Source organism: Pelodiscus sinensis, chromosome 1 (assembly GCF_052426305.1).
Source record: "Pelodiscus sinensis isolate ZL-2025 chromosome 1, ASM5242630v1, whole genome shotgun sequence".
NCBI classification, from domain to species: domain Eukaryota; kingdom Metazoa; phylum Chordata; order Testudines; family Trionychidae; genus Pelodiscus; species Pelodiscus sinensis.
The window spans coordinates 321,773,856-321,895,751 of record NC_143052.1 but is presented as its reverse complement, the minus strand read 5'-3'; the positions used below and the strand labels follow the sequence as shown (position 1 = coordinate 321,895,751).

At 44.7% G+C, this 121,896-nt stretch overlaps 2 protein-coding genes across 2 annotated transcripts; both read right to left on the bottom strand.

Annotated features, from left to right (window-relative positions):
• Positions 1-3,493: 3,493 nt before the first annotated feature.
• On the bottom strand, positions 3,494-86,158 carry PIWIL4 (piwi like RNA-mediated gene silencing 4). The gene is made up of 20 exons (XM_089775713.1): positions 85,781-86,158; positions 83,218-83,320; positions 82,015-82,140; positions 78,548-78,762; positions 75,892-76,013; positions 69,759-69,839; positions 66,158-66,355; positions 61,110-61,221; positions 60,165-60,288; positions 52,706-52,823; positions 49,908-50,019; positions 48,257-48,441; positions 44,711-44,783; positions 43,502-43,702; positions 40,971-41,074; positions 21,287-21,357; positions 16,167-16,320; positions 15,677-15,802; positions 14,370-14,517; positions 3,494-4,089 (listed from the first exon to the last, which is right to left on the bottom strand). The coding sequence occupies exons 1-20, from the start codon at positions 85,862-85,864 to the stop codon at positions 3,973-3,975; spliced, it is 2,574 nt and encodes an 857-aa protein (XP_089631839.1). The 5' UTR covers positions 85,865-86,158; the 3' UTR covers positions 3,494-3,972.
• A 22,264-nt stretch (positions 86,159-108,422) lies between these two features.
• Positions 108,423-114,240, bottom strand: FUT4 (fucosyltransferase 4). The gene has a single exon (XM_089775712.1). The coding sequence runs from the start codon at positions 113,953-113,955 to the stop codon at positions 112,468-112,470; it is 1,488 nt and encodes a 495-aa protein (XP_089631838.1). The 5' UTR covers positions 113,956-114,240; the 3' UTR covers positions 108,423-112,467.
• Between the last annotated feature and the right edge of the window lie 7,656 nt (positions 114,241-121,896).

Below are 121,896 nucleotides of genomic sequence, written 5' to 3'. Positions count from 1 at the left end.
CATGGTTTATCCATCCTGTAAGTTTTTATGTTTGTTTACACATTTGGTTTATGGCGGAAGTGGAGAACCTTTTTTGGGCTTGGGGCCGCTGAGCCATGGAAAAATCAGTTGGGGGCTACACACACGAGAGAAGAAAAACAAAACAAAACGCCTCATTGACATGGACCCTAAGGAGAAAGATGCTCCCCACATTCCCCTGGAAGGCACACCAGAGCCTAGGGGGCCCCCAAGGCAAGTAGCTTTTGTGTATTCCAGGCCTGGGAAGGGGAAGGGGGAGGGACAGCGGAGGGGATGGAGTGCCAATGCGAGCTCTGCAATGCTGGGGGCCCTCCTGAGCCTTGGGGGCTAGATCCAAGCAAGCCACACCCCTGGGTTATGGGATTAACTTGTTTTCCTTGCGATACTGCTGTTAAGATTCACTAACAAAAAAGAACTTGCATTTTTTTTAAACTAACAGTGTGAGGATGCACCGATTAAGTTAATTTGGTGTATGGACACTCAAATATCAAGGACAAGTGTGCCCAAACAAACTTGCAGCATTTTAACTAAATTAATAAAACCATACTCCTTGGCTACGTCTACACTGGCCCCTCTTCCGGAAGGGGCATGTAAATTTCAGCAGTCGTCGTAGGGAAATCCGCGGGGGATTTAAATATCCCCCGCGGCATTTAAATAAAAATGTCCGCCGCTTTTTTCCGGCTTTTAAAAAAGCCGGAAAAGAGCGTCTAGACTGGCCCCGATCCTCCGGAAAAAGTGCCCTTTTCCGGAGGCTCTTATTCTTACTTCGAAGTAAGAATAAGAGCCTCCGGAAAAGGGCACTTTTTCCGGAGGATCGGGGCCAGTCTAGACGCTCTTTTCCGGCTTTTTTAAAAGCCGGAAAAAAGCGGCGGACATTTTTATTTAAATGCCGCGGGGGATATTTAAATCCCCCGCGGATTTCCCTACGACGACTGCTGAAATTTACATGCCCCTTCCGGAAGAGGGGCCAGTGTAGACGTAGCCCTTTAGTTTAACAGATGTAATTTTGTGTTTAGATTTACTCTTTATAAGCTTCGTCTGTGCTAGTAAGTTTTACAGTTTCAGAGAGAAAAAAAATCAGACAACTCATGGGATTTTATGGATATCACAGGGGTCTTTCTGACTCATTCTGGCATAAATCAGGAGTAAATGAAGTCATCAGAATCACACTAATTTATATTATAGAGTGCTATAAGAATCAGGCCTATAACACTGTGTTGCTTGATTGTTGAAAGTTAGTTTCAGATGGGACTGGTTCACAAAAACAATCGGGTTTAAGACAGCCAAATTATGTTGTAATTCTGAGATGCTCAAAACAGAACAGTTTTTGTTATTAGCAGCTCTTCTTTGGAGAATCTGAGATAAGATCTTTCAGAAATACAGATGTTCAATTCTTGTACCGTGTCTCATTGTTCCTTTGAGGAAAGAAAAGCTAGTTATCCATAACTGTGTATCTCTGAAACTGAAAAAAAAAATGTGTAACTCTGTGTGCATATTAACTGCTTTAGGAAATAGAAACTCTTACCACAAGCTGCTCAGACATGCAAAAAGAACAAGAACAGAAAACCAACACGGCATGTTCTAATAGAAAATGAAACTTGACCTTTTGCAGAACATTTCTAAGCTTCTGTTAAGACTATATATAATTCAAATATATTAGCTAGATTAAATTTAGAGTTGAAATCTGTTCTCAGCAAGCGTATCCTCAAATTCAGTCCTTGCCCCATGTTCACTTTATTAGTCTAAAAAATGTTCCGGTTTTTAACATCTATTATTGCTGCCTGATTATTTACAGAACAATGATGCATGTCATGAAAAGCTGTGACAATCCCTACGCAGTAATGCACATAAGCATATGCTTGGCTTTAAGTAGGAAGTTGTCACATTAGGCCTCTCCAATATAGATAAAGCAAGTAGGCCAGATTCTCCCCTCCCTTATCCTGGTGTATTTTCATTGACTTCAGAAGAGTTACACCTGATCTATATTGGTGTTAGAGAATCAGATAATTCCTCTCTATAACTTTTCCATACCACCTGGAGAAATAAAAAAGCAAATTGAAAGAGCCAAACGAATACCTAGAAACCATCTACTACAAGACAGACCCAAGAAAACCAACAATAGAACACCACTTGTCATCACCTACAGCTCCCAACTTATACCTGTCCAACACATTATCAATAGATTACAGTCTATACTGGAACAGGACACTAAACTCCAAGAAGCTCTGGGAGACAGACCCATAGTCTCCTATAGACAACCACCTAACCTCAAGATGATTCTTACCAACCACCACAGGACATACCACACTAATACCAACCCTGGTACTTTCCCTTGCAACAAACCCTGCTGCCAGCTTTGTCCACATATTCACTCTGCTGACACCATTATTGGGCCTAACCAAGTGAGTTACAAGATCAAGAATACATATTCCTGCGCCTCCAGAAATATAATCTATGCTATCATGTGCCGAAAGTGTCCGTCTGCTATGTACATTGGACAAACGTCTCAGACCCTTCGCCAAAGAATCAATGCCCACAAAACAGACATTAGACAGGATCACAAAGAAAAAACAGTTGCTTGTCATTTCAACCAGAAAGGACACAGTCTCAATGACCTGCTAACCTGCACCCTACTTCAGAAGACATTCAAATCTGCACTTGAAAGGGAATCCTCTGAACTGGCATTCATGCTAAAATTCGACACTCTCCGCACTGGACTTAACAAAGACCCCAACTATCTTACACATTACAAAGATAGCTTCCCCAATTATCACCTCTAATACTATTAACTCACAGACATTTCCCCTTCCCCACCTCTAATATCATTAACTCACTGGCATTCACCTTCCTCCCTCCCCCCTCCCCCCACATCCCTCTTCTGTTCTGTAATGTGATTTGTCCTTTTCATGTGTGTTCTTTTTTTTAAATTGTATCCTTTGGTATATATGGTTGTGACTATTTTCTTCCATTATTTGATCTGAGGAAGTGGGTCTGGCCCACGAAAGCTCATCATCTAATAAACCATCTTGTTAGTCTTTAAAGTGCTACATAGTCCTGTATTTTGTTTTCCATACCAGACATAGCAATGCTTTACAGTGTGTCTTTGTATTATTAAACATATACACTATCCAAGAGAAGTTCAGATATGATTCTGGTCCTAACAATCTTATAATCAGAGAGATAGACAAAGATGCAAAAAGATCTCACTGGGAGACCCAAAGAATGGTAAGTTAATATTCTGTATTTTTTAAATAAGAGGGAATCAAGATGTTGTGTGTAGAAATTGCTTTTTTTGACATGGTATGTATGTGCACAGCTAGATAAAGCAAAGGATACTAGACACGGCACTTGCATTATGTTAGAATTAACATAGTAGCAGCATATAGAAATAGTGAGATAGTCATGTACAAAGTGAGCATAAGTGAAAGTTTAGTTAAAATATATTATACCAATAAGCAAAAACAGTCATAAGATGCAAACAGAATAAAACTTTATTTTTTAAAACAATGTCAACCCTTTCCAAACAGTTTTCTAAGAGTCTTTGAAGGAAAAAGTAACCCTGTAAAACAAATCTGGAAATTAAATGGCAATGATGTGCTTCCAGGATAACCATCCATATAGTATATCTGTCTATGTCAACAAAAATTCTATTAAAAACATTATATACCTCTACATTTTCAAATGTCACTAGGGAGTATACCCCAAGTCACTTATTGTAACTGAAATAAAGCACCTTAATCTCTCATACCACACTGCACAGGGGGGCCTTGAATGCTCTGTTCCCTTAATTCAGAGAACAGATATTTCTTTTTAAGTCTAAAATTAGATGTTTTCCTTCAAATACAAGACTGAGACTGTGCTACATTTTGCTGCAAGCAATGAGGCATACCCAGATTTGGCTATGCTAGTATTTCTTAAAGTTGTCTTTGTGATATATTATAATTATTCTCTTCCTCACAAATAGAAAAGCTTGTCAGCTAGTTCCAGGCTTGGCTCTCTGTGAATGCTCTGACCCACCAGGAAGGTCAGCTTGTGGGCATATTGACAGGGCGCTGGCACTCTGATTAGACCCTATGAAACAAACAGAAGATGAAAGTAAGACAGACACCCCCAGTCTCTGTTGCTGCTTTCATCTGAGAAAAGCAAAGTATTTTTAAGATCCTAAGTGCCATTTCCATACATAATGTAATTCCAGAATTCATCTCCCAGCCACTAGTAAGCAGGAATTGCCCAAGTTTGTACAGATGAAATTCAGCCAATAGAGAGCAAGCCTGCACAATGAAAACACCATCCCCCTTATTCAAAGGTTACATTGTATAAACCCAGTGAAGGGATAAGCCTACTTATTCCTTCTTTTAAGACTGCATTTGAATTCAATTTCTGAAATAGCTGTGGAAGGGCAGGATTCACATCTTCAGTGCTCCTCTTCCCACTCCCTCATCAAGACAAATATAGTGCCACCTATGGCCCCAGGTACATACAGCTGGCTAGCCTGGGCTACACTGCTATTGTTTGTGAGCTACCTCAATCAACCTTAGCTCTGGTGCTGCAGCTGCATATCTTGTGTGGAGTGTAGACACACCTGAGATGTCTCAACCTTGAAACAGCTTGATCACTTCTACAGCTGAATGTGTAATGCAGGCTTTCTGCAAAGGTGAGGAGAGCACTAGGGATAACAGGCCCCCAAGGCTGTGGGTGGGAGGGAGGCAAATGGCCAGCCATCAGCCAGGAGGGACAGAGTCCCTGGGCATCCAGAGTGGCCTGGTGCCCACAGCAGGGGTCCTGCTACCTCCACTCACTGGTAGCAGCAGCTGAAGTAAAGCAATGTGGTCCCAGCTTGCTCTGCTCTCCCGGCACACTGCTCAGGGGAGTGGTGGGACTGCTCCCACATTCATCAGCAGGAAGCAGAATGATGCAGTCAGGGGAGCAGAGCAAGCTGGGGCCGCATTACTCCGCTTTCCCTGCCTCTGCCAGTGAGTGTGAGGGGACTGGATCTCCACTGACAGCACAAGCCCCACTATTCTCCCAGGCTGCCTCGATTGGGAGAAAGAGGTGGGCTGGGGGCGAAACAGCGGTAGGGAGGGTAGAGCAGGGGCAGAGAGAGACACGGCCTTGGGTGGAGGGTGGTTATCATGGTTATCATGGTCCTTCCCCAGGCGGGGGTGGGGGTATCACACGGCCAGTGGTCCCCCAGGGTCGCCTCTCACCAGTCACCCTTGCTTCCTAATCAAACTTTAGCTCTCAATTCAGTATGCCAATAAGGGTGCCTATTAGTACCAATAATTGTGATATGAACACCTGTCCACTAGGAACTGAATTAATCTCACAAACATGCACTTTCCAGGGGGTTTCAGCAATTACAGGCTTTTAAAAATAGCTTTCTGGTTACTTCTAGGAATGTTAAAGGTTAACCAGGTACCTGGTTAGCCAGTAAACATATGCCTTACCAGCATGCTTACCGACTGAGTAACCACAGCCTCCGCCAGTCATGGCAGCCCAGCCAGCAGGGCCGTGATGGATGGCAGACCCAGCGCAGCTCCTGCCACCCATGTTGCAGTCACGGCAGCCCCCTGCAGAAAGTGGGGGTCAGGGCAGTCCTCCGCTGCTGCAGCCAGTGGTTAACCAGTTAAACAAATTATTTAAGAGGTAACTATTCTGGGTGGTTTTTACATCCCTCGTAACTAACAAACAACCCTCTAACTCTTGTAAATATATCTGACCAACTCTCAGCTGGAAAGAGAGGATTGCTCATCCTCTGCAGTAACTGACGTTCTTTGAGATGGGTGTCCCTGTGGGTGGTCCACCTTAAGTGTTTGGGCGCCCCAGTGTGCCCATCTGGAAGATTTGTATAGCAGTGCTTTAGCTAGGCTGTTTGTGCATGTGCAGCAATTCTGATGTGCTAGCAGCTAATGAGCATGCGCAAACCCTGATCCCTTCACTTCCTTCTCTGCCCCAGTAGGCATAGGACAGGATGTCCCGAAGCAGAGGGGAGGAAGGGCGGGTGGTGGAGCACCCACAGGGACACCCATCTCAAAGAACTTGAGTTACTGCAGAGCTTACGTAACCCTCTCTTCTTCTTCGAGGCTGTCCCTATGGGTGCGCCACCTTCGGTGACTGAAGCAGTGTGTCCACTGGAGGAGGGTGCTTTGGCCGGCACAGTGTCTGTATGGACAGCCATCAGGATGGAATGGCTGAAAAGGGTTCCCCTAGAAGGGTATGTATCGAGCGCATAGTGGGTTGCAAAAGTATGGGTGGACAACCAAGTAGCTGATTTGCAAAAAAGTTTTAAGCTAGCAACGTAGGAGGAAGATTGGATGGCTAACAGTTAGCAACTACCCTGAATCGTACTTAGCCATCCAATCTTTCTCCTACATTACTAGCTTAAAACTTTATTTTTTACTTTTTGATGCAAGTTTTTATTATTTTTAGACCTTTGGTGCACTTTTAGAAAGATTGTCTTTTTAAAAAATGTTTTTTATATTTTTTAAATTTTTGTCGTTTTGGTCTTAAATCGAGTGTGTTTCAATTAATAAAAACTACGTGGTTCATTCTGATATGCCTATGTATTTTGAGCTAGACTGTTTTACAAAATGTTTTTTGCCATAGGTATCTACATTGTTAATTAAAATCAGTTGTTGTGTTTAAGGAAAGGATAAAGGAATTGAGGTGATTGCTCAATTGTTTTGTTGGTTAAAAGGAGGAAGGCTTCAAAGATGCTGTAATTCTATTAAGACGTCTTTATGACAAACACTGTCACCCATGAATTTGTTTGGATCGATTTCGTCAATCTGTACACCTTCCAAAGAACAGACTCGACTGAGCACAACAAATGGTTGAGCTGGTGCAAAGTATTTGTTGCAGCTTGCGGGGCGCCCTGTGCCAGTCCTTGCATCCCTCAGCTTGTCCGCATGGGCTGATTCCCCTCCTGCCCCCAGCTTGTGGGCATACGTGGCAGCCCCCTTTGCAGGGCTGGTTTGGGGCTCTGCCTACACTAAGGGGGCCTGCCTGGCTCGCCCGCAGTGGCACTCACATGCCGGAGACCTGGGCTGCAGGGGAACGGGCTGGGCGGGAGAAGGGGGGCACAGGGGGAACTGGGGAGCGGGGGGGAGGTTGGATGCTCCTGCTTGGAGACGGACTCCAAGTTGCTGGGCTGGATGGCTCCCCAACTGTTAGCAAACTGACTGACCTTCCCTGGAGAAACTATTTGCCCTGCCAGAGGGACGGGGTGTGTGTGTGTGTGTGTGTGTATGTGTGTGTGCAATGAGTGTGAGCGTCTGGCTAGTGTAGCAGCCTTTTGTTGTGGCTTGTGGGGCACCCTGTGCTGATCCCTGCACCCCTCGGCCTACCTTCATGGGTGCCCCTTCCCCGGGCTTGCAGGCACGTGGGGCTTGTTTGGGGCTCTGCCTGTGCCAAGCGGGGGCCTGCCTGGCTCGGCCGCAGTGACGCTTGCATGGCAGGGACTCAGGCTGCAGGGGCACAGGCTAGGCGGAGGTGGGGGGGGGGCACATGGGGAGCTGGAGGGGTTGGATGCTCCTGCTTCTCTGCAGTCTCCCATTCCCCTTTCATCTGCATTGGTATAGCTGCCATTGTTTGCCTGCTTGTGACATGCAGGGACTGTGGTTGTCCCATGTAGCAGCGCTGGGCTGAGTTTCCATCCCTTTAAAGGGACCAGGATTGCGAGGGGCACAACGGCAAGAAGCAGTGCAGAGCATGCCTGCCGTGTCGGCCACTGTGGCAGCGCCTCCCTGCGATCAGCGCCGTCAGTCGCTGCACTGAGCCAGGTCGCGTTGGCGCATGCACAGGAGTGTGTGTGAAAGTTGAAAATCCCATGACAGACAGACAAGAACGGTGGCCGTTTAATAGAAAGATTATATCTAAGGGTATGTCTACACTACCATCCTAGTTCGAACTAGGGTGGTAATGTAGGCAACCGGAGTTGCAAATGAAGCCCGGGATTTGAATTTCCCGGGCTTCATTTGCATAAAGCCGGGCGCCGCCATTTTTAAATGTCCGCTAGTGCGGACTCCGTGCCGCGCGGCTACACGCGGCACGGACTAAGTAGTTCGGACTAGGCTTCCTAGTCCGAACTACCGTTACTCCTTGTGAAATGAGGAGTAATGGTAGTTCGGACTAGGAAGCCTAGTCCGAACTACCTAGTCCGTGCCGCGTGTAGCCGCGCGGCACGGAGTCCGCACTAGCGGACATTTAAAAATGGCGGCGCCCGGCTTTATGCAAATGAAGCCCGGGAAATTCAAATCCCGGGCTTCATTTGCAACTCTGGTTGCCTACATTACCACCCTAATTCGAACTAGGGTGGTAGTGTAGACATACCCTAATAGGGGGATGCCCTGGATATATGTGGTTGATGCAGCTGTGGCTCTGGTGGAGTGCACACAGAGTTGTGCAGGCGGATCTCTGCCAAAGACTGAATAAGCCAGCCTTATGCATTCCACTATCCATTTGGAGAGTTTCTGAGAGGAGACAGGAAGTCCCAGAAATGATTCTGTAGTCAAAATGAACAATCTGTTGGTTTTGCGGATTCGTGTGGTTCTATGTAGAACGCAATGTACAGGTAAGATTTTAAAGTAGATTTTCTGTGGCTATTGAGAAGAATTTCTTGGACATGGTTTGTGCATTGTGATTCTAGTGGAGTGAGCCACTAAGGAACCACGCCTGAAGCTGGAGAGTGTGGAGATGGGGGTGATGGAGGTGACTGTGGGGATGGGTGAGGAGATGCGGAAGCCATGGCTGCCTGGACAACATTTGGAGCAGGTAAATGTACCTGGTTTGCCAGGGCCAGTCCAAGGCTATAAGGATTACCTTGGCCTTGTCCACTCCTATCTTGTTGACCACTCGATGGAGAAGCAGTATTAGTAGAAAAGCACAGAGGAGTGCTATGCCCTAGTGCAGTGGTCCCCAACGCGGTGCCCGTGGGCACCATGGCGCCCACCGGGGCATTTGTGAGCGCCTGCCAACAACCTGGGCTGGCCCCGCCCCCGGTGCGCGGCGCACGAGAGGCACCGGCCCCAGGTGCGCGACACACACCGGTGCCGGGTGTGCGGCACTCGGGCAGCTCCAGCCTCAGGGCATATGTGGGCGCTCGGGCGCGTGGCGCTCGAGCGGCGCCAGTGCCGGCCCCAGGCGTGTGGCTCGGGCGCCGGCCCTGGGCCCACGGCACAAGGAGGTCAGGCGGCCCCAGCCCCAGCCCTGGGGCACATGCCAGCGCCATCCCCTGGCGTGTCCCCAGACGCACGGCCCGTGAGTGGCCCCACCCCTGGGCGCCCAGGAGTCTCTAAAGGTTGGGGACCACTGCCCTAATGGATCGTGAATGCGTCTCCTAGAGAGTGCGAACCAGTTCCTGCTTGTGAGCAGAATTGCGGACATTTTTTGTTGGCCTGGGTCGCAAACAGGTCTATCTGGGGGAAACCCCAGCATCGGAAAATCTGGTGCAAAACGGTGGGATCTATTTCCCGCTCGTGGTTGAAGGAGTAGTTTCTGCCAGGGAGTCCGCTGTCATATTGTCTTTGCCTGCAAGGTCTGAGACAATTAAGGTTATATTGTGTGACATGCACCAAATCCAGAGATGGACTGCTTCCTTGCAGACGGGGTAAGATCGGGACCCGCCCTGCCTTTTGATGTAAAACATTGCAGCTTGCTTGTCTGTAAAGATCTGCACTGTGGAATTGGAGATGTGGTCTCGGAAATGCCTGCAGACATAGAATACCGTGCATCTAGTTCAAGGATATTGATGTACAAAGTGGTCTCTGTGGGCAACCATTGGGTATGTGTAGTGAGGCTGCCGAGATGGGCTTCCCAGCCTATTTGGGATGCATTCATGGTAATCGTGAAGGAGGGGGCTGGTTTGTGGAAGGGGACCCCAGCGCACAGATTTTGTGGATCCAACCACCATTGAAGCGTCTTTCTGATGGTGAGTGGCACGAAGATCAGCTTTAGGAGGCTGTGTTTGCCTGGTCTGTATACAGTGCTGAGCCAATGTTGTAGTGGCCTCATATGCAATCGGGTATGAGGCACCACCGTGGTGGCTGCTGCCATGTGGCCTTGGAGCTGGAGACATGCTCTGGCCAGTAGTTGGGGAGTTGGAAGTGTTGTCCACCCACGGTAAATCTGAGGTATTTCCTGTGTGCGGGGTGAATAGGGTGAAGTCGAGAGTCGCCAACCAGTAGTTTCTGTTGAGGGAAGGAATAATGGTGGAAAGGCTAATCATGCGGAAGCGTTGGGAGAGGACATGCCTGTTGAGGCCACTGAGGTCTAAGATTGGCCTCCATCCCCCTGACTTCTTTTCCATGAGGAAATAGCAGGAATAAAAGCCAGTGTTGCGATACTGGTAGGGAACATGTTCCACTGCTTTGATGGAGGTGGTCGATCTCTTGGCATAAGATGGTCTCGTGAGATGGGTCCCTGAAGAGGGATGGGGTGAATGGTTGGGGTTTTGGAAAAGACAGGAATGGTATGCAGTACCCGTTCTTTAGAATGTCCAACACCCACTTGTCAGATGGTCTGAGGTACCAGTGGTGATAAAATGGTGCTAGGTGTTGTGTGAACATTAGAGTGCCATGAAGGACAGTAGGGAGGGATGAGTTTGGCAACTCCTGACCTGAACTTCAAAATGTTTGTCTAGCATTAGAGGGCTGGGACGTGGTGGGCTGTGCAGTGGATTGTCACCTCCTGTTCTGGTGTTGTCACTTTCTCAGGTCATACTGCCTTTGTGGCTGAGTAAAGAAGGCAGGTCTGTACCTCTGATTAGAGCCCTTACTTTGTTTACTGCATATTCTGCACAGGAACCTAGATGCCCAGCATGTGAAGGGTGACTCTGGAATCTTTCAGGGAGTGCAATGAAGTGTCGGACTCCGTGAAGAGCTTTGGGCCCTCAAATGGGAGGTCCTCGACCCTCATTTGAACTTCTTTTGGAAAGCCAGATATATGGAGCCACGATGCTCTCCTCATCACTAGCGCCATTGCAAGGGAACGAGCGGTGGTGTCAGAAGAATCAAGGGAGGCCTATAAGACTGTCCTAGATATCAGGGAGCCCTTGTCTGTGTAGGTTTTTAACTGCTCCCTTTTGTGTTCTGGCATGTACTTAATAAAGGTGGATATTTGTTCGAAGATGTGATGTGTGTATTTCACCAGCATAGCTGTATAATTAGAAATACGTAGCTGGAGGGAGGCAGACAAGTAGGCTTTCCTATCCATGAGATCAAGCCTTTTCCACTCTTTATCTGGGGGAGTGGATTTTGGTAAGGTATGTTTGGCCCTCTGGTTGGCGGTGTCAACTACAAGGGAGTTGGCAGGAGGGTGTGTGAAGAGAAACTCCGCACCCTGGGAGAGGATATAATATTTCCTGTCCACCATTTTGCCCACAGGAGATATAGTGGCTGGTGTTTGCCACAGCTGTTTAGCGGGATCCATGCGGGCAGGGTTCATGGGAAGCGCTAATGCAGGGTGTAGCATGCAGGATGCTGGTAAACTTATGTTGCGTGTCAGGCTGTATCGTTAATGAGATTTCTAATGCATCAGCCACGCTTCTGAAAAAGTCCTGAAAAGCCCTGGAATCACTGCCTGCTGAGGGAGGCGGTGGTATGAGGGCATCTTCCAGAGGAGAGGAGAGCTGAGCTGGCGGGTGTGATGAATCACTGGAATCATCACAAAAGGGATGATTGGAGTCAGTTTGGTCCCTGGACATATCTAGGGAGGTTACCGAAGTGTGTCTCGGGGGAGTCTGACCAGCATGCTGGTATCGTTGCTGGTGTGTTCTGAGAGACGCCCATGGGTCCCAGTAGAACCAAGCGGGAGACATGGACATGAGAGGTGGTAGCCACTAGCTGGGGTGCCACTGATGATACCAAACTGGGTGGGGTTGCAGATGATACCAAACTGGGTGGGGTTGCAACTTCTTTGGAGGATAGGGACATAATTCAAAATGACCTTAGCAAGTTAGAGAAATGGTCAGAGGTAAACAGGATGAAGTTTAATAAAGAGAAATGCAAAGTGATCCACTTAGGAAGGAACAATCAGTTCCATACATACAAGATGGGAAGCGACTGTCTAGCAAGGAGCATGGCGGAAAGGGATCTAGGGGTCATAGTGGACCACAAGTTGAATATGAGTCAACAGTGTGATGCTGTTGCAAAAAAAGCAAATATGATTCTAGGCTGTATCAACAGGTGTGTTGTAAGCAAAACTCATGAAGTCATTCTGCCGCTCTACTCTGCACTAGTTAGGCCTCAGCTGGAGTACTGTGTCCAGTTCTGGGTGCCACATTTCAAGAAAGATGTGGAGAAATTGGAAAGGGTACAGAGAAGAGCGACAAGAATGATTAAAGGTCTAGAGAACATGACCTATGAAGCCAGGCTTCATGAACTGGGCTTGTTTAGTTTGGAAAAAAGAAGATTAAGGGGGGACATGATAGCGGTTTTCAAATATCTAAAAGGGTGTCACAAGGAGGAAGGAGAAAATTTGTTCCTCTTGGTTTCTGAGGACAGAACAAGGTTTAATGGGCTTAAAATGCAGCAAAGGAGGTTTAGATGGGACATTAGGAAAAAATTCCTAACTGTCAGGGTGGTCAAATATTGGAATAAATTGCCCAGGGAGGTGGAGGAATCTCCCTCTCTGGAGATATTTAAGAACAGGTTAGATAGACATCTGTCAGGGATGGTGTAGACAGAGCTTGGTCCTGCCTTGAGGGCGGGGGGCTGGACTCGATGACCTCTCGAGGTCCCTTCGAGTCCTATGATTCTATGATGCATAATTGGGTTGTGGCAGAGGTATCCTCCTTCTGGGGGAGGAATGCCCATGTGAGACAGCGTTTGAAAGAGATACAGCTTCCTCCTTACTATATGGAGGTGGTTCAGGAGCTATTATATTTGCTGGAGAGAACTTGGCAAGTGTCGGAGAGGTGTCAGTACCGAAAAGCGTGGTAGTGGGTACTGAGATAGCCGTTTGCCTGTCTGTAGATGTAAAAGAATAAGTTTGGGGCATAGGCAGCAAAGGGTACTGTGGCTGTGAGCCTTGTGCCTTGCCAGGACGTGGCAGAGTCAAGCGTGGGGCTTTAGTCACCCTGCTATTTTTATCAGAGGCAAAGTGCAAGGTCTGTGCAGGCGGTGCAATAGCTGCCTTGAGTTTTTGTGCCACCAGAGGTTTAGGCTTGCTAGCCTCTTTCAGCATTTAAACCAGGTCTTGAGACCCTCAGGGTGCAGTGGGTGATCACAGCCCCAGCAAGCTCTTGTCCAGAGTCTCCACAGGGGACGGAACTGGCTTGGAATTGTGGAATCGCCCTTTCTTAGGTGAAGGGGATTCTCTGCTAATATCTGCATTTGCCCTCTTAGACTGTTTAGCGGTTGCAGAGCTCGCAGCTGAGGTAGCTTCCGTCACCTTATCTGACATCGCTCCTATGAGAGTGTAAGCGGGGATGTAGAAAAACACCAGAGAGTAAGTTTGGTCAGATCACTGTTCAAGCAAATTGCTGTCTCACTGTATTTTCTCCGGCAATCAGGGCTGTGTGGAGAAGGCCCTGAGTTACGCCGTGCTCCCCCCCTCAGGCAGAGGAGCTAATTAAACGCCTATTATATTTTTCCCATCTGGGAGGGAAAAATATAAGCAGCAGATAGGTGGCGTCTGCGTGCCAGCTGCTGTTATGTATGCCTGAGGTTGGGGAAGAGGGGAGGTCTGAGGAGGACTTGCGGATGATCTCCTCAGGCTGATAATCAATGAATAAAATAGTAAAAACTTTAGAAGATTAAAAGATGGAAAGGGAAGCCTGTGTGGGGGGCGGCAGGCAAAGAGCCTCCGCTTATCCGCAGTTCCGTCGTTTGCTGCAAAGAAAAATCTGTTTTTTCCCCCTCTGTCAGTAAAAGATAATGGTTTTAAAGCTAAGTCTGGCTAAAAAGTGTAAGATGAAAGCTATCTATCTAAATGAGGAGCTCAATGCAGAGCGTACTGTGGGTTCCGACCAGCACCGGAGGCGACAGAGAAGGAACTGAAGGGATCAGGATTCGCGCATGCACATTAGCTCCTAGCGCGTAAGGATTGCTGAGCATGTGCAAACAGCCTAGCTAAAGCGCTGCTATATAAATCTTCTGGCCAGGCACGCTGGGGCGCCCAAACACCTAAGGTAGAGCACCCTCAGGGACAGCCTTGAAGAAGAAGTTGCTCATCCATAACGTAAGCAACATGGCTAATAATTGGGGGTTGTAGTCCTACCCTCTTTATAACTGCAGTACTGTGATAACTGCATTGAGTCAAATGTGAAAGTACATTATTTCTTTCCAGTTTTATTTAAAACCAGCTGGAAAACTTACAAGACTCTTAATGAAGACTGTATATGATTTACTCACTGGCCAGTTGTAGTACAGATGGCACATCTTGTATGTGAGGCGCTGCATGTGATCTGGTTTTAATCCACTGTTATCATAAACAACATTATAGTATGTGGGATTGACAGTTCCCTGACGTGCCAGTTGGCTGATTAAGTAAAAGTCATACCTAAAGGGAAAAAAAAGAATTAGCCTATGTTCACTTGACAATTTGTCCTTAATAATACTGCCTATTAGTTAAAATAAAAGGTGGTTCTTTATAATTTAGGACTAGAGGGTTGTTTTTTAGTAATCAAAAACCTCATTTTCACTGCTACAAATCAGGAGTAATTCTTCTGAAATAAGTAGATTTACTAAGATGTAAACCTGATGTGAAATCAGATTAAGGCTCTATGGGATGGATTCATATTGCCGCTAAGGTCCTTTTATGCTAGTCTGTTGGTATAAAGGGACCTTAGTGTCAAAAATAATCTGATCTGACTGTGTTTATATTATAGACACAGCCAACTGATAATCTTTGCTGAAACACTGACCGACTTTGAAAAGGAAATCAGAATGCAGACTGTTTTCCTTGTTAGGTTTCTGAGTCTGCTGTCTCTGTATCAATGTCTATTAATGTAACTTCTTAAGCTAATTACATTAATTTTAATAACTATGATCAGTATCTTCAGGGGGTAGCCAAGTTAGTCTGTACAGGATACATTTAAAAAACAACAAATAGTCTGGTAGCACTTTAAAGACTAACAAAACATGTAGATGGTATCATGAGCTTTCGTGGGCATGTTACTCTTGCTTCATGCTAGTGTAATTCCACTGAAATCACCAACATAAAACTGGAGTAAAGCATGGGCGAATCAGATCTATATCAGAATTCTAAAGTTTTATTTTCTCTGTTCCTCAATTTTTTGAGCATTTATCTTTTGAAGTACAATGTAAAGATGAATGGATTATGTTGGTATGTATATTTTTGTATACTATAACTGTCTTTTTTTTTAAATACATACAGATTTATGTACTTTTTCAATTTGATTAGCAGCATTCAGTGCAGAACACTATTTCACTTTTAATAGCAGTTTCAATTTTTACAAAGGGATTAAATGTAGAATGAATTGCATTCTTTGAAGAAACTCTGCAAGAATATCTGAAAACAGACATACTTGTTCCTTCAAACAAATTATACTACAGGGTTGCTGAATTAGGAGACCTGAACAAATCTCAGGTTAATAAACCTGCTTAATAAACATTATACTCCCTTAATCTAAATTTCAAATTGTATTCTATGAAGGAGATAGCAGTAGGTTCTTTTGGTTTGATGCAAGAATACTTGCCATTCAGGACGAGTAGCCTCTGTGTCAACAACTGTACCAACAGGTGGGTTTTGCAGACTTCTGTTTGCCTCTGCAAAGAATCGAGGAATGCATTTCTTCCTGACCACAATCACTGACACTTTGGGTCTTGAAACAAAGGGCAAAAATAATGTAGATATAACAAATCATTTCATATTACCTCTTCCCTAGTTATAAAAGGACTAAGAATTGCAACAGAGGCAAATTACTTGAATGATGCTGCCATACCTCATTCAGAATGTTCTAGCTATCTTTTCATAAGGCATCGAAACAATGCGTTATGTTTGAGAGCTGAAAGGTCACCTCAAACCACGTGATAGTCTTTAAATCCTCAAACTCTTTGGAAATCAACAACATCAGCCAGAATTTTATGATTTTGAATATATATATATATTGTATAGGAAAAGATATAATTCATTGACCTTGCTATGATTTCTCCAACATGGAAGGGGCAGGGAGAAATTCTAGTTACCTGTAATTAGTAGCAAATTCTGTGAGGACACTAAGTAGTTGTGGGACTTCATAATCCACAACCATCTTCAGTTTGCCATCTGGAACACCATCACGGTATACTATGATGCGTGCAGGCAACTCAGAGTTACATTTGTACCACTTGCTGATAGCACCTATAGTATATACTGCATTAGTAAGAAGAGTGATCAAGGTTCATTTCTTTGCTATCTAATTTAATATCAAATTTCTGGATTACTTTTGTAACAATATGCAATCATTTTGTTTTGGTAAGCATAGAACACTATATTATAAAAACAGCACTAGAGATAAACTTTTACCTCTAGTGCCAGGGTTAGATAATAGAATAAATTTTCCTCTCTACTAAAATATGTACTGTACTATATGTTCTATTAATAGCAACAACAAATTCTCAGATTCATTTTAATGCATATTATACAACTTACTATTTTATTAGACTTATAGTACAAATTCATTCCTGGGGCTAATGACTCAAAAAATTGATATATCTTTTTATTGCGATGTCCTGTATTTTATATACAGTTGGCACCAACAAATGTTCATGATTTACCAAAAGTTGAACAGTTTTTATCTATTCAAAGGACAGACAAAAACTACAGAGTCTTAAATATAAGTTTGTGGCAACTGCTAGTAAATCTAGACTATCTAATTCAGAACACTGTATTTCTATATATATAATAAACATATGCTACAAACACACATCCATCTTAAATGCATTGAAAGTTGGGCAAAATTTATAATATATGTGAAACATGCAAATTATGGGCCAAAGCCTTCAACAGAAAATGGAAATATTCACACTGATGTCAATGCACTGTGGATCAGAATATAAGTCTGGAGAGGCCAAAATCAAATATTCAAGTTACACACTGGAAATGGGATATGGATATAGACTGGTTTAATTTACACGCTGAGGAGTAAGTGATTTTCATCCACAATCAGTTTAGGCACATCTCCCACGTTAAATGTTTTTCTTTACATCTACTAGACATCAACTCATTAACTCCAAGTAAAACAGAGTCCTGGGCTTACGTTGCAGGGAGTAAGGTTTCCCTCCTACTGTACCTGACCCCTGACATCAAAATAATAGAATAGAGCAGCAGCATCAGAAAAAGGAGCAGTCTGATCCAAGTCATCCTGAAGACCAATGGCAGCAGGCTCCTTGCCTGGTACTGCCACAGAGGACTCTTCTGGGGGAGGGGCGATACCAAGGAACAAAGATTCTGATAGTGACTCTCCTGGTCTTTGAGCACCTATGTGGACCTCTTGCTTTTTATAGTAAGTGGTATGGAATCCCCAACCCTGCACTCTGCTCCTAGAAGTGATGGCTGGCCTTTGGTAACCTTAGCATCAGTGGCTGTGGCAGGTAGCTTCAACATCTCCCCCGCAACATTAACATCATGTCTCCAAAGACTAATACTACATCTAAGCTGCAGCTTCTTTAGGCAGGGTGTGGCACACCTACCTAGCCTCTCTAGAAGTACTGATGGTAAATCAAGGAAAGTAAACATACATAAGAAGAGTGTTTCAAGTATATACCCTACGTGCCCAAACCATGCCTCCTTGTCTACATTGCTATTTTTAGTCATGAGCCTTTCCTTGATTTCCAGGAAAATACTCCCATGGGGGATGCTATTCAAGCCTTTGCCCACTGCCAGAGTATTTCACTGAGCTGACGTGTACTTATGTAACCGCCACCAGGCACATTTGAACATGGGACCTCTAGAATTTAGTGCAGAAGCCTCTACAGCTTCAGCTATAAAGCCACTTTGCTCTCAGTGCAGGGTATAAAGCTCCCTTTGTTCTTATCTCTCGCTGTAAGTTATCTAAGTGATACTACATGGGACACTGAACCACACTAAGGCTAAGTCTACACAACTTCCTTCTTCCACAAAAGCCTATGCAAATAAAACACAGATTAGCGTATTGCTGCACTTCATATGCATAATTTATTAGGAGCTGTTTTTGCACAAGAGCTGTTCTTCCTCATTTTTTCAGAAGAACACCTCAGCAGTCCAGCACCCTGGCATTTAATTTCAAAAAGGGGAATTACACAAAAATGAGGAGGTTAGTTAAACAGAAATTAAAAGGCACAGTGACTACAGCCAAATCCCTGAAAGCTGCATGGAAACTTTTTAATAGAGGCCCAACTTAAATGTATACCCCAAATTAAAAAACATAGCAAGAGACCTAAAAAAGAGTCACCGTGGCTTAACCACCATGTAAAAGAAGAAGTGAGGGACAAAAAGGTATTTTTAAGAAGTGGAAGTCCAATCCCAGTGAGATAAATAGAAAGGAACATAAACACTGTCAAATCAAGTGTAAAAATGTAATAAGAAAAGCAAAAAAAGATTTTGAGGAACAGCTAGCCAAAAACTCAAAAAGAAATAACAAAATGTTTTTAAGTACATTAGAAGCAGGAAGCCTGCTAAAAAACCTGTGGGTCCCCTAGATGATCGAGCTATAAAAGGAGCAATCAAGGACGATAAAGCCATTGCGGAGAAACTAAATGATTTCTTTGCTTCAGTCTTCACGCCTGAGGACGTTGGGGAGATTCCTGAATCTGCACCGTCCTTTGTGGGTGATGAATCTGAGGAACTGTCCCGGATTGAAGTGTCATTAGAGGAGGTTTTGGAACAAATAGAAAAACTTAATGTTAACAAATCTCCGGGACCGGATGGCGTTCATCCAAGGGTTCTAAAAGAACTCACATGGGAAATTGCTGAGCTATTATCTGTGGTTTGTAACCTATCCTTTAAATCGGCTTCCGTACCTAATGACTGGAAGGTAGCCAACGTGACACCAATATTTAAAAAGGGCTCTAGAGGCGATCCTGGCAATTACAGACCGGTAAGTCTAACTTCAGTACCGGGCAAATTAGTCGAAACAATAGTAAAGAATAAAATTGTGAAGCATGTAGAAGAACATAATTTGTTGGACAAAAGTCAACATGGTTTCTGTAAAGGAAAATCCTGTCTTACCAATCTGTTACAGTTCTTTGAAGGGGTTAACAAACATGTGGATAAGGGGGATCCAGTATATATAGTATACTTGGATTTTCAGAAAGCCTTTGACAAGGTCCCTCGCCAAAGGCTCTTGTGTAAATTACATGGCCATGGGATAAGAGGGAAGGTCCTTTTTTGGATTGAGAACTGGTTAAAAGACAGGAAACAAAAGGTAGGAATAAATGGTACATTTTCAGATTGGAGAGGGGTAACTAGTGGTATACCCCAAGGGTCAGTCCTGGGACCAATCCTTTTCAACTTATTCATAAATGATCTGGAGAAAGGGGTAAGCAGTGAGGTAGTAAAGTTTGCAGATGATACAAAACTGTTTAAGATAATCAAGACAGAAGCAGACTGTGAGGGACTCCAAGAAGATCTTAACAAATTGAGTGATTGGGCAACAAAATGGCAAATGAAATTTAATGTGGATAAGTGTAAAGTAATGCACATTGGGAAAAATAACCCTAACGATACGTATAGTATGATGGGGGCTAATTTGGCTACGACAAATCAGGAAAGAGATCTTGGAGTTATCGTGGACAGTTCTCTGAAAACTTCCACAAAGAGTGCAGCGGCGGTCAAAAAGTCAAATAGGATGCTAGGAATTATTAGGAAAGGGACAGAAAATAAGACCCAGAATATCTTACTGCCCCTGTATAAAACTATGGTACACCCACATCTTGAATACTGTGTACAGATGTGGTCTCCTCACCTCAAAAAAGATATTTTGGCCTTGGAAAGGGTTCAGAAAAGGGCAACTAAAATGACTAGGGGTTTGGAAAGGGTCCCATATGAGGAGAGGTTAAAGCGACTGGGACTTTTCAGTTTAGAAAAGAGGAGACTGAGGGGGGATATGATTGAGGTATATAAAATCATGAGTGGTGTGGAGAGGGCCGATGAAGAAAAGTTATTTATTAGTTCCCTAAATAGAAGAGCTAGAGGACACCAAATGAAATTATTGGGTAGCAGGTTTAAAACGAATAAAAGAAAGTTCTTCTTCACACAGCGTGTAGTCAACCTGTGGAACTCCTTGCCAGAGGAGGTTGTGAAGGCTAGGTCTATAATAGAGTTTAAAGAGAAGCTAGATAATTTCATGGAGGTTAGGTCCATAAAAGGCTATTAGCCAGGGGATAAAATGGTGTCCCTGGCCGCTGTTTGTCAGAGGCTGGAGAGGGATGGCAGGAGACAAATCGCTTGATCACTGTCTTCGGTCCACCCTCTCTGGGGCACCTGGTGCTGGCCACTGTCGGTAGACAGGATACTGGGCTAGATGGACCTTTGGTCTGACCCAGTACGGCCGTTCTTATGCTAATCCACACCTCATTTGCATAGGCTTTTGCAGAAGAAGGAACCTGTGTAGACGTAGCCTAGGTGTGCAGGTTACACTTACACACTATAGAGTGTATACACCATCTGGAAGCTACTGAAGCATGTAGCTACACATACCTTCCATTTTGCTAAAAGTAGAGTGTCATGTATACATAAGCTTTAGGAAAGCCACAATCAGTTCCTGGGAGGTTTTCTTCACAACTACGAGAGCTAGAAATGGTTTGTTTGATTTTTGGTAGAGTTTAGATTCTAGAGATGTTGAAGAAGTGCATCTAGAGAAGAGCCCTACTCATGCTGGCTGAGTGAAATTTTCAAGATTTCTTACTACATATTACCTTGTAATTTTGAGTATATATTTAGACAGCATCCCTTGTGAGCCTGACACTTTACAATTATATACATACTAAGTCAACATTCCTTCCCCAAAGAACTTACAATTTGAGGACACAGAAATAATACTCCTTATAGTGAATACAAACTATTTGCATGACTAAGGACTTACAAGTTAAAGCCCTAACGGATTTATTAAAAGAACCAATGAAAGTATATAAGAACTGACAAAATACAGAAGAGTTGGTGTAATAATGTGCACATCTGGTTTTAAAACTAGCCTGGATAGACAATTTATATAATACTAATAGTTTCTATAATACTCCATTTTCTGATATGCTGTAAAATTCATATACTCAGGAGATTAGAATTGAGAAATAGACAATAATCAACTTGTAAACTGTACTGTTCTAACTTTAAATGATACATGACATACCTTTCATGCAGACTTTTAAACAATCTGCGATATCAGTTCCTGTATTCTGAAGGATGCAGCGAGAGAACCACCTAAAAATAAAGATAGTAAGTTACTAGGCAACCACTACAATTATGTTCTTCAGAGTTCTGCATTACTTTAACACCAAGTTTCCTTTATTATTGGCTGCCCTTCTTGTAAATCATACAGTGATCATTCAAAACTACTAAGGAGAGATGCTGTAAAAAAAGGATTTCATGAAGATATGAAATCCAGATCCTAAGCAATGCAGTAGGATGGGCATAGACACAGACTATGTGTGCGCTTCTGGGACTAGAGCACCCATGGAAAAAAATACCAGCAATACTCTGAGTGTTGATCACCCCCTACGACCCTGCTTATCAGTTCTAGCCCCTACCCTCCACCAGCACCTCCTGCATGTTCATGATCAGCTGTTCAGCAGTATGCAGGAGGCACTGGGGAAGAGCAAGGGCAGGAAGAGGTGGAGTGAAGGTGGGGGATGCTCAGGGGAGAGGGTAGAACAGGGTGAGAAGAGGCAGGTATAGGGCGTTGGGGGAAGGGATGAAGTGGAAATTGGGCCTGGTGTGGAGAGGAGGTCGAGCATCCTCAGAGAAATTAGAAGGTCAGCACCCCTGCGGACAGATCACGTCTGCCTTATTATCCTAATTTTATGAGTTACATTTTTCATATTTGATGTTTAGTTAATTCACAAAGATTCCACTGGTAGATTAAGGTGCTCAACAACTCTGAAAGTTAGATAGTTGGTGGTGTCTACAGTTGGCCACTCAAAACACTGAGGAATCTGATATTAAAGTCCACTTTTGAAAACTTAATCTTTAACCTCTTATCCTTCTTTCCCTCTCTGTAAAATGCTTACAGTTCTCAATGGGGTGTTGTAAGATGAATAAACTATATTTGTGAGGCATTTTTCAGATTCTCAAGTGAAAAATTCTATATAAATACTTATTATTAACTAGACAATTAGCCCGTCAGAAGACGGGGATTTTCAGGTCTCTCCTCCATGTCGGTCTTCTCTCCTGAGCCTCCAGTCTCTCGCTCCATCTCTCTCTCTCCCTCTCCTCCTCCTCCTACTGACTCCCCGTCTCTCTCTCAGCTCTCCTCCGCCTCCTGCTTTTCTCTCTGTCTCTCTCTTTAACTTCTCCTCCCCCTCCTGCCTCTCACTCGGTGGACCGCGGAGCTCAAATGGCCGTTTGGGGTCCGCACTCCCCGTGCTTTATGGGGAGCACGGAGCCCGAACAATTGCTTGCGCCGCATGCTCCCAGGCGGCCTGGCTGAGCAGTGCAGAAGTCAGCTGAGCGCCCCGGCGGGAGGCGAAGGGGGGCGGGGCGGAGACGTTCACAGCCAGGGGGTGGGGCCTGGAGCCGCTGTCATGCCTCACATCACCGCCCTGCCACCCTTCCCCTCCTGCCATGGTGCTCGGCTGACTTCCGCGCTGCTCAGCCAGGCCGCCGCAGGGGAGCAAGCGGCTGTTTGGGCCCCGCACTCCCCATGCAGCACAAGCCGCCCAGAGGGAACAACCAGCATTTCAGCATTACACACTCTCAGACACTGGGCTACTATATATATGATAAGCAGAAGGTGGGGTATACTAAAGCAGTGTTTCTCAACTTTTTTTTTTTTTTTAAAATAAAGTACCCTTTTAAAAAAAATTATAAGTACCCTCCATACATACAGTTTTCAGACACACAAAATTTTTTTCTTCCATTGCAACCCATTTGTTTAAACAACTTAATTGTAGCTTGGCGGGCAATTAAATTTTTGGGTGTAAAAAGAACAAAAATAATAAAGCGCTGTAAAACTTAAAACAAAAATTCAGTTTTCTTCAAATTTCAGTTGTGTTCACGTGCCCCTCAGACTTCTCTCAAGTACCCCTAAAGGTACTCGTAACGCTGGTTGAGAAACACTGTACTGAAGTAATGCACATTTATGGAAGGAACATTAACATCCATTCAGCTCAGAAAAGTTCACTGATCACATCAGTACAGCTTATAATGTAGCCCATCAGAACTGTCAACAAGTCTTTCCAAGTTTACGCGTTAAAAAATAGATGACATTAGTTATGGTGTTTATTAAATTCTAGAGTTCTTCCTAAATAATGCTGTGTAATTTCAGTGGTTTAAAAATAGCCCCTTACTCATAGACTCATGGACTTTACGGTCAGAAGGGACCATTATGATCATCTAGTCTGACCCCCTGCACAGTGCAGGCCACAAAATCTCACCCACCCCTCCTAGAATAATCCTCTCACCTATATCTCAGATATTGAAGCCTTCAAATACTTTGAAGACCCCAAGATGCAGAGAATCCTCCAGCTGTGATCTGTACCCCATGCTACAGAGGAAGGCGAAAAACCTCCAGGGCCTCTGCCAATCTATCCTGGAGGAAAATTCCTTCCCGACCCCAAATATGGCGATCAGCTAAACCCTGAGCATTTGGGTAAGACTCATCAGCCAGACACCCAGAAAGTTCTCTATAGTAACTCCTATCATCCCTCCATTGACCTATTTCCCACTGATAATGAATGGTCAATTAGTTACCAAGATCATGTTATCTCATCAAACCATCCCCTTCATAAACCCATCTAGTTTAATCTTGAAACCAGATAGATCTTTTGCCCCCACTACTTCCCTTGGAAGGCCGTTCCAGAACCTCACTCCTCTAATGGTTAGAAACCTTCGTCTAATCTCAAGTCTAAACTTCCTACTAGCCAGCTTATATCCATTTGTTCTTGTGTCCACATTGGTATTAAACTTAAATAATTCCTCTCCCTCCCTGGTATTTATCCCTCTAATATATTTAAAAATTGCAATCATGTCCCCCCTCAGCCTTCTTTTGGTTAAGGTAAACAAGCCAAGCTCCTTGAGTCTCCTTTCATAAGACAGGTTTTCCATTCCTCGGATCATCCTAGTGGCCCTTCTTTGTACCTGTTCCAGTTTGAATTCATCCTTCTTATGCATGGGAGACCAGAACTGCACACAGTATTCCAAATGGGGTCTCACCAATGCCTTGTATAATGGCACTAACACCTCCTTATCCCTACTGGAAATACCTCGCCTAATACATCCCAAGATCGTATTAGCCTTTTTCACGGCCATGTCACAATGGCGGCTCATAGTCATTCTATAATCAACCAGGACTCCGAGGTCCTTCTCCTCCTCCGTTACTTCCAACTGATGTGTCCCCAGCTTATAACTAAAATTCTTGTTATTAATCCCTAAATGCATAACCTTACACTCCTCACTATTAAATTTCATCCTATTGCTATCACTCCAATTTACAAGATCATCCAGATCTTCCTGTATGATATCCCGATCCTTTTCTGAATTGGCAATAGCTCCCAACTTTGTGTCATCCGCAAATTTTATTAGAACACTTCCACTTTTGGTGCCAAGATCAGCAATAAAAAGATTAAATAAAATTGGCCCCAAAACTGATCCCTGAGGAACTCCGCTAGTAACCTTCCTCCAACCTGACAGTTCACCTTTCAATATGACCCGCTGTAGTCTCCCCTTTAACCAGTTGCTTATCCACCTCTCAACTTTCATATTAATCCCTATCTTTTCCAATTTAACCAATAATTCCCCATGTGGTACTGTATCAAATGCCTTACTAAAGTCGAGGTAGATTAGATCCACAGCATTTCCTTTATCTAAAAAATCTGTTACTTTCTCAAAAAAGGAGATCAGGTTGGTTTGGCACGATCTACCTTTTGTAAAACCATGTTGTAATTTGTCCCAATTGCCATTAGCCTCAATGTCTCTAACTACTTTCACCTTCAAAATTTTTTCCAGGATCTTACATACTACAGATGTCAAACTAACAGGCCTATAGTTACCCGGGTCGCTTTTTTTCCCTTTCTTAAAAATCGTAACTATATTAGCAATTCTCCAGTCAAATGGTACAACCCCTGAGTTTAGAGATTTATTAAAAAATTTTGCTAATGGACTTGCAAGTTCATGTGCCAGTTCCTTTAATATTGTTGGATGAAGATTATCTGGGCCCCCCGATTTACTCCCATTAAGCTGTTCAAGTTTGGCTTTTACCTCGGATATGGTAATACCTACCTCATCTTTAGTCCCATTTGTTAACTTACCATTATCCCTAAGCTCTTCATTAGCCTCATTAAAGACTGAAGCAAAGTATTTGTTCAAATATTGGGCCATTCCTAGATTATCCTTAACCTCCACTCCATCTTTAGTAATTAGCGGTCCTACTACTTCTTTTTTTGTTTTATTCCTATTTATATGGCTATAAAACCTTTTACTATTGGTTTTAATTCCCTTTGCAAGGTCCAACTCTACCTGACTTTTAGCCTCTCTCACTTTATCCCTACATGCTCTAACCTCAATAAGGTAGCTTTCTTTACTAATCCCTCCCATTTCCCACTCCTTATATGCTTTCTGCTTTTTCTTAATCACCTCTCTGAGATGCTTGCTCATCCAGCTTGGTCTAACACACCTGCCTATAAAATTTTTCCCTTTCCTAGGGATACAGGCTTCTGACAGCTTCTGCAACTTTAACTTAAAATAATTCCAGGCCTCCTCCACTTTAAGATCCATAATTTCTTTAGTCCAATCAACTTCCCTATTTTCCTTAATTTACTAAAGTTAGCTCTTTTGAAATCAAAAACCCTAGTCTCAGATTTATTTTTGTTTATCCTTCCATTTAATTTAAACTGAATTAGCTCATGATCACTCGAGCCAAGGTTGTCTCCTACAACCATTTCATCTATGAAGTCCTCGCTACTCACCAAAATCAAATCTAAAATAGCATCCCACCTTGTTGGTTCAGCAACTACTTGATGAAGGAATTCATCAGCTATCACATCTAGGAAAATCTGAGCCCTATTAATATTACTAGCACTTGTTCTCCAGTCTATATCTGGAAAGTTGAAATCTCCCATGATTACGCAGTTTCCATGAGTATTTACTTCATTAAAAACATTAAAGAGGTCTCTATCCATATCTAAATTGGATCCTGGTGGTCTATAACACACCCCAAGCACTATCCCAGGGGAGGATCTGATAGTTTCCTTCCCCAATGTGATTTCTGCCCCAACGGACTCTTGTCTTCTCCATTCCATCACTTTTTATTTCTTTACAATCTACCTCATCTTTGATATACAATGCGACTCCACCACCTTTACCCTTATTTCTGATTTTCCTAAACAGCACATACCCTTCAATACCTGTACTCCAGTCATGCCTAGTATTCCACCATGTTTCTGTTATTCCTATAATATCTGGTTTCACTTCCTGGACCAATAACTCTAGTTCCTCCTTTTTGTTACCTAGGCTCCTCGCATTGGTGTACAAACATATTAATTTTTGCTGTTTGGCCTCATTCACATTCTTTACCCAATTTGGCACGGATGTTATACCTCCAATAAGACCTATTAGACTAGTATCCACTCCACCCTTCCTCATGGTTCATTCTCCTACCCCCAGCTATATCCTTTCTTACTTCGTTTTCCTCCCTCTCAGTGTTAAAATCTGGCGTAGAGATTACCTGGGCATCTCCCAACCGTCTCCCCCAAATTCCTAGTTTAAAGCTCTCTTAATAAGTTGAGCCAGCCTCCATCCTAGAAGTCTATTTCCCTCCCTACTTAGGTGAAGTCCATCTCTAGAGAACAGTCCTCTGTCCATAAATGCCTCCCAGTGACCATACATCCCAAAGCCCTCCTTAGAAGCACCACTGCCTAAGCCATCTATTGATCATCATAATCCTGTCACATCTTAGTTGACCTTCTCTAGGAACAGGCAGAATCCCACTAAAGATCACCTGAGCCTCAATTTCCTTGAGCATCCTCCCCAGCCTAGCATAGTCTCCCTTAATTAGTTCCAGCGAGAATCTAGCCGTATCATTTGTTCCTACATGAAGGATGATCAATGGATTCCTTCCTGCTCCCTTAATAATTCTCTTCAACCTCAGTTCCACATCTCTTATCTTAGCACCTGGCAGACAGCACACCTTTCTATTCTCTGGATCAGCTCTGGTTACAGGCCTATCTATTCTTCTCAATAAGGAGTCCCCAATCACATAGACCTGCCTTTTCCTAGTGACAGTGAAATTCTCTGGTCTATCTCTAGCTTCCTCTGGCTGCAAGTCCTTGCCATTCCTATTTTCCCTTGTAATCCTAATGCTCATTATTGGTGTTGTCTCCATTAAGTCTTCACCTTTATCTATGGGACTAGCCACTCTTCTCTTCTTCCTTACCCTTCCATCTTCATTATCTACCTGCTGTACCCCTTCTACATTTTCCAGCTCCACATACCTGTACTTAATTACTGTAAAAAAAAAAAAGAGCTTTAGTTTGAAAAAATTAAGTTTGTGTTGGGTTTCTCAATACACCCTCCCACACACATACACACACGTAAACCATCCTAAAGTTTAACTCTGTAGAGAGACTCTAGGTGTACAGAAGACGAGGTTACCTACCTTTGGCTGTAACTGACATTCTTTGGTATGTCTACACTGCAAAGTTAATTTGAAATAACAGCCGTTATTTCAAATTAACTTTAATAGCATCTATACATGCAAACCGCTATTTCAAAATTAATTCGAAATAGCGGCACGCTTAATTCGAATTTGGTAAACCTCATTCTATGAGGAGTAACACCAAATTCAAAATAGCTATTTTGAATTAAGTGCTGTGTAGACACTAAATTTGAAATAGGAGGCCTCCAGCCCTTCCCAGGGAGCCCTGGTGGCCACTCTGGGCACAACCAGGAAAACTTACTCTTCTCTCCCCAAGCCCTGGAGCCATTAAAGGGGTAGACCCAGGCCACAGTGCCTGTGCCAGCTCCAAGCCTGCCAGCTCAGAGCCAACAGTGGTCACCGGGGCCCCTGACCCAGTGGCCCCAAAACATGAGCCAGCAAGCCACTGGCAGCCAGCCCTCCGCCACTCCCCAGGAGCATTCTGCCAGCTCCCAGGAGCCTGACAGGGGCTGGAGAAGGCGGGCGCCTTCCTGGTCCAGGGTGGAGATCATGGATCTTATTCAGGTTTGGGGGGATGCCCCCAACGTCCATGATCTCCACACTAGATGGAGGAATGCGGCCATCTATGGCAGGATAGCTGCCAGCCTGGCCACCAAAAGCCACTTGCAAACCCAGAAGCAGGTTTTGCATGAAAATCAAGTTGGGTCGGTGAGACCCCCCCCAACCCTGGGCCCTGAGCTTTCCCTCCCCTTTCTTCCCTTTGCTTCCCTCTTCCAGCTCCCTCCTCCCAGGTTTCCCCCTCTCCTCTCCCACCCTCTCTCACCTCCTTTTCCCAGTCTCCCCAAAGGTTCATCCCCCCCCCCCAGTTTTGTTCAATAAACCCAGTTTCTATTTTTGAACATGTGTCTTTTGTTTGACATCAGGAAGGAGGGCTAGGGAGGGGTAAGTGGAAGGACATGAGGGAGGAATGGGGCACGAGCCCCCGGTGGGAAGGACCGGGGTGGCTCTAAGGGCTCCTCGTGGTGGACGCTCTCCTGCAGGGCCTCCTGGATCCTAACAGCCCCCCAATGGACCCTCCGGATGACAGCCTGCAGCAAGTGAAGCCGGGCTGATGGCAATGACCCAAGAGACGCACCAGCATGCCCAGGGGCAGCTCTGGCTCCATGTGGCAGAGTGCTGTGTTGTCCAGAGTGTGGGCACTCAGGGCACTCCAAGACAGGACTGCTTTGCTGTCCCTCATCGAGGTAGACAAGCAAGCTGGGAACCCTGAGAAATGTCTGTCTGAGGTGGGGGTAGGATCCCTTTAAGCACGGAGCTCAGTTAGCCTCAAGCACCAGCCCCACACACTAAGTCCTAACCTGATACCGTGCCGGCACTGGTTCCAGCCAGCCTTAACTTCGGTTCAGGGGACACTCAGTGTGGACGCGCTATTTCAAAATAGTTTTTGTGTATCGACGCGTTAATTCGAATTAGCTTAATTCGAATTAACTATTTTGAATTAAGTTAATTCGAAATAGCGCTGTAGTGTAAACATACCCTTTGAGATGAACATCCCTGGAGGTGCTCCACAGCTGGTGTTGGTGTGTCCCAGCGTCACAGAGTGGATTCTTAGCAGTGCATTGCGGCTGTGCATGGGTAGCACATGAGGGCCACTTGGCACCACTGCACATGTGCGGCCACCCTCCCCTCAGTTCCTTCTCTATCCGGAGCCCAGCCTGGTGGAAAACATTTGGGTCTGAAGTAGAGGACACACGAAGGGCGGGTAGTGGAGCACCCCCAGGGATGCTCATCTCAAAGAATGTCAGGTACAGTACAAGGTAAGTAACCTCCTCTTCGAGAGAGAGATGTCCCTGAGAGTGCTCCACAGTAGGTGACTATAAAGCAATTTGTCCTATGGAGGTAGAGACTTCGGATCAGGCAGGTAAGCTGTCTTCAGGACAGCCTTTGCCTTCTTGTGAAGTGAGGAGGGCCAGCAGAAAGTGTGTAGTGCTTAGAAAAAGTTTGTTCTGATGTCCATGTAGCAGCACACATGTCATCAATGGGAACCTTCCTCAGGGAAGCATCCGAAGTAGCGACCACTCTCGTGGTGTGTCAACGGGTTGAAGTAGGTGGTGGTAAACAATTCAAATCATAGAATATTCTGATGCAGACAGAGATCCAATAGGATAATCTTTGAGATGATATCTGATGTCCCTTGGTACACTCTACAATGGAGACGAAAAGTCTTGTGGACGATCTAAGCAGAGGTGAGTAAGATACCTCTCATGGGCCAAATCTGGCCCACCAAGCCACCAGATCCCATCTGTGGACACTCCTCCTGGGACCCTCAGGCACGCAGCAGCCACTATTTTAAACACAGGGCTACTTCGTGTGACTCTCTACTCTGGAGGGAGGGGTAGGCTTTGGGTGATCTCCCCACCCCCAGGCAATATCTCATCTCCTATTGGCCAGAAACAGCCAGCCGATAGAAACTCAGGGTATGGCTACACTACCCCGCTAGTTCAAACTAGCGGGGTAATGTAGGCATACCGCACTTGCAAATGAAGCCCGGGATTTGAATTTCCCGGGCTTCGTTTGCATAAGGAGTAATGGTAGTTCGAACTAGGAAGCCTAGTTCGAACTACCTAGTTCGTGCCGCGTGTAGCCGCGTGGCACGGGGTTCGAACCAGCAGGGATTTAAAAATGGCGGCGCCCAGCTTATGCAAATGAAGCCCGGGAAATTCAAATCCCGGGCTTCATTTGCAAGTGCGGTATGCCTACATTACCCTCCTAGTTCGAATTAGGAGGATAGTGTAGACATACCCTGAGAGATTTGCCTGGGGGATGGGGACAGCACAAGCCTCTCCCCATTCCCGGAGTTGAAAGCCACATAGAGGGAGCATCTGTATTTTCAATGTATTGGGGCTGCAAAAGGCAGGGAGCCCAGCCTGCCTTGGGACTGCTGCAGCGCTGCTGGCTGGGAGATACTTAGGTAAGTACATCCCAGCCAAAGCCTGCCTCTGGCACACCTGCCCCTCCCACACCCCAACTCCCCACCCCAAGTCATCTTCAAAACCCTCTGTGCACCCCTCCCCACCCCAGGTCACAACTCTCTCCCAGATCTTGTACCCCCTTCTACACATCTCCCCTAGGCCAGAACCCTCTCCTGGCACCTCTACTCCCTCCCTGACCCTACACCCCAATCCCCTGACCCAGGTCACAAACCTCTCCTTCACCCACATTCCCTCTTAGACCTCACACCATCTCCTGTACCCCAGTCCCTTACTGTGTGCACTCTTGTGCACCCAATCTCCATCTTAGACTGCACACCTCCTCCACTGAAAAGTGTGGTCCTTGACCACTTTCCAAAACCTTGGAGTGGCCCCACACCAAAAATTATTGCCCACTCCTGATCTAAAGGGTCTTGTCCTGTGGCGGTAGAAGGAGCACACTCTGGACATCAAGCGTGCCTCGAAGGAGTTGGTGTGAGGTTTGGGAAAGAATACAGGTAAGTGTATTGTTTGATTAATGTGGAACACAGAGTGCACATTGGGTAGAAACTTTGGATGTGTCCATAGAGAGACTTTGTCCTTAAAAAAGATGGTGTATCGTGGGTCTGTCATTAGGGCAGCCATGTCTCCAACCCAGCACACTGACATTATTGCAACTAGGAATGCTGTTTTGAGCAATAAATGAAGAAGGGAGGATGTCACCATTGGTTCAAATGGAGGTTTTGTGGGCGTGGTAGGTCCCAAGATGCCTGCAGGACAGCAATATCAGGATATAACGCCTGTAGGTCTTTCAGGAAGCATTTGATGGTGAGGTGTGCAAAGATCGTGGTGTCATCAACAGTCATGTGGAACATTGTTATTGCTGCAAAGTGTACTTCAACTGAACTGATGGAAAGAGGGGACTGCTTAAGGTGCAGTAAGTATTGAAGTATTGAAGGGTTTTCTTCAGCGGTATGTTATGGGAAGCAGCCCAATGTACAAAACAAGACCATTTGTTACTATATGTTTTTCTCATTGCAGGGGCCCTGCTGTGGAGAAGCACCTCACATACCTGGTCTGAGCATTGTAGTCCTATGCCCGAGAACCATCGAGGTGCTACACTGTGGGTGTGTCAAGACTACAGGGTTTTGTCGACAAAAGTGGACTTTTGTCGACAAAACTATACCTGCGTCTACACTACCACTGAATTCTGTCGACATAACGTCGACAGAACTTAGCAGTTTTGTCGACGCTGGTAAACCTCATTTTATGAGGCATAACGCCTTCTGTCGACAGAGTTTCTGTCGACAGAAGGTGTTATTGCATGTAAACTGCCCTTTGCGTCTACACTACCATGTCGACAAAGCAGCTTGCTTTGTCAATAGAACTGAATGTAGTGTAGACGCTCTTTGTCGACAGAAATTTTGTCGACAGTATCTGTCGACAAAACTTCTGTCGACAAAAGCCTGTAGTCTAGATGTACCCTTTGTGATGAAGCATGAGAAATTGTGGATGGGGCTTCAATTCCTGGTTGTAATAATGTGCTCAGGTTGCGTGGGAGTGTGATTAGGCAATGTAGGATCATTTTTTTTAGGAAAGGAAACCACAGTAGTCAAAGCCAACAGGGGGCTATGAGGATGATCCTCGCTTTGTCCCTCTGTATTTTGATGAGTACTCTGTTAAGGAATGGAAAGGGAGGGAATGCATAGCGTAGGTGGTGACCCTACTTGAGAATAAGAGCATCTCCAAGTGAGTCCTTCCCAATGCCCGCCCTGGAGCAATAAAAGGGGCACTTTTTGTTTGCCCTGGTGGCAAACAGAACTATGTGAGGGTATCCCCTTTGTGTGAATATCTCTGCGAGAAATGAAGGGTCAATCTGCTACTCGTGATTTTGTGGCAGGGCCCTACGGGAGGGCGTCAGCCGAGGTGTTTAGGACACCGGGGATATGGCATGCACTTATATAGATACCATGAGTGAGGCACAAATACCATAGTGCTATTGCTTCTGTGCACAGGACGTGGGATCGTGTCCCACCCTGTCTGATTATATAAAACATACAAGTCGTATTATCTTTGTAAGTTCTGATGTGTCTTCCAGCGATGTGAGGTAGAAAGTGTTGGCATGTGAGCCAAATGACCCTGAGCGCAAGGATATTGATGTTTAGTGTCCTTTCTGCCTGAGTCCATAGGCCCTGGGCTGTGAAATCTTTCATGTGTGCTCCCCAGCCTGTGAGGGAAGCATCCGTGGTGACCACTGTGGGTTCCAGAGTCTGAAAGGGTACACCCTTGCATAAGTTGTCTGGTTTTGTCCACCATATTACTACACTTTTGACTGCATTGCGGATTGACAATGTTTTGGTTAGGGAGCACAGGTTGGTCTTGTAATTTGATGCAAGTTTATGAGTAGATGAACGTTCAGAACCACAGGTTTGTAGGATGCCATGTGCTCTAGCAGTTGTAAATAGACGTGCACTGTGACCCTCTGCATTAGGTGAAGTGATTGGACTAACTGGCAGAACTTTAAGAATCTGTTGAGAGACACAGAGGTGGTGGCTAAGTTGAGGTGCGCCCCGATAAACTGTATTGACTGAGTTGGCATCAGAACTGGTTTCTTCTCGTTGATCAGCAGTCTCTGCGATTGGAAGCACTGTCATATCAGATGGGTACAACGACGGGAGTCATCCCAAGTTCTTGCCTTGAAAAGGAAATCGTCAAGGTACACATATATGGTAACATCCTGTTTTTTGAGGTGGGCTGTAACCACTGCTAGCATCTTGGAGAAAACTCTTGGTCCCGTGGAAAGTCTGAAGGGTAGAACTATGTATTGGTAGTGCTGCATACCTAAAGTAAAATAGAGAAACTGTCTGTGAACAGGACAAACAGACCTATGAAAATATGCATCCTGTAAGTCGAGAAACAAAAACCAATTGTCCAGCTCCAGAAAAGGGATAATGGGGGATAATGTAACCATTTTGAACTTTTGCTTTTTTACAAATTTGTTCAGGGCCCTCAAGTCCAAGATTGGATGCAACCTCCAGTTTTTTTTTTCTGAGTGAGGAAGTAATGAGAATAAAACTCCATCCTTCAGTATTCTGGGACAATGGGTTCTATAGCACCCAATTGTAGAAGGTGATCTACTTCTTGTTGCAAATATGATCTCGCGAGAGGGGTCCCTGAAGAGGGACAGGGTAGGTAGGTGGGAGGGAGGAATGGATAGAAATGGGATGGTAGAACCAAATGAAATTCTTTGTAGCACCTATTTGTCAGATGTTGTGTTGCACTATTTGTCACAGAATGGCAAAATTTGGTAGGTGAATAGTTTCCTAATGTTTGGGAGCTCTGGAGAATGCAAGATGGTTTTCGGTCTCCTGACAGATATCTCAAATTTGCTTATTGGGCTGGGGCGGGTGATTAGTAGCATTGCCTTGATTGAGTTTAGGTGGCTGTCTGACACGCTGTGTTGTTGATGTGGCGGGTGTTCTTGCCTTTGGTATTGGTATGTGAAGGGAGAATATCTGGGCTTCTGATACATTTGGTATTTATACTGCCTCCTCGTTGCAGGTGTTTGAATGCCGAAGAAGTGAAGCATAATCCAAGAGTCCTTCATTGAATGGAGGAGCTTGTTAGTTTTGGACAGGGATTGGCAATAAAAAAATGGCAGCGCACAGGATTAGTCCCTGGCAGGCCACCGCTACTATGTTTATCTGCGCCACAGCAAGTATTGGAGGATTGCAGCTCTGGTTGGCCATGATCGTCGTTCGTGGCCAATGAGAGTGGTGGGAAGCATCACGGACCGGGACGCCGCTTCCCATCGCTTGCATTGGCCACGATCGGCAATTCACGGCCAACCAGAGCTGTGATTCTCCGATACCTGCGGAGGCACAGATAAATGGGCAGGTGGGGGCTCACCAGTGACTAATCCTGTGGACTGGATCCGGTCCGCAGTCTGGAATTTGTCCATCCCTGGTTTTGGAAGAAGAGAACTTCTCGCCCTAACCTGGTAGATCTTCAACTGACTATGGATTTCTCAAGGGAAGGCAGAGGAATTGAACCATGAAGCTTGTCTCATAACAACTGCAGTAGCTGTTGCCTTTGTGGCCATGTCTGCCGCATCTAGGGCAGCTTGCAGGGCTGTCTTCAATATTGCATGGCCTTCCACAATGACCACTCTACACTGTAGATTCTTTGCCTCTAGTATATCATCAATAAAAGTATTTAACTTTTATAATTGTTAAATTCATATTTGCTAAGGAGTGCCACATAGTTGTCTACTCTTATTTGTAATGTAGCTGAGGTTTAAACCTTTTTGCCATACACGTAAAATCTCTTGTTGTCTCTATCTGATGGCACGGAACAGTTTTGCTGCTGTTTATTTCTTTGATGAGCAGTGTCGATTACCAACATGTTTGGTGGTGGATGTGTGAATAAGAACTCTGACCCCTTTGAGGGAACATAGTATTTACGATCTGCCTTTTTACAGATTGGAGGAATTGAGGCAGGGGATTGCCAGACAATTTTGGCGCATTCCATGATGGCTGAGTTGATAGGCAAAACAATTTTGGAGGAAGGCAGAGCATGCAGGGTGTTGGTAAGCCCGTGTTGTGTGTCCTGAACTTCCTCTATTGCAATGTTTAGGTCAGCTGTGACTCTTTTTAAAAGTTCTTGGAAAGGGGTGAAGTCTCAGAGGTTGTTCAGGGCGGCAGCACGATAGCCTCATCTGTCACAGATGATGAGTTGGTGTCTAATGATGTGCCTGGACCCATGTCACGGAGCTGGGGTTCATCAATTTCATTTTTTTTCCATCGGGGGAATTGGGATGGGGAGAAAGTGCATTTATAGTGTGCTTTCTCTTTCAGTCTTTTTTTGTGATGTTGAGGCCATAGGATCTATTATTGCCATTGTGGTTGATAAGGCATGGGTAGTGGTATCCAAGGATATAATGCCCATGGGGGCATTGGTAGGATGGGCAATATTGGCATAGGGCAAATGCGTTGATGTCTCTGTGCCTGACAACAGCTAGGGTGAAAAAAAAAAACCTGGTTCATCATTGTCATCATTAGATAACAATGTAGGTGATTACATGTATTTGAATGATGCTGAGTAGGATAGTTTGTCCGTACGTAGATATGGGAAGTTAAAAGTTGATGAGACTGCAAGGTTTCTCTGATGCAACTAGCTAGGTGCAGGAATAAAGAGCATCATGGTAGTGGTATTACGTTCGGTGCAGATGTTTGCAGTATCTCTGGCACAGAGATCGCACTTTGAGTATTTGCTGCCACCTGCAATGGTGGGATGTTGCCATTAGGGATGTTGCACTGTCAGCTGTTGTGGTGCTGTGGTAAGTGCTCTTGGCACCATGATCTCAGGCACTGCACTGATTGGCAACATGCTCGGTGTCGAATTCTGTGAGGCAGGCAGGGAAGAGTCTGTAGCCTCTGTATGAGCGCCATGTGAGGTGTGTTTGTGCAGAACTCTGTCAATACCAGAGGTGCCCTGGTTATTGTACGTGCTGAGATGTGATGGTTTCTCAGCTTTCCTAGTTTGCTTATCATTCAAACGCTGCTCAGGTGACAAACTCCTGTGGCAGAGAGGAGGCACATCTTTTTGGGGACTTTTTAACTTTGTTCCCCTTATTGTTGGGAATCCCCTGAATGCCCAGGTGTGAGGAAGGGTGTTGCCACTTTTCAATCAGGAGTATCTTCAAACAGAGGTCTGTCCGTGTCTGTACCTTAAGTTTAGTGCAGTGTGGGCAGTCCTGTTCAACATGGGAGTCCCCGAGACACTTGACACATTTGGTGTGGCTGTCTGAGGCCAACATTGCCTTGTTGCAGTCTGTGGAATGTTTAAAACAGGGTGAGCCCATCATTCCGGGTGGGTAGCTGTGAGCGGCAGGAAAAACAACTTGGGAGTAACGAACAGCTGGGTTGTTTTATTTCTTCAAGGCAAAGAACTTAGTAAGAACTAGGAAGAAGAACTTGGAAGTTAAGCTAAGCTACTTATCTACAGAAACTATTGAGGAATGAAGAACACTGCAGAAGTCCATCTTGAGCTGGGGATGATTAAGAAGGAACTGAAGGGAGGGTGGCCGTGCATGCACAGTGATGCCGAGTGGCACCCATGTGCCTCACACACACAGCCCCAATACACTGTTAAGAAAAATCCTCTCTGCGGTGCTGGGATGCACCAACACCTGCTGTGCAGCTCCCTCAGGGACATCTCTCGAAGAAGTTTATTTTACTAACACCAACTCTAAAACAACAAAATGAAATTTTCGCCATTCTATATTCTGAAAAGTCTACAAACCCAATATTGTCTTTGTGTCACTTTATACCTTGAGGGAGCGCCCTGTAATCCCTGCATTCCTTGTTTTGCACATAATGGTGATCTTGCATATCAAGCATGCTTTGTAAGATATCATGGGAAAGGCTATGGAGTACAGGATCTTTCGAAAAAGGGGGTTTTTAATCGAAAGAACGTCTAGATGGCGGTTTCACTTTTGAAAAGCCCTTTTTCAAAAGAATGCGTGGCCGCCATTATGCAAATGAAGCGTGGGAAATTCAAATCCCGGCTTCATTTGCAATTTCAATCTAATTTACATCCTCTTTCAAAAGAGGGATGTCATCTAGCCATGCCCTATAAGTATACACACTCTGCCCATCACTGATGAAGATATTGAACAGAACTGAACCCAGAACTAATCCCTGCAGAATCCCACTCATTACGCCCTTTCAGCATGACAGTGAACCTTTATCAGGGCTCAACAAATAGGCTAATCTACTCACCCGTGGCGATCTGCGCATGCACAGCATGCGCTTCCACACGGCCGGCAAGCAGGGCTCGCCGCTGCTTGGCGAGCCCTGACCATTATTACCCTCTAGGAACATTTATCCAACCAGTTACACACCAGTCTTATAGTAGCTCCATCTAGGTTGTATTTCCCTAGTTTCTTAATGAGAAATTCATGCAAGACTTTATCACTTTAGCAAAAGCCTTACTAATATCTAGAAATACTAATCTACCACTTTCCCATTTATCCTGTCAAAAAAAGCTATCTGGTTAGCTTTACATGTTTCATTCTTGACAAATCCATGCTATTGTTTATCGTTTTATTATCTTCTAGATCAGTGTTTCTCAATCTTTTATTATAAAGTATCCTTTAAAAAAAAATTATAAGTACCTCCAGTACCTATAGTTTTCAGACACACAACATTTTTTTCTACCATTGCAACACATTTGTTTAAACAACTTAATTTTAGCCAGGCGGGCGATGAAATTTTTGGGTGTAAAAAGTACAAAAATAATAAAGCACTGCAAAACTTAAAACAAAAATTCAGTTTTCTCCGAATTTCAATTGTGTTGACGTACCCCCTAGACTTCTCTCAAGTACCCCCAGGGCCAGCCCAAGCCATTCTTGCGCCCCGGGCAGCGGGCGCGCAGCGCATGCGCGGCCCTGCCCCGGGCGCACAGCACCTGATTGACATGTACGGGGGGCCGCACCCCTGGGCACATAGTGCATGTGCAGCCCCGCCCCCAAGCGGCAACCTATGGGGGGGCGCCTGATGCAGCGCCCCTCGCCACTTCAATCAGGCGTCCCCCATAGGTTGGTGCCCCGGGCAGCTGCCCAGCTAGCCCCCCCCCTTTAATTCCGCCCTGAGTACCCCTAAGGGTCCTTGTACCACTGGTTGAGAAACACTGTTCTAGATATTTGCAAATTCTGATTTCTTAATTCTTTGCTTTACTAGATTTACCTGTTGCTCGGATCTTTTAGGGTAGGGATTTGAGGGTATGGGGGGTGCAGGAGTAAGGACTGGGGGAGAGGAAGGGCTTAGGGCAGGAAGGGGACGGAGGACTCAGGGCAGGGGTTTGAGAGGTGTAAGCAGGCTCAAGGGAGGTGGGGGAATATGGTCAGTGGCTGCTCCCGGGGACTGGGGCCGCTTGCTGCCTCCCTCTGGTCATTCAGGAGTATAACTGTCCCCCATGCTTGCTGTCTCCCTATGAGCATTCAGGAGTATCACTGTCCCTGCTATCACAGCCTTCCCAGGTGATGAGAAAATCACATTCCACGCACATCCCATTGTCTTGCACAACTAAACCCTTATCTTGCACAGGTAAGTTATGATAAGAAGCAGCTATGGTAAGGGTAAGTTATGATAAGAGGGTAAGTTACGAGGAAGCTGCATACAAAATGAGGTGGTCCTAACTCTTACCTTTTAGGAGGAGTTCTTGAACAGACTTATAGATGGACAGATAGAGACACAAACCCTCTGAAATAGATAGTAGATTATCTTTCCTGGTACTGAAGTTAAGTTGAATAGTCTGTAATTTCCTGGGTTGACCTTTTTATAGAGGGCCACTATATTTGCCCTTTTCCAGTCTTCTGGAATCTCTCTTTTAGTCCATGAATTTTTAAAGATAATAGTTAATAGTTCAGATATCTCTTCAATCAGCTCCTTGAGTATTCTAAGATGCATTTCATCAGGCCTTTGTGACTTGAAGACATCTACCTTATCTAAATATTTCTTTACTTGTTCTTTCTCTCCTTTAGCTTCTGATCTTACCCCATATTCACTGGCATTCATTATTTTAGGCATTCAATCACCACCAGTTCTTGGTGAGAACTGAAACAAAGATGTCATTAAGCACCTCTGCCATTTCCCTGTTTTTCCCTCTTCACTGAATAATGGTCCTACCCTGTCCTTGGTCTTTCTCTGGCTTCCAATATATTTGTGGAATATTTTCTTGTTACTCTGTTTCTGGCTTGTTTTATCTCATTTTGTGCCTTAGCCTTTCTAATTTAGTCCCCACATACTTGTGTTGTTTGTTTATATTCATCCTTTCTAATTTGACCTAGTTTCCACTTTTTCTAGGGCTCTTTTTTATTTTTAGATCATCCAAGATCTCCTAGCTAAGCCAAGGGAGTCTCATGCCATACTTCCTATCTTTCCTAAGCAGCAGAATAGTTTGTTCTTTGCCCTTAATAATATCTCTGAAAAACTGACAAAGCTCTTCAATTTTTCTTTTAGACTTTCTTCCCATGAGATCTTACCCACCAGATCCCTGAGTTTGTTAAAGTCTACCTTCTTGTAATCTATTGTCTTTATTCCACTATTCTTCCTCCTACAATCCTTAAAATAAACAATTCTACCATTTAATAATCACTTTCACGCAAACTGCCTTCCAGTTTCAAATTCTCAACCAGTTCCTCCCTATCTGTCAAAATCAAATTTGGAACAGCCTCTCCCCTGGTAGCTTTCTCCATCTTGTGAAATTAAAAAAAACGGTTTACAATACATTCCAAGAATTTGTTGGATAATCTGTGCCCTGTTATGTTATTTTCTGATAAATATCTGGGTAGTTGAAGTCTCCCATCACCACCAAGTCCTGTGCTTTGGATGATTTGGTAGTTGTTTAAAGAAAGTCTATTCCACCTCTTCTCCTTGATTAGCTGATCTGTAGTAGATCCATATTACACTTTTTATCCTTACCTAGAGAGCTTCACTAGGTCTATCTCTTATTTCCATCTCAAACTTAGTCCAAGTGTATAATATATAAGGAAACACCTCCTCCTCTCTTTTTAACCTTCCTATCCTTCCTGAGCAAGCTGTATCCTTATATAACAAATTTGCTCAGGAGTTTTACAAAGCTGGTGTATATCTACTGTCCAATGATGAAATGGTGAATCAATTAAGAAATTAGATGGTATGTTCATGAGATACAGTGCTGGAGAGAATCTGGGTGGTGCCTCTGTATGTGATTTCTGAGTGGGAGTATTCATGCCATCTAGCTGTGTGTGTGCGTGTGTGCGTGTGGGGGGGGGGGGGTTCCATCTGCAGTTGAGCTAAGTGACAACAGCACCTGGAGAGGTCTGCTGCTGGTCACTAGCAAGGCACTGTGAAAGACAGTCCAGGCTGGAGAGAATTCAGGGGGCACAGTGGTCTCACAGTCCCAGGTTGCACCCCGGAGATCCCATCACAGTATTGAACACTTGCCCTGACACTGTATGAATTAAGGATTTGCGATAAATCCACTATCATTATATCAGGTCCAACCATATATCAGAGACCTAACCTACTCATTATTTGCCTCTCCTCCTGTCACCAGCAAACTTTAATAAAAAATAATTTTGTTTCCTTTCAACTCAACAATAGTGCCTTTTGTCCAAAGAACTCAAAACATAAAGTAAGCCTCCAGACACCCTTATGCAATAAGGAACTTATAATTATGTCTACCTAGGAGTAGTACCATAAAAGGCTTACCTTGTAATTTTGGAATTAGTGCTGGCCACAAATCCAACTATTGAACTTCCCTTGTTAAGGGCATCTTTATTGACATCAATACCTATCACCATGAGTGATTTTAACTGTGGAGTAACAAATTTAAATTCAGTATTATTTACTATGTGCAATGAATTATATACTAATTTTTACCAAAACACTTTCTGAAACAGTTAAAATATTTATGGCAGAGAGCCACACAAAAGAGCACAGGAGGAAAGGAGAGTGATAGCAGAAGGAGGCATAAACAATGAGCAGGGTTCTCTGGTTCATGATAAAAGAGAACACTCTTTGTCTACTACCAACAGAGTTAAGCTCTGCTCATTTAGTAAGGAGTACTGACACCTTTTATGAATGGAAATCAGACTACATGGAAGAATTTAAAAAGGAGCATAGGTATCTCATGATGAACGATCATACTAAATACAATCAAGTAAATTTCCTCCACTTACTTCTGGCAACTGGATTTCAGCATGCTGTTAAGCTGTTTTTATAATGATGAAGAAAATCAATGGATGAAGTAAATTGGCTTATTAATTTGAGTGCTAAAGATTAAGCAGTAGATTGATGCAATGTATGCAAAATACAGCAGGTTCTGAATACTCTAAGAAATACAGTAGAACCCTGTTTAGCCAAACCTCTATTATCCGGCTTTTCATATTACCCGACCACCAGTGCAGATATAGTAATATGAGAAATAGATGCTTCAGCTCACAAGGGCTGAAGCATGTAATTTAGCTTCACAGAGCCCACTGTGGTGTGGGGTCTTGGGAAACTGCAACAAAGAGAAACACTGTTGTAGACGGTCCTTATAATGTTCAGGTTAAAGAGGAGAGTGTAAAAATGATCCTGCTGCTTGATAAATCTCACACTGGTTTTCTTGTCAATAAATGAACAAAACATTCTTTGTAAGAACTGAGTGTTTGTATAGTCTATTAAGTAGGTCAGAAGGGGGAAATACATTTTAATGCTTTTCTGGGAGAGGTTGGAACTAATTTAAAAACCAACTAAATATCTTTAAAAAGAGATAGAAAGCTCTTTGCCCGTTAGCCTGATTATCCAAATTTTTGATTATCCAATCTGGTCTCAGTCCCAATTAAATTAGACAAATTGGGCTCCATTGTATTTTTAAAATTTGGAGGATTCATCCTTAAATGACCAATTGAAAATCAGAGGAAGATGACAAAGATATGAAATTAAATTGCATATTGAATCTCCTACTGAGGAAGGAAAGTTATTTTATAGTGCAATCATTTAATTTGCTTTTTACCAAATTTCAATGAAATCATCACTTAGGTTTCAGACAATGCTCTACAGAAAAGCAATCTGACTTTTGGCATTAAGTCTGAAGCCACAAGGTGTTGAAGTCATGCAAGTCACATAAATAACAGATGAAATAACTAGCATTTTAACACTGGAATTTTTTATTTCCAGATAGGACTTGCTTGATATAAACTTTGCTCCTAATCCTGGTGGGTTTTTTTTTCAATCAGTCTAGGTTTGGCTACTGATTTCAACAGAAACAAGCTTGGACCTCATGAGTGATTGTACAGTCCTTACATCAGGGAGCAATTACTCACACAAGTAGACCCACTGTGATCAAAAGTATTATTAAGCCTCACTGTGCTCCTGTAAGATACATAAATATAATTGTACCAGTATTAAATATGGCTAACATGAAACATATGAATTAAAACTGTTTGAGTTAGGATGGTCTCTTACAATGTTTGTACAGTGCCTTGCACAATGGGACTGAGACCCTAGTTGAGATCTTTAGGTATTATTTGTAATACTGTTACTATATCTAATGAGCCCCATTTCTAACCAATAGACTATATGCCTTTGCAGAGGCTGTCCTTTTTTGTTGGAAAGCTTTACATTTCTTTAATTCTAGCATTTTAAATCTCATCATCACAGCAAAAATAGCATCAAACTAAATGGCCTATTGATATGATCACATGAAAATAAAGCTTATTTACAGAATTTGACAAGCTTTTCCCCATTGGTGGGTCATCCATGCCATAATTGTATGATTTCCTGCCAAGAAATGTGGATGAAAGAAATGTTAAAGTTAAATATTTGTTTGTATACCTTCATAAAACATGGGTATGTTTCATACTACTGTATCTTGTAACAATTTTTACTGTAAACAAGAAGTACTCAGATTTCTGAATACGCGGAGACAAACAATAATCTGAAAATGATTTTGATTGGATTGAACAGACCAATATTTCATGAAGTCATCAGATCTAGCTTAAGCATCCTGCATCATTAACATAGGAGCCAATTTGGGCATGCCTTCGTCATGCTTAAGAGTGGTTTCTCTCGTGAATTATTGTTGCTTAAATATTCTGAGATCCTCAAATAAAAAATGTCAATAAAATACAATTTATACCACACTAAATCAACTTCCGCTTGAGCTAAGCATTTCTTACATACCAAAGACAAGTTAACAAAAATGGCCAAAGAAGTTTTGCTGTGATAAAAACAAACATATTAAACATCTTACTTACAGGGATCTCTACTGCCCATAGCTCCCCTCCAAGTTTACAGATAATCTGCATTGCAATTTTCGTGGCAACACTCATCATCATGCCCTGCTTGTTCAGAGTGCGTGCTAGTACACATTGGCTTGGAACAGGTCGTTCAAGGCTCAGGAACTTTTTAATCAAATCATAACAGTCCTTCTGATTGGAAGGCAATACACACATTACCTAAATGGAAAAAGGGGTCCAAGTGGTCAGTGCTCCACTTCTGCAGATCTCTCCTTACTTTTTGATATATTTCACCCACTTAACAGGCATACTATTTCCCCCAAAAAAGCTTAAAGAACAGACTAGCTTGTTTTTCATGTAAATTTCTTGTTCCTGTGAACTCTCAACTGGAAAACATATCCACAGAAAAAAGGCTTGTATACATTTTTAAATGGACCACACTACACTTACTGGATGATTAACTATAGGACAAATCTAGCCATGATCAGTGCAAACTGAGGGAGCAGAGATATTGGCAGATATGTTCCCGTCTCTAGGAATTCTGCCAAGTGGGGAGGATGCCTGTGAGAAAGTTGTGATTATAGAATTGTGGTCACTGAGCTTGCTGCAGCACAGAAAATGTTGCAGGCATACTGAAACCTTTACTGGTGGGGATTACTGACACTTGGTGGCAGTTGGTAGGATAATAAATAACTGGCTTAATAATGGGAAGTTATCTAATCGAAAGGAAGAGGAAGTGGGGGGCTTCTCACAGAGTGAGATGGGTAGAGGAGAAATCTGTTTGAAAGGCTCTTCCTGTTGTATATCTGTGTTACATCCTGCCCTGTTACAAAAAAAAAAAAGGATTAAAGTTATATGTGGTGGAAGAAGTAACTCACTGTGTTTGTAACTGAAAGAACAAAAAAACAGGCGAGAAGTGTGGCTCAGTTGGTAGCTGAAAAGGCCTCCTCAGAATGCTGTTCTGGAAAGACGCAATGCATATCCTGAGCTAGACATGCCTTGTAACTAGAAAGCTATCCTTTGGGTTTATGGTGTAATGTCTGCTGCTGTAACCAAGATACTGACTAGTGTTGTCAGAGCTATTCTGCTCTGATGATTCCATAGGGAGAAGAGGATCTCTATGTTTTCCTTCCTCTTCCCCCACTTTCCTTGCACATCACAAGACTGGACTTATCCCTATCAAAAGCGACACAAATCAATGCTTAACCAACATAAACCTGTACACACCAGCTGTACTTCAGGATTTACATGCTGTTGCACTGCTCGCAGGAATGCCACTGGGCTTTCTTGTACTTGGACTCTGAACAAAAACATATAAGGACATTTAAACATGCACTAATTTTGCAAATGTCAGTCCACTGCATATCTTCATAAACATTATGAACAAATTTTCTAAAAAAGAAAAAAATCATATTTGACTTGTTTAGAATTAATTAGCAACCAATGATAAAGGATGTGTCTACCAAAACTAATACACAAAATTCCATCCATTGCCTCAGAAGTCTGTGTTTAGAGTTGGACAAATCATTGATTGGGGAGGGGGACACTGATAGTATCCTACTCCACAGAATCTGACTTGGAGGTGAAAAAAAATCAAATGAGCTGCAGTATATAGGACTAACATCAGCCATCTTACTTAGAACATATGAAAATAGCATGTTGCTTTTATTCCAACTTCCTGATGCAGGAGGACATGCCAAGGAGAAGGAGCGAGCAGGCTTAGGAGCATGGCCATACTCAACACCATTCTCAACTACTAAATGGTCCTCTGGAGACTCTTACCAGCTGGCGTAGGTTAAAATAATCCCCACACTGCTCTAACCTAAGGTGGGTGGCAGCTGCACAAGGCAGTTCAGTGCTCTCTGGCAGGCAGAGAATCTGGCCCAAAGTTATTACAGAATATAAATTATTAATATTTATCAAAGTTTAATGAGAATCCAAAAATGTTACTTTTCCTTTGCAATACAGATTTAGTAAACTAAGCATGACCAGTTATACAGTGTAAGATATATGTCTGTTGAAAACTGCTTCCATTAAAATGCAGCTTTTTGTAAAGCTAAGTTTATTCTTTGCTCCATTTACATTCATCTTAAAATATTTAGGAAAAGCTTTGATGGCCCAAGTCAAGTCTTGCAGTATATATGGACCTTGAAAATGTATATGCTGCTTCCTAAATCACTTCTTTAGTTTCCAATAGATATATGGCATTCCTCTACCTTGTAGCTGTGCGTCTTACAGGTTCCTTGTAAGCTTTTCCTTCACAACCTTTTCCTTCCTGCACAGCCGCACGACTATTTTCTGAGCCCCACTAAGAGGATCAGAATGCCTGCATAGGCAGGGAACTCAGTTAACCAGCAGGGGGCAGGGCATCTCTAAGCAGCAGCTAAACAGAGCTAGCTGAGTGCCTGAACTGAGAAGCTCCCAGAGCAGGTATGGAGGGAAAGAAGGAGAGAATAAGTGGCTGCAGGGGGAGGGAGGGCGGGGGGAAGGGAAGGAAGAAACAATTAATTAAATGGCTTGGCGAGGAGTCAGAGGAGAGGAGAGGAGAGGGGAGGGGAGTTTGGAGAGTCCCATATGCGAGGAGAGAGAGACACAGGCAGAAATCCAGCAATCTCCTCAAGCCTTCCGGGCTGGGAAGGGAGGTAAGGGGCTGACTGCATGGGGTAGGTTGGGGAGAGAGGAAGTAGGTGGGTGCTGGCATCTGTGCAGTAAAGTAGAGGCAGGGGCAGTTTGTTTGGGGTGTCCTCCTGACTCTCTTGCTGCAGTTCTCTCTTTTTGGCTCGGTTGGAGGGTAAAGGGAAAGCAAGCTGCATGGGGTGTGTGTGTGCCAGACATTTGCGTGATTACAGTTCAAAGTTTACATAGGTGTTAATGGCTTAAGGTAAGAAGGAAAAAGATTATTTTAACGGAATTTTTTTGGAGTATTGCAGATACCTAAAACTCTGATATTACTGATTTTTTAAAAATCCTGTGTTACTAATTAATACATGGTACATTCTATTGCATTAAGGCCGAATTTTTGCTATGTGGTAGAATTCTGGCTCTAATGAGTCAGAAGTAGCAAGTACTAGGTGTGATGCTAGTTGTTTTGTAGGATGACACCTTATTTGCAAGCTCTTTGAAACATGGATCTGTCTACAAATCCTGAAGCCATGCGTTAATTTGTTCTGGGGTTTCCACTCTTTGAGTAGGTGACACACAAAAGATGAAAGTTTCAAACCAGGAGAAATTGTATCTGTTTTTACAGCATGGATGCTAAACATTCTCCAGAGAAACTGTCTAAGTCTTAGTGAATGCCTTATACTCTCCTTTCCAGTGTCTGTAAATACTGTATTAGTCATGCTAGTCATAGAAATACTATTTCTCATTGACTCATAGATTTGTTTAGCATCTTAAAGCTATATGTGGATAGTAGGGATGTTAAATAATGGTTAACTAGCTAATCGAGTAGTCACTAGAATTTCGATTGATTACTTGATTAGTCTATGGGGGGGGGTGCTCGCTACTGCCGCTGTGACTCTTCACTTTAAACATAGTAAGAATCCACTGGGCTCTTACTACATTTAAAGAGCAGAGCCACATTGGGGTTACCTTCTGGAGGGGGCGCAAACCGAGACTAAGCAGTCCCAGCTTACGCCAGCTCTAGGACCACTGTGGCTCTTCCTCCCCTTCCCAGTCACCCCCTGCACCGCAGAAATGGTGCTGGGGAGAATCAATTTTAAGCCGGCTTCCCCCAGCAACTACTCCCCACACCCGGTTGCTGCCTGTGATACAAAGGCAGTGGGGTGAGGGGAAGCAAGTAGTCTATGTTTATTGGGTAGCTGACTACTTGACTAGTCGCTTACATCCCTAGTGGATATGCATTTTGGTGTGTTTACTAGCTTGAGTTGTTAGAAAGAATGATGATACATGTAGTCCAAGGATAGTATTAATTTTATTTTTATTAATTTTGTATTAAATATCGCAAGCACTGTCCTTGTTAAATATCCCTTGCTTTAATGTATTTTCTTCCACACACATCGTCTGTTATTTATTTTATATATGTGTGTGTGTATATATATAATTTTATATATATTTTTGTTTCTATTGGTGATACACGTCCACACACTACCTCAATATTGGTGTTGCACATAAGAAATTTCAACCCCTCAAAAGAAAATTCAACCTGCCCAAGGATAGAAAACATTAGAGGGAACACTGTCCTCTACCCTAAATCTCCATTACATAGTGTTAATGCATGTGGTTCAATAGCTGGTTTACTATCTGTTCCAGAAATTCCTAGTAATGGCTGAGGTATTCCACCTTTAAAAAAATAATAATTTCACCTGTTAGAATCTGTATTTCACTGTACATACTTACATACATAATTACAACTTGATGAGACACAAGCAAGCTTGGATGGGAAAGAAAGAAACAAAAATAATAGGATGTGTCCTCATTCTTTGCCAATGGGGGGCACTAACCACAACTAACTATGTGCCTAGCCATCAAATGTTGCAGTTTAGAGTATGCATCATGGAAGAGATGAGTTTGAGGACAGATTTGGAGGACAGGCTGATTGGCTTTACAGATTTGACTGGGACCCTTTATGTACTTGAGGGACAGCATAAGAAATAGTACTGGTGCAGTGGGTAAGCAGGTGACTGAGGCTGAAAAAACAAATTTGTTAATTTTGTGAAGGGCTTTGAAAGTTATTATTGGCAGTAATAATAATACACAGGACTGATGGATGAAAGAAAAGCAAATCTAGGTTAGCTTGCTGAGAAATCTCACATTCTTGGATATTCAATGTGAAATCCCATGGGACTTCCCACTCTTTTCAGACAATTCAGAAGGTTCTCAGCTTGTTCTCCATTTCTGTTACTGCACAACATTAACCAGTTGTCCAGACACTGCACTCCAATTATCTTCATATTACGCATATCCTTAGACCAGTCACCAGCACTCATTGGCAAACACTGCCAAAGCAAAAAAACAATAAATTAATAATTAAAGAAAAAATCTATTTAGAGGAGGGTTCTTCATAAATGGTCTTCAGCAGAAAACATTAAGTATCAGTTTTGTTGACCACCCATCCTCATATTGTCATACCTGGCTCAAGGGATAATTCAGTGCCCCTCTTAGGTTACATCTAGACTACATGCCTCTGGCAACAGAGGCATGTAGACGAGGCTACTAGGCATAGGAAAATGAAGCGACGATTTAAATAATCGCCGCTTCATTTAAATTTACATGGCTGCCGCGTTGAGCCGATCAGCTGTTTGTCGGCTAAGCGCGGTAGTCTGGACGCGCAGGTGTCGACATCAAAGGCATTTGTCGACCATCCAGGTAAACCTCATCCCAGAAGGCATACCTGGGTGGTCGACAAATGCCTTTGATGTCGACACCCGCGCATCCAGACTATTGCGCTGAGCCGACAAACAGCTGATCGGCTCAGCGCGGCAGCCATGTAAATGTAAATGAAGCTGCGATTATTTAAATCGCCGCTTTATTTCCTATGCCTGGTAGCCTCATCTGATAGCATGCCTGTCGCCAGATGCATGTAGTCTAGACGTAGCCTTAAAGACAGGCTGCAGTAGTTTACAATGGGAATAAAGTGTCTGATATGGAAATTTGGGCAAATGCCACAGATTATTTCTGTGTATTTGGAAAATCTTACTAAATGAAGTATGCATTCCCCCTTCGCAATTGATCGTACCTAAAAACAACTGCCAATATGTGTACATGGCTGTGGGATGGTTCTGCAAGCGAGATGATAATATAACACCTGCACATGGTAATTTTGGGCAACAAACACCAACAACGAGGGTCTCATAAGACTATATTTGACCACCTGTCTCAGCTAAGCTTTGGGGCTTAATCATGCAAGGTTGTGGGCATCTTTAACTCCTACTGATTGCAGAGGGAGTTCACCCACTAAGCTAGTTTCTAAAATCTACACTTCTTGCAAAACAGGTGTCCTATATCTGGCTCAGCACAGCTGACTCAGCACCATTAAAACATACTGATGAGTTAGTGAACTTGTTAATAGTGGCTAACTGACCTACTCAGAATTTTTTTCTAGAACTAAGGAAACCATGCACACAAGGGCTTGCGGTAAAATTATTAGCTATGTGTCAAGTACCAATACCAATTTCTTAAACTCAATCCAAGACTGTTGAGATACATTTCTGTAGCCCATGGGGGCACTTAGAATATAGCCTGAGGGCTCAATGAGGTCTATAGCCATTTAAATTGCGGCTCTAACTTCACTCTTACAACGACTGGGTAAGGATAAACCTGAGATTTCTTATAGCAGGCTTTCCTTCAGTAAGTTTCTCAGCCTTAGATATATTGGCACCTTTAGAGCAGCAGTTACTGAGCACACTGGGAATACCTAGAGACGTTCACATATGGAATTTAAAAAGCAAGTTTCTGTACTCACTGTCTGCTCCTGCATTAGGATTTTTTCAGTCGGGATAACACGGCCTGTCAGGGAAACTTGGCACCCAAGCTGCAGCCCCCACATCTCCAACTCTAAACGAGCCTCTTTGATTCTGTAAGATTTTTGTTGACATTATGGATAAGAAATTTTAAAAAAGGAAGAAAAAACCCACCAGCACCACCACTGAAAAGCCCAGTGAAGCGTCAGTCAGTAAGATGGCAAACAAATTTTCAAAGAATCTGTTTATTTCCATTTTAATTTCTTTCACACGGGAAAAAATACCATCTATTTCATTAGAATAAAATAAATGTAACAATATGCATGCTAGTCTCTACACAATCATTTCTAAAGGCTTCAGAATTTCTGGATAAAGGAATAAATTAAAAACCACCAGTATTCAATGTCACCTAGTTAAACTAGTAAGCTTGAATATTACATTATGTTTAAGCATGTAGAATACTTTTAGTTGTCTAGATTTTATCCAGCCTAATACACTGTAAATATAAAACCACTGACAGCTAACTAAGAATTATGGTACTTTAACTCCATCTAGGGGGAATCTAGTTATATCATAAATCATAAAAATATATGTAGTTTGTTAGAACTCTCATACCAAATTCAAAGCTTGCTGTTCATTTTTAAAAAGTAACACCTTATTTCAAGTGTAAGACCTGTACTTTTCTCTCTTTAACCCTCCCCCTCACATCTGCAAAGCCCTCCTACTCTTGTCCCTTGATAGCTCTCTCATCTTCCTCTTTTCTTCATTGTATCTGACTTCACCACTTCTTAGGCTTTGCTGCTGCTCTCATCTTCATCTCCTCCAACTGTCCTCACTAGTCACTATATTACATTGATACTATACAATTTAAGTATATAAATACAGCAGAGCCCATTTAAACAAGTATTTTTAAATGATTAATTTGGCTAAATGGCAGTCAAAACAAAATAATACACCGTTTTAAAGAAAAAGCTGATAAAGCAATAGAACTGGTTAAAATAACATCAACTGAACAAAGGTAAAATGTTACAGAATAGTGAGCTAGTAAAATAAGTGTTGTTGTATGCCTGCCCATAATTATAGCATTAAATATCAGAGCCCATCTGTACTACCAGCATCAGTCAACCTAGCGATCACTGTACAAACCCAGTAACAGTATTCAATGATGTAAGCAGAATGTTCGCTTTTCCATCCCATTCTATTATCTCTGAATAGATTATTTATAGGTGTGTATGTACAACTTGCACCTTAATTTAAAAGCTAAACATTTTTAAAATACATGCGTAGGTATCACACACCCCCGCCCCAACATATCTATGCACTGATGCAAATATCTGATTGAATGCAAAGTATTTTAAAGTTCTGACATTGCTCCAATGGAAGTCAATGGCAATGCCTCCAATGACTTTCTTCATTTAGGGTTCAATCCTGCACCCATGAAACTAGCAATGATATAAACTGAGCTAACAGCCTCCAAATAACTAACAGCTATCTTCTCAGCTATTAATCTTACTTCCCCAGAAGGCTAAACTTGTGGTATATTCTCTTATGTAGAACAGTACATCAACAATACAGAAAAATTAACCATGCTGGGGAACCCATTTACAAAACAGTTGTCCCCCTCTACTTAAAAAGGGTTTCAAGTTACAATATAGAAAAAAGTAAATCATAGGCTGTGTCCAGACTCCATGCCTCCGTCGACGGAGGCATGTAGATTAGCCAGATCGGAAGAGGGAAATGAAGCCGCGATTAAAATAATCGCGGCTTCATTTAAATTTAAATGGCTGCCCCGATCTGCCGATCAGCTGTTTGTCGGCAGATCGGGAGAGTCTGGACGCGATGCCCCGACAAAGAAGCCTTTCTTCATCGACACAGGTAAGCCTCGTGAAACCAGGTTTACCTGTGTCGATGAAGAAAGGCTTCTTTGTCGGGGCATCGCGTCCAGACTCTCCCGATCTGCCGACAAACAGCTGATCGGCAGATCGGGGCAGCCATTTAAATTTAAATGAAGCCGCGATTATTTTAATCGCGGCTTCATTTCCCTCTTCCGATCTGGCTAATCTACATGCCTCCGTCGACGGAGGCATGGAGTCTGGACACAGCCATAATGTAACTGTGTCCCATCTTTCTTCAGTCCTTACAAGCCAAAACCAGTCTGTCACATGATTTTAAGTAAATAGCGTTTTTGTAGTAGTAGCAGCAGCAACAAGCCATTCCTCCTCTTCTAAATCTGTGCTACAGTGATGAATCATAGAATGAGGCTGCATGGCAGTTTAGCACAGGGGTCTGTAACCTATGGCTCAGTATGCAACTAAATATGGCTCTTTTGTCATTCCCTGAATGCAACATTTTAGATTAAAATGAAAAATTAATCCAAAATTTTAAAAACACATAATTACTCATGCAACTTGAATGCGCGCATGAACCTGAATCTGACCAGTTATGATTCAAACCTCATAGAAATGTGCAAAAAGATGCAGCAGAAGAAGTCCCATTAAAAAATAAAGTCTGTGAGTACAATGTTTTATTTATGCTATTATTAATCATCGTGTCAATTATCAATAATATTAAGTTGTATATTTTCAGTTATGCAAACAGGCATTCTTATGCTGGCTCTTTGTTGATCATTTTTCTGAATTTTGATATAGTTTGGCTCTTTGGTTTGAAAAGGTTGCTGACCCCTGGTTTACCAGAACAGGTAACTACAGACTGTCAATAGACCACACAACTCATTTTACTTAAGATCTCAGGCAGAAGTCTAATTTTGGTCCTAAAGGCAGGTTTTGTTATATTAAATTACCTTTGAATGTTGTCAGCAAGCCGTGACAGCCTTTGCTGTCTTTGCTCAGGACTCAGATGCATTTCTTTAGATAGATCCCTCATCAGATGGAAGTCAGCACTTGCTTGGCTGGTCAAACCTAATAATGATTGTGAATACAATGTCAAAAAGCACCACTTCCGCCTCTTTCCAATTAAAAAAAAAACAGAAAAAGAGTAACACTGGCACTGATCTAGAGTATCTGTGTGTTTATATCAGGTGTATCATCATGCTATCTAATGTTATATTATTACTTAACAGATATATCATGGTGGCCCCTAGTGGCTTGAACCTGATTTGATTCTTTATGCTAGGTACTATATAAATACAGAAAATTAACAATCCAGACCTAAAAAACTTACGGGAGATAACAGGAGGCAAACAAGAAGGTTGGGTTAAAGAAAGGGGAGGTAAAATTAAAATAGAAAGATACATGCAATTCTTAGTTGGGAGCAGTAATCATCAACTTCCCTACTTATTAATATTTCTCAATCTATTGTATATAGCCAACCCCTAAGATACAACCGGATTTGCTCTGATCCCACAGACAGACACAAACACCTACTAGATCTTTATAGAGCATTCCTAAAACTGAAATACCCACTTGGAGAAGTGAAAAAACAGATTGACAGAGCCAAAAAAGTACCCAGACATGAACTACTTCAAGACAGACCCAAAAGAGAAAATAAAAAAATTCCATTTATCACCTACAGTCCAAAACTGAAACCCCTCCAACACATTATATGCAACCTGCAACCCATCTTGAAAAATGATTCCTCACTGTCAGAAGCCTTGGGGGGAAAACCTATTCTCGCATACAGACAACCTTCCCCCACAACCTGAAACGAATTCTTTCCGGTAACCATTCTACACAACCACATCATAAGCATCCAGGAACCCAGCCCTGCAAACAGCTGCAGTGCCAGCTCTGCCCACATATCTATACAAGCAAATTCATTATGAGAGTCAACTACATAAGCTACCAAATCAGAGGATCATTCAACTGCACATCCAGTAATTTAATCTACGCCATCAAATGCCAGCAATGCCCCACTGCAATATATATTGGACAAACTGGACAGTCCCTAAGGGATATAATTAATGGACACAAATCAGATATCTGTAAAGAGAACATACAAAAGTCTGGGAACACACTTTAATCTTCCTGGGCATGCATTAACAGATCTTCAAGTGGATGTTTTGTTACAAACCAATTACAGGAGCCAAATATACAGGGAAGGACTGGATCTTCAGCTCATTCGCAAGTTCAATTCTCACACCTCTGGATTAAACAAAGATGCTGGATGGTTAGGTCATTAACTACCTATCAAACAACGAAGATGACAATGGTTCTTTATCTTTGAAGACTCTCCTGATACCATCTAGATGTTTCATCAGTGTTTGTTTCCTGACTCTTTGTTGTTTGCTAATTAATGGTTCTTATCTGCCCCCTTTGACTAGTCTTTAGGTTCTTATAGACTATTTGTTTTCCAGCTCCCCTCCCACCTCACCCCCATCTTCCCTATTTATTTTGGTCCTAGAAATCCAACACATCCGGTCATCTGAAGAAGCGGGCTGTGCCCATGAAAGCTCATGATACCATCTACATCAGTGGTCCCCAATGAGGTGCCCGCGTTTCTGTGCGCCCGCCGAGTGATCGGGCCCGGCCCCGCCCCCGGGCCTACGGTGCATGGGCTGCGCTGGCCCTGGGCGCGTGGCGTATGGGCGACCCCACCCCCGGGCGCGTGGCGTACGGGCATCCCTGCCCGTGGGCATGCGGCAGAGGAGTGGTGCTGTTCCCAGGCGCATGGCGCATGGGCGCTGCCAGCTCCTGAGCGCGTCGCACATGAGCGACGCCAGCCCTGGTCATGCAGCGCATGGACTGTTTCAGCCCCGGGCACACAGCATATGGGCGGCCCCGCTCGTGGGCGCGCAGCACAGGAGCGGCGCCGGCCCCGGGCGCGTGCCATATGGGCAACCCCACCCCTGGACATGCGGCACAGGAACGGCGCCAGCCCCGGGAGCGCGGCGCATGGGTGGAACAAGCACCAGGCACGCGGTATATGGGTGGCTCTGCACCTGGGCATGTGCGTGGCCCTGCCCCCGGGCACCTGGCCTTTTCCGAAAGATCCCATATTCCTGATTTTAAGAGGAATAAGGGATCTTTCGGAAAAGGCTTTATTTTCCGAAAGATCCCCGTCTAGATTGGCGTTTTTCTCTGGCAAAGCCCCGAGCAGAAAAAAGCGGCAGCCATGTTTATGCAAATGAAGCGGGGAAGATTTAAATCCCCGCTTCATTTGCAATTGCGCTGTGGCTAATCTGCATCCCTTTTCCGCAAAAGGGGTGCAGTCTAGACACAGCCATGGACTGAAGACCAAGTAGTGGCTCTGCAGATGTCTTGAATCAGTACCAGTGCAAGAACGGCTGTTGAGGAACCTCGAACTCAGGTGGAGTGAGCAGGTACAATCACTTGTGATGACCGCTTTTGCTTGTTCATAATAGAACTTGGTGCAGGTGTTTTATCCATGAGGAAATGACCGGCAGTCCTTTCACTGTTTACCACAGGGACAAAGAACTGTGTTGACTTATGAAAGGGTATAGAGTTCTTTTGTTTGAGAAACCCAAGGCCCATCCAACATCCAGGAAATGCAACCTATGCACCTCACTGGATTTGTGAAGTTTTGGAAAGAAAACCATAGAAATATATCTTAACTATTATGGAACTGTGACACCACCTTTGGTGGTGCTGCAGCTGGATCTTGTCCTTGTAGAAAACCACATACAGGGGTTTCAATGTCAGCGCTCTAATCTCAGAGGGTATGTCTACATTAGCCCGCTAGTTCGAACTAGGGAGGCTAATGTAGGCATTCAAAGTTGCAAATGAAGCCCGGGATTTAAATATTCCGGGCTTTATTTGTATCTTCCCATCTGGGTGCCATTTTTAAATCCCCCTAGTCCGAACTAACTGCCCGCAGCTACACGCGGCAGTCAAATGTTAACTCGAACTAAGTCCTTAGTCTGAGTTAACTGATACACCTTGTAACATATTGCCCAAGCATGCACACACCTGGGCCTATCTCATAAAGGCTCCTGTTTCTAGTTTAAATTTAATAATTGCTTATTTTATTATGAATATTTTACATCACAATTTAGTTCTAAAAAAACTGCACATTTTATTTTCCCTATTTTAATTAACTGGAGCAAAAGCATCATAAATATGTGAAAAACAGAAAATAAGAGATACTTAGATTCATACAGTCACACCTGCTAAATGTTTAGGACCTGTTTCTCCTATCACATTTATATAAATTAGAACTACAGTAAAACTCCATTAGTCCGGCATCCAATGCTCCGGGACTCCTGATGGTCCGGCACCATCAGGAACCCGGAAGTGCTGGGGCAGCCGGACAGGCTTCCCCCATTCAGCTGCTGCTGAAACTGACCAGCAGCTGAATCGGGGAAGCCGGGAGCAGAGCAGCTAGGGTGCTGCCGGGTTGGTCTCGTAGCGCTGCCCCTCGGGACTGCGGGACCAACCCGGCAGCACCCCAGCTGCTCTTGGGAACGCCTGGGGCAGAGCAGCTGGAGTGCTGCCAGGTTGGTCCCGCAGCGCCAAAGGTCAGCCTGCTGGTGAAACTGACGCTGCTGGTCAGTTTCAGCAATGGCTGAAACCTGACGCCTGGGGCAAAGCAGCTGGGGTGCTGCCGGGTTGGTCCCGTAGCGCCGCCCCTCGGCGCTGCGGGACCAACCCGGCAGCACTCCAGCTGCTCTGTCCCAGGCATCCCCAAGAGCAGCTAGGGTGCTGCCGGGTTGGTCCCACAGCCCCGAGGGGCAGCGCTACGGGACCAACCGGGCAGTACCCCAGCTGCGCTGTCCCAGGTGTCCCCAAGAGCAGCTGGAGTGCTGCTGGGTTGGTGCCGTAGCGCCGCCCCTCGGCGCTGCGGGACCAATCTGGCAGCACCCCAGCTGCTCTATTGCAGGCATCCCCGATTCAGCTGCTGCTGAAACTGACCAGCAGCGGCTGAATCAGGGACGCCTGGGGCAGAGCCGGACTATCGTAAGGGGGGGCTATGAGGGGTCTGAGGTGGCATCCCCTCCCACCCCACTCCAGACCCCTCATAGCCCCCCCTTCTGATAGTCCAGCATATCTGATAATCCGGCACCCCCTGGGTCCTAAAGGTGCCAGATTATCGGAAGTTTACTGTAATTCCATTCCAGGCAATCAAGCTGTATCAATGTAAAAGCCAGCTTGTTCGCTCAAAGTGTCACTTTTCCAGTCACCTTCCTTACATAAAAGGAGTCAGGACCATGATAAGTTATAGGTCAAAATGGACATTTCAAAAAAATGGAAGAGAAACTGGGGATCTTTTAGAGTCCTGTTGCTGCTATTGGGGAAGGGCTCCCTCACAGATATCCCAGAATGGGGCGGGACAGTAAAGGAAGGGTATGCCATTGTGATGTGACTAGAACAATATGACAATCCAGAGAAAGCTAAGGATGGGAAGGAACCATGGACCCTCAAAAACTCTAACTCCTGAAGAAGGAGAAGAATGGTACCAGCACCATTCACAGGCCAATACAGCCGCTCCCTGAGTTATGACCACCTCCACTTACGACCATCTGCACCTACGACCAAAGTGATCATAAATGCGGATCTGAGTTACGAACAGCAATCTGTGCTTACAAACAGCGCGGTCGCCATGTAACTCTATGGGATCCGAGTTACGAACACTCTGAGTTACGGACCAAGTGTTGGTCCATAACTCGTTCGTAACTCGGGGAGCGGCTGTATAGCCAGGAAAAGAGGAGAAGCTGACATCACTTCCATTTGCCTGGAAAAGGGCAAATATTGTGCCCATCTATAAAAAGGGGACTAAGAACAACCCAGGAAGCTACAGACCGGTAAGTTTAACGTCTGTCCCAGGGAAGATAATGGAGCAGGTAATTAAGGAAATCATATGCAAACACTTGGAAGGTAATAAAGTGATAGGGAATAGCCAGCATGGGTTTGTGAAGAACAAGTCATGCCAAACTAATCTGATAGCTTTCTTTGATAGGATAACGAGCCTTGTGGATAAGGGAGAAGCGGTGGATGTCATATACCTAGACTTTAATAAGGCATTTGATACGGTCTTGCATGATATTCTTATTGATAAGCTAGGCAAATATAACTTAGATAGGGCCACGATAAGGTGGGTGAATAATTGGCTGGATAACCGTAGTCAGAGAGTTGTTGTTAACGGTTCTAAATCCTGCTGGAAAGGGATAACAAGTGGAGTTCCGCAAGGGTCTGTTTTGGGACCCGTACTGTTCAATATCTTCATCAATGATGTAGATACTGGGATAGAGAGTACGCTTATTAAGTTTGCAGATGGTACCAAACTGGGTGGGGTTGCAACTTCTTTGGAGGATAGGGACATAATTCAAAATGACCTTAGCAAGTTAGAGAAATGGTCAGAGGTAAACAGGATGAGGTTTAATAAAGAGAAATGTAAAGTGCTCCACTTAGGAAGGAACAATCAGTTCCATACATACAAGATGGGAAGCGACTGTCTAGGAAGGAGCATGGCAGAAAGGGATCTAGGGGTCATAGTGGACCACAAGTTGAATATGAGTCAACAGTGTGATGCTGTTGCAAAAAAAGCAAATACGATTCTAGGTTGTTTCAACAGGTGTGTTGTAAGCAAAACTCGTGAAGTCATTCTGCCGCTCTACTCTGCACTAGTTAGGCCTCAGCTGGAGTACTGTGTCCAGTTCTGGGCGCCACATTTCAAGAAAGATGTGGAGAAATTGGAAAGGGTACAGAGAAGAGCGACAAGAATGATTAAAGGTTTAGAGAACATGACCTATGAAGCCAGGCTTCACCAACTGGGCTTGTTTAGTTTGGAAAAAAGAAGATTAAGGGGGGACATGATAGTGGTTTTCAAATATCTAAAAGGGTGTCACAAGGAGGAAGGAGAAAATTTGTTCCTCTTGGTTACTGAGGACAGGACAAGGAGTAATGGGCTTAAAGTGCAGCAGGGGAGGTTTAGATTGGACATTAGGAAAAAATTCCTAACTTTCAGGGTGGTCAAATATTGGAATAAATTGCCAAGGGAGGTGGTGGAATCTCCCTCTCTGGAGATATTTAAGAACAGGTTAGACAGACATCTGTCAGGGATGGTGTAGACGGAGCTTGGTCCTGTCTTGAGGGCAGGGGCCTGGACTCGATGACCTCTCGAGGTCCCTTCCAGTCCTATTATTCTATGAAGGGACGATAATCATAGAATCATAGAATAATAGGACTGGAAGGGACCTCGAGAGGTCATCGAGTCCAGCCCCCCGCCCTCAAGGCAGGACCAAGCTCCGTCTACACCATCCCTGACAGATGTCTATCTAACCTGTTCTTAAATATCTCCAGAGAGGGAGATTCCACCACCTCCCTTGGCAATTTATTCCAATATTTGACCACCCTGACAGTTAGGAATTTTTTCCTAATGTCCAATCTAAACCTCCCTTGCTTCACTTTAAGATCATTACTCCTTGTCCTGTCCTCAGAAACCAAGAGGAACAAATTTTCTCCTTCCTCCTTGTGACACCCTTCCTAACCTCCATTTCTCGTGCCGCAGGATAAGGAAAGGAATGCTATAATCTAAGGTGACTGAGAAGGGAAAGGAGGACTGGGCAGCTTTAGACTCTTTCCTTTCTTGCATTGTAGTACTTTAGAGGGAAACACATCAGATTCAGAAATTCTAAAGCAGCAGTGGGCTGCAGGCACCAAGGAGATCAGAGTCCAGATTACTGGTTTTCAAAGGTAGTGCATCTGGATCAGCATCCCTAGTCTTCCCGTACAGCAACTGAGGCACTATATGAAGGGCTATTTGTTCTTATCATCTCCTTAGATCCCTACTGCTTGCTCCCCAACATAGTAACCTTGCATAGGGTAAGGAGAAGGTTATTTATGTTGGGGGCAGTGGGACGGTTCTGGTGTCTGTCATATTCCTCTCCCTAAATAATCAAGGACTATAGTATTAGGAGTGCTTGGTTCTCTCCAACCCCGTCCCTAGCTCAATTTAAGGGTATATCTACAGAGCCCACAGCAGCAAGTCTCCAAACCTATCTAAGATTTCAGAACCAGAGCTCCAGTTCATCCTGCAATTTCCAACAGGTATTTGTACAGAACTAGCATAAGCCTTAGTCTATCAATGGGGCTGGGAGGCTTGCTCTCAAATGCTGTGTAGACATACATTCAGAAGCCCAGTGCAGTTCCCATATACCATAAAAACTAAGAAACTGTTCTATTCATCAGCCAGGTCTGGATCTGCATCCTACTTCTCCATAGTCAGCTCAATATACTATCACTTTGCTAATTAAATACTATTCCAACTATTTGTCTTCTTTTGCTGTCAGACTATATTATCTGACTGCTGGATCAGACAAGATTTATAAGTTAAGTATGGTTTACCTGTTAGATAGCACAGCTCAGGAATCAGGTGGACAACACGGGGTTCAACAGTGCTATTCTGCTTACTTTTCACTCGGCTAACCAGCATAGGCTGATTTAGATCAGTCAAGGTTATATCATACTGCTGTAAGGTGAAATATTATTGAGGAAAAAGTTAATGAAGAGACATTTCACTACATTCCAGATAATTAGTCAAATCTGCTTACAAGCTGCAAGCTATTCCAGTGGTTGTGTTCTGAGTTGTGAAATAAAGACCAAAAACATCTTGTCCATATATAGAGATAAACGCACTTCCTCCCTTCAGCAGTACAAAAGAGAAGAAAAGCAGGCTTTCCCAATCACATTGAATTCCTCTTGTGTAGATTTGTAGATAGATTCATAAATTTCTTCAAATTGGTAAGAATCATAGAAGTGTAAAACACCATTATTCTTAGGATTTCACTGCAACTCATTTTTACACACACACACACACACACATATATATATATATATATATATATATATATATATATATATATATATATATGTTCATGGATGAAGCTATTTGCTCTTACTTGCTAAGAGCATTTTGTCCTATGTATACTTTCAGACTATGGAATACGTTAAAATTCTGTTACTTTTCATAAGAGGTTAAGCCAAATGACCTAAAATATGAATTGTCAACATTATTTCATCTTGAAAACACCTTATGAACAGTTTCTTAGCCTAGAACATGGCAAAGAGTTATGGGAGTCTATTGGTAGAAGTAATTTTAAACATCCCAATGTAACAGTCCTGTATTTCCAATGTACATCATATTACTAGAACTGGTTCCTTTTTTGCATTTAATATAGAAAAGGTTGGTCATACTTGCCACATATACAGCACCAACAGATTCAAAAGCTGCCATGTAAACAAAATTATATTTTTATATTATTTTATAGCACCTTCCTGGCTGAAGCCTACCTGTTTATAGTAATCAATGTAAGAGATTTCAGTGCCATCACGTTTTGGAAACGTGTCAGTTGGCTTCACACACCAGTCAAAATCATCAATACGGTAGGTTTTATTGTTGTACCTGTGAAAATGTAGAGTGAGTCAATTTAATTGTGTATGCCTATTTAAGTATGGTATAAATCACTGTAATCATAAGTGTTCTCCCAGATAGATACTTGTCCATTTGGAAATATGCAACAGGTGTGAAAGTTTAGAATGACACAACAAATATTAGCAGTATAGTTACTACTGCTTAACAGTCTAATAAAAACTTATTTAAAAAAAAATTGTACCAAATACCACTGCAAACCAGAATTTGGTTAATTTATAAATCATGGTTCAACATAGAGGTACCAGTAAGATACATATTTACTGCAATAACTTGGTGATAATGTAACTGAATTATGTTTTAAACAAACTAATGTTCCAAATTAGGGATGTAATTTGTAGTCTAGTTGACTACCCAGTAAACCTAGGCTTATCGGGTAGTTGAGTCACTACTTGGCTAGACGCTTTCCCCCATGTTGCCTCTGCTACAGAGGCAGCAAGGAGGGGAATAGCAGCTAGTGCAAGCCAGCTTAAAAACCAGTTCCCTCCAGCACCTTTTCCATGGGGGGGCAGGAGAGGCAGAGATGGAAATGACGCAAGCCGGGACTGAGCAGTCCCAGCTCCCAGATGCTGCATCTCTACTTTTTAAATGTCTGAACCACTGCTTCCAATTCAGCCACCTTCCTTGCAAGGTATTCAACTGTTGATATGTAAATACAGCTCATGCTGGAATAGGAAAGGAATCTGGGGTGTGGTTATGTAAATCCAGTTCAGTCAGTGCTATAGGAGTGATGGACAGTCAATTGTTAGAATGGAATTTTGTGTATTGTAACTAATTTGGCTGTTGTTGGGTCACAAACCATGTTAGCACTAACTGTAGGAATTGTAAAATATGACCACCAGTGCTTGCAGGAAAGACACTGTCATTGTAAAGAGTCCCGGATGGCCAAGCCTTCCCCTTCCAGACTCAAGTAGATTAGATGGGGGGGTGGGGGAGAAGCTTGGACCAGAAAGCTACCTGCCCTCCACACATAAGCTGTAAGACTGATTCAACCTGTCTCTCTTCTCTACTCTTCTCCCCCTCCCCCTCATCTGCCATTCTGAGGATAGACCTAAAACAGACTCCATAAGGGATCTCTTCTTTAAAATATTATTCCAGCGGAATTTGGAATCTTTTGTCCAGCCTATGTGGTGGGCCAAGGGCTGAAATCACTGAGAAACTTACATCACAAAGAGCTGAAATCACTAGGTTTGGCCCAAGGCCCGACCCATTGCAGAAGCAGGCAGCCAGCGGGCCAGCTGGCGGAAGCGGCCGGCTGGCGGATGGTGGGAGCAGTGGCTAGTAACCAACGGAGTGGGTGAGACGCATCCTATCCCCACCTCCCCAAGTGTGGGAGGTGAGCTCTGAATATCACCTCTGAGCTCTGGTCTGCCCTGACCAAGGGCAGCAACTGTGAGTGGGCTACAGAGAAAGGTTGGGCCTGTGAATGGGGAGACTTACACTGCTGGACTTGTGAGCCTGAGAAGCAGAGGACATTGCTCAATCTGCTTGAGCTGGGACGTTTACTCGTGGGTTGGTTATGAACTCTGTCTGTGGTGTTTTCCCAATTTAGTGCCATGTTACTCCTCTCCCTTTCATTAAAAATGTATTTTCTACGCTCAGACTCTGTGCTTGCAAGTGAGGAAGCATTGCCTCTCAGAGGTGCCCAGGGGTGTGTGAGAATTTTCCAGGCTACTGGCTGGGGGCTCAAGCCAGTTCTGTGTGGGATGGATGAAAAGGAACCCCTAGATATTGACCCAGCCCTGGCTGCTGCCAGCACTACCTGGCAGAAGGGTTACCCTACATTTAAAAAGCAAAGCCACAGCATCTGGAACCAAGCACAAGTCGGGAGAGCTGAGTCCCTGGTGGATCTTGCTACCTTGAAAAAGCAGAGCTGCAGCGTCTGGGACTGGGCGGGAGCTGGGACTCAGCTGTCCTATCTCGTGCTGTGTCCCAGATTCTTAAAAAGACATTTAAAAAGCAGAGCCACAATGAACACCCTTATCGACTACTCAGTTTGCTTCCTAACTGCTATTTAACATCCCTACTCCAAACCAGGAAAAACATACACTTGTGCTGATTGGATCTATTGCAAGTATTCCCATTGAGACCACTGGAATTACTCACAGCACAGTAAAAATAATTATACACAAGACATCTTTGAGGAATCAGTGGGCAAGTTTTGAAGTCATCAAATTCAAAGAGTACAGGCAGTCCCCGGGTTATGTACAAGATAGGGACTGTAGGTTTGTTCTTAAGTTGAATCTGTATGTAAGTCGGAACTGGCATCCAAATTCAGCCGCTGCTGAAACTGACCAACGGCTGACTACAGAAAGCCCGAGGCAGAGTTGCTCTGCCCCGGGCTTCCTGGAATCAGCTGCTGATCAGTTTCAACAGGCTGAATCTGGACGCCAGTTCTTACATACAGATTCAACTTAAGAACCCCAGGCGTCCCCAAGTCAGCGGCTGCTGAAACTGATCAGCGGCTGATTCCAGGAAGCCCGGGGCAGAGCAACTCTGCCTCGGGCTTCCTGTAGTCAGCGCTGGTCAATTTCAGCAGCCGCTGACTTGGGGACGCCTGGGGCAGAGCAGCTTGGGTGCTGCTGAGTTGCTCCAGTAGAGCTGCTCCTCGGCGCTACTGGACCAACCCAGCAGCACCCAAGCTGCTCTGCCCCAGGCGTCCTGATTCAGCCGCTGCTGAAACTGACCAGCAGTGGTTGAATCAGGACGCCTGGGGCAGAGAAGCTGGGGTGCTGCCGGGTTGGTCCAGTAGCGCCCAGAGCGGCGCTACGGGACCAACCGGCAGCGCCCCAGCTGCTGTACCACAGGCGTCCGGAGCAAAGCCACGGAGCACGGGGGCAGCGGGACTATCCGTCTGGGCTATCCGCTGCCCGCGTGCTCCGCGGCTTTGCTCTGCTTTGCTCCCCATCACCCTGATCTGTTGGTCTCCAGCAGACCAGGGAGACGGGGAGCAAAGCCTCTGAGGACGCGGCAGCGGGACAGCCGCGGCGCGTCTGGGCTGTCCGCTGCCCGCGTGCTCCCCGGCTTTGCTCCCTGTCTCCCTGGTCTGGGGAGACGTGGAGCAAAGCCGCGGAGCACGCCAGCAGCGGTCAGCCCAGACGCGCCGCGGCTGTCCCGCTGCCAGCGTCCTCAGAGGCTTTGCTTCCCGTCTCCCTGGTCTGCTGGTTTCCAGCAGACCAGGGAGACGGGCAGCAAACCCCGTTGGTAACTGCAGATCTGACGTAAGTCGGATCCGCGTAACTCGGGGACTGCCTGTACATATCCATCTGTCCTTCCAGCCCAGAAGGAAGAGGTGTTACAAAAGCAATACAAATATAGAAAGAAAACAAACTAAAATGATGTGCTCCCAAGGGGGGGTTGAACAGTGGCCCAACAACATCAGACTAGGGATGTAATGTGTACTCATGTACATGGTTAACTGATAAGTCTGGGATAATTGGTTAACCAGCATCGTCACACACACCCCTCTGTTGCCTCTGTATCAGAGACAGCAAGGCGAGAGGGGTAGCTGGGAGATGGTGCATGTGGGTTGCTGCCTTTCCCTCCCTCACGCTGCTGCCTCTGATACGGACAGGTGGAAGCTGGTTCACCTAGGAAGTCAGCTCTCAAGCCGGCTCCCCAAGCGCCAACATCCCCACCCCACTGCCTCTGTATCAGAGGCAGCAGCACGGGGGTTAGGGAGGAGCTAGTATCCACACGTGCTGGCTCCTGTGGAGCTGCCTGCCGCCCCCTGCTGCCTTCCACAGTTGTAGCAGCACAGGGGGCAGGTAGGAGCCGGTGCTCTGGGGGAGCCCACTTAAAAGCCAACTCCTCACAAGCACTGGTTTCCGTGGAGCCACCTGCCCCCCTGAGCTGCTGCCTCTGACAGAGGTGCAGCAACTCCAGGGAGGGAGGACAGGCAGGAGCCAGTACAAACGGGAAGGTGGCTCCACGGAGCCAGCACGTGTGGATACTAGCTCCTCCCTAACCCCCGTGCTGCTGCCTCTGATACAGAGGCAGTGGGGTGGGGATGTTGGCGCTTGGGGATGTTGGCTCCTCGCACATACTGACTCCCGCAGAGCCACCTGCCTCTGTATCAGAGGCAGCAGCAGAGGTAGGCAGGTGCTCACCGGTGTTTGCAGGGAGCCAGCTTAAAAACTGGTTCCTCATGAGCACTGACTCCTGCCTGCCCCCCGCATGTAAATGTGTAAGAGCTAAAAATTTCAGTGGTTTCACATTTACACAAACCTGAATTTTAACATCTTTACATCAGACATCAAAAGGCTTTGTTTAAAAATCAGAATTAAAAAAAGGAAAGAATGAATCATCCCGTGGTACACACAGCAGGCAAAAGAAATCAGAGCCCTTTACAGATAGAGGTTCTGCTGAGGGGTTTTTGCTTCTCCCACTCAGCTCAATCTTCTGGAGACTTTAAAATCATAGTCAGGGTAGAAAACTGATGGCCCACAGCCCCTCCATGGAGCTGCAATACTAGATAGAGAGGCTCCACCTTGAAGTTACCTCCCACAAAAGCTTCTTTTGCTGGTGGAGATAGCCAATGCACTCCCATGTGAGGCACATAGCCTTACGATCTGGAGATGTCTCCACATTCCTCCCCACACAGGCTAACACCCTCACAAACTAGCAGCCTTCCCCCACATACATTATTCATCTCCCTTCTGTCCTCTCCATGGGACATCTCGCTTTCTTTCATGCTCTCCTGCTTTTGCAGATCTTTCTACTGCAAGATACATTTATAATCCTTAATAAACAGCCATCACCAACCTCATTAACACTCAATTTATGAATTACATGAGAAATCTCTACAACTTTCATGTAGAAAAAGTTGTGCTAAAAGCCTCTCTATATAAATAGTTCTATTTGACAAGAAATCTGAGTAAATGGAACAACAAAATAGTGATATCTTTACCTTGTAAGCACAATAAGCCCTACCAGCTCCTTTTCACATGTTTGTATGAAACATGATCTGTCTATCCTGGTGTACAGATTTGTCATGAATTCCAGAACCGTTTCACTGCGAAGGACTTTATGGCTCACGTCAGCACTTAACATCACTCTGTTCTCAAACTGCGTAATGGAAACAGCAAATCCTGGCCAAAGAGTCAGTCTTATAGAATACAAAGAAAAATATTTTAAAATTTTTATTTTTAAATGTTAACAATATAGGTCCACTTCCACCATCCTGGCTGTCATGTAATTAAATTTGCATATGAAGCACTAACAGGTGGAACCAAACCTGGGCCCTCTGGAACTTAATGCATGAGCCTCTGCCACATCAACTAAAAGCCAGCTGGCTTGTAGATAAGGTTGTAGAGCAAATTTATTCTCTCATGATGGGACATGATAGTGGTTTCAGGTATATAAAGGGTGTCACAGGAAGGAGAGGGGAAAATTGTTCTCCTTGGCATCTGATGACAGGACAAGAAGCAATGGGCTTAAATTGCAGCAAGGGAGGTTTAGGTTGGACATTAGGAAAAGCTTCCTGTCAGGGGGTATGTCTACACTAGCCCCCTAGTTCGAACTAGGGAGGCTAATGTAGGCATTCGAACTTGCAAATGAAGGCCGGGATTTAAATATCCCGGGCTTTATTTGCATGTTCCCGTCCGGTCGTCATTTTTAAATGCCACTAGTCCGGACTAACTGCCCGCGGCTACACGCATCAGTTAAACGGTAATTCGAACTAAGTCCTTAGTTCAAATTACCTGTTACTTCTCCTGAAATGAGGTGTAACAGGTAATTCGAACTAAGGACTTAGTTCAAATTGCCGTTTCACTGCCGCGTGTAGCCACGGGCAGTTAGTCCGGACTAGTGGCATTTAAAAATGGCGACCAGACGGGAACATGCAAATAAAGCTTCATTTGCAAGTTCAAATGCCTACATTAGCCTCTCTAGTTCAAACTAGGGGGCTAGTGTAGACATACCCAGGGTGATTAAACACTGGAATAAATTTCCTAGGAAAGTTGTGGAATCTCCATCACCGGAGATATTTAAGAGCAGGTTAGACAGACATCTATCAGGGATGATACAGACCATGCTTGGTCCTGCCATGAGGGCAGGGGACTGGACTTGATGATCTTTCGAGGTCCCTTCCAGTTCTAGTATTCTATGATTCTCTCTCTGTAAGTGATCTAAGTTCCACTGCATGGGGACAGCGAACTACATCCAGTAGGTGTGTGGGTTGCACATATTTATTGCTACACAAACATGAAAAAGTATAACCTCTCACTCTTTGTATTACCAGCATGAGAGAAGGATCACCACTCTTCTGCTAGCTGCTGCTGTTCTGCTTTACAGTGACTCTGTACCTAAATTTCTACTGCAATTTTTATTAATTCAGCACATCCTAAGAATTAAAACAACAAAGCCTCGGTGTGATGGCAGGGATTCTGTTCACACACACAAAATTCAGACATTAAAACTATTCTCCAGCACGATATAATGTAAAGGGTTTACATGTTACCACAGACCAGAAGTGGGCAAGAGGCTGCCAGCAGGCCAGACCAGACCCACAGTAACCTCACTGGAACCCTTAGGCAGAGAACAACTCATGCTTTCAACAGCCATCTGGTCTCCACTCTAGATGGGTGTGGAGAGAGGAGGGAGTTTTTGCACATTGCCCGCGCTCTCCACCTCGCCAGCAAAATCTCTCAGCTCCCACTGGCCAGTTTCCAGTCAAAAGAAGCTTTGAAATTTTGATGTGGGAAGCTTTCTTCTCCCCGCTACCTTCCCCTGCCCCCCGCATGCCAGGAGAGGAGCCACATGAAACAGCCAGCAGACTCAGACTGAAACAGTCTGCCTCAGGTTTCTGCAGGGCTGCTGGCTGGGAGCCACCTAGGTAAGCACTTCCCACTTAGGTAAGCCTCTGGCACCACACCCCCTCTGACTACCTGCCCCAGGCCACCACTCAAATACTCTATACCCCTTTTCCCCTTCTCCCAGATCACAACTCCCTCCCAAACCCTACACTCCCTCCTACACCGTTCCCATAGGCCAGAATCCTCTCCTACACTGTTATCCCCTCCTGGATCGTGCACCCCAAGCTCCTGTCCCAGATCACAGCACCCTCCTGTAGCCAGACACGAACCCCATCTTGTTCTCCCCCCCCCGAGAGAGCAAGAGAAAGGCAGTCAGCCTTTGATGCCCTGGGAACGCAGGTGTGGTGCCTGTCCCTGACTCTACCATAAACAGAAACCAGACAGTAAATGGGCTAGCTGATGACTGGGAGGCCTCCCGTCGCTGTGATGGCTAGTATCAGTAATCGACACGCCTGCACTGTCTCAGGAGAGGAATCTTCGCCCATCACATATCAGAGGTGCCCATTGTCTGCATTTTTCCTAGGTGTGAAGTATGCTTTGCACCCTTCATGGGAAACTTGGCATTCAAAGCCATTTTTCCTAATTGGCCACTTGAGACCAGGAAGAAGCCCATGTGACCCAAGGGGTATAAAGAGGGGTTTAGTTGTCCACCCCATTTGAGCTCCAATCACCTACACCTGCTGGCAGTATTGAGTGTCTCCCGAGGTCCGTGGGACGCCCAACCTCGCCCTACTTCTTCCCGAGGGATTGAGAGAAAGACGCTGGCCACGCTAAGTCTGGAACGCAGGGGTGAGAATTGTACCTGCAATGTGTTTTCTTTATGTGTACACTTTAATTGTCACTCTGTTGTAAGTTTAGTTACTTTATTATAGTTTTCTTAAGTCAAGCTGCTTCATTTCTATTGTAAACTGCCTTTGGTAAGGTGATTTAGCTATAAACTTTGGGAATAAGTGGGGTGCCCTCATTCACTTATAAATATATATATACTGAACCAAGTTTCTTTATTTCTTTTCTCTTTCTTTCTCCTATAAATAAGCCAGTGAGTGTCAAGCTTCTGACTTGAACCCATGCTGCTGTACCCGAACCGAACACAAACAAAAGAACTTCAGCCGGTCAAAAGGGACAGGTATAGGAAGAGCTTGGGCGTTTTGGATCGTGTCGCTTCCAGGGGACAGATCCGTCGGGGCACCTCTCAGCCTCCCCAGGCTGCCCGCTGCGAAGGGATTTCTGTATCCTAGCAGCTAAAATCTGAGGTGTAATAAGCTCTTCCTATAAACTCGGGGCGTCTGAGAGCCTGTTGGCTGCCCTTTGCAATGGGACCCCGGTCCTAGCAGTAAAGTCACAAATGTTAAAATATTTTTTGGGGTGCCCTCCAGCCTCCTAGGCTGCCCACTGCAACGAGACTTTGCGTCTCAGCAGTTGAAGACTTGGGTGTAACACACACGCACACACTGCCCTGACCATTTCGGCTGACACCTCCTTCACCAAAACTCCCTCTGGCCCCACAACTTCTCCTGCACCTCAGTCCCCACCCTAAGCTCCCTTCTGCATCCAACCTCCATTCCAGACCGCATATCCCCTCCACAGAAGTGAAGCCCTTAACTGCTTGCCAAAATTATTGCCTACCCTGCCATAAACTGTTAAAAGAAAATTCTAGAATTAAAAGGAGAATAAACAAAAAAACAAAAACCTTACTTGTGCTGGGGAATTTCCACTGGGTCTGAAGGACTGTAGAAGTTCCGACCAACTTGGTACATGGACAACTTTTTCAAAACCCTATGGATTAGTAACATATTTTTCAACACATCACATAACAAATATAATTCTTTGAACCCACAGAAAATAGATATTTTAACTCATCAACAGATCATTACATTTTTAAGTTAACAAACTGTACAACAAAAGCTGAACTCACAAAGGAATCCTCAAATCTAGTTATAGTCTTCAAATAAGGCTACCTTCTACAAATTGCTCAAGTTTCAATACAGTAATTTGGACTAGGGACGTAAAATCCCATTTAGTTACTTAACAAGTTAACTGATTAAAATGAACATTTAACTGATTAAATGGGGTCAGGAGGTTTATTCCAGCTCACTGGGCTGGAGTGCCATGGCTGGAGCAGACCCCGCCATGCGGAGAGAGGCTGCTCCAGCCCAATGGGGCTCCTGGCTCCCGGCTCCCAGCCTGCATGGGCTGGGAGTCAACAGCCTCACGGGAGGAAGGGGGCTGAGAGGGGCTGTAGTCTCCCAGCCCACACAGGCTCCCGAACTGGCAGCCCCTCCACCCCCCTGTGAGTCTACCAATTCCCAGCCTGCATGGGGCTGGTTCACATCCCCAATTTAGACCTGAAAAAGAAGCTATATCTAACCAATCTCACAATTTACTATGCAGGAAAAAAATTAAAAGAAAAAAGACCATATGCAGATCAGTGGCATGTAGTCAAAAGAAAAAAAGAAGGGGAAGTTCAGAATAGGGATGTTAAGTATTGGTTAATTAACTAATCGAGTAATCGATGCAATTTTCACTGACTACTCGATTATTCAATAAGGGGGGGCACTTTAAATGTAGTAAGAGCCCAGTCCCAGCTCATACCAGCCCAGGGATCACTGCAACGCTGTCGCCCCTGTCTCCCCCTACACTGTGGAGATGGTGCAGGGAGGGGAAATTGGCTTTTAAGCCGGCTCCCCGCCCAACACCAGCTTCTGCTTCCCCACCTCTTGCTGCCTCTGATATAGACACAGCAGGGGTGGAGGAAATGAGCAGTCGAATAGTCACTCGACTACCCAATAAGCATATGCTTATCAGGTAGTTGACTCCTCGGCTGGTGCTTACATCCCTCATTCAGAAACCAGTATCAACTATTATACTTTAGTACAAACTGGAAATACTGCAAGAGTTCAGGACAACAGTAGCTAGTACTACCCTGTTCTACTAAAAGGTCTAATGCACAATTCATGAGTGAAGTCAAAAAAATCTGTGTGTTGTCACAGTTTGCAAACATTTTTGGTGTGTAGGCAAAGAGGCCACACTGCTATGACATTTAAGACATAGTTGAGTTATATACAAGCACCATCAAATGCAATACATTAATTCATTTAAAAAGAAAAGAAAAAGCATGGCCTTTAACAAATACATACAATTACATGCAGTGAGCTTTTCATATGTTAAGGTTCTGTAAGGAAATATAGAACCTCAAACACAGTATTTGACCAAGTTTAAAATTAAAGTAGAAATCACTACTGCTGCCCAAAACGCTGGCCATAAATAAAGTTTCAACTATAGGCAATACTACTAACTAATTATAGTATCTTACATTAATGTAACGCTTCGATCAGAAGGCTTCCAAAGCACTTTGAGAACTATGCAGCATGAATAGGAAACACTTCACCTACTAATGAAATGCAGAATCCCTTCAACCTTTCTCCTCCAACTGGAATATAGCAGCTGTTTAACAGAGCACACCAATACTACAAAACAGATTACGATGAGAAGAGAAGAAAGCTTCCTAACAACTCTATCACACTCCGTAATCTCTTTAATAACCAACAAAAGAACAAGTCCAATTTATTTATGTCACTTAATAGGAGTAAGACATTCCGGACAATTAACATTCAAACTTCTGGAATCAGATGAAGCCATTCAGCCTTAGGCATCATACCTTATAACTAGGGTTGCCAGATAGTTTTAAAAAAAATACCAGACACACTTGACATTACATCACAATCTACATTACATCTTACTTGGAAAATACCGGACATTTATATTTTCTCAATTTGTTTCCCAAACAGAAAGCTCAAATACTGGACTGTCTGGTTCAAAACCAGACACCTGGAAACACTACTTATAACACTAATCAGGCTTTTCTTTAATAATCAAGAATTACACTGCTTTGTTATCTATATCCCACTTCATGTCATAACCAGAGAGAAAAAACTGTCCTTTAACATTCTAGAAAAACTACAGGCTTTCTCGCCCCGGAGGTCGAGGTGGCGGATTGCTACCTGCGAGCTCCGGGGCGAGAAAGCCCTGTTCGTAAGCTGCTCCGGTGCCCCTGGTCTGCTGGAAACCGTCTCCAGCAGACCAGGGGCACCGGGCGGGTTCCCACGCTTCTGAGGCTTTGCCAGAGCAAAGCCTCAGAGGCGCGGCACCCCGCTGCAGCTCTGCTCCCCGTGTCCCTGGTCTGCTGGGGGGAGAGGGCGCAGCTAGTGTGCCCCCCCCAGCAGACCAGGCTTTTGTTTTGGACCCTGGGGCAGAGCAGCTGGGGCGCTGCCGATTGGTCCTGCAGCGCCGCTCTGGGCACTACTGGACCAACCCGGCAGCACCCCAGCTGCTCTGCCCCAGGTCCTGATTCAGCCGCTGCTGGTCAGTTTTAGCAGCGGCTGAATCAGGACGCCTGGGGCAGAGCAGCTTAGGTGCTGCTGGATTGGTCCAGTAGCACGGAGGAGCGGCGCTACTGGAGCAACCCAGCAGCACCCCAGCTGCTCTGCCCCAGGCGTCCCCAAGTCAGCTTCTGCTGAAACTGACCAGCGCTGACTACAGGAAGCCCGAGGCAGAGTTGCTCTGCCCCGGGCTTCCTGGAATCAGCTGCTGATCAGTTTCAGCAGCAGCTGACTTGGGGACGCCTGGGGTTCTTAAGTTGATTCTGTATGTAAGTCAGAACTGGCGGTCAGTTTCAGCAGCGGCTGAATCTGGACGCCAGTTCTGACTTACATACAGATTCAACTTAAGAACAAACCTACAGTCCCTATCTTGTACATAACCCGGGGACTGCCTGTACTTCAAATATAACACCAGCCTTCTTTCTAAAGAAGGTATCAGGAAAGTGACAAAACAAAATCCCCCCCAATTAATCAATGTATTTTACATGTGGTCAACAACACCACAAATTGGCCTAACTGAGAATAAACAGAACATATCTGTTTTGCAATCATTTGTTTACACACTTGAAATTGCTTCTTATCATAAGATGCTTTCATATGAAAAGGGTTCCCATTTTTCTTGGAAGCACGTGAAACACAATATTTTATGAGAATAATAATGCTGCCCCACATCTCATGCAAATGTTCTTTTAATATTTAGATTATAAGATATTGCACATCGGAGCACAGTATGGGCCTAATTCTGCTCCTAATGAGAATTTTGTCAAGAACTTAAATAATGAATGAAGCTTTGCTCCCTAGCTAGCATTTGGAAAGGTAACAAATCTTGCATACTACAAGAAACTACAAAACAATGATAACCTCCCCAATAACACCATCCTTGCCACCATGGATATAGAAGCTCTATACACCAACATCCCACATGAAGATGGATTACAAGCAATTAGAAACACTATCCCAGAAGACACCACTGCCAATCTGATAGCAGAGCTATGTAACTTTGTTCTCACCCACAATTATTTCCAGTTTGAGAACAACTTATACCTCCAGATCAGCGGCACAGCCATGGGTACACACGCATGGCCCCACACTATGCTAATATGTTTATGGCTGACCTAGAACAACGTTTCCTCAACTCCCGTCCTCTTTTACGCCTTCTCTACTTACGCTACAGCGATGACATCTTTATGATCTGGACGCATGGCCAAGAAACACTGGAGACATTCCACAGAGATTTTAACAACCTACACCCCACCATCAATCTCAGCCTGGACCATTCTACACGAGAGATCCATTTCCTGGACACCACAGTACAAATCAGCAATGGAAAATTAGACACCACTCTCTACAGAAAACCCACTGACTCATACAGTTACTTACATGCTTCCAGCTCCCATCCAGAACACACCATACGATCCATCATCTATAGCCAAGCCCTTCGATACAACCGCATCTGCTCTAATCCCGCTGACAGAGACCAGAAACTTCAGGATCTCTACCAAGCATTTATAAACTACCCACCCAGAGAAATAAAAAAGCAAATTGAAAGAGCCAGACGAATACCTAGAAACCGACTACTTCAAGACAGACCCAAGAAAACCAACAATAGAACACCACTTGTCATCACCTACAGCCCCCAACTTAAACCTGTCCAACACATTATCAATAAACTACAGCCTATATTAGAACAGGATACTAAACTCCGAGAGGCTCTGGGAGACAGACCCATAGTCTCCTATAGACAACCACCTAACCTCAAGATGATTCTTACCAACAACCACAGGACATACCACACTAATACCAACCCTGGTACCTTCCCTTGCAACAAACCCTGTTGCTAGCTTTGTCAACATATTCACTCTGCTGATACCATTATTGGACCCAACCAAGTGAGTTATAAGATCAAGAACACATATTCCTCCGCATCCAGAAATATAATTTATGCAATCATGTGCAGAAAGTGTCCGTCTGCTATGTACATTGGACAAACGTCTCAGACACTTTGCCAAAGGATCAATGCCCACAAAACAGATATCAGACAGGATCACAAAGAAAAAACAGTTTCTTGCCATTTCAACCAGAAAGGACATTGTCTCAGCGACTTGATTACCTGCATCCTGCTTCAAAGACCTTTTAAGACTTCACTTCAAAGAGAATCCTCTGAACTGTCATTCATGCTTAAATTCGACTCTTTACATTCAAATTTGAATAAAGACGCTAATTATCTTACCCATTACAAAGACAGCTTCCCCAATTATCACCTCTAATATCATTAGCTCACAGACATTTACCTCCCCCTCTTCCCCCTCCCATACCCCTTCTGTTCTGAAATTTGATTTGTCCTTTTCATACATGTTCAGTTTTTATTTGTATCCCTTGGTATATATGGTTGTGACAATTTTCTTCCACTATTTGATCTGAGGAAGTGGGTCTGGCCCACGAAAGCTCATCACCTATTAAACCATCTTGTTAGTCTTTAAAGTGCTACGCAGTCCTGTTTTTTGTTTCAGCTGCATCAGACTAACACGACTACATTTCTACCACTATTCTGCATACTAGATGAAATTCGCGGCTCTGCAAAGGACCTGCACAAGACGATATGCATCATTTAAACACCATTTATAACTTAGATTAAAAGCTTACAGATGCTTTATGGTAAACAGGAAATTGTGCAGGCCCACCCACAAGGGAGAATTTTATCCGAAAATAATTATCCATTTTCTAAAGTAGGTAAACTGCTCTTTTCTGACTTGACACTATGAATTATTACTTGTCAGTTAAAACTGGTTAAACACCTACACTTATGGATACATCTGAGCTCAATTTTGGTATAAAAACAACTAAACAATATAACTGTTCCTTTTTTCCAGATCTCAAACACCAAATTAGCATCCAAAGTTGTGCCAACACTGTACTGCACATTTGTGTCCTGGATAAACCACAGTTATTTAATTTGTATGAAAATGTGGACAGGCACAATTTCTTCAGATGTATTTGAAATATGGTATTCTATGTCATAGCCCATCAATAATTTTTTTAAACAACAGAAACTCTCAAGCCAAGATTTACTTAGAATAATATGTAAAGTTTTGTGCTTACTGACTTTATGGAGAAGGGTTTTCATGCAGGTAAAAAGATAGCATTGCAAGTCTCTATATTATGTTTAATAGTCAACACTCCAAATTAATTACTGGCCTAAGAAGTTTCTCTGGAGCAAATGGTGTTGGGAGTTAAATTTATTTTTAAAATTATTTTCTATAACTACATTTGGCAGTAAGACACCAAGAGATTTTCAATCCACGTTTTTACACTTGAGAAATTGAAAAAGTCAAATGTTACTAGATATGCAACGTTTTAGAAATTTAATTCTCAAAGTTTTTGACAAATCCATGGTTTTATGCTGCAATTTTAAAAGTTAATTTAAAACAAACACTTTCAAAACTACTTACTTCTTAAAGATGATATTGAAAAACTGAATACACACAGGGGAACTTGATGCTAGCTCATTTGTTAGTGTAATGGTGATATTTACAGTCTCACCTCTTTTTGTTACACTTGATAATTCCGTAATCTAAGAAAAAATTCAAAACATACACACATATATATAATACCTGGTCCAGATCCTACCTTGAATACAGAATAGTAGTTATAAAAAGTCTAACTGCACAAAAATGTATTCTATACATCTGAGATCATTTGTTTTTTCATAGATTTTTCTAGGATCAGGAAGTTAATCTTTATAATGAGGACTGCAACTAATGCAAAAATTAACCAGGCAGGCCTTTGACCAACAGCACTCTGTTTATTAGCATAATCTTTATTCTCCCAAAGACACAGCTTTCTTACAATGCAAAGGTCACTGATGAATATTTATGGGGCATAAAATTACTATCAAGTTATGTCTACACTACAGGCTTTTTGCGCAAAAACCTGAGGAGCGTACACACCTCAAGCACGTTTTTGTGCAAGAAAATTTACAGTAAAACGGCAGAACAGAGGGCTTTTTGCGGTGTAGGTATACCTCTCCCCACAAGGAATAACTCCTTTTTGCACAAGAATTCTTGCACAAAAAGCTGTGTGTGGACGCTCAAGGGGTTTCTTGCGCAAAAAGAGCCTATCAGAAAAAGCACAGGTGCTCTGATGGCCATTCTGTGACTGGCAATCAGAACTTTCTTGTGCAAGAGTGTTCATGCAGTGTGGGCGCTATTTTGCGCAAAAGCACATTACTTTTGCAATGCACTTTTGAGGTGCGGATGCGCTTTTGCACAAGAAGTTTTTGCGGAAGATCTCTTCCGCAAAAACCTTCTTGTGCAAAAAGCCTGCAGTACAGACATCCCCAAAGTATAACCTTGAAAAAGCTAGGGATGTTAAATATCGGTTAACTGAATAGTTGAGTAACCTCATGAATTATTATCGATAATTCTATAGTCTTTGGAGGAGGGGTCAGCAGCCAGTGCAATCTGTCTCAACTCCTGAGGAGCTCCCTGCCACCTTGCGCTGCTGCCTGTGTATCACAGGTGCCAGGCAGGAACTGGTTCATGAAGGGAGCCAGTTTAAAAAACAGCTTCCCTCCCAGACCTGTCGCCCCATGCTGCTGCCTCTGATACAGGGTGGTAGCAGCCCCTGTCTGGGGGGGGGGAGGGGGGTGTTTGAGCTCCTGGACCCAGCGTGAGCTGGAACTAAGCCTGGCTACTTGCCCACCTATTTCCTAATAACACTTTAAATGCTAGATTCCGGACCTGTCGCAAGTCAGGACTGAGCCAGGCTGCTGGCCAGCCTACTAAAAAATTTACTGATGGGGGAGGAGGGAAATGCGTGTAGTCTATAGCATTAACCTATAAGCCTTTGCTTATCGGTTAATCAACCACACTATTACATCCCTAGAAGAAGCTAAAGGCTTTTTCTTCCATAAACTCATTTAAACAGCTACATTGCAAATCATCCCGCCTCCCCCACGCCCCCATACACACATACTTACTCACCTTTTATCCCAGTAATGTTTCAAACTGCAGATTACTGGAACACTAGAAATATTATTAAACAAGACTTGCAGAGCAATGTTTGCAAGGCCACCAAACACTGAAAAATACAACTAGTATGCAATAGCAATTTTTAATATGGAAAAGTGAAGCCACTTCAATATGCTATGTGAAGCTCCAGAAAACAGGGAATTGAGCATCTTTGTTTGTTTGTTTGTTACTTTTTCAAAATACACTGTATTTTCAAGTTTTGAAAAGTGTTATATTAACAGCTCTGGAAAGTGAAGTCTATTATTTAACAGATATAACAAACAATTCAAATAGGAGTTACACTCAATTAAAGATTGGCAAAATGTAAACATATATGCAGCACTAATGAAATGCAGGCACCTCTGGGTAGAAGGATGGAAGTCGCATGAGACAACTAGCATGTAAAACTCAGAACATCAGAATATCATGTCTAGAGGAATTTAATGTGTGCCACCAAGAGCAGACAAACCTCATTTTAAAAAAATCCACACACAATACAATGCATGGAATTCAATGTATCTACCTTGGCAGAATGATGAATTGATTTGATCCTGTTATTTCAGTCTTAACTAAATCAGTGTTTCTCAACCCTTTTTTTATAAAGTACCTACTTTTTAAAAAAAAATATATAAGTACCGCCAGTACCTACAGTTTTCAGACACACAACATTTTTTTCTACCATTGCAACAAATTTGTTTAAACAACTTAATCGAAACCGGACGGGAGATTAAATTTTGGGTGTAAAAAGTACAAAAATAATAAAGCGCTGTAAAACTGAAAACAAAAATTCAGTTTTCTCCAAATTTCAGTTGTGTTGACGTATCTCCCAGACTTCTCTCAAGTACCCCTAAGGGTACTCGTGCCAATGGTTAAGAAACACCGCACTAAACCATCCCCCTTCGACAGAAGATATTGTCTACATCAGACAAACTTCAGATAAGAGGAGATGACTTAGTCACACAGAAATTAAAACTCTTTTAAAAAAATAAAACAAACATTTTGAAGGAGTTAGCAATAGTTCGGCCTGCCAACACAAAAGTCATAATTAAGACTGGCTTTGTGGTAATGCTACAGTGCACAAGAAGATTATCTTCACCTGATTTTCCAGCTTCTGAGAAAGAAAAAGGATAGCTCCATCAAATGCTTTGGCTTTTCCAAGAAGTTCGGTATGGCTGTAAAGCAAAGCAATGCGCAGGCGCTTTGACTCCAACTCTGGACTAAATGTTACATGGTATTGGTAAAGCTGCCATTCCCTGGGCAAACCTAAGTTATATAAGTTTGTGACCACTTTCACTGGAATGCCACTGGATCCTGAAACAGATAAAAGAAAGAAACTTGGGTTAAAATAAACTTAGGAAAAATGTTACTGTCAATATTTAAGTCATATTAAGTAATTACAGGCAATACTTTACTGTCCATTAACCTTAAGAAACAAAACAGATTTTTTTAAACTAAGCATTGATCAGTATACAAATGCAAGTCAATCAAAACGAATACCTTACCAATATTAATACAATTAGACGGAACACAACATCTGATTAAACATAAGATAATAAAAATGGGCTGAAAAAAGCATTTTCCCACTGCCATCATGTGCTTTTTTACAAAAATACACTAAAGACTAATTGGGTCTTACATTGGGTCTTTCCACCCCTCTCTTCATTTGTCCCAATGAACTATTTGATAGTGATTAATATATATGTTAGATCTGGCAAAATAACTGAAGTGTAGGAAAATAAAATAAAATAAAATAAAATAAAATAAGCAAGCAAGCAAGCTCCAAAATAAATATGGTAATATGGCCATTTGATTACACACAACTACTAGCCTCTGTTTTCTTATTTTGAAAGATCATGAAGACCAGACCTATGACCAGTCACCCAGGGTTGTACATAGACATGCCCTGTGTAATGTTCTTAAGATATATCAAGGGACTCTGCTGATGTCAGCTTGTGTGGGTTAAGTCAGACTGTTTTCTCCTTTTTTTCAAAAAAGCAGTTTCATAAAACACTTATTCCTACCATATTTTATATACAAAGTACCACACATAAATGGGGTCACTGTACATAAGCAGAGCAAGTTTGCTTTCTAACTGCACACCCAAACTGCTTTTCAGTATAATAAAACAGCATACCACCATGATGTAGTGGATTTTTTCTGAAACGTTGGCTTGTCCTAGTTATAGTCGCCCCTTTGAAATGCATGCTAATGTCTGATTATGAAATAATACTGTATCCTTCTGTATTATGTTCTATTTAAGGCTCTCAAAGCACATAAATATTAACAGATTAAGCCAGGAAATACCTCTGTGAAATAAAGTGATGTTATCTCCATTTTATAGAGGGGGAGACTTAGGGTGGGTCTATACTATGGGGTTAAGATGACTAGGGATATAAAATCCCAGTTAACCATTATGTTTAACCTGGATCCCATGGGCGGGGAGCTAAGCTGAAGTGCCCCCACGCACGGCATGGCATAGTGGGCCCAGCTGTCAGCAGGGGGCTGCTCCATCTAGCCAGACCTCTGCTTAATAGGTTATATCCCTAAGGGTGAGTCTACACAGCAGGGATTAACTTAATATAAGCTATACAAATTGAGCTATGTCAATTGCATAGCTTATTTTGAAATAGCTTATTTTGAAATTGGGAGCGTCTACACAGCACGTATTTCAAAATAGAGCACTTTTCCTCCAACTTCCCTTACTCTTCATACAGTGAGGGTTACAGGAGTCGGAGTAAGAACTCCTCCAGCCTGACAGTATTTTGACATTATTTCGAAATAACTGCCTGTTGTGTAAACACAGATTAAGTTATTTCGAAATAACGCTAGTTATTGTGAAATAATGTTGCTGTGAAGACATACCTTAAATTTGATCTATGTTATGCAATTCCATCTACATTAAACATGTAGCTGGAGTAAACATAACTTAGGTCAACTTACTATGGTATCTACACCGAACTCAGATGACACAAGGAACTCTTCCGTTGACTTACCTTATGCTTCTCATTCTGGTGGAATACCGGAGTTAAAGGGAAATCACTCTGCAGTCATTTTAGCAGGTCTTCACTAGACCTGTTAAAGTCAACCCCACAATGGCTGGATTGCCCAGCAGTGGAGACAAGCCCTTCGACACAGAAGACTAAGTAATCTACATAAAGTCACACACTAAGTATGTGGCAGATCCACCAACAGAATACGGATCTTAGTCCTGGTCCTTTCTTACAGCTACAAGATCACATTTCCCCTCTGGTGGAACTTTTTGGTTATCAGAGACTACGATTTTCTACAAAAAAAATCAAAATTCACTAGATGTTCGATTGTTCAAAATTAAAAATGTTATCTATGTTTGAATCAATTCAAAATACTGATACTTCATTTAACAAATACAACATACATTTCCTGCACATCTTACTAGAGAAGACTTTTTTTTTAAACTAAGTTAAAGATTTATCTCTGGTTAGATATATGACTCCCTTGGATCCTAGAGATCAAGAGCGTCTGCCAGAAGAGCTAACGCAAAATGCATTATGCCATGTCAGGGAAGCTTAATTTCAGAAGCCAAGAAAGTTGACTCTTCTTAAAAATATTTCCAAAACTAAGTTAGTTTGTTTGTTTGTCCCGAAAGATCTCCGAAACGATAAGAGCTAGAAACACCAAATTTTGAACGGATTCTACTGATTTCCTAACTTAAATAACTGGATTGGTTATAGCTCAAACTCAGGTCCCCCAGAACTCCAATTGGGCCCACGGATCATTAGCTTTTAGTAGCACCTGATCATAGAAACACAAAATTTTGCACTGATACTACTGATTTCCTAACTTCAATAACCGGATTGGTTATAGCTCGAAATCGGGTCCCTCAGAGCCCCAATTGGGCCCCCAGAGCTCCAATTGGGCAACTAATTAGCTTTTAGTAGCTTCTGATTATAGGCTTTTACTGGACTCTTCTGTTAAGCGTGTCACATAAACTGCAACTACGAGATCATTTCCCCATGATAAAAGAAAAAGTATTTGCAATGAAATATGTTATGTTAACGTAATTTACGTAGTTCATTCACACCTTCTGTTATCAAGAAATGAGTTAAATGTACATGCATTTTGTAAGCACATCACTATGTTCACTTCTTAAAGTCATATATAAGAGAAAAGTATTTCCAATAAAATATGCTATGTTAATATCACTGAAGTAGTTCATTCATCACACCTTTTATTATATTTTCCCTGGGCAATGCCGGAGATTAATGCTAGTATATCATATAAGTAACACAAAGAAATTTAGATGTCAAAAATTAGTCATCTCAGAGCATTTTCTTGACAACTGGAAACTGGTATGGATCTGAGAGAATATTCTGAAAAAACAAGTACTTCAGCACCAGGTTAAGGGCTCTCAGCACCTTGTACTTGCATATTTTCATGTTTCCATGTACTAACCAAATACTGTAGGCTTGCCACTGAAAGTTCTTGCAACTCACTGAAATCAATGGGTACCATGGGTATTCACCACCTGTCCAAATCAGGCCTTTGGAAGACAAGGCTAACCTGAAGGAAATGGAGTTACTTTACCTGTTTTAGATTCTTTCACATGTGCCATAGTCTCTCTGGTATATACTCCCAAATCTTGAAAGTTACATCGAGTCTTTCCCCCTCTCTCCACCAGTGTGCATCCAGAATCCCCAGCAGAAAGGCCATCTTGAAGAGAAATATGGAAATAACTGTAAAATGTATTCATTCCATTTTAAATCCAGCAAAATAATCTAAGAATTCATATAGACGTAGGTAGTTTCATAGCCTTCAATCTGTTAGTCTTCAATTTTTGTCAAACTTATAGCAAGAATTATGATATTTAATTGGAAAACGTTAAAATGGATTTTATTTGTACAGCAGCATAAGGCCTGTATGCAGGAATTTCTGTGGGGGTTGCTTTTTTATAAATGTGGATCGCAAGGGAGCGAAAGCGCACAATCCCCCACATGGTTTCCCAAGTAAGCGTGCTCCAGCTGCCCAGGGAAAGGCAGGAATGACACATTGTCCAAGTCTCTCTCCCCCATACTCTGGCTGGCTGCGGAAAGGCTGGGTTGATTCCCCGCTCTCCCCACTCTCAGGAGCGAGGCCAGGGACAGGGCTGGACCTCGCTCCTAGGGGAGGGGGGAAAATCAGCTCCAGCCTTCCCCCAGCTGGCCGGAGCATGGGGGAGGGAGGCTCGGCCAGTGCACCACTTCTGCATTCCCCCAGCCAGCTGGAGCACACATACTTGGGGGACCATGGGAGAGCACATTCACACCCTTTGCACCCACACCCCCGCACCATGTAGGGCCTGAGAATACAAAATAAATGAGACGCAAAATCACTTTTTAAAAACCAAAATATATGAGATACAAAATCACTTTTTAAAAACCAGAGCTACCATATGATTGTCACGGTAGTATTAACAGATGTCTTAGAGATTTAAAAATAAATTCCTATTTAAAGACAACATCAAGAAGTTTTCACAAGTTTATGCAAGACTTGCAACTCATCTGTGTCTTTATTCTGTCTATAGCCTGCTACCACATATTAATACATTCAGTTAGAAAACAAGCTACTTTACCATGGTTGTTAATAACAACATACATTATCCACTATTATAATTTGTATTACAGTAACACCAAGGTCCTCAGTCATGGACCACGACTATTGTATAATGCCCTATACAAAGAGAAAACAAATAGACAGGCCCTGACGTAAAGAGCTTTCCAAGTAAAGTAATTAATGTAGCTGTCGTCTTACATCGCTGCGTAAGTCTTGTTCCCCTGTGACCACAGAAAGTTGAGGTTTCTTCTTCAGATTGTGAAGTCCTAACAACCAAGGGCTCATCACTTGTTGAAAAATCCTGTAAGATATGGATAAGATATGTCCGTAAAATTGAAAATACCTTAGTTACAAAATAATTACTTTGTAGATGGCCCACTGTCATAATATCACGATGCATATTCTCATGAGATCACTGCTGAAAGTCACACAGGTGATAGTGTAAAGAAATGTCGACATGGCACAGAACAGAGACTGCCACTGTAGACTAGAAATAACATTGTCCCTCAGCACATATTTAACTTTTAAGCCTGTGTAGAAGTCCTCTATACTTACACTGAGATAAGATAGATTGCCCAATCACAGTCTTAGTGAACTGAGCAGGGGTGAACATAACTTAAAATTTCTTACAGGTACTGTCCTATTGCAATCCAGGTCCCTGTCAGCTCTTTAAATAGCTCCCTGCTTGCTTTTGCCACAGCTTAGCCAGCTCTTGTGGGAGCTGCGTGCCAGAATGCACCCACTTACTTTCACCTCTGGTACTGAGATAATTTCATTCAAAGACCTGCTTAGAGAGAAGCAGGGATGGCCTGAGGTAGGCTGCGGCAGCTGGCGCCGCAGGCGGAACGCGCAATTGGCGCCCCCGCTCGCACAGCTGTCAATGGCGTGATGTCATCATTGGGCGCCCCGTTGAAGGAGGCGCCATAGGCAACGGCCGAGTCGGCCTATACTCACAGGCCACCCCTGGAGAGAAGCAACAGAAAGCCTCTCAGATAACAGGAACAGAGAAGTACAAATACTGGAAACAAATACAACCTGCTGTCTACTACTTAAAAAAATCTTCAATTTAGGAACACTAACAGAATTTACTGCAGAACCTCCCCCTAATATTTTTCAAGGGACATTAATAATAACCATTCTTTCTTTCCATATTTTTGAGACTATATGGCTAATATTCTACAGGTTGTACCTCCCTAAACCAGGACTCTCTGGTCTGGCAACATCTGTGATCTATCAGGACCACAGATGTTCCTGGATCACAGAGCCCAGGAACAAGGAGGTCTGGCAGAGAGGCAGGAGAGCAGCGGGAGGGTTGGGGTGGAGGTTGGTGACTCAGCTAGGAGCCCCATGTCAGGGAGGGGGAAAGAAGATGGGCAGCACGGCAGGTAGTTCTGTCCCCAATAACAATGAAGCTCCAGCCGTAGCCAGAGAGCTCTGGCCCGTGAGCTCACCCCCTGCGGCAGCCAGTGAGCTCTGGCCGCAGCCCCCATGGTGGAGCTGCCCTCCGGCCCTGGCCACAGAGCTCCGGCTCTGTGGCAATCGGGAAGCTCCGGCCTTGGCACTCCAGTCCTGACAGCAGCAGGGTTGGAAGTAGCTAGAGAGCCCTGAGGAGCTGAGACAGCAGCAGGGACAACTTGGAGCCCAAGCCTAGGGGCAGCATGGGTCACAAGCAGGGCCAGATTAAGGGTGGGGGGTTGCCGGGCAGCTGCCTGGGGCGCCAACCTATGGGCGGGCACCTGATGGCAGCTGTAATGGGCACCGCGCACCCAGGGTCTAGGGCCGGGGGCCACACGGTGCCCCTTAGAGCTGCCATCAGGTGCTGCGCGGCAACCCTTAGAGCTGCCATCAGGCACTGCGCGCTCGATGGCAGTTGTAAGGTGCGCAACGCGCTGGGGGCAGGGCTGCACGTGTCACACACGTGCTGCTTGGGGCGCAGAAATGGCTCAAGCTGGCCCTGGTCACAAGTGGAGGAACCTTCTCTGGTCTGGCAAATCCCCTCATTCGGGACCAGTCAGGTCCCAAGGGTGCAAAACCAGGGAGGTCCACCCTGTAGTAACTAGTCAAAACAAAACAATTTTGGTGCTGAGTTTTGAATGGCAGCTTTCACCCCTTCTTGATAAGGCAGGTCTTTGTCACCCACTGCCTATCATAAAAACTAAAAGCAGAGCAGCATGACCGAATGGGCACACTGACAAATTGTCCTGGGATGATTCATTTCATTTTAAATGCAGGCTACCATTTTTCAATGTCAAGTTTAAAATACAACATTCCTGGTACAACTCTGTGTCTTTCAAGATTTACAAAGGAAAGCAGAAAAGCCGTGCAAGAGCGTGAATATTTTGTGTTTCTTGCAATAAAGGAGATTACGCTACATTTTATTTTTAATCTCGGTAATTAATCCAAAATGAAAGCTAAATTAAATCATGTGAAGACATGAAGAGGCGCTGGACCGAATTCGCACTCAGGGTCAACAACTTCAAGAACCAGCTGCCAATCTCATATCGCCGGGGAAGTGATCGGGGTGGCCAGGGGGGAGGCGGTGCGTTTTACAACCGGAGGGGAGGGCGAGTGAGCCAGGCAAGTAGCCCCGGCAGAGATCAGGGATGAACCTGCCGGTCGGGGCGGAAGCTGGCAGGCCGCACAGCAAGGCAGGGATCGGTCCCGTCGGGAACAGGCCCGGGCCCCCTGAGGGGGAGGGGGACACGGGCGAAGGAGAAGCCGGCAGAGCGCACAGCGCACCGCCCGCATGGGAAGTACCCACCGGCCACCGCGAGGAGCCAGGCTGCCCGCTGCTGCCGCCCGGAAGAGCTTGTCCTCGCGCTCGGGCCCGCGCCCGCCCGTTCATTTCCACGCGCCGCCCTGGGAGCGGGAAACACGGACACGAGGGTGTGAACGCTGCTGCCGCGGGCGGGGCCGTTACCCCCGCGCCTTTCCCTCAGCGGGGCGGGGCGGGTCACCGCGGTGCCGGGGGCGGGAAGGGTTATGGCGAGCCGCACAGGCCACGACAGGGCGCGAGGAGCCCGGGGCCGCCTCAGCAAGTCGAGGGCGGAGAGACCTTGGCCGGGCCTCGCTCCGCGCGCTCGCTCGCCGGCACCCGATTCCCGCGCTCTGCCGCCACACGTGACGCTGCGGAAGGCTGCGCGCGCATCCCCCTGCAAGCCACGCCCCTCTGCACCACCCCGTGTTCCCATTAGCTGTACCGCAGCGCGGAGGGGAGGGGCTGGTGTGACAGGCACGTGACACCTCCAGGGACAGGCTGGTCCGGAGGTTGAGCAGTTGCAGCCCCTTCCCTGGGGCAGGGCATTGGGGCGTCTCCCTGGGAAATCAGCCCCAGGGTGGTAACTATACAGACCTCGCTGCAGCCCAGGGACGGGCGGCAAGACATAGGAGCAATCCTCTCGCCCACTCCCTGGGAAACTACACTGCAGACAGGTTAGGACATGGGGTGGGAATGCCTGAGATCACAGCCCCAACGCAGAGTGCAGTGTCACCACAAAGTCACCTTGCAACTGACATGCAATTAGGGTTGCCAGGTGAATGAAAAGGAATTCTGATAGCTCCAGTCACCACCTCTGACCAAGCCAATAAAAGCTTCAGCTGGGTAGCCCCGTTAGTCTGTAACTAGAAAACTTAAAAAACAGCAAATAGTCTAGTTGCACCTTAGAGACTAACAAAACATGTAGATGTTATCATGAGCTTTCACAGGTACAGCCCACTTTTTCTGGTGTCAGCTGAAGAAGTGGGTTGTGCCCACAAAAGCTCATGATACCATTTACATGTTTTGTTAGTCTCTAAAGTGCTGCAAGACTATTGGCTGTTTTTGAAGTTTTTCCAAACCCATAAAAGTCCACTTGGTGGCGGAGAGGCAGGCTCCTGGTTTACCCTGGCTTCAGAAGCAGTGGCACGTCCCCCCTTCCAGCTCCCATGCATAGGGTCAGAGGGCTCTGCATGCTGCTCCTACTGCAAGTGCCAGCTCTGCAGTTACCATTGGCCCAGAACTTCCAGTGAGCAAAAGCGGCAGACAGGGCAATGTGGTCTGTTGCCTGGCCACACCTTTGGTTAGCAGCAGGAGAAGGGTCAAGCTGCTGCTTCCAGAAACCGCATAAGGTAAAAAAATCTCAAGGGGGTAGGCATGTTAGTGTTTAGCTGCAAAAATAATGAGTAGTCCTGTGGCACCTTAGAGACTAACAAATATATATATATAATATTATCATGAGCTTTCTGAAGAAGTGGGTTTTGCCCCCGAAAGCTCATGATACTTTATATATATATTTGTTAGTCTCTAAGATGCCGCAGGACTACTTGTTGGTTAAGGTAAGTGCCACCTGGACCCCTTTCCATGCACCTGCCCTAATTCCCTTCCCATCTTCCAAACCCCTCAGCCACAGCCTAGAGCAACCTTCTACAGCCCAAACTCCTCATCCCCACCACACAGTCTGCATTCCCAGCGAGAGCCCTCACCTCACCCTACCATGCTCCAGCCCAGAGCCCCCACCTCATGTTGCCGTCCCAACAAAGTCACCTTATACTGCAGTGCAGTGCCATGGCACCCAGACACAAACAGTTCATATTGTCATGAAAAAAAGTAGTAAATAGATCCCAATATATATAATATATTTTCATAAACATCTAGGCTGTGTCTAGATTGGCATGATTTTCTGGAAATACTTTTAACAGAAAAGTTTTCCATTAAAAGCATTTTTGGAACAGAGCATCTAGATTGGCACAGACGCTTTTCCGCAAAAGCTCTTTTTGCGGAAAAGTGTCTGTGCCAATCTAGATGTGCTTTTCCGCAAAAAAGCCCCGATCGCCATTTTTGCCATCGGGGCTTCTTTGCGCAAAACAAATCTGAGATGTCTACACTGGCCCTTTTGCGCAAAAGCTTTGCGCAAACGGGACTTTTGCCTGAACGGGAGCAGAATAGTATTTCCACAAGAAGCACTGATTTCTTACAGTAGGAAGTCAGTGCTTTTGCGGAAATTCAAGCAGACAGTGTAGACAGCTGGCAAGTTTTTCCGGAAAAGCAGCTGATTTTCCGGAAAAACTGGCCAGTCTAGACACAGCCCTAGAGTAATTCAGCATATTTTGCCTAATCAGTTTAGCGTGTAAGGCATGTATATACACATATACCTTTCTGGTGTTCACCTAGTCACAGTGGAAAGGAGGCATGTGCTTCTGCTGAACATTTTTGCTCAGAACTTTTCATCAACTACTAAGGAGATGGCTTTTATGGGTTCTGAATATAGAATAGGCTACAAAATTAAGCTGAAAGTTGAATCCTATGCAGAAATCTCCCTAAGGTAGCCTAACATACTGCAGTCAAGTGTCAGGACTATCTTGAAGAGATTTCTTATCTCTTTTGGGGTACGTCTGCACACCACACTTATTTCAAAATAAGCTATTTCGGATTTTTTTCTGAAATAGCTTATTTTGAAATAGCATGTCTAAACTACAGGGAAGCTTCAAAATTAGTCTGAAGCAGGTTTCCCTAATGTAGATGTGCTACCTTGATTAGAGCCCTAGGGGGCACTGGAGAGTGATTACTTTGAATGGTTCTCGGAAGGAGCTATTTCGAAATAGCTGCAGTGGAGGGTCCCCACTACTGCTATTCTGAAATAGCAATTTCTGAATAAGTGGTATTCCTCGTGGAATGAGGTTTACAGATTTTGAAATAAGCTGTCTGCAATTTCAAAATTATTTCGAAATAACAGAATTGCTGTGTAGACGCTCACATTGTTATTTCAAAATAATGGCCGTTATTTTGAAATACTGTGTATTTCTCTGAATTTTTCCAGGTTGTGCAATTAAGATCAACAAGCATAGACATGCCTGCACTTGCCAATTCTTGTTTTGTTCAGGGTTTCTCATATCTGCTTGTGGCACACATTGAATTCCCTGCACACTGAGAGGGACAGGTAAAACATTGGTGAATCTCTTTTTCCTAATCTTTGGGAGAGAGGGGTGAGCTGAGATCTGGAACAGGTGCGCTGGGAGTAAGCAAATGTCACTGGTAGCGCATTTTTTTCTTCCTAGTTTCCAGCAGTCTGCAGGGTTTGCTTTATGTATGCATTCATTTACTGTATTTTAATATACATTAAAGGCACATACAGCCTTGGACAGTCACTTTTAAGCCTGTATAGATCTAAATAAATAAATAGCCATAGCAACTTGAAAAGTGCAAGATGGCTACTATTGCCATCAGGAAATTAGTTAGATTCAGTGTATTTACAGAGATCAACAGAGAAAATTAACAGTATTATTTGGCTTTTTAATAGTAACCATGCAATTTTTAAGAGCTATGCATACTCCAGTCCATAATCACCAAGGCTCGACAATTAGGGCAATCTACTTGCCCCGGGTGAGTAGATTTTAGCCCAGCACGGTGCCACGGCGTAATCAGCGCATGCGCAGCGTGCCAAACTGCGTGGCTGGTGAGCAGAGCTCGCCGCCACTTGTAAAGCCCTGATAATCACTAATGAAAAAGTGGGGAAAAAAGACAATTCTGCTGCTGGTTTACAAACAAAATAAAACATTTTCCAAGTAGAGTAAGCAATATTTATGTTTATTCATGTACATAAATTACATTATAATTTATGCAACTAATTGCACCTACATTTGTCTACATCTAGAACAGTGTTTCTTAAACTGCGAGGCAGTGGGAGATGTGCTGCGGAGAACAACAGAATTCAAAATGGCCACCCTTAAAGGGGCAGGCGATTTTTTTTGTCAATAACTTTCACTGACCCATTTTTTCTCCTCAATAACTTCCCCCCAAGCCTTCCCCCTCCCCCGCCGATGCATTAGTTCAAATGAAAGCCCTTGGTTCTAACTAACGTTATTCCTCAAAAAACATTCGAACTAACATGTCCCGGAGCACACTTCCTGGTTCAAATCAGCTGGCGAGTGGAATAACGCGTGGGCAAGATTATGCTAATGAAGCACAGGATATTAAGTCCCCGCTTCATTAGCAATTTCGGTCAGCTACATTTGCATCCCTAGTTCGAACTAGGGGGCAAGTGTCGACGTACCCTAAGGGATGGCTCAAAATTGCACTTTTTGAAATAGCCTATTATGAAATAGACTCGAAATAATATGCAAATTGCATATTTTATTTCAAGTTTAGAGTGCAGTATAGACATAGCCATAGAAATCATTGAAAAGTGAAATCCATGCAAAGAAGATTTTGTGAGGTTCTTCATGAAGCACACAAAGAAATATATATAGAGCCATAACATTATTGCTTGCCATTTCCTGCACTGTAAATTCTGTAATCTCCATGTTGCAAAGATCAAAGCAATTAGACTGTACTTTTACAGGGTAAAGTGCGTAAACCTGAGAGTAAATAACTCCTACGCAAAGGCCTTTATGTTGAAAAGAACAGTATGACCTTATTTTGGTGTTCCCTTCCAATCCAAACATGCCAGCTCATTCACTGTACACTACTGTACCAGTTCTTTTAAAAAATATGGCTTTTGCCTAGGAATTATTTACTCTCAGATTTATGTACTTTACGCTGTGTCTGTACTATAGCTGGGATACATAAATACAGTGCCTATGATAATGATGATATGGAGAAACTGACTGGGGATTTTCCTCATGTTTTTTGGTTAGTCACAAATGAATAGATGCTTTTAACTGAACCAAATCAAGCTTAATTCTAGAATGTTGGCAGCAAAGAAAAGCTCCTGTCCGCAGAGAAGAGGCTTAAAGCTTCACATCACAGGGAATTCTCTCTGGAGGCAAAATCCAGGGGATTAAAAACCACAGAAGCTGTACTGTCACATGCTTATGTGAAGGGTCAGAGCTCCAGCAAGCACTTCAGACTAATAGAATTGTCATACAGTTTATCCATGCAGAGGTCACAAGAGTCAGTCAGTTTTAAAGGAGCACTACTGTACTTTCCTTGTCTTTTATTTGTATGTACTACTGTGATCCCTAATGTTGGCTTCTCAGTGCTTCTGTACAGTTTGTTATCTGTAGCTCTCAGAATACATTATGGACATTGTACCATTATTTTGCACAGAACATCAGTAAATTAATATAGTGTTTATTACCCCTTTTATAAACTAATGACTCAATTCTGGTTCTGCCATGGGCAGAGCTGAGGGGAGGGATTCAGGACAGTGAGTTGGTATGGAGGGGTTGCAATATCACAGTACATGTAAAAAATTTAAATGCAAGGGGTGCAGGACAGAGGGTGAGAAAGTGTGAGGAGGGGTGCAGGAATCAGGATTGGGGAGTGTGGGGTGAGGACAGGGAGTAGTTGGGCTATATGTGTTTAGGGGGGGAATGTAGGAGGCAAGGACACTATTTATGTAGGGCAGGGGGGCTGAAGTCCCCCCTTCCCCCGCCCGATTCATAGCAGGACACTGTTGTTCCCCTTCATCACTGTGAGAAGAAATCACTCAACATGGGTCACTCACTCCTCTGCTCCCTGACGGGAAGGAAGGGACCAGCAAGCAACACCCTGGTACGAATCTCAGGGTGGCAAGAAGTTTCAGCCCCTCCTTCCTAAATGCACATTGAGGGGCTCAGGGTTGGGGCAGTCCCCAATTGGTATGGGGAAGCACACCCCCAGCCAGCCCCTTTAATCTGCCTGACTGTCTGCTTCTTGGTGCTGCAGCTTGGGAGCCCAGCTGTAAGTGTGCCAACCCTCCTACTGTGGGCTCCTTCTTACTTTTACCTTTGCATTACATTGCCCCTGGAGCAGCCCAAGATTCAGGAATTCATAATCTCCCTCCCAGGCCCCGCACTGTTCCAAAGATGGAATATATAGCACGAGGTCCATACCTGGTGCACCATACAAGATTGCAGCAGAGCAACATTATCAGGTGCATTGGGGAAGCATGGGGCACAGTTTTCCCCTGCACAAGGAGGGGATGTAACGGCTGTGGAGTCTGTGTCTCTCCCATGTTGCAACTCATGGCATGTGTAGTGTGCCCTTCCCCACTCTTCTACATTTCCTAGGCCATGACTAGGCCTGGAGAAACTGAAGGAAAGAAAGATTTAGTGCCTTGCTCAAGATCACACAACAGACCAGTGGTAATCTCTAGTACCCTGCTCTAACCACTACACCATACCTTTATTCATAGATTCATAGACATGTACGGCTTGAAAAAACCTCAAGAGGTCCTCTAGTCCACACACACACTCCACACTTAAGTCTCTAACTCCTGGCCTGTGGGCCACCCCTGGTTGGAACAATTGTGCAGTCTCGCCTGGGAGTCCTGGTAGGGAGGGGGGCTACCTGTTACTGTTCTGCAAGCCCTGCCCCTTCCCACCATCATCCAGCCATCTCTCCACATGCACCCTATCATCTAGGATGCAGCTTCGGGAATTACCAGGGGGGAGGGGCATGATGCTGTAGCCAGACAGGAACCCCCCTTGTAACATCCATTTTTGCTTGCCTGGATATGCAGGCTCAATGACCGTGAATGGCTGTAAACAGAGATATGCCAATTGCTGACCAAGAGGCTGCCGAGGAGTGCCCTTGACTAAAACCCATATTGATATGAACACACAGCCATCCACGGGGGGGAGGAATCTCCCGCCCAGCAAAGAATATCCGGCACTCCTAATTTAGCTATCTTACTCTCTTACAAGTGTAAATTTTTTGAAACCCCCTTGTAAGAACTGGCACCGCAAAACGGACCAGTACAATTTGGCATCTTAAGGTAAGAAAAAGGATACGGGCCCCCAGGGGTATAAAGATGGATCCAGCAGCACATTTACTTTGAGTGTCGATCTACCATCTATCTGCTGGTTGGGTTAGGTGTTTGACCTCCCGAGGTTCCACGGGGACGCCCACCTCGTATTCGTCTTTCCTAGGAATTGAGGGACCGGCTCTGGCCTGACACGCTGGGTCTGTGAGGCACAGAAGGGGGTAAAACTTGTACCTGGATGTGGTCCTTTGTCTTAAGTGTACACATAGACTTAGAGCTTTTTAAAGATTAAGCTGTCACTTGGTACCATTATTTCTATTTTCTATCTTTATTTTTTTTGTAACCATTTTTAAGATCTATATTTGCTAGCAGTTAAGAAATAGAGCAATAGCCATTGTAACCATAAGATCTGTATTTGCTAGCAGTTAAGAAAGAGAGCAGTAGTCATTGTAACCATATGCTTTTATAAGTCTTTTTAATAAACCTGTAATTGTTTAAGTTTTTAACCTGACTCCTTCAGTTGCTGTAACAGAACCAAGCACAATTTAAAAGAACTTCAGCCGGTCATAAGGGACAGGTATAGGAAGAACTTGGGCGTTTTGGATCGTGTCACTCCCAGGTGACAGATCCGTTGGGGCATCTCTCAGTCTTCCCTAGACTGCCCGCTGCGAAGGGATCCTGTATCCTAGCAGCTGAAATCTGAGATGTAATAAGCTCTCCCTATAAATTTTGGGGCGTCTGTCAGCTTGTTGGCTGCCCTCCGCGACGGGACCCCGGCCCTAGCGGTAAAGTCACGGACGTTAAACCTTTTCTCCGTAACACACACACACACACACACACACACACACACACACACACACACATACACACACACACTGCCCTGACTGTCGGCTGACAGAACTGGCGTAGTCGGCAGGATTGTGTTATTGGTTCAAATACAGCAGCATGAAGCCAGTCACGATTGACATGGATTTTAGCTGTATAGAGAAAGAGTTTACCCAAGAGGGATAGGGCAACCCTAAATGGGATAAACAGATGTTAGGGAAAGGTGCTTGCATCTGGCTGTTAAAGGGTGTGTGGCAAGTAGCCTGCTTTAGCTACTGCAACTTAGTAACGGAGCTTATCAGAGTGCAGAGGGAGAGATACGAACTCTGGGAGCAATGCCAGAATCTATATACCCGGATGCGAACCCTAAATAAAGACATGGAGCATCTACAGGAACAACTCCTCCTGAGGCTAGAGAGGGGAAGGAGAAAGTAATTAATGGAGAAAAATGAGCTTTTGGAGCTGGCTTTAAGAACTTTGCTAGCTCAAGCCCCCGCTCTCCCGCCTTCCACTGTAACCAAGATAAAACAGTACAGCATTCCAGCCGAAGCTATGGCTCCTGTCTGTGAACTAATTAAAGATCTGGAAAAATGGGGAATCTTAATTTGTATCTACTCCCCGTATAATTTGCTCAGGAAGCATGCTCGATAGGAATGAGCCCCCACCCACGAGGAAGCTCTGAGAGACAGCTGATAATGAGATACACACTTATCAGTTTATGGGTCCGATTCATCCTACTGCCCCATTTCATTTGTACTTCACTATGGGAAACACAGGGATGTCCTATGCCTTATGGCAGGAAGGAGAAGCGGTACCCCGCCGTCCCAAAAAATTTGGCTCGAAGTTATGGCAGGGGTCACAGTCAGATTACATATCTTATGAAAAAGTGCTTTTGAAGAGCCTACACAGCACTAAGGGAAACAGAGAAGCTAACCCAAGCTCAAGCCATAACACTTCACACTCCTCTCCCAATCATTAAGCCCATATTGGAGGGAAAGGAGTTGTCATTGGGAAAGCCCACCCTCCTTACCAAATTGATACTGGACAAACCTGTGTCATTGGGAAAAGTCATTTAGCAGAAATTAGGATGGACCATAAGAAGGAAAAAGCATGTGAAAGGGGAAGGCAAGAAGTTTGGAGCCCTATGGGCATAGTTGAAGGAATAAGGAAAGTAATACAGACATTGGAAAGTTACTAGGAACGAGGAACGTTTTCTTTAAAGGACAAAGCAAATAATTTAAGGGAATGTGAAGGTAAAAAGTGAACTCCGTGGGAGTGTGGAAGGAATTAAGCGATTGTTGTAATATGTGAAGGGAAACCTGCTTTAAAAATGACACCTCGTTTCTTTGCAGCCTCTTTCTTAAGCAGTGTGCAAACCATCTAGGCAAAGAAACAATCAAATGTAAACATTTGTCTACGGACACTTTTGTTAAATCTGCAAAAGAAAAATTAGGGATTCTACTGCAACTTACTTGGTTAACTGCATAAAAGAATGAGCTCTATATATTGTAACTATTTTGTGGGTTTCAAATGAACTAGTTTTATTTTGTTTTGGATAATATCCTCTTGCTTAAAATTGCAAACAGACAAAGCACAAATTGGTTAGTGCTTGTGTTGGGCATTCAACTTTTAAGGTTAAATTTGCTCTCTAAGAAACCCAAGTTATTGTTTTAAGAATCCAAACTCTGAAACTTCACTGTGTCTCTGTTCAAGGCTGAGTTGATGATACTTTTGGCTTGCTCTCAGATCCAAGGTTGTAAGTGGGTGCAGACTGCCTGTCTGTTCTGAAGAGGTGTGAAACCAACTGTCCCTCATAAGTAAGCCTGTAACATTGTACATATGATTCTTTTCAGGAAAATAAAAGCTTTTTGCTTGCAGGAACAGTAACTGGCCAACCAACACCTTGTGCTAAGGAAAAGCATTATAGCCTCACACATTAAGCCTGATCTGTGGTACAAGAGGGAAACTGAGGCTTGCCACTGTTGGGGAGGGCTAGCAACTCTGAGGTAATTCAAGGGAGTGGAAGGTCACGAGTACCGATGAAGCGCCCTTGTTCTCGGAAAGTTGCAGCTCACTCGCCCACAGAAGTGGTAAGGAACTAGCTGTAACCGGTTCCCCTAGCAGATCTTAGGCAGTATTTTAAGTTATAATGGGCCACCCCAACGGGGGTAGAAATGTTTTCTTGTCTTTCAGATCATCAGAAAGCGCTGGTGCCAGCTGAAGAAACAACAACAACAACAAAAACCATGGTTCTGTGTCATGACATAATAAGTTTGTGTTCTGTCCACGTTTGTCTTGTGTGTCTTAATTGTAATACGTATTGCAAATGTTGTGTATAGAAAATTGTTTTTTAATGAAGGATAATTTGAGTAAAGCAGAAACATGAATTTAAACCAACAAAATTAATAATTGGGCCCAATCAATTGCTAATCAAATGGCAACTCTAAAGTTAGTCAATTGGCAACATTAAAATTCAGTGAAAGGATAATAGTTTGGTAATTGTTTAGGCTAGAAGAATGTTAACAATGTCTCCACAGGTAAATAAAGAAGAAACTGGAAGGAAGCGAGAAGGAATGCATCATGTGAACAGAAGGACTGGGAGTGGGGTACCAGCCCTCTCCCCCACCGGATTGGTTTTGCTTTAATGGCTACACAAATGAAATATTTAGCTTCTGCAAATTTGCACACCAACCATAAAAGTGGTTTGGCCAGAGATAATAAGAAATCTATAAAAGACAACACGGGCAAGTGGGACATCAGCATATTTAAGTAAAGATGCCCACAATAATGAGGAAACTAGTAACCTCATCATTGCAATAACAGCTACTTGCCCTGCTACTCATTGGTGCCTGATGCCTTAAAAGGCCTCAAGAATTATGGAATTGCATGGGTTATCAACTAAACATTTGTGAACCATGCTTGGTCCTATAAAAGAAACAGTGACTCTAGTCAACAAAACCAGACTTCAAGTCACATACATGGAACTAAATTAAAGGAATTAAAAGGCCAGTATTGAAGAATAGGATAGCTTTGACCACCCAGCCCTTATGGTGGTGAGTCCCCATCTCCCCCGTGCCTACCCATGGGAGTGGGGAAGTAAAGAATCCATGAGGACCCAAAGGCCCACAGATGGCAAATGGAAAAACAGATTAGATACTGTGGTGCAAAGATTAAACAATCGGCAAACCCCTACAGGCAGTCCGAACAGTAAGGGATTTTTCCCTTCAGGGAAAACCTCTCCTAGCCCTACTGTACCACTCAAAAATTCTAAATATGCACCTGGAGACACTGTGGTAATCAAACACCCCAGTTTGGGAATGCAAACCCGCGTACTGCACTCCTACAAGGGAAAAGGAGTCTGGACCACTGCAGACGCTGGGCTAACACCAATAACCATTACTGAGGCTTGGATTGTATCCAAGACCGGCGAACCTTTTGTTTTATTACAGGATACTGAGGCAATGGCCCCGAACAGTGCTCCAGTGGGATGTATCCCTCCCAACGCTGGTGTGGATCTGGGAAACCACCATGAACTTTTTATATATATACCGCCTGCTGTAATAGCGCTTGCAATCACTGTTTTTAGTTATAGACTGAACTATGGGAAAAACCTAAGCTGAAGCAAGACATGGTATTCCAACTCGCCATGGTCTTCTTCCTCATCCCAACTGCTACTGCTGTACCAGAACACCCTACTCGACTCCTCTACCGGACTGGGAATCGAGTTTGTCCCTCTCAGCCCAAATGACTGGTGGAACAAGAGCGACATCTCCCAATGGGGTTCGATGACAGCAACCACCGCAATCCTCAAAATAACATTGGGGGGGAGGCAAGGGAAGTGGCAACAAATGGTATGGGGTAAGACATGCTGTAACTAAAAATGTAAACAACTCATGGCTAAATTGGTTAGCCCAAGAGCTAAAATTTTCCTTAGCTCCTTTCCTACACTCCATTATAACCACTGTTTTAACCATTGTTGTAATCATTTTCTGCATAACCCTATGTATTGTGCAATGCCTAGTTAATGTAGCTATCTGTTCTGTGCACATTCGATATACAGCACTAGGAAAAGACCTTAGCTAATTCATAGATCCTAAACCCTCTATTCTGGCCATCGGGCACTTTTAGATTCCCCCAAATAGACAAGCAAGCTCATTGAGTGCTGTGGCTCATAGTTCATTCGAATTAAGCTAATTCAAAATAACGCATCTAGACACAAAATCTAATTCGAAATAGCATTTTGCTATTTCGAAATAGCGCGTCCACACTGATTGGGCACTGGATCGCATTTAAGGGCAGTTGAAACCGGTTCCAGCAGGGCATCAGGTCAGTAGTTGCTTTGTGTGGCTGCTGTCTGAGGCTATCTGAGGCTCGTGCTTAAAGGGACCCCCCCCCTAGATAGTCGGTTCTCAGTTTTCCCACTTGCTTGCCTATCTTGCTGAGGGACAGCAAAGTGTTTTCCTCTCTGTCTGCTTTGGTCGCTCTCATTTGGGACACCACAGCACTCAGCACCATGGAGCCAGAGCCGCCCCAGGGCACTCTGGTGCTCATGTTGAATGTCTTGCTGCAAGCCTGGCAGCAATTTCTGGAGGGTACCTGGCACCATCTGCTGCAGGCCAGCCCCCTGGCCCTTCCCCTGACCCCCCCTAGGGACCGTGGAGGAGCAGCGGCCGTATGCCAGCGTGCCCCGCCGCATCTGGCATCTGGACACCAGCAGCAACTGGTGGGACTACATCATCCTGGAGTGCTGGGGAGACCAACAGTGGACCCAGAACTTCAGGATGAAGAAGGATACCTTTCTCGAGCTCTACGAGTGGCTCACCCCTGCTCTGCAGCGACGGGACACACGCATGAGGTCTGCCATTCCCCTCCACAAGCGGGTGGCCATCGCCCTATGGAAGCTCTCCACACCGGATAGTTACCAATCAGTCGGCAACCAGTTCGGCATGGGGAGATCCACCGTCGGAGCAGTGCTCATGCAGGTATGGCAGTCACTAGCCACTGGGCTAGGAGGGGGGGCTGCAAGGAGGAGATGGGCTGCCCCAGGGAAAACGGGGGGAGGTGATGTAAGTGCCCTCCCCAGGAGGGTCCGGTCTGCCCCAGCCGCACTACAGACCGCCTGTGGTGGCCAGGATTGCAGCGGGGGTTGCTTCAGGAGTGGGGTGCGAGGCAGTGGTGGGGAACGAACACTCCCAGCCACCCGGGCACCCCAGTGACCCTCGGTTTTGTGTGTCTCTGTGCAGGTGGTAAAGGCCACCAACAGGCTGCTGCTCCGCAGAATAGTCCGCCTCACCAACCTGGACGCGGTCATCCAGGGGTTCGGCGCCCTGGGCTTCCCCAACTGCGGGGGGGCAATCGACGGGACGCACATCTCTATCCATGCCCCAGAACACCAAGCCTCCCTGTACATCAACTGCAAGGGGTACTTCTCCATGATCCTTCAGGCCATGTCTGACCATCGGGGCCAGTTAACGGACATCAATGTCCAGCAAGGCACACAACGCGCGGGTGTACTGCAACTCCTCCGTGTGCCAGAGGCTGCATGCCGGGACTTTCTTCCCCGACCACCACATCAGGGTCGAGGCCAGAGTGCCTGCTGGGAGATGCAGCCTACCCCCACAGCCCTGGCTGATGAAGCCCCACACGGGACACCTGAATCCCTCCTGGCAGGCCTTCAGTGCCAGGCTCAGCAGGGCCCACATTGTGGTTGAGGGGGCCTTTGACCGACTGAAGGCCCGATTTAGATGCCTCCTCACCTGCCTCGACTTCTCCTAGCACAATATTCCGCATGTGGTGGCAGCGTGCTGTGTGCTCCACAATTTATGTGAGAGAAAGGGGGAGGCTTTCCTGCCAGCCTGGATGGCAGAGGCTGACTGCCTGGCTTGCCAGTACACACAGCCCTGCATGGCTACCAGCCAGGAGGCCCTTCCGGGGGCTGTCTGCATCCAGGAAGCCCTATGGGAGAGCTTCCAGGCGGACAAGGACTGAAGTTTAGACTACAAGCCTCGGGCTGTTTAGACTACAAGTCTCTTTCAAAAGAGAGCATCTAGACTACAAGCAGATTTTTCGAAAAAGCAAGCTGCTTTTTCGAAAGAGAGTCTAGATGCTCTGTTTTGAAAAAGCACAGTTTGCATTCAATAGCACTTTTTTTCGAAAATACTTTCTAAAAAAGGTGTTATTCCTCGTAAAATGAGGTTTACCGTGATTGAAAAAACTGCCGCGTTCTTTTGATTTACTTTCGAAAGAACATGGCTGCAGTCTAGATGCAGGTGAAGTTTTTTCGAAAAAAGGCTACTTTAAAAAAAACCCCTGTAATCTAGACACACCCTCACTGTTCTGTCCAAACACATAAGTAAGCATAAGCCCTGCCTGTAGTTTTTTCTATGCAAGGGTCTCAACATACGCTTTATAATCGTGAATGATTTAAAACTCACATTGCAAAACCTCTGTGGCATAAATACATTTAATTCCTCCCTCACCCAAGTACTTTAATCAGGAGACTATGCTTCCTCTTCTTCTAAAGCTTTGTGCATAAAAATAAGATATTTAAGAATTCATCAGTACCTGCTCCTTATTCCTCACATCACATTATAAACTTAAATTTAAATATCATTCTAATTAGCTTCTGTGGAGGTAATTATAGTGCCACAATAAGTTATAATAACTTCAGTCCAGAAATCTTTGGGAAAACTATATGTTAAAAACCTAAGAAATGGTGTGTTAACTCCACAGAAAATCTCTTTTTTACCAGCATGCGTAATATTCTGGATGAAAGGATTGCTTGGTGTATAGTATTTCAAGAAACTAAATGGGGACCAAATTCTCAGTTGTTGAAGTCAGTTATGTTGATTTACACCAGCTGAAGAGCTGTACCTTTATTTCAGGTAATTTTGGAGACTCAGATGGAAAAACACCACTCACAGGCAGTTGTGTTATGGAATCCATAAAGCTACTGCTAGATCCAAGGAAAATGTCAATAAACATTTCAGGAAATTCTCTTCCTAAACTCTCCCCAGACCTGTGGCAGAATTTGACTCTATATAAAATTCAGTAAGTATTTTAGACTATTTTTAGACTATTTTCTAGCTACCCACAATCTAAAATGGAGTGTATTATACAGTAAGGTCAGTATACTACTAGATAGATTTTTAGAGGTGGACAGCAACCTCAAATGTCATTCAAGTCAATGGGAGCTGCGGAGAATAAGATGCCTGAATTTGCAAAAGTAGTTTACCTTAGTCTAATAGGGTATGTCTACACTACCCCCCTAGTTCGAACTAGGGAGGCTAATGTAGGCATTCAAAGTTGCAAATCAAGCCTGGGATTTAAATATCCCACGCTTGATTTTCATCTTCCTGGACAGTTACCATTTTTTAAATGTACAAGTCCAGACTACCTGCCTACGTCTACGTGCAGCAGGGACCCGGTAGTTCGAAATAAAGCCCTAATGAAATCCAAATTCCTAGGATACATGTACATTGGTTTAAAAGAGATGCTGAGGGCCTGTCATTGGACAAGGTCACGGGGCTTGGGCTACAAGGCTAAAAAAAGTCAGTGTAAACATTTGAGCCTGGGCTGAGGCCAAAGTACCCCCTGCAGAGGCGTCGAGAAGGGGTAGCGGGGAGGGCAGTTGCCCCTGGGTGCCATGCTAGGGGGGCGCTGGGCTGGGGTGGGAGCGAAGCACACGCTGCTCTGGCCCATGTGAGGCTTTTGAACAGAGACCCGGGAGTTGGCTAAGCGCTCCCGGCTCTCTACACGCTGCAAGCTGAGGCAGCAGGGCTGGGTGGCAGCAGCGGCCACTTTAAAGGTTAGATTTCCTTACCCAGCCGTCCCGTTCCTCTGGTGCCTGGTTCTGAGGGGGTGGGGTGGTTGATGGGGGGGGCGCTCACTGCACTGGGGGGGGGGGGTCCGGCTCAGGGGGAGGGGTGAGTGTATTGAGATGAAGGGTCAGGGGGCTGGCTGTGGAGAGAGGTGAATGCATTGGGATGGGGGGCCTGGCTCAGGGGGAGGGGGAGTGCATTGGGATGGGGGGGCTGGCTCTGGGGGAGGGGTGAGTTCACTGGGATGGGGGGATGCTGGGGAGGGGCTGGCTTTGAGGGAGAGGTGCGTGCATGGGGTTACTTATCTTTTTTTTTTTTAATAAAAGATACTTTATAACAAAAGGAAAAACTTTAAAAAAATAATAGTCTGGTTAAATTTTAAAGACTAACAAACATATAGATCAGGCATGTCAAACTTGAAGCCCAGTGAGGGCCACACAAATGAAAACTGATACTTTTTGGGAACACCAAAGAAAATGTACTTCTATCAGAAAGTTGTAATTATTTATTATTATAGATTATGTTTTAGGTATATTTTATAATATTTGTTTAGGTCTTGTTATAATATAATACTATAATTTGATGTGTAAAATTGTTATTTACTCAGAAAATAATTTTTAATGTAAATATAAATGTAAGGTACTTTTAAATTTTTTATATGATACATAACTTCTTTTGTTGAAATAAAAACAAGTATAGACCAAGGTCAATCAAATAGAACAGGCTTCTGTGAAAATTTCAGATACTTTGTAAGTCTGAGATTTTGCATAAACAATAATTATTCGTGCAATTGCAAAAAATTGACATATATTTGATATAAAATTAATATACATTTTGTGATTTTATTTGGAAAAAAATACATAAAACCCCAAACATTAACAAAATATCCCCGTCCACTCCCCCAGAGCACCCTCCCCCCTGCGTTCTAACCCAATGCCTCCTCTCTCCTCCAGACCCAGGGTATGTCTACACTACCCTCCTAGTTCGAACTAGGAGGGTAATGTAGGCATACCGCACTTGCAAATGAAGCCCGGATTTGAATTTCCCGGGCTTCATTTGCACCGCCATTTTTAAATCCCTGCTCGTTCGAACCCCGTGCCGCGCGGCTACACGCGGCACGAACATATTTAAGAATTTGACTTCTTTATGTAAAAGATATGAACCGAATGAGAATGGGATATGAACAAATTAAAGAGAAAAAATATTTAACAGAATGTAAACCACAAAACTTTATAATTTATAAATTAGTTAGTAGTTAGTAAAATAAGTAATTCATGAAACAATAAAAATCCTAAGAGGTGGATTATTTACAGTGGTGTAGTGAGGAGGGCGTGGGAGGAGGGGGAGGAGAGGAAGTGGCCCCTGGGTGCTATGCTAGTGAGGGGCCAGTATAGTCCCCCTACACTTCCCCTGTCATCCCTCTGCTCGCCTGCTCCTCCTCTGCCCACCACCGCCGGATGAAGCTACCTCCTCCCCGCCTCTCTGCCCCCAGCCTGGCCCCCTCCACCTCTGCCAAAGGGTTAGTGCATGCGGGACCCAGCCCCAAACTGGAGGGGGTCAGGTAAGATGCGGTACAAGCTTCCCCCCCTCCTCCCAGGGTCGGGCTCAGCTGTGTGCCAGGTTCGGGGGCCCACCATTTGGCTGTGGGAGAGGGGCATTTTTGCCTTTGCCTCTGGGTACATAACACACTCACTATGCCTCTGACCCCCTGGCAGGGTCCAGCCTGAGTCTGAACATCTTTACAGGTTTTACAGCTCCACAGTCAAAGCCTCAGTCAATTGCCCCAGACCAGTTACAGATGTATAATTGCTATACAGTTGCACTCTCACTGACTTCAGTTAATGTCAAACTCAGAACTTAAGTAACTTTCGCACAATGACACAGGAACTCGTAACAAAAGCAGGAACACTGGGGCACCCTGAGAAGGCTGGAGGCCCCCTATTTCGAAATAAGTGTCTACACAGCACTTATTTTGAAATAGCTATTTCAAATTTGGCATTATTCCTCATAAAATGAGGTTTACCGAATTCAAAATAAGCGCTCCACTATTTCAAATTTATTTTGAAATAGTGGTTTGACTGTGTAGACACATGGAAAGTTATTTCGAAATAAGGGCTGTTATTTTGAAATAACTTTTCTGTGTAGCCATACCCTCAGTTACATTATGTAAAATAATAATAATTAATAAGTGCGGTATTATAAGTATTTTATCAGAAGAGACATATTCTATTTATAATTTAAAGTATCTAAACTGTGCAGTGAATATATGAATAGTATATATATCTATACTTAATTCTAGATAAATCTTCATTTGTTATAATAGCAGTAATTTTATGTTTAAAAAAAATAACACTTCTGGATTACAAAGCAAGCAAATGGTTTATATGCATTAAGCAATTTCTGGTTTCCTGCATAAGATTCTGTGTCAAAAGATTAGTTTAATGGTAATGGGGGAAAATGTCCTTTTCCCATTAACACACTTGCTGGCACCTTCTTAGAACTTCATTTTAGCACATACCTAGTTCTGATTAACTGAGCTTACTTTTGCAGGAGCATTGTCATACTGATTGATTTGGGAGTCCCTGTTAGCATCCAGTCTGCTATAATAGGGATTGAAAATGCCCAGGGATGCCAAGTTTACAGAACACCTGCAGCTTAATAGAAAACCTGTAACTTTGAGTGTTAGCATAAAGATCTGATGGAGTTTTTCACTCTGTGGAAATGAAAAGTAAAGTCCCCTCCAAAAAATCTGGTATAGACTGAACTCACGGGGCCTGCTTCTCCTCTCACTGAAATTTAGGCTTGAAAAGATTATGTTTTTTATCAATAAACGTTGATACATCAGCTGTCCCTGGGCCACTTCCATGTTCCCCCTGAGGGCCTACCTCACTTGGAGGTTGCTCCTTGGTGTCGGCTAGGGATGGTGGTAGTGGCAGCGTGTCATAGGCTCAGGATCCAAGTCTCTTAAAGGTCCAGGCGGTCCGGCCCACTCGACTGGGCCCTGCAGATGCTCGGGAGGGTCTGGGTTGACTGGTGGGTCTAAGCGATGGCTCCCGCCGGCGTGTCTCGGAATCCCACTCCAGCTGCAGTCGGCGCGTTCTAGGCCTCAGCTCAGGGCCTGGTAATGGCCCGGGCAGCCCAACCCAGTCATCTGCTGGAGAGCAGCATAGCAAGGCCCTCTGACGCTGGGGCTCGGAGAGAGCCTGCTTGGTGGCTGAGGCCCAACTGAGCTGGGAGCTGCCCTTATACTCCCAGCCCTGGCTTCCAGTTTCCGGTGGGTGGGACTGGGTGATTCTGGCCCCACCCACCAAGGGTTTTGAGGGGAGTTTCCTTCTCTGAGTCAGCAGGAGGCCAGGCTGACTCACTACAGGACCCATCCTGGCTGGAGCAGCCTGCCATGCTGAGTGGGGGGAGGATGCTCCAGTATGCTTGGAGCAGTCCCCACCTGCAGTAGGGGGGCCAGAACTACCACACCATCCTGCAGGCAGGGGGCACTTCAGCCCACCCCTTTTAAGCGGTTAACTAATTAAACAGGATTTTACATCCCTAATTCACCCTGCTAAAATGAATACCATTCTATCTGAGTGTTTATTCAAAAGGAGAGCTACAGAAGTAAGGAAAACATGAATTTAAAAATAATCAGGGAGGCACAATCAGCTATTGACTCAGGGTAAATAAACCAAAGATAAACAAATATACCGGATGTTCAACCGATTTATTACTGCATAACAAGGGAAATATTTTTTTTACTCATGTTACCCATCAGAGACCTAATCCTCCCTCCAGAGGAAAAAAAACAAGATCAGATATTTTTCTTTACAAAAGTTGTATACGACAGTGATACAGCATGCTCCATTTGAGAATACAAATGAAAACTCCAGACATCCCTTGACTGGAAATAAAAGCAGAAATGTACCTTATGTTCTCCACATTTCAGTTTAAAAGATTGGAAAAAAAGGGCGAGTAACCATTTGGACCGTCTCCAGCAGACCAGGGGCACCGGGCAGGTTCCCGCGCTTCTGAGGCTTTGCTAGAGCAAAGCCTCAGAGGCGCGGCACCCCGCTGCCGCTGCGGCTCTGCTCCCCATGTCCCTGGTCTGCTGGGGGGTGGGGGGCTGTAGCCAGACACAAACCCCATCTTGTTTTTCCACAAACCCCATCTTGTTTTCCCCCCCCCCAGAGAGCAAGAGAAAGGCAGTCAGCCTTTGATGCCCTGGGAACACAGGTGTGCTGCCTGTCCCTGACTCTACCATAAACAGAAACCAGACAGTAAATGGGCTAGCTGACGACCCGGGGCCTCCCGCCGTCCTGATGGCTAGTACCAGTAATTGACACGCCTGCACTGTCCCAGGAGAGGAATCTTCGCCCATCACATACCAGAGGTGCCCATTGTCTGCATTTTCCCAGGTGTAAATTATGCTTTGCACCCTTCGTGGGAAACTTGGTGTTCAAAGCCATTTTTCCTAATTGGCCACTTGAGACCAGGAAGAAGCCTACATAACCCAAGGGGTATAAAAGAGGTTCAGCAGCCCACCCCATTTGAGCTCCAATCATCTATACCTGCTGGCAGGTATTGATTGTCTCCCGAGGTCTGTGGGACGCCCAACCTCGCCCTACTTCTTCCTGAGGGATTGAGAGAAAGACGCTGGCCACGCCAAGTCTGGAACGCAGGGGTGAGAATATATACCTGCTATGTGTCTATTTTGCATGTATTTAATAAGAGCTCAGAGAACCAAAGGGTTTCATGGTACCTGTAAGTGACTTATTAGTGTAATTTCTGTCCTGTCCTTTGTAGTGTCTGTGTTATCTGTAACACAGTAGTAGCATTTAACAACTAAGTTTACCCTGTAACAATAAATAGTAACTGTTTAAGCTTTAACCTGACTCCTTCAGTTGCTGTAACAGAACCAAGCACAATTTAAAAGAACTTCAGCCGGTCATAAGGGACTCACTACCCTGACCGTCGGCTGACAGGGGTGCAGCTAGTGTGGCCCCCCCCCCAGCAGACCAGGCTTTTGTTTTGGACCCTGGGGCAGAGCAGCTGGGGCGCTGCCGATTGGTCCTGCAGCGCCGCTCTGGGCACTACTGGATCAACCCGGCAGCACGCCAGTTGCTCTGCCCCAGGTCCTGATTCAGCCGCTGCTGGTCAGTTTCAGTAGCGGCTGAATCAGGACGCCTGGGACAGAGCAGATGGGGTGCTGCTGGGTTGGTCCAGTAGCACGGAGGAGCGGCGCTACTGGAGCAACCCAGCAGCACCCCAGCTGCTCTGCCCCAGGCGTCCCCAAGTCAGCTTCTGCTGAAACTGACCAGTGCTGACTACAGGAAGCCCGAGGCAGAGTTGCTCTGCCCTGGGCTTCCTGGAATCATTTGCTGATCAGTTTCAGCAGCAGCTGACTTGGGGACGCCTGGGGTTCTTAAGTTGATTCTGTATGTAAGTCAGAACTGGCGGTCAGTTTCAGCAGCGGCTGAATCTGGACGCCAGTTCCGACTTACATACAGATTCAACTTAAGAACAAACCTACAGTCCCTATCTTGTATGTAACCCGGGGACTGCCTGTAGAGGCAGCAAGGGGAGGGGGGAGACTAGTCGACTAGTGTGTTGACTATCCAATAAGCTTTTGCTTATCAGACAGTCGATTAGCCGCTTACGTCCCTAATGCCCATTCCTCCCCTCATCAATCTAAGATATGCAACTTCAGCTACGCAAATAGTGTAGCTGAAATCGATGTACTTATCGCTGTCTTTCAGGTGGTAAGGTCAGTGGGGGCTGCTCTCCCATCAACTCTCTCTACTCTTCTCATCCTGGTAGAGTACCAGAGTCGATGGGAGAGTGCTTGAGGTCAATTTATTGTGCGAATCAATTGCTGCCGAATCAATCCACCATGTAGTGAAGACAAGCCTCTGGAATGTGATTTAGAGGAAAAAAGGAGTCCCTGGGCCAAGCTGTTTTGAACTCTCTGAACGTGAAAGTCAAGAGGGAGTACTTATTTTCAAATAACATTTTTCCTTGATGATTTTACAGCAGAAGACTAAACTCAACAAATGTTCCTTTTCATACTGAAAATAACTTAGAACAAATAGCCCCTTCTAATGGAATAATGAGATTTCATTTCTAACCTCAGCCAGTCTGGTTACTGTGAGAACATTCAGTCACCTGTGTTGATTTAAAGGCGGAAAAGCAAACATGAAAAGAAGCTATCTTCAGCAAAGTTCTTTTCCAAAACTGTCCCTCACATCACACAAGGACAAGGAACGATAAAATGGGCTCATTCTTTACTACTTCCTTTGAATAACTTTATTGTCAGTTAATCCCAATAATTAATGCAAATATAAAACTACTCAATTTTATATGAAGATTACGAGACTTGATAATATACAATTCCCTGAGATACAGAACAAGCATCATCCTTGAAATAAATTAGTAAATACTCTCCTATTTCACTGAAACCAGATAATCAAGATGTAATATTCATTCTGCTCAAAAAAGGCATGTTCTTTCCCTGGTGGAATAAATCACTTTTCCGACAAAATTTTATACCTCTGCAAATATTTTTTAATTTGGAATGGAAAATTGATTACTATTATTTTCATGTATGGACTATATATATAATCCCTACAGCATATTGTAAGGGCTTTGGTTTTACATCCTACAATCAGGCCTACTAATGCAAATCCCTATTTGCTATTGATTTGTGGGACTCTGCGAGGGTATGTCTACACTAGCCCCCTAGATCGGTCTAGGGAGGCTAATGAGGGCGACCGAAATTGCAAATGAAGCGCGGGATTTAAATATCCTGTGCTTGATTTGCATGTTCCTGGCTGGTCGCCATTTTAGAAACTGACTAGCCCAAAGTAACTGCCTGCGTCTACACGCGGCAGTGAAACGGGATTCCGAAATAAAGCCCTAACTCGAATTAGCTGGTAAACCTCATTGCAGGAGGAATACCAGCTAATTCAAGTTAGGGCTTTATTTCGGAATCCCGTTTCACTGCCGAATGTAGACACGAGCAGTTACTTCAGGCTTGTCAATTTCTAAAATGGCGACCGGCCAGGAACATGCAAATCAAGTGCGGGATATTTAAATCCCGCACTTCATTTGCAATTTCAGTTGCCCTCATTAGCTTCCCTAGATCAATCTAGGGGGCTAGTGTAGACATATCCCAAGAGTCCATACTATCAGATTTGATTACAGGATTGAGGTCTATGCTTATAACAGTACCTTTAATATTTGGATATCTTCCTGTCAGTCACTAGATTGGATGGGCCAAATTGTAACCAGGAGTAGAGATGCAATACTACTGTCTAACAAAGAACTGAACACCTTTATATCAGGTCTATATTTCCCCTGATAAATCTTGAGAGAAGACAGTGCAATGTTTACTCCAAAGCTCTGAAGCAGGGAAGAGAGTTGTTTGGTTTTTTAAACAAATACTGTAATAGTTCCAAAATGTCCACAATTTTTCATCTTGTAGCTATTGAAAATACTCAGTAGAGTATTACAAATGCTGTATGATTATAAAGAATCATTTTCAATAAGAAAATTACAAATAGTTTATTGCCATTTATTACTGAAACTAGGGGTATAAAAGATTAACCAGTTACGTGATAAGCACTAGCCTTACCAGCATGCTTACCCAGTAACCTGTTAACCAATTGCCAGTGCGGCTGGAGCAGCCCCCGCCCTGGCTGGAGCAGCCTGCAGTGCAGTAGCGAGGCCTGGTTGGAGCAGCCTTCCCCCCTTACCTGCCAGCCCTGTGGGCTAGGCAGGAGCAGGCCCTGCTGCAGGATCCCAGCCCTCCAGCATTAACCAGTTAACTTTTTATATGGGAATTTACATCCCTGCCTGAAACTCACAGGAAATTGCAATCAGTTGTTTTTCATATTTGAAAATCTCAGTACCCCTGTATAATTAGCATTAATTTTTAAGGGTTTTTTCTTAATCGAATTAAATAAATCTAAGGAAAAATAATTAGTTGGAATCTGTAAATGTTTCCTGATCATTACTGAAGTTGATCCTGCAGCCCTCTGTGTGTAGAATTCCTAATGATTTGAGAAAATAATTTGCTGAAAGCATTGCAAAGTTTTAAAAATTAATAAAAGCATACATACCCAACTTTATGAATGGACTAATTTTGGTTTTTTAGGGAAACCCAGTAGGAAATAAACAGAAAAAAAGTGCAAAAATTCAATTTTTCTGACATACTTTACATATATGTTAATACTATATTTCAAACTCTACATAAGATTTAATAAAGTAATTCTTAAAACAGCATGTTGCTAGTTCAGAGACCATAGAACAGATAAACTATGAAAAAATGCTAAGTCAGAACTTTAGATTATCACTCTAAACCAGGGGTGTCCAAACTTTTTTCAAAGAGGGCCAGATTTGAAGAAGTGAACATGCGTGAGGGCCGTCCCCGCACTCTCAGCCCCAAGGCGGAGGGCCCGCGGGGTCGGAGGCCGGCGGAGAGCGCAGGGCACGCCGGCCTCACGGCGGCCCGGAGGCAGGGCGAACCCACAGCCGAGCGGGGGAGCGGGGCTGCGGACGAGCCCTACAGGGGAGGCTCTAGGACCGCAGAGGCCATGGGCGGCGGCGGCGCGGCTGGAAGTGGCGCGCTGGGCGCGCCAGTTCAAGAGAGAGCCGGGGAGCCAGGAGAGGGGGAGGAAGCGGGGGCCGTATTAAACGGAACACGGGCCACAATTGGCCCGCGGGCCAGACTTTGGACATGCCTGCTCTAAACTAAGGATGTAAAATCCTGTTTAATTGGCTAACCGGTTAAAGGTATTAAAGATGAGGCTTACCAGTTAACTAGTTAAACCTTCACATCCTTTCTTAAACTGGGGTTCTCTAACTTTTTCCATGACGTGGACCACATTTTAATGAGTAGTCTCACTCAATTTTGCAGATCATCTTCCCTACTATTCAAAAATCATATAATATATGTGGAGCAACTGTGGTATTTTCCAACATTAAAGAGTAAGATCAGAAAAGTGTATGAAGTGCTTTTAGTTGCATTTTACAGAAACTTTAGCAATTAGGAATACAGATGGGAACCAGCACAGTGAGACCTGCCCACCAGCAAGTTGACTGTGAACCACAGTTTTATTATTATACTTTTTATCTATAATATACAGGAGCATCACTTGACTACCTACTTAGCCATGAGGAACCACTGACATGAAGTAAATTATAGTCTGCTGACAGCAAATGAATCTCAAATCTAGTAATTTGCCATGTTTATTGTTCAGGTCAAGTCCAAATCTCTTCTGAACACTGGTCTCTATTGCTGGTAAACATACCTGTACTGGTATCTCATTATTTTAGAAATGGTACTCTTGTCTCTCCCTCTCTTCCTTCTCAATCCTACTCTTATTGAGGTCCATGAATTGCAGAAAGAAGACCATAATTGTCTGTACTGTACCTCAGTGTGTGGCCACTGTCTGCTTTCAATTTACCTGGCGCTCTTTAACCATTAAATGGAATAGATCTTGGACACCTGGAATCTCACAGTGAAGCTGCCCAAGGTCCTTTGTGGGTTAGGAAGTGTGCAAACACTGGAAGTAGCAAGTGACTAGAGGTAGAAGACACTGAATGGTATGCCAAAATCTTAGTCTGGCAAACTGACACAGTTGCACTTACAAGAACTAAGAAAGTTTCTAGCCTAGGGACTTCATTTTATCTAAACAAAAAAGCTTAAATAAAGGCATCTGAAAAATAAACAGTTAATAATAGAACTCTGTCCTCCTCCATTTGCATTCTCTTTTAGTATCAAACATTTTAAAAACAGAGCTTAGATCTAGTTTTCCATAATGTTTTATCTATTAGAAAAGAAAGGAACTGTATTTACATTTTAGCCCAAAACAGCATTTTGAACTATCTTTAACCTGACAGATTTAAAATTCATCATTCAAACCCAGATTAACCATTATATAAGAATTTCTAATAATAAATTAACCTTTTCATAAAACATTTCAGCTATAAGTATCAAAAATTCCTTTGAACACATTTTGATTCCTGAATGAAGCAATGTTGTAAGCGCTGCTTTATTTCTGTATTCCTTCCTCTCCTTTCCCGAAATCTTTTCTCTACCTTCCTACAGGGCAGGAATGTACTTAATTTCAGTAGACAGTGGAAGAAATAAACACTTGCTCTCCTTCAGAGTTGGTGGTTGTTCTACTCTCACCCACATCCTTCCACACCCTTTTCACTGGGGGTACGTCAACACTACACGCTTATTTTGGAATAAGCTATTCTGGAAGAAATACTCTGAAATAGCTTATTTCAAAATAGTGCGTCTACACTAGAGGGAAGCCTCAAAATTAGTCCATGGCCCGCTCCCCTAATGCGGACATGCTACCTCTATTTAGAGCCCCAGGAAACACTGGGGAGTAATTATTTGAATGGCCTGGGGGGGGGGGGGAGCTATTTCAAAATAGCAGCAGTGGAGCGTTCACGCTACTGCTATTCTGAAACAGCTATTTCGGAAAAGGTGTTTATTCCTTGTGGAATGAGGGTTACAGAATCCGGAATAAGATGCCTGTAATTATGACATTATTTCAAAATAATGATCTTGATGTGTAGACGCTTGCAAAGTTATTATAATGCTTCAGTGTAGATACACCCTGGGACTTTTGAAGGTAAATAGTATTTTTCCATTTTCATTTTTGGTTATAGCTATTTATAACTGTCAAAAATTGGCTCGGAATGTATATGCAAAGGAGTTTTTGTCTTCCCAATGATCATTGTTAAAACATTTTCCTTTGTGCAGAAAAAATATGTTCCCAGAAGGGAATATAAATACATAGTCAGAATTGTGAGAGGAAGTCCTGCAATCCTGCAAACTGTCATAGCTGACTAAATTGCCAATTTCTGACACTTAGCCATAATTGTGTCTAACTCTGCATTGATGGTTTCAGCTCTGGGTGACCCGATAATCTCTTGAGAAAGTGACAGGTCTGTTACCGACCCATGATGGAATTGCATCAAAAAAATACAGAGGTCTGATGGCAACAGCTCAGATACACTTCTGAAATCTCCATGGAGGGCATGAGGGGTGAGTGCATGACCCCTTTGTAAGCCTTGGTTTGATTGTACAACATTCTCAGGGGCAGCTAACAAAAAAGCCTCCCCAACCAACATTGTCAACTTTCAAACCATCTGGCCAAATTTTGTATGGTCTTGAGTTGGGTCCCAGCTGTCCTGACAGCCTCACAAACCTTGCAGTACTGCTCATCCCAGAATGAAGTAACATGAACATCATATTTGTCCCGCCAGGTGAAGTATCGTCTGTAGAGGGGCTTGTTTTTGACAAGGAATTTCAGGTAAATGGCTAACTTCCTAGGGCTGGGGAAGTCATCGACATGGATGAAGGAGTCCGGTGGGATAAAAAGCTCATAGTTGGATCTGGGAGGGCCCAGCACAATGGGCACAGTGTTGGATTTGAAGGCATTCCTCCACAGCTTCTCAGTGATGTAGTCGGGGTGCTGGGAGTTCTCAAAGGCCAGGTAGAACTTGTACTGGGAGACAGTCCTGACCACGCTGCCCTCCTCCAGCACCAGGCCCTGTGCCCCATACACATCTATAGGGACATACTGCTTCAGTTGGTGGTAGTAGCGCACCCGGGCATGCCCCTCGTTCCAGTTGCTGATGACCCAGGCCACCAACTTGGTCTTGCGGGGCAGGCTGAAGCGTGGGGGCGCCCGCCTGGCACGGAGGTACCCATAGGGTACGAAGATGTCCGAGTCCAGCCGGTAGGACATGGTCCAGTTGAAGATGCCAGCCAGGTCCCTCAGCCCCGGCGAGTGCGAGGGGGACTCGAAGTTCATCCACACCCAGCGCTGGGCTGGGGGGCGCGGCGGGGGGCCGACGGGCAGCTGGGCCGGGCCGTGGAGGACGAGGTCCCGGTGGTGGAAGATCACAGCCTGCGCCTCCCGGTAGTGGCTGCGGTCGGCGCTGAGCCGGCAGCCGCTGATGCTGAAGCGCCGCTGGCAGTCGGCCGGGTCGCGGCGGTGGCCGAAGGGCTCCCACCAGAGCAGCACGGTCACAGCTGGCGGCGGCCCGGCGGCCCCCTGGCCCGGCGCGGGCAGCTCCTGCAGGCAGGCGCACAGGGCCAGCGCGGTGCAGCACAGCCCGGCAGCCAGCAGCCGCCGCCTGAGCCGCAGCCTCTGGCCCCGGCCCGGGGGCCCAACGGGGCCCGGCTCCATCGGCGGCAGCTGCCCGCGCTGCTTCTGCTCTGCCCGGTGCAGCTGCAGCTGGGGAGCCGGGGCCGGCGGGGCTGAGGGGACCGAGGGCGCATGCTGCAGCCGCCGTCTCTCGGCTTCCGCCCCGGCTCTAGACAGCGGGTGGGAAAACCCAGGAGGCAACGAGCCCCGCCCCATCGGCCAAGCTGTTCCCTCCACTGCAGCCAGGCCCCGTCCGGCCTCGCACCCCAGCCCTGCCCAGGGACCAGCCCCCGGCCCCGCCAGAGCATCAGCCAGCTCCAGGAAGCCTCCCCCATAAGGCTCAAACCACTTCCTGGGGACCCACCCCCTAGCAGGGCACAGGCCCTTCCCCAGGGACCTTACCCCTTTCCAGGGCATCACCACTCCCCAGGGACATTCCCTGTGTAGGTACCGCTCTGCGCAGTGCATGTGCCTCTTCTTGCCTCTTCCCTCCTCTCTTGTCCCTCCCGGGTTTTTTCTCACCCTTTAGCCCCTCCTTGTCTGTAAAAGGTACTAGCCCGCCCTCTCCCCCCAAGCATCTCTTGTCTATCACCCCACCTTCCCTTGTACGGTTCCTAGCAGCCCCACTCCTCCTCAAGACAGGTTCGCTCCTGACTGCTTGTCCTTTCTGGGTCGATTAATCTACAGCAGCCTCTTGTTGATGTGGCACAGAATGGCTGAAGACAAGGGACGTCCTTGTTCGCTGTGAAGCCTGTGGAGTATAAGGAAACCAACTTCTTCTCTTCTACTGGCTGCATCAGGGACTGCACTTCAGGAAAAGGAACCAGAGAGGAGCCTCTCTCCCGCCCCTTACAAACACAGGCATGAGAGAGCACACAGGGAACAGTGTGAGGATGCCAAACCCCAGCACTGTGGGCAGATACAGGACAAGATGGGGAGTGTACAAAAGCCACAATAAGCTCAGTAAGGAAAGGGACCAGTAAACCTCAGCATGAGGGTTGGAGAAATCTTGTTTCTTTATGCACCTTCATTTCTTCCTTACCCTTCTGACTAGGCTCTCTCCTTGCAAGGAATTTGGAATAGCCTCCACATTCGAAGTATTTTCCCTCTATCTCCTCCTTTAGATTGCTCCTTCAAACCCAGTTTGGTCCTGGATCCACAGGCCTTGGCCCATTCAAATACCCTTCCCACATTGCCTCTATATCTCCTCATGTTTGAATCACAATGTGTATGTTCTGGGTTTGTCTGTAAGCCCTGTGGGACACACTGGGACTTCCCCAATGTAATAAAATGCTGTGTACAGTTTTGGTCCTTTGTAAACCTGAGAGCTATTTTAAGGAAAGAAGTTTCCAAATGTGACACTCTGTTTTCATATCCAGTAGATACATTAGTCCAAGTTTATACCTCATGTAATTCCACTGCAGTCAGTGGTGACCATAATTTAGATGAGAAGCTAGATTTTATTATACAAAATAATCATGATAATGAATAATTTGATAGCGGTAGTGATTAGATGACAGTGAAGTGAGGGCTCCATATGTGCTAGGCACTGTACAAATATAGAAAATGACAGTCCCAGCCACAAAGAGCTTAGGAGGATTTATGTCAGGATCATCTTGAGCCAGAAAAAAGAAAAGGCGCTTATGTGTGGAGGTGTTCAAAAATCAGTTGACATATCTCCAAAAGCGTACACAGCCTTCCTTTCCTCCTGCTCATAGCACTTTCAAAAATCTAAGCAACAGTGGCCCTAATATTCACTATATTTATAATAGCCTATCTGTGCTGGATTTTTTTGCAAAAATGTACACATTCCAGATATTCCATGATTTTCCTAACATGTTAAAATAACGCATCTCACCAGACAAATATAAGATCATGTTTATTTTGCTAAACTTGTCATTAGTATGACCAGGGGCTTATTATTTTTGAAGTCTGATGCTTTAGACAGTTATTTCCTTCAGGTACGGCTATCCATGTGGCTATCCACCCTTCTGCCAGGTGAAGCCAGCAGCAGCCAGGGGCAAATTCAGTATTTGGGGGTTCCTCTCCATTATTAAACACAGAATTGGCTCACGCCCCCACTTAATTTCCACCTGGGAAATTAACACAACACCTTTGGGTACCTCTGAGAGGCAATGCTTCCCCACTCGCAAGCACAGAGACTGAGCATTGAAAATAAACTTTTATTAAAAGGGAGGGAATAACTCCAAAATAAGTTAATTTGGGAAAAAAAACCACAAACAGGGTTCATAAACGTAAACCATGAGTATAAGTCCCACCCCAAGTAGTTGGGCAGTGTCCTTTTCCTTTCAGATTCTTAAGTCCAGTAATATAAATGTCCCCTTCACATGCCCATCCCTTCTCTGCACCCACTCACAGTTGCTGACCTTGGACAGGGCAGATCCAGAGGTTAGAGGTGCATTCACAGAGTTCACCTCCCATCCTGACTGGGGGCAGGTAAAGAGGCATCTTACTCATTCTGTTGGTCACTCACCCAGCCGCCTGCTCACTGCTCTCCACTGCTGCCCTGCTGGCCACTTGTCACACCTCCACTGCCACCTGCTGGTTGTCAGTCACCAACTACTGTCATCCACCTCTGTATCAGGATCTACCAACTCATGTTGTATTAATGTGTTATATATAATGTATATAATGTAACATATATATAACACATTAATACAATGTGAGTTGGTAGATCCTGACACAGATACACTCCTTCTCAGGAAGTTCCTTACTTTAACCCCCAGCCCATCTCTGTAAGAAAGTATACATGTCTAGCGAAAAATACATTTTTAAATGTTTGGTTCATGATTGTGCTTCCCAGTCTCCATTGTGAGAGCCACATGATGGTAGTAGTGGAGGCAGTGGTGTGAGTAATGCCAGGGTGTAATCTGCCATTAGTGGATGCATGCTCATAATACGTATTGCAAAAATTAAAAAAAAAAACAACCTATAGCCCTGAAGCACCTGAGGGTACGTCTACACTTCAGCGCTAATTCGAACTAACTTAGTTTGAATTAGTTAATTCGAACTAAGCTAATTCGAACTAACGCGTCTAGAACTAAAAACTAGTTCGAATTAGCGTTTTGCTAATTCGAACTAGCATGTCCACATTGAGTGGACCCTGAACAGGGCTTAAGGATGGCCGGAAGCAGTGCCGGCAGGGCATCAGAGGAGGACTTAGAACATGGAGCTGCTGTCTCAGGCTAGCTGAGGGCTGTGCTTAAAGGGACCCAACCCCCACCCCGGACAGACAGTTCTCAGGGGTGCCCTGCTTGAAAACCAGTCCTGGCTTGGATTGCCCGGAGTGCCCACACTGGGCACATCACACCACTCGGCCATCAGCCCGGCTGCACTTGCCGCAGGCTGCCATCTGGGAAGAGGGGGCAATTGGGGGGCTGCAGGAGAGCTTCAACCCCCAGAAGCCATCAGAGCCAGCCCAGTCCTCCCCATGGGGGCTTGTACCCCATTCCTCCCTCACCTCCTTCCACTTACCCCTCCCTAGCCCCCCTTTCTGATGTACAAAATAAAGATAACGTTTCTTCCAACATTGACTCTGTCTTTATTGAACAAAACTGGGGGAGACTGGGAAAAGGAGGTGGGAGAGGGGAAGAGAAAGGCTGGGAGAGGGGAGGGCAACTAACATGATCAGGGGTTGGGAACAGGTCCCAGATGAAGAAAGGCTACAGAGACTGGGACTGTTCAGCTTAGAAAAGAGGAGATGGAGCAGGGACAGGATAGAGGTCTCTAAAAGCAGTGGTTGGGTAGAGAGGGTGCATTCAGAAAAGTTCTTCATGAGTTCCCATAAAGAAGGACTAGAGGACACCAAAGGAAAGGCATGGGTAGCAGGCTTGAAACTAGTAAGAGAAAGTTGTTGTTCACAAAGCAAATGGTTAACCTGTGGAACTCCTTGCTGCAGGAGGCTGTGAAGGCTACAACTAGAACAGAGTTTAAAGGGAAGTGAGATCAAGTCATGGAGGTTGTCCATGGAGTAGTCTTAGCCAGGGGGTAGGAGTGGTGTAGTCTTAGCCAGGGGGTAGGAGTAGTCTTAGCCATGGAGTAGTCTTAGCCAGGGGGTAGGAGTGGTGTCCCTGCCCCAAGTTTGTGGAAGGCTGGAGAGGGATGGCACGAGACAAATGGCTTGGTCACTGTCTTCGGTCCATCCCCTTCAGGGTCCCTAGGGTTGGCCGCTGTCGGCAGACAGGCTACTGGGCTAGATGGACCTTTGGTCTGACCCAGGATGGCCATTGTAAGCTCAGGGCTCAGGGTCGGGGGTCTCAGTGGACCCCCTTGATTATCATGCACACCTGCTCCTGGGTGGCCAGGCTGGCAGCTCTCCTGCCCTAGCCGGCCACTTTCCTGTGCCTAGTGGGGAGATCGTGGACGAGGTCCACGATGTCCGCACTAGCCCAGGAAGGTGCCCGCCTCTTGCGGTCCCGGGCAAGCTCCCGGGAGCCGCCAGCCTGGTCCCGGGAAGAGGGGGTGGGCTGGGGGACATCGGGTGGGTGGCTCTGTGCCGTGCCAGGTGCAGGGTCTGCTGGCTGGGTGCTGGCAGGCTTGCACCTGGCACGGGCATCGTAGCCAGCCCGTGCCCCTTTAAGGGGTCCGGGGCCGGGAGAGGGGCATAGAGTTTCCCTGGTGTTGGCCAGAGTGGCCACCAGGGAAACCTGGGGAGGGCTAGCTTCCCACTAGTTCGAATTAAGGGGCTAGTTCAAATTCGAACTAGCAGAGCGCTAGTGTAGCGGCTATGAATGTTAGTTCGAACTAACGTCCGTTAGTTCGAACTAACATTGTAGTGTAGACATACCCTCCGAGACTTTCTCCTTGGCCTGGGTGTTTGCTCAGTACCCTATACCTCACCTGCACCCTAACACTGTGCTCCAGCCTAGCGCCCCTTTCCTGCACCCAGTTTCCCTCCCAGAGCTTGCATCTCGTACCCCCTCCTGCTCCCAGAACTCTTGATTTCAGCCTGGAGCCTGCACCCCCTGACCCAGCCTAATGAAAGTGTGTGTGTGGGGAGAGCAAGTGATGGAGAGAGCAGGGAATGAAGTCTGTGGAGCCTCAGGGGTAGGGTGGGTAAATCCTGAGTTGCCCTAATACTTAAAAAATGTTCTTGTGCATAAAAAGGCCACTGGTGAAGACATTAGGGATGTTAGAATGGAACCAGCTAACCGTTTAACGGATAAGTTGATGCTTGTCGGTTAAACTTAGGCAGTTCCCAGGGATGTAGCTTCACTGTTGCAGGGAAACCACTTCCCTGGGAGCCAGGCCAGCAGGGGCTGACAGGCCTGCTCTCAGGGAGGCATCCCTGTGGGCTCAGCAATATAATGCTTATTTAAGAGCATGCAGCATGTTGCCCATGAGATTTTCAGTGGTCACATAGTTACCTATTTAATCAACTTTTAACATCCCTAGTAGACATACCCTGTCTGCTCCATTCACATTCTCACTCAGCATGGGTGCTTGATACGAACATAACAATGGCCAGACTGGGACAGAGCAAAGGTGCATCTAACCCAGTATCTTGTCTGCCAACAGTGGCCAACACCAGATACCTCAGAGGGAGGGAATACAAGTAATCCTCACGTGATCCCACAGATCCTCTCCCCTGTTCAGTTGGAAAACAGTACTTCTCGTGGGATAGCACTCATCAGGCTTTCTAATGCACTGCAAGAGCCCAGCATATAAATTGCTTCTAACATGTTATTAATATTTCTAAACCCAAGCATAACAAATATCTCAGGTCAGGCCTGAAAAAAGTCATTCATTTGGCTTAAAAATCATGAGGTTTTTTTTAAAAAATATTATTTTTGGACTGTTTTCTGAATTCTGAGTCATTTGGGTGAACTCATGTCATATTTTAAACTTCTCTGTAATCATGACGGATAGAAACTTACTTTTTGAAGGCAAAAACTGAGTTGTACATAATCATGAATCCAAGAGCTAGGGCTTGGAGGAAAAACAAAACTAAACAAAACAAAATCCTGCTAAAGTTGGCCACACACATGATAATCATATTGTGCTGAGAAGCTCTCAGTATCTGCAGCTCCCACTGACATCTGTGGAAGTTGATGACACTAAGACTTTTGCTCATTGCTTTGGATCCGACATGCCAGCCTTGGAGTTTATGGATGGAGACTGTCGCTCTCCATATACAGCTCAGCAAGTGTGTGGATACATTTCAAAGTGCTTGCTATTCCCTGCCTACATGTGCTCTGCATGTTAGGAAATAAAACAGGTTTAAGTTGTATTTCCTAATGATTATAGTTGTACAAGCTGACAGGCATATATCACTACACGTTTTTATGAGTCCCTGCCTTTGAGTCAACCTTATGTGTGTCACATCATTTCTTTAAAAGAACAAACTAACTGTTGGGCTACTGTGTATGCAGGCATGTATGTGCATGTCTGAAGAGATATATCACAAATAAATATCCTTTACTCCTTAATCTTTCATTGTGTCTGTGTAGAGTACCATTGACATGAATGCAGACACACAGATCTATCTGTGTGGATCATTTTGTAGGAGTAGGGCCCAGATCCATAAAGGTATTTAGCCTTCTAACATTCATTGAAAGCTATGGACTTTAGGGCTACGTCTAGACTGCAAGCTTCTTTTGGAATAAGCTTTTCTGGAAGGGTATGTCTACACTAGCCCCCTAGTTCGATCTAGGGAGGCTAACGAGGGTGACCGAAATTGCAAATGAAGCGCGGGATTTAAATATCCCGCGTTTCATTAGCATGTTCCCAGCCAGTCGCCATTTTAGAAATTGACTAGGCCGAAGTAACTGCCCGCGTCTACACGCGGCAGTGAAACGGGATTCCAAATTAAAGCCCTAAATTGAATTAGCTGTTATTCCTCCTGCAATGAGGTTTACCAGGAGTTGCTTCTGGGTGCTGTTGCCTAAGGCTAGCTGAGACATGTGCTTAAAGGGACCCCGCTGCTTGCTTGCCTACCTCTCCGAGGAACAGCAAAGCTTTTGCAGTGTGTGCTCTGGTTGCCCGGCTTTTGGACACCACAGCATACTCTTTGCCATGGAGCCGAAGCTGCCTGTGGGCATGCGATGGCCCCACACTGCTGCAGCTTCTGTTTGTGCAGGCTGCTTCCTGGCCCTGCACGAGCTCGACACCGAGCTCATCATTGAGACCCTCTCCCTGTGTGCGGAGCAAGGCCCTGGCAACTGCATCCCACAGTGAAGAGACGGTTTTGGAGGCTGGACACCAGTTCCGACTGGTGCGACCAGCTGGTCATGGAGTGGTGGGACAACCAGCAATGGCTCCATAACTTTCGTATGAAGAAGGCCACCTTCATGGAGCTGTGTGCCTGGCTTGCCCCTGCCCTCCATTGACGGGATACCCAGATACGACCCGCCATCCCCCTGGACAAGTGGGTCACCATCGCTGTCTGGAAGCTCGCCACCCCAGACAGTTTGTGGTCTATGGGCAAGTAGTTTGGCATGGGAAAGTCCACTGTCCGGGCCCTCCTCATGGAAGTAAGGTGTTCTCAGAATCTCTGGGGGGGGGGGGAAGTCTTGGAAAAGGGGACCCTAGGAAAAGGGGTGCGAGGCTGTGGGGGGTGGGCTGGGAGTGGAGGGAAAGTCCCATCCCTGAGGGGGGGATGTGCCATCCCGCCCTCACACAGCCCTGCAGGGGGTGGGGGATGACTCGTAGGGGGTGGCTCCTGCGGTGTTTGAGGGGGAAAGGAGGAAGAGGGACTCCGGAACCTCCCAAGGGCTCAGGCACCCCCTCTCATTCTCTGTTTTCTGTATTTCTTTGTCTCCTTCTGCAGGTGGTGAAGGCCTAACTCCATCCTGCTATACAGGGTCATCTGCTTGGGAGACCTGGACCCAATCATGGCCAGATTTGCCACCCTGGGCTTCCCCACCTGCGGTGGGGCCATAGATGGAACCCATATTCCCATGCATGCACCACAGCATCGAGCCGCCCAATACATCAACTGCAAGGGCTATTTCTGCATGGTGCTGCAGGCCCTGGTCTACCACCATGGACAGTTCATGGACATTTTTGTTGGGTGGTTGGGCAGAGCTCACGATGCACACATTTTCAGGAATTCCAGCCTCTACCACTAGCTGGAGGTTGGCACATTCTTCCCCCAGCATGACTGTCAGGTTGGGGATGTGCAGATGTAGGGATAACATATTCATATATTGAAAATGATTCCCCCAAATGAAAGTGACTCCCCATAATTTGTTCCCCACAACTTAAAATGTTTAGATTTATTATTAATTCTTCTTCTTCTTATCATTATTATTATTTGTTAAGATTGTTAAATGTTTAGATTTATCATTATTATTGCCCCTTTAGAATATAATGTATTAGGTTATGTAATTTAGAACTGTTAAGAATATAATCCTATGTAGCCAGAAACAGCCCCCCCCTCTGTGCTCC

Bases quoted from the DNA above. Each gene is read 5' to 3' on its own strand.
- PIWIL4 (XM_089775713.1), bottom strand. From the start codon at position 85,864: ATGAACGGGCGGGCGCGGGCCCGAGCGCGAGGACAAGCTCTTCCGGGC. The intron at 78,763-82,014 runs GTAAAGTAACTC...TATCTGTTTCAG, and splicing joins TGTGAAAGAATCTAAAACAG to GATCCAGTGGCATTCCAGTG. The intron at 76,014-78,547 runs GTGAAGATAATC...ATTTTTTCTTAG, and splicing joins CTCAGAAGCTGGAAAATCAG to ATTACGGAATTATCAAGTGT.
- FUT4 (XM_089775712.1), bottom strand. From the start codon at position 113,955: ATGCACTGCGCAGAGCGGTACCTACACAGGGAATGTCCCTGGGGAGTG.